Genomic DNA, 135,507 nt, shown 5'->3' with positions numbered 1-135,507 from the left:
GTCATGCTCACTCATTTTGATCACATAAAAATCAGCAGGGTATGTAAAATCATGTACTCTAACTAACACATTCTCTAAAACTCCCTCCGGACTTATGCATGACCTATCAGCTAGTTGGATCAACACCCTAGTATGTGACAGCCTCACTCCCTTCAACCGGTTATAGATAGACAACGGCATTACATTTATAGATGCCCCCAAATCACACATTGCATGTTCGACCTTTACATCTCCTACAGTTATGGGTAGGGTGAACACACCTGGGTCGGCTCTCTTTGGTGGTAATTTCTCTTGCACTATTGCTGACGTTATTCCTTCCACATAATCTTGCCATCTTTTTGGGCTCTCCCGGCTATCAAGTCCTTTATGAATTTTCCGAGAGGGGGTAGCTTCACGGCCTGGAGGAATGGTATGGTGACATCCAACTTCCCAAAAATCGACAAGTAGTCAACCGGATTTTCTTTCTTCCTTTTGGTGACAAACCGGAATGGAAACGGTTTTTCGCCTCTTTCCTCCTCTACTGGTTCCTTAGCAACCTTCTTGGAGTCTTTCTTTTGCAGCTCTTGGGTTTGGGCCTCCGTCCTGGGATCTTTCTCCTGAGGGGGTTTCTTCCTGGCCAGTATGATGTCAGGTTCGCCTCTTGCACTTGGTGTAACATTCAAGAAGAATGGGTCTTGCATCTGAGGCATGGGTCTCCCTAATTCTTCTGCTGAAATGGCATCGCTCCCCATCTTCTTCGTCCAACCAGGTTCTCCGTCGGTCCTCTTCAGTTGAGGTCCTTCATAGGTAGTACCGGACCGCAGTGTGACCTTGCTCACATTCGCCTTGTCGGGCATATGGACTGTTGATGGTAGCTTCCCTGAGTTTCCTTTCATTTCGCCCATCGAACTGGCCAGTTGAGCTAACTGCATATTCATCATATCCATATTCGCTTTATGTTCCTTTTGGACATTTTGCATCCCCTGCACGACCTCATTATGGGATTGCAATTCTCCTTTGATGCTCTGCTGTGACGCTAGCATTTCACCCATCATGTCCTCAACGGATCTCCTTGGCCTGTTCGAATTTTGGAAATGACTCGGCCCTTGGTGTTGATAGTTCTGGGAGTTTTGCTGGCCTTGATTAGGTGGGTATTGGTTATACTGGGCAGGAGGGATGTATTGATCTTGAGGATATTGATTCTGGTGCTGGCCTTGGAATTGATTTTGGTTCTGATGGTGTTGGGGTCCTGGGTTCGGCTGATTTTGGAAATTTTGGAAGTTTCTCTGGTGGGGTGGCACATAGACAGGGTTCGGGTTTTGGTTTTGTGGGTTTTAGTTGTGGGATTGTTGGTTTCTTCCTGACCAGTTGGGGTTGTAGTCTGGGTTTGCTGGTCCACGGTTAGGATTTTGGTTCGGATGGGGGTTATACTGGTTCTGACCGTGGTTCTGATTCTGGCTCCCGTCACCCCATCGGAAGTTTGGATGTTCCCTCCATGGTGCATCCCGTTGCCTACCTTGAATCCAATGCCCGCTAGAATTGAAGTACCCCGCAGCATTAACTTGCTCCATATTCCCGAAGTCATTGGGCTGATCATAGTTCGGTCCTTGATTTCCCTGCTCTGCACCCTTGTAATTTCCAGCTGGGGGAGGTGGTGGAGTGCTCTTCTCGATGGCACTCAGAAGTGACTTCTTCAGCTCATCCATTTTCAAATCCATTTTCTGCTCCAGCTTATTCTCCTGATCAGTAGACGAGGCAACAGCAGCCCGCTCTCGGTTGTATCCTTCCCTTGAATGGTCATACTCCTTCTTTGCATTCAGTAGCTTCCTTAGGACTCTCTTCGCTTCGCTGACCCGTAATTGCGTGAAGCTTCCTCCTGAAGATGAATTGGCCAGGTCCTTGGTTACCGCGTTCATGCCCTCGTAGAAAGTATGATGTACTTCAATGTCCGCCATGCGATGGTTGGGACACGATTCCAAAAGACCCATGTATCTTGCCCAATAGTCGCTCAAGGTCTCGTCATATCCTTGCTTCACATTCGTTATTTCCCTCTTCAGTGCGCTTGTCTTAGATGACGGAAAAAACTCGCCCAGGAATGCTGACTTGAAGTCGGCCCAAGTCTCAATAGAGTCGGGGGGCAGGCGCATGAACCAGGTGTTCGCTTCCCCCTTGAGCACAAATGGCAAAGCCTTCAGCCTATAATCATCCTCAGTCGCTCCTGCTGGCCTCCTCTGCGCCCTACAAATTTTGCAAAATTCGTGAAGAAACTCATACGGTCCTTCATAGCTCTTCCCGCAGTATGTAGGTAGAATCGCTATGACATGAGGCTTCACGTCACAAGCAGTCTGTCCAGGGGTGACCACGATAGCTTGCGGTGGTTCTCCTTCGGTGTGTGCATTCAGCGTACCGATTTCTGGATCTTCGTCCACGTTGGCAGCCATTTCTGGATTGCCTTCCAACAGTGGTATCTCTATTGGTCCTTCTATGGTGTATTGCTCCTCATCGCTACTCGAACCTAAGTCAGACAGGGTTGTTGACAGGCCAGAACGAGTGGTTACAAGTATAGATCATCGCCGGAGTATTTTCGGTCTCCACTGATCAGGAGCCGAACTGCTTCTCATAAACTGAAAAGAAAAGAAAAGAAAAGAAAATTATACACAATATATACACCAAAGTATCACACACAATAGCGACTAAATAACGCCATCCATCCCCGGCAACGGCGCCATTTGAAAGGGCCAAAGTGCGTAGGTGTCGTTCAAGTGAGGATGTATCCTACTGATCAGGATAGAGATCCTAACTAATCCTAGACCTTGGTTACAAAGATTCCTCAACCCACTCCTACTGATTAGTATAGTGGTGATAAGGGTCGAATCCCACAGAGATGGTGCGTTCGAACTACTGCGGTGATATTTTGGAAGGTTGGTTAGCTACCACGCTTGGGTTGAGTTTCTACCTAGACGAGAATTTAAAGGTGGTATCCTTCTGACTGGAATAGTGGAGGAAATTCTGGACTGTAGCTGTGTACGTGGAAATTAGGAGACATGGTGTAACAAAAAGTACTAGAAAAGGACGGTGTTTCCATTTTGGGTGAAACAAAATATTCAGAGGGTAGTGGAGGTTGTGGTGACTAGGCTGACAGGTCTGCAGGGTACAACTAAAGGTGAAGGACAAAAAAGCAAAAAGTAATTTAAAACAAAATGGTCCCCAAATTTGGATGTGAACATCATCTTCTTCAACAAGCACAAAACAAACTCAGATAACAATTCCAGATTCAACGCGGAAGCTCGAATTAACAACTCACGAACACAGATCTAACACTAAGAAATCAAAATCTGAAATCAAATACTGAAACTGGACTTCCGCATACTGGTCAATATGAAAGAACAATTTGAGATTTGCAACTAAGATTTGCATGCAACGATCTACTCCCCAATCCAACAGTACCAGTTACACTATCCTAGATAAACTTACTACGTGAAATAGAAAAGAGAAGATCAGCACTTAAAACACCAAAAGACTTAGATCTAAGCTAACTAGGCAAGAAAGGAAAGTGACAACACAATAAACGAAACTGAAATCAACTTCATAGCATCAAACACGTTCGGATCTTCAACAAGTATTTTAAAAGCAGAAAATATCTGAAAGCAACAAAGATCCAACGTAAGGAAGCACGGTAAATTAAACTACGAAAGCAAGGTAAAAGTGTTTTGCCACTCCGGGCGATGAAATCTCTGGACTACGATCTTGCTGACTGAAACGGCGCTGATTGAAACTCTGGGAGCTTTTGAACTTCTGGACTCAGGTGACCATGGTTGTGGCGAGGCGAGAAATCTGAAAGATAATGCTGAAGGAGATGATCTGCCAAAGAGATTGCTAACTAAGCTTAGGAGTATTCTAACTACTCGCTCCTTCCCGTCTTCTCTCTCCAAGTGGCTTCTTTATATAGGGAGGCCTCCCTTGATTTTAGGGTTGACTTCAGGCAATGAAATGACTCTTTTGCCCCCTTGCTAGCGGCTGATCCTCCCAGCTATCTTTCTTCTCCATCTCGAGCCGTTCTTACTATGTATACTGGTCAGTACGAAATCTTCCTGACGTCCTTTTCACTTGAGTCATTCCAAAACTCCCCTACTGACTAGAATGCTTAACCTGCACGCTTTAGCAAACTATCTTTGCAGATATAATTCAATTATACACATCATACTGACCCGTAACCTAGGCTTAGAATACGACTTATCAACAACCCACTGGTCACTTCCCTTCTGGTAGAGCACATTTCTCCCATGTGTGGTTTCGAATCAGTGCATCAATCTCTTTCTTCATTGCTTCCCTCCAATGCTTGTATTTCATAGCTTCTTCTCATGTATGTGGTATTTCTTCTTCCTCATATAGTGCATTCTCGAAAGCCCGAACCATCTCTGATAAATGGCATTTGGCTAGGTTCACAATAGAGTATCGCTTTTTCCTGTCAATCTTTTCTGGTGTATACCTTTTGGGTGGAACTCCTCTGTTTGACCTTGTGGAAGTATGTATCTCCCAGTGTCAGGGTCAACTCCTTCGACCTCGACTTCCTCGATTTCCCTTTCTTCGGCCTCAATTGAATTTTCTTCTGCACTTACAGTGTTAGCCAAAAAATTATCTGTATCCATAGGAGTACTTACATTGGATAACCTTAACGGAGAAATATTTGAGGCGATGTCACCTTCCACAATGGACTCTACCACATCAGAGACTTGCTCAGCGGAATTGCTTACTGTTTTCTCTGTTAGATCTGCATCAGGATTGCTTGGCGTTGGCAGTGGCATTGAGATCCAACTTAGCGGGTCTGTATCATTGTTTTCCCTAACACTACTCTCCCCCTGACCGCTAAGATGGGTAAAGAAGTACTCAGTTTCAAGAAAGTTGCAGTTCATTGTAACAAACATTCGATTGAACTTTGGATCGAAACACCTATACCCCTTTTGATTTACCCCATATCCTACAAATACGCATTTAATAGCATGGGGATAGTTTAGTTCTTTCATGTTTAGGAATGTGGACAAAAACGGAGCATCCAAAGACGCGAGGTTCAAGAGTCAAGGGCGGAGGAATTTTTGTGAAGGTGGACAGGACTTGTAGGGGAGTTTTGTGTTTGAGAATACTTGTGGGCAATCGGTTTAAGAGATAGGCTGAGGTGGCAATGGCTTCTGGCCAGAAGTGTTTCGGGGCTTTTGACTCTATAAGCATAGAACGAGTCATTTCGAGGAGAGATCGGTTTTTCCTTTCAGCCACACCATTTTGTTCGGGAGTATGAGCACATGTGGTTTGGTGTATAAGGTCTTTGTTTTGGAAGAATTGTTTCATGCTAGAATTAACAAACTCCCCCCCCCCCATTATTAGACCGAAGGACCTGAATGGTTTTGTGAAACTGAGATTGGATAAGGTTATAGAAATGGGTAAAGTGTGACAAAACTTCAGATTTTTGTTTCATGAAATATATCCAGGTCATGCGAGTGCAATCATCCACAAAAACTAAGCAATATCGAAAACCTTGTCCCTCAATAACTGGTGCGGGCCCCCAAACATTAGAGTGTACTAAGGCAAACGGGGTTTCAACGCGAGTGTTACTTAACGGGTAAGAGTTCCGATGACTTTTGGATAAAAGACAAGTTTCACAGTACATATCATGCTTAGGAATAATACTAGGAAATAACAATTTTAAGTAACCGATAGATGGATGACCCAAGCGCCGATGCTAAAGCCAAGCTTTCCGGTCAGCTGATCCGTGAGTTAACATGGCAGTCCCTTTTTGAGCTATCCCATCCACATAGTAAAGTCCATCACGTTCAGTGCCACGCCCAATTATCTCCCCGATTCGGATATCCTGCAACAGACAAAATTGTGGCGGCATTAGTAACGTACAATTCAATTCCTTTGTGACATGACTAATGGATAACAACTTATGAGACATCGAAGGGATATAGAGACAATTTGATAACTGCAAAGTTGGGGAAATGTTAACAGTTCCAGCCCCCTCAACCACTGTAAATTCTCCATTAGCAGTTTGGATATGAGATTTTAGAGGTTTCTGAAGGTTGGTAAGGTCTGAGGCATCATATGTTATGGTATCGGTTGCTCCATAGTCAAAAATTCATTTATCATTTTTTTCATGGCCATTGAATACTGCACACACAACTCCAAGCTTCTCGAGGGGCTGAAATCGATTCTGGCAAGTGGTTTGGGAAATTATGGAATTTTCAGGAGATTTGGGGGCTAATTGCGGCTGAGAATTTTGGTGGGGTAAAACTTGCAATTTCCCAAAGATTTGGGGCTTCTAATAAAAGAGCCCCCTAACCCTAATCTACCTGAATCGGGCGTTGCCTTTTCCCTGATCAATTCTTCACTCCAATCACGAATAACACTTCCACTTCCGCTGGCGATGAAGTTTGTTGCCCCGGTTGTGTTTACCGCCTGAGCAACTTCATTTCCGGTACTTCCTCCTGGCTGGACAACACCGGCGGTTTGCGCGACTCCCTGCACGGCGTTGCCTCCAACTGCTGCGGCGGTGTGCCAGCCACGGTTCCAGGGTGTATGCGGTTGCGGCGGCTTGCCGTGTTTCTTTTGTGTGTCTTTTCCGTTTGCAGTAGGAACACACCAATTTTGACTTGTCTTCTTCATCACTTGGCCGATTTCTGCCATTACCGCTGTCGCGACCACCACCGTTGCTTCCGCGACCGCCACCCCGAGAGCCGCCGGTAGGGTTCTGCCACCCTCGAATGGCGAGGCCGGTTCTGATTCCATCTGTGGCAGCTGTTCCGCCGATGTTTGCTTGTTGTAACACTCGGAGTCGTGTCTCCTCCTGCTGAATCAGGTTGTACGCATAGTCAACGGAGGGAAGCGGGTCCATTTTCAGTATCTCCCTCTTGGTTGTTTAATATTTGTTATCAATTGCATAGAGAAACTGACATACTCTCTGATCTTGTATGAATTTGTTATGAATGTCCAGAGGATACGCATCCCAGATATGCTTTGCCGTCGGATGTTGTGAAACTCGACTGACCAGTCGAGGCTCAATGTTTTGTATTAACCAAGTGATCACACAGTGATCGGCTTGTTGCCACTGTAAGAAGGCTGGATCGGTTCACGGTGGGGGAGGAGGCACTCCGGTGACGTGAGAGACCATTCCCCGACCGCTTATTGTTGTCTTTATCAATACGGACCAAAGGGCGTAATTTTCTCCATTTAACTTGTTCCCACCAATGTGGAGGGGCTGCGTGTCAATTCTGAATGGCACTGCAGCTGTTTCTGGTGGATTTGGTTGGTTCATCGCAAAACTATTGCGCATAAAATTGGCAAACTGCCGGGCAAATTCATCTGCCATAGATGAATCTGAGCTTTCGGTTACTATATACTCCATCTGTCCCATTAGAAATGCAACGTTTTCCTTTTTGGTCTGTCCCATTAAAAATAAAACGTTTCTACAAATGGAAATAATACTCTCTCTACTTTTTCTTCTCTCTTACTTTACTCTCTCTTCATTAACTCACAAAACAACACTACATAAAATCCTGTGCCGAAAAGCAAATGTTGCATATTTAATGGGACGGAGGGAGTAGTTGTCATTTGACATTTTGGCTAATGGTTACAGGTACAGCGGGAAAAAAAGGAAAAACAGAAAACGGGAAGGGGCCGAGAAAGGTATCAAGGAGCTATATTTTTTTTAGAGACAGGTCGGTCCATGCAAGGATCGAACATGCTCTGATACCATGTTAAATGGTATAGACAACATATTTAAAGAAGAAAGTAATTGGAGAAGATAATTGTATTTGATTGAATAACGAAATGGTACTCAACACCCATATATTTATAGGGATGTTGGTGACCTTTGAGATTCTACAATAAATGTATATTCATGGAACTACACTATTATTGGAACAATGCATGCACAATGCTTCTTGGAACTATATTCTTGGAACTCCATTCTCCTTTAATGTATATTGAGGCTTCTCCCTTTCTCAACAGGTAATACGTCAGACAATGTTTTCAGAGCAATACATATGATGACGTTCTTATGAATAGATATTGAATGCACAAATTGGAGCAACTAATAATATGAGGATGGCAACTAAATCGAAAATTGACAAGTAGCCTACTAAAATTGCTATCAGGCCATCCACAATAGGAATAGCCCAGGAATAGCTCAGCCATAGCCTAGCCGCAAACTGCTTCTGCCACATCATCAACACTAAAAATCCTCCTGCCACATCATCAAGACAAGCAAATAGCCCATCAATAGCCTAGCCACATCACTCCTAATTATATAAAACAAATAATAATTGACAATCACACAAAATACGGAATTAAATTTACTACAAAGATACGGGAAAACTCAATAATAATATTAAAAATTTAAAAAGTACATTAATTAAAAAAACACAACTAAGAATGAGTTTGTCACACATCTAAAGTGAAACATAAAACATTCAAGGTTGTCTCTATAAAAGAGAAACAACCAAGAATGAGTTTGTCTCACATCGAAAGTAGAACATAAAACATTCTAGGATGTCTCTATAAAAGAGAAACAACCAAGAATGAGTTAGAATGAGTTTGTCCCACATCGAAAGTGGAACATAAAACATTCTAGGATGTCTCTATAAATGAGAAACAGTCAAGAATGAGTTTGATAAAAAATACATTAAATAAAAAAAATTTTAAAATCCGCTGGGTGATGCGCTCGGCGATCCGGAGCCTGCAATGGCGCCGAGCGGATCGCCCAAACATCGCCGAGCGCTAGGCGGTTTGTAATTCCGAAAACCGTTGGGTGGTTGCAATGGACCGCCTAGCGCCGGCCTTAGGCGCCATTGCGGATGGCCTCATGAAGTGACATTTACCTAAAATATTTAGTAAGCCATTTACATAAAAAAAATATGGATTAGAGTCAAAGCTTTGATAAGATAGTAAGTTTCAAGTTTCAACAAGTTGTGATCTGTGAATTTCATAATCAAATCAATATTTATATTCACTATCTTTCAGATGAGAGTTGAGTAGTTGACAAAATAACTGTTCATATTATTGCTTGAAGTAGTGTGATAATCAAACCTTCCAATCACTAAATCTTATTATTATTATTATTATTATTATTCCTAATGTTTTTGTTCTCGTTGTTGTTAGATTATTAAATCATCAAATATCAATTATTGGTCTCACACAACCTGAACACTGAGTTTTATACAGGGGGTACATGCATATTATTTGAAACATTTGCCAAGTAACTTACAAGCACTCACATAAATAACTCCGCCATAAACAATACCGGAAAGCTCATCTATAAAGATATGATCATGGCGTAGATTTAGAGAGCAACAAAAAGCAAACAATAGTATTGGGCATAAAAAGAAGAAAGATAGTACAATATTTCTCTGAGAGACTGGCCTTCTATTTCTTACATGAAAACTCCTTCCTCTGTGATATCTGCCATCTTGCATGCGTAAGACTTTATTCTTACTGTTAGCTTGTCCATATTAAGTACCTAAATGTCAAGGTATTAGAACAGGGAGGTGATAGAACATTAATTGAAATTTCCAAAAATATTCTCTATAAATAAAAAATTAAATATATGATACCTAGGGTTATTTTTGTTATGGGTCCTAAAAACAATATAAAATAAAGATTATGTATCATTTATTTGCAAAAAAATAAAAGATTAAATACCATTTATATAGTTCACACTAAAACATAGTATTAATATTTATAATATTCATAATATTTCACTCTAAAACATATATTCATATATATTCATATTTATGAGTATACGATAGGCCTTCAGAAAAGAACTTCTAGGAGAGAGACAAAATTATTGAATAATTTTTACAAGGAACCACTGATAGACAAACAAAGACAACGAGGGGTTTTAACATGAAGCCCTACTACGCTTAAAAGTAATCTTTTTTTATTCGTATAATATCGTCAATTTTTTTTGTAGTTTGTTGTATAAATCGTTGTACAAGAATCGCAACGTCGTATCGTGATGCAAAATGCATTTTAAACTATATACTACTCCTATTCTTATGATTCTTTTACACATCCAAATCGTACTTAACAAAAATTAAAATTCTTTTCTAGATTAAATTAGACCAAAAGATTGCAACTATTTTGTTTCCAATAATAGGAAAAGCTTTGCCTCCATCCCCAGCGTCCAGAGCTTCAGAAGGCCGCACTCGAGTGTTACACACACGATCACATATTTTTACTTAGGTTTACTTGTCACAAAAAAATATGTGAACTAAAACTGTGAAGGATTAGTTGAACAAGAGAAGGAAGATGCAAGTAAACACAAATCATAAGTCACATTGGTGGTGGAGAGACAGAGAGAGTACCATCAACGGCATCATGTGAATTAGGCAGCCGGTTCTCTTGGTTGATCCAGAATTGCAGTCGATAATCAGCAATATCAGGTTCCAGCCCTAGAGTTTTTGCTCGTCTCCAGAAGTACAAAGCCTTGAACACGACAAATATTAACATATTCGACTCTATTAGCCACACCATATGATCATTAATCTATGAGGTATCAATATGATTTCTAAAGCAAATCAAGGCAATTGAAAACATATATATATATATAGCACTAAGATATTCGGACTTACTTGTTTAAGAAGCACGTCTTCGCACTCATCCAGACTCAATCCTGAAAGGAAGAATGCTCGGTACATTTAGATATCAGGTTTTCCATTGTGCAGAAAGAAACACATGAAGACAGTAATCTACCAAATGTTTCGGAATAGTTGGACTCAGCTGGTAGCTTCCCTTCATCTGCAGAAATTTAAGAACACAATTCAGGTTGTAAAGTTATACAGAGATACCAGTAATAGAACCTATAGAGAATTCCTTCAAGCTATCATCTTCGATGGATTAGAAACATATTTTTGGTATTTTGTTGGTTTATAAATCATATTGCTCACATTTCGAAAGGAAGCAATAGCTTGTTTAGTCATTAAGAAAGAAGACTCTTGCGAGATGAATGCGTACATACCTGTATTAGATTTTAAAATACTCGGGCGACGCTTTTGGGCCAATGCCACAGCTACTGCCTCCTCTACTTTTCAAAGAAAGACAAATGGACGATTTTCATGTTCAGTTAGAATTATTCAGAAGAATTATCTGATAGAATTAGTGTGATTGGGAGCTGAACCTTGAGGGACCTCAGTTCCCTGAGACCTTTTTCAACCATAAGCATACTTTCTACGTCGACCCTATTTGTAAGGTCTTCCTTTTCCTTCAGAACTCTCTCCCTTTCTTCTAAACCATCGCTAGCTGACAACAAGACAGGAGAAATACTGATCAATTGGAGTATAGTTTCACCAAGCAAATCATAGATTGCATAGAAAATACTATCAGATAAAAATAGAGTCTTGGTTGGATATAACAAATAAACTTCACCATTCATGATTCAATACTGTAAACATCCATTGCTACCATTACTATTTACTAGACATGAGATTTTCACATCGGTTCCACTTAAAAGTATGGAAAAGCACATATGTTGGAGGTTCTTAACTTTTGACCATGATTTTGGGTTCCACATTATATACTTATCAATTTGATGCATGAACATGGATATAGGCAGCCTACATTTCCGGTGGAGTGGCTCCTAGCTTATATGCTTTATCAATTGGTGAGTGAACGTAACCATAGGCCGTGCGAATCCACGCTCATCATACCAAATTATAAGCATATAAGTTGCCCAAACATAACCCAAAACCACAGTCAAATGTAAACGGTAAAGATTTGAGATTCACACTTTTGTGGAACCAATGCGGGATCATGCACGATATATTGTACCTCATCTTGTAGAGCAGAAGAAGACTGCTGACTACCTTGTTCTTTTAATTTGAAAGTTCCAAAATCCAGAAATAACCTGAGAATGATAAGAGTGAGACAAAAAATTTAAATGCAGTAAAAAAAATTGAATTTAAGAAAAACCAATGGAAGTTAAAGTAGATATCTACCTTTTATCCTTAACTTTATCAAGTTGAGAATCAGCTGGACTTACAGATGAAACCCGTTTAAGTGACAGAGACATACTTGATGGCACCATGGGACCTGTCTTCACCCTTAAATTTGGCCGGACAACTACTCGAGCAGACAAAGGCTGTGGTGGCTCCAAAGAGTTCATTTGATTAGAGGAACGACCGGGGATAGAATAGTTTAGAGATGGCGATGGCTCAACAGGCTTTGACGGCTGATGAAGGCTGCTGCTGTTCAGTTGATGGTTCAACGCGCTTGGAAGGAGCATGACGAGCTGATAAAGGCTGCTGCTGTTCCGTATTTGAAGATGGTTCAAGAGGCTTGGAACGAGCATGTCGATAACGAGCTGATGAAGGCTGCTGGTGAGATTCTGGTGTGACAGAAGATGGTTCAACAGGCTTGGGCTGAGCTGGTCGGTAACGAGCTGATGAAGGCTGATCAACTGAGTTACAAACTGACTAGAAAGTAAAAAAGAAGTCCAGGCATTGTACTCATATGAAGCTAATATAATTGCAACAAAGTTGATGCTTAGTCATACAAATTGGTAACTACGCAAGATTTCTTACCATCGGAAAACTACTTCGAGCTTGCCTTCCCCCCGCAAGTCCTATATACCAGCTGATGGACCGCGTGAGCTGAAATCGTATAGTTCATCCTCCTCCTCTTCTTCATCGGCTGGCTGCTGAGCCATCACCTCTGCAAGCCTTTGAGCAGCTGCCTTGTTCTGAGGTCTCTTCATAGTTCATACTTAGGTGAGACAACATGGAGCGAGTGTGTTGATTGATGCATTGGCTATGTCATGGTGAAAACTCAGGGAAGGTGGACTCTTTTGCTCTGGACTTGGGCTTATGCAGGGGAATCAACGCCCTACAAAAGAATACCTTATGTTCTTCCTTCAAAGGAAGAGCAAATCGCGTTATTACACTCCCCAAAATTTCCAGCAGTTTTGCAATACCATTGTGCTTCTCCACCTCAAATACGGATCTATAGAATACATTGCTGCTTATGCACTTTCTGATAAATGGCCTATGAATCATTAACTTCCCGTATATCCTATGCAGAAACATTTTTATTACGAAGTAATATGTGACCGAGAGGTAAATCAAACTTTTCATGATCAGTCTTGTTTCAGGCCTATGATATGAATATGAGACAAGATATAAATAAGTTTCCGCAACCACTAAAACATCTTCAAAATTTCCAACAAAATTGCAATTGGCCATTGAGACAAGGTACAATCATCATTACAGAAGAGAGTTCATACTAGGATCCATATAGTAATCGATGTACTGACCTTAGTGGTAAAGACAAATTATTACTCCATGGCCCTGCTGTATAAAGCTTCTCTCATCATTCTTTCTCCTTCTCTTCAGTCTTGACCAAACTTGTCCCAGTGTGGTACGGTTCAGCACTATACACGTATTGTATGATAAGGGAGAAGAAAACCATCTCCACATTCACCAAGACATTCTGAAGAGCTTCCTGAAGATGCTCGACATCCAGCCAGAAGTATTTCAATTTTATTATGCCAATCGCAACAAGAATATCAACCATGATTCCCTGCAAATGGACATACAAATGGACATACAAATATGCATCCATTGATTAAACAAATGGACATACAAATATGCATCCATTGATTAAATCACACAAATGGACATTCTCTAGCTGGCTGAAAAATATTACCATTATGAATTCTTAGCATAGGTTTAATATCAAAAGCAATTAAGGAAAAAATGTGACGGTCTTGCTCTTCAATTTTATTTGTTGTTAGTGAAGTCTCACACAATTTAGATGATATAATCATGACTGATTTCAAATTGGCATATCTCAAAACAGATATTTATTAGAGAGCACAGATCAGCAAAAGCAATACCAAATAATGAAACAAGAAAGCACTATTATATCAATGAACTCAAAAGTGAAATTTGGGATATAGACTTTACAATTTCATCGAGCAAATTCAATTACAAGCTAGTAATAAAATGCTACTGCCGATACATCAAAATTGTCTTCAAAAGAGAGCATCAAGGGTCGGGCTTCTGACGCTTGTTCACCCCGACACACCAGTCCAACACATCCCTGGCCCGCTTCGCACAACGGTGGACCAGCAGTGTCAACTCCAGCAGCGGCCATATAGGATTGCGGCGAATCAGAGATAGCTGTGAGGCGCGTCGGTCCTCGGGCTGTGATGAAGAAGAGGCACGTAGCTCCACAGGCTGTGATGGAGAAGAGGCCCGTGACACCTCGTGCTGAAACACAGAGTGTTGCTCCCCGTGCTGAGACGCAGGAGAGTACTGTGGCTCCTCGTGCTGAGACGTAGGAGAGGGCTGTGGCTCCTCGTGATGAGACACAGGAGAGGACTGTGGCTCCACGTGCTGAGACGCAGGACAGGAGTGTGGCTCCTCGTGGTGAGACGCAGGAGAGGACTCTGGCTCCTCATGCTGAGACGCAGGACAGGACTGTGGCTCCACAGTCTGCGTCGGAGAGGGACGCGGTTCCATCGGCAGTGGCCGAGGATCATTTAGCACAACAATATCGTCAAATATAGGGAAGGGCTCAAGACTAGATATAATATCATCATGTGGGGCTTCAGGAACATGAGCATCAAAATCAAATCTTAAGGGAAATCCAAACTGTATCCCGAAATCAATTCCTCCAAACTCGTCTTCAAGGTTATCTATAGGCTGCCAAGAGGAGGAATCAAGATTACCTATAGGCTGCCGAGAGGAGGAAGCCCCTTGAAATGGCTGCCGAGAGGAGGAAGCCCCTTGAAATGGCTGCCGAGAGGAGGAAGCCCCTTGAAACGGCTGCCGAGAGGAGGAAGCCCCTTGAAACGGCTGCTCATGCTGAGACGCAGGACAGGACTGTGGCTCCACAGTCTGCGTCGGAGAGGGACGCGGTTCCATCAGCAGTGGCCGAGGATCATTTAGCACAACAATATCGTCAACTATAGGGAAGGGCTCAAGACTAGATATAATATCATCATGTGGGGCTTCAGGAACATGAGCATCAAAATCAAATCTTAAGGGAAATCCAAACTGTATCCCGAAATCAATTCCTCCAAACTCGTCTTCAAGATTATCTATAGGCTGCCAAGAGGAGGAATCAAGATTACCTATAGGCTGCCGAGAGGAGGAAGCCCCTTGAAATGGCTGCCGAGAGGAGGAAGCCCCTTGAAACGGCTGCCGAGAGGAGGAAGCCCCTTGAAACGGCTGCTGCAGAGGAAATGAATCTTGAAATGGCTGCCCAGAGGAAGCCCCATGCTGCTGCAGAGAATCTTGAAATGGCTGCCCAGATGAATCTTGAAATGGCTGCCCAGATGAATCTTGAAATGGCTGCCCAGAGGAGGAAGCCCCTTGAAACGGCAGCTGCAGAGGAAATGAATCTTGAAAAGGCTGCCCAGAGGAAGCCCCATGATGCTGCAGAGAATCTTGAAATGGCTGCCCAGATGAATCTTGAAATGGCTGCCCAGATGAGGAAGCCCCTAAATCTTGAAATGGCTGCCCAGAGGAGGAAGCCCCTAAATCTTGAAATGGCTGCCCAGAGGAGGAAGCGGATGAATCTTGAAAGAAAAGAGGCTGAGAAGAGGACGTCCCAGTCCCAAATCCTAGAGGCTGCGGCCAAGAGGAGGAGTCTTGAAACCCTAGAAACCCTAGAGGCTGCAGCCAAGAGGAGAAATCTTGAAGAGGCTGCTGCGGCCAAGAGGAGAAATCTTGAGATGACGTCCAGGAGAAATCTTGAAACAGAGGCTGAGAAGATGACGTCCCAAACCCCTGCCAAGAGGAGAAATCTTGAAATGACGTCCCAAACCCTAGAGGCTGCCTAGGCTGCGGCCAAGAGGAGAAATCTTGAAACAGAGGCTGAGAAGAGGACGCCCTAGGCTGCCGAGAGGACTGCCGAGAGGCCCGAGAGGAGGAACCCCAAGGCGAGGAACCCCAAGGCTGACCAGATGTGGAAGTCAGAGGCCTACTTAGAGGTGGAAGCCCGGGAGCCCGAGGCTGCCAAGAAGCGGGAGCAGTGGCGTAATCGGAAGTGGGAGCGGGAACATTGGCGGTGGCGGAATCCAAAGTGGGACCGGTGGGACCGGTGGCGGAATTGGGGTTTGAGGATGGCGGAACTGGGGGAGTGGGGTTTGGGAGGGTGAGTGCCGAGAGATTGCACAAACACAGAAAGAAAATAGTAACTTTCTTTCCAGACTCCATTGTAGAGAAGATTGACTAGAAGGGGAAGAATGAGCGGGCAAGGTTTTGAATTTGAAAAACTTTGTAGTGAAACGGACATTATATACAAGTGACTGAGAAATTAAAAAATAAATAAAAATTGTAGACATTTTTTCTGCGCTCCCCGAAAATTACGAAATTTTATTCGCCGTGAATATATTTAGATAGATTGGTGACAATTAGCCGGATCAAATTGATTGGTTAAGTTTTGTTCCGAAGATATTTAGATCTACAAATGACTGGAAAAGCAGCCAAAACTTATAAAAATCAACTTATGACGACCAGAATTGAGATATATAGAATCACCAGAATAAGTCGGACAAAAAAATTGAGATATATAGAATCAATATTTGAAATATGACGACCAAAGAAGGAAGTGAAGGGAGAAAACAAATTTCGGAGCTCAGTACAGAAACATCACCGATCCGACCATGGACAAGAGATAGATGGAGAGAGATAGATGGAGGAGCAGGTTTTTATAAAGTTGTGGAGAGAGAAGGTATTAGGGTTTGATTGAGTCTAATGGGCGGCGCATGATTTGAGTTCATTTTAAATGGGCTGAAAACTAAATCTCTAGGCCCGTTTATAAAATATAATGAAGACTATTGAATAAACCAAATGAAAATTTAAAATTCAATTCGATTTTTTTTCATACTATTGAGTGGAAGAACTGTCCGGTGGCGTGGAAAGGCCAGTTCACAACTAGATTCAAAAGCAAACATCCATCGATGATTCTGGAAGTCGAGGCTGACTACCGCTTGCGGATCTGGCATGTGTATTTCGGTGTTGCCGGCTCGAACAACGACATCAATGTTCTGCAGTCATCGCCGCTCTTCAATGACGAGTGCCAGGGCGAGGGTCCAGAAATCAGCGTCGTAGCTAACGGCACGCAGTACAGTAGGGGATACTATTTGGCAGGTGGGATATATCCTCGGTTGCCCGTATTCGTCAAGACAATTCGCCAACCAGTAGGACCGAAGAAACAATACTTTGCGCGGAAACAAAAGGGTGCTAGGAAGGATGTTGAGCGAGCTTTTGGTGTCCTCCAAGCGCGATGGACCATTATACGGTGCCCGACACGAGTTTGGCACGAAGATGATGTCACAAATATTATGTTAGCATGCATCATATTGCATAATATGATAATAGAAGATGAAGGATTTGCGGCAGAGCGCAGGGCACCGGAAGAGGGCGCAAGTACAAGTAACGGTTTCGCCTCCGCCCCAATCCAGATGGGCGTACCTCGGAGCAATGAATATTTGGTCCAACGTTTCAGTGATATGCCAAGGACCACAGCACATATCACACTCCAGACCGATTTGGTTGAAGAAGTTTGGGCACGTAGAGGAGGTGACGGCGCAGTTTGAACACTATTATGATGTTTAATAGATTAATATTTCGTTGTATAATTTTACCCCCACTTTAATACGACGAAAATGTAGTGTTGAATTTTAATTTCTTCACTTATAGCCGTTTTTTATAATGACGTTTAGTCCGAAAAATTTAATTACTTATAATTAAATTAAAATAAAAATGAAAATTGGTTATAAAATTTTGGGGCTATTGGAAGTGTCCGCCTACAGTGGCGGAAACAAATAATTGGGGTTATGGACAAAAAAAAGGGGGGCTGTGGACAAAAAATGGGCGGTGCTATTGGGGAAGGCCGCATATAGTGAATGCTCTTAGAGCATCCACAACGCGTTTCTCCGCCGGCCCGCGTTTCATTCCAAAGGAACGAAACCGCGGAGAAACGCGTTGCAGCCACCCATTCCATCGCCAGCCCGTGCCCAGCTCGTTCTGAGACTCGCCGCCGCGAGACGCGGCACGGGACGTTCCGCCACGCGCCGAGGCGACGTGGCGAGCTCCCAGGCCATGCGTGACGCCCACTCGTCGGCCCGGGAGTGGGCGTCGTCATGATGACGCAATAAATCATTTTTTTAATCTAATTTAAAAAAAAAAATAAAAGGTAATATTACCTTTCATAGCCGTTTTGCAATTTTTTTAAAATTTCTTTACTTAATAAATACTCCTATTTCATACTCATTTCACTCATAAACACACATCTATTCACTCAAATCCTCTCTATTTCCAGCTCAATTTTCATCTCAAATCTACTCTGTTTTTCTTCTCCCAAATTTAATCAGACTAATGGATCATTTTGAACAAATGCGTCAAATAATGGAACAATCACTTGAAGAAGATCGACGACGGGAGGCGAAGAAAGCCGCGCCACACCAACGACGCTTCCGTACGTACATCCATCGTAACCGGGAGGAAGCCGCCGCAAGGTTAGTACGCGACTACTTCTGCGATAACCCGGTTTGGGAAGATACGTACTTCTGTTACCGTTTCCGCATGGGGAAACCGCTATTTCTCCACATCGCGAATACTTTGGCATCCCGGGAAGAGTTCTTCCAGGAAGGGTTCGACGCGGTCGGCCGTCCCAGCCACACGACGATGCAGAAATGTACTGCAGCAATCCATCAGCTTGCGATTGGACAAACAGCCAACATGTTCGACGAATACCTCCACATCGGAGACACCAATGGGAGAATGTGCTTGCTCAAATTCTGCAAAGGCATCCGGGCAGCCTTCACCGACGAATTTCTCCGGAGGCCAAGCACGACCGATTGTCAGTTCCTGCTCGACCTTTACGAAACAGTGCACGGATTCCCCGGGATGCTTGGCAGCGTCGATTGCATGCACTGGCAATGGAAGAATTGCCCGGTGGCGTGGAAGGGGTCCTACACGAGCGGCCACAAAGGCACCCACCCAACCGTTATACTCGAGGCCGTTGCCGACTACCGGCTTTCGATCTGGCACGCGTACTTCTGGGTCCCCGGGTCGAACAACGATGTAAACGTGCTCCACCAGTCCGACCTCTTTACCGAAGTTTTGGATGGTAAAGCGTCGGCCATCAACTTCGTCGCCAACAACCGGCTTTATAAAATGGGGTACTATCTCACCGACGACATCTACCCGAAGTGGCCAACCTTCGTGAAGACGTGCAGTAGGCCTGCGAACCCAAAGCAGACTCTTTTGCGCAGAAGCAAGAGGCTGCTCGCAAGGATGTGGAGAGGGCGTTCGGGGTTCTCCAAGCGCGCTTCAACATCATCAAAGCCCCGGCTCGTACGTGGTTCATGGAGAACATGGTAGACATCATGTATGCGTGCATAATCTTGCACAACATGATTGTCCAAGACGAAGGACCAGAGGCGGGAAATTGGTTCGACCCCGAATCCCCCGGAAGCTCAACAGCAAGTAGTCCGCCTCGAAGTGGAGCGCATCCGTCTATACAAGAACGGTTATCTATTCGTGCAAGGACACGCGACTCTAGCACCCACACCCAACTACAAGATGATCTAATTGAGCACATTTGGACAAACTTTGGCGGATGAAATTATTATATTGTGTACTTTTATTTTTTAGAAAATTATTAAATTATGTTTTTTTTACGAATTTTATGTTGTAAGTTTATTTTATTTAATGAAGTGTGTTTGTTTTAATTGAATTGGGTTGGAAATAAAAATAAAAAATGAAATTGAATGAATAGTAATTTAAGTAACGGATAAGAAACGTAGGGTTGCAGGTTCCGTTCCTTAATTATAGAATGGAGTAAAAATGTACAGTGTGACCCGCAAATAGTAGTTTAAGGAATAGTTAAGGAACGGTACAGCAACAACGTTGTGGATAGACGTCACCAATCCGAACCGAACCGTGGGAACCGGCCCGGAACCGTCACCGGCGGTTCCGAACCGGAACCGGAACCGTCGGCGGCGGTTCGAACCGGCACCGGAACCGGCGGTTCCGCCGGGCCGGTTCCGGGTCCAATGTTTTAAAGAACCGTAACCGGCGGTTCCGAACCGCCGGTTTCGCCGGAACCGCCGGTTCGGCGGTTCCCGACACAATTTCAGGCCTACTCCTTGCCTTTTCATAAACCGTGGACCGGAACCGCCGGTTTCGACGAAAACCGGCGGTTCCGGCGGCAAAACCGGCGGTTCCCGACGCATTTTTTCAAAATTTGAATTTTCAAACGGCCTCAAAACCGCCGGTTCCACCGAAAACCGGCGGTTCCGCCGTGCATTTTCAAAATTTAGTTTTTTTTTTTAATCACAATTTTCCCCTATAAATACCCCCCATCCTCTTCATTTCTACTCACCCCATTCTTGTGTTAATAAGAATTTCTCTCTCAATCTCAATTTCTCTATTTTCCATTTGATAAGTATCTTATTGGTGAAAAAAGTGGGTATCTTTGGGGCAGATGGTACTGGAACACAAATTTATATATGGAGTATGGATGAATGGGGATCAGATTATAGTTTAAAATGGGAAGTTGGGTTCACTGGCGGGAGTTCGTTTCATCAGGCCATCAGGGTGGTATATTCATCTGAGTCCGACGATGAAACAAACTCCTGCCAGTGAACCCAGCTTCCCATTTTAAACTATAATCTGATCCTCATTCATCCAGATTCCATATATAAATTTGTGTTCCAGTACCATCTGCCCCAAAGATACCCACTTTTTCACCAATAAGATACTTATCAAATGAAGAATATCTTTTAATGATCTTCTAAGTTTTTTTTGTCAACACTTGTAAGTTGTAAATTTGTAATTGTTGTAACTTGTAATTGTTGTAACTTGTATTTAAATTTTTCGATTTGTAATTGTTGTAACTTGTAATTGTTGTAAGTAACTTGTATTTAAATTTTTCGATTTGTAATTGTTGTAATTTGTAATTTTAAAGTTGTAATTTGTAATGTTAAGTAATAAGTTGTAATTTGTAATTTTAAGTTGTAATTTGTAAATTTTAAGTTGTAATTTGTAATTTTAAAGTTGTTTGTAGTTTGCAATTTTAAAGTTGTAATTTGTAATTTTAAAGTTGTAATTTGTAAATTTTAAGTTGTAATTTGTAATGTTAAAGTTGTAATTTGTATCAATAAAATTGCATTTGAACATCGCTTTATTCTAATTTTATTTATGCAAATATATCTACATATTTTACTTGAATTACAAATTTAAAATGCAAAAAAAAAAAAAAAAAACCGCCGAACCGGATGAACCGGCCCGGAACCGGCTCGGAACCGTCACCACCTAGGCGGTTCCGCGGTTCACGTTAACCGGCGGTTCACGGTTCCGGAACCGGAACCGCCGATCCTTGGCCGGTTCGGTTCCGGTTCCATTTTTTTTCGAACCGGAACCGGCGGTTCCGAACCGTGAACCGTCGGTTCCCGAACCGTGGTGACGTCTAGTTGTGGATGGCCTTAGGGGCATATCACACGGTGCAGTGGCAGCTTGCATGCTGCAGTGACGGCTGACGCGATGTCTGAAGTTGATGGCAGTGAGTCTTCTCATGTTTCGTTTGATTCCAACAAAATTAACCCGAAGTTGAATATTTGAATTATAAATGCTCAATTTGTAGCGGACAAAAATTAGGGATCACCATTTTTAGGGATCCAACTAGCATTTTCATTCATCAAATCACTGATCAAATAATTGAAACTAATGAACAATATAAATTTGTCACTAAAATTGTAAGTTGACCTTTTAAAAATTCCCAGTGCTGCAACTTGTTATGATTCAATTAGATATATTATTTTATTATATTCCGATATGACATCTTAAATGTAAATATTAATATATTATTTTCTCGCGAATCCAACATAATGAAATAAATTTAAATAATCTATTTTTTAATTCAAAATTTAATTCAAACTCTCTCGTTGAAGAAAATAACATGGATCTCAAATTTTCCATTTAAGGTTATGATATTAATATGTTGTTCTTAAAGTTTACTATGAATTTTGAGCGGACATATGGTATTTTTCACGAACTTTTGAAGTGGTATTAAAAATCATAAACTTTTGAAAATATGCAATTTTCCGAACTTGATACAAATAGAATCTTTTCAATAGATTTTGAACATACATAGCTAGCCGTGATATATATTTGTGGGTCGTCTAAATTATAAGATGAAATCGACATCAGTCTCATAATTGGTGATTTTTAAGACTATTTTTCAAAATTTATAAAAAATAAAAGAATTTACCTAAAATTAATACTATTAATTTTTTAAGATCAACCCACCTTTAAGATTTATCTATAAATAGTTAATTCTAGAAAAATTATAGTACTTGATTTGATATGTGGAAGAATACATATTGCATCTGCACTAGTTTTATCACTTTGTTGGTCAACGGGGCCATTCAATCATAGTCATATAGTTACTCTCCTACGTCTTAATTTCAAGATTTTAATTATTTGAGCCGAAATTTGTGAAAATAAATAAATAAAAATTTGTAAGTGCACTGACCATCAAATGGATTATGTGTAGCTGCAATACCAACAGCTGAGTTTTCAGAAGCTTCTTTTCTTTTACGGCAAATCAGAATTTCCAAAATTATGATTCTTTTAAAATATACATAACAACCTATCGTATTGACATTGCAGACCTAATGTCTGCAGAATTTGAGTTGACAGTGCAGACCTAAGAGCATCTTTAACGCGGAGGGTCAGGCCGCAAATCGCGAGTCTCGGCCCGTCCCATGCCTTAATCGGAAGAGAGGCAAGGCCTGGGCCGGTCCCGGGGCCGCGTTCCCGGCCCGGTGACCGTCCCGCGGCCTGGCCTGGGCGCGAGTTACACGGCGCGGGACGTGACGCAACGCGGCCCGGCCGAGGGTTATTTGTGTTCGGCCGGGCCACAACCGATTTTTTATTTTTTATTTTTTAAATTCGATTTTTTTTTATAAATACTACTCCATTTTCATACGCATTCAACTTCAAATCTCTTCCTAGAATTCAAAAAAATGGCTCATCGTCAAAGAATATTCGAAGATCAAATGTCCTGGTTGTTAGCAGAGGCGGTACCGGCAATCCAAGAAGAAATCAACAACGAAGTTGAACGCTACCAAGCTGCTATTCAAGCTTGGAACGAACAACAAACCCGGGTACCACGTACCCGGATGTATATTCACCGAGACCGTGAACAAGCTGCCTTGCGGCTTTTCACGGATTATTTCTCTAGAGATCCGCGATGGAGTGATCAGATGTTCCGTCGCCGGTTCCGGATGCAAAGGCCTTTGTTCCTACGCATTGTCAACGCAGTTGTAGCTCATGACACGTATTTCTGCCAAACTACCGATGCTGTGGGCCGGCAAAGTATATCGACGTTGCAGAAATACACGTCTGACATTCGTCAACTCGCTTACGGAACTATGAAATTAAATTTAATATTAAAATACAGAAATAAAGTGAAGGATGACAAAAGGGAAAAAGAATGTTGATTTTGAAATAATATCAAATTCAGTACATCGCTAATATAATATCGGATTTAAAAAGTTAAAAGTGTAAAAAGACCAAATTGCCCAGCACTCCAAAAGGGCATTTTCGGGTGAAAAAGGGCCAAAAGGACCAATTTTGAGATAAACCCTTAGTCCATGATTGTCTGACGATATTTTTAAAGTCCAGGGTGTTAGGATCGTCGACTGCAACATTAGTTTGATATTGTCCGCTTTGGGTCAAGCTCGCACGAATTTATTTTTGGGTCACTCCCAAAAGGCCTCAAACTAATTGGGGTTGGACAGGAATTATATACACCTTCCAACATCCCCCACTCATCCGATGTGGGATAGGTTTGTAACCCAACAAACCTCCCCTCAAACCGTGACCACATCGGGAACGCAGTCGACACAAACATGGGTCGTTCCAACCATGGCCCCTGGGACATCCTGGGCCCGACTCTAACCCGAGTCCTTCAGGGCCCGACCCTAACCGGAGCTCATCCAGGCACAACCCATAGCCACCTGGGCTCTGATACCACTTGTTAGGATCGGCGACTGCAACATTAGTTTGATATTGTCCGCTTTGGGTCAAGCCCGCACGGATTTATTTTTGGGTCACTCCCAAAAGGCCTCAAACTAATTGAGGTTGGACAAGAATTATATACACCTTCCAGCTTCCCTCACTCATCCGATATGGGATATGTTTGTAACCCAACACAGGGACTATGAGCGAGATAAACTCATAGTCCAGATACCATTTTTGTAGTTTACTCTACATTTAAAATGAGGAAACCATCTTCCTAAGTGTTAGAGTTTCTTGAGCATTTTGTTTTGTATGTCTCATCAATAGGAATGCAATTCTATTTATACATTGCACTTGGGGACCATAATCTTATAATCTTATATTTAGAAAATGTGTCCTTAAATTTATTATCATTCCATCCATTTTCTCCATCAAAATAAAAGTTAATACTCCATCGGTCAAATAATAGATGTTACATTTTTTTTTAGTATATTTAATAAAAATATGTTATATTTTCTTGCTTTCACTTAATAAAAAAACATCTTCTAAAATCGTGTATCAAATCATTATCCAAATTGCACTCCATATACACAATTGTCTCACAAATATTGTAGAAGGTTGTTTGATCCCGAAAGCTATACTAGTAGATCATTTATAGGGTGCGTGCAGTTTACCATAATTGAATTTCTTAATATATGATTCTTGTTGAAAATTGAAAGAGTAGGGGCCACCATTCCTGATTTGAAGCGTGTGTTTAGTGAGCCATATTTGGATGAGTTTTGGAGAAAAATAATTGGGGTTTTGAATGTGGTGGACTGAAAAAACCAACCAAAGCAAAAGTCACCGAGTTACTATAGAAGTCTACTCCAAGAGCAAGAGCAAGAGCAAGAGCCACCGCCGCCGCATCGGAGAAATTTGTTGTAATTTTGTACATTCAAAATTAGCAATTACTGTATATAATTTGTTGTAATTTAATACATTCAAAATGAGGATTTCGTATCGATAGGAATGAATTGTATGTAAAGTGTCAGTATAATTTTTTAGCATTTTGTCAGTCTTATCGATAGGAATGAAATTTTACATATTTATACATTACACTTGAAGACCATAATCTTATAATGTTATATTTAGAGGAGTCCCTAATTTTATGATAATTCTATTTTCTACATCACAAAATAAAAGTAATAAATTGTATATGCACAATAGTCCCACAAATATTATAGAGGGTTGTTTGATCGCACAAGTTATACTAGTAGATCATTTAATCTGGTATTTCAATTGATAGGTCCTCTTATATTAACTATATCATCACAATTTAAAATTAAGACCAAATCTACCTCTTAAATTAAATTTTGAAATGAGCCGTTAGAGATTAAAGTTGAGAGATTTCAATAAATAATAGATAAAATATGAATAAAAGGGCAAAATATCTGTAAAATGATAAGATCCGCCGGTTACGATTAATATAGCATTAGGCTATCTGCAAGTTAGTCATCCATATAATAGTAAGATCCAGCGGCCTTCTGCTCCCGGTCCTCTTTTGACTCGTGTTTGTTGAATCTAGGCAGCATATTCGCAGGGTCAATTCTGACTGTGATATCCAAGTGCTACACATTGAAAAAATGTGTTATTGGTTTAACCATATAGTTACAGAAGAATTGAATTTCTGTAAAACATAGATGTGATGCACGTGGGCTTACAGATAAGAAAAGGTTCATTCCAGTCAATAGCGATTGAGGTGGACTGGCAACGCAATCAATCGATGGCTTTCCCTCGTACACGATCACCCTATCAGCAAGGTATGTTGCCATGGTTATATCATGCTCCACAACTAATGCACTCTTCTTCGTGTGGCGTATGAAATTCTTGATGACATTTGCAGCAACAATACAATTCTCTGAGTCAAGATATGTACTTGGTTCATCTATCAGATATATATCAGCAGGCTGCACTCACACCAAAAGTGTAAATAACACAGAGAATATAAAGGGAAAACAACAAATTATGACTGCATAACACCATTTTAGCATTATTGATTTCTAACTTTTGTTAATTGAACCAAAAAAGCAGAACATATTTAGGTCCTGAGCAATATAGAGCATGAATATGGATAACAGTCATATGGACATAACCAAACCTTTCCAAGACAAATAGTGAGAGCAACCCTCTGCAATTCTCCACCAGAAAGATCCCCAACCTCTTTATCTCTAAGTTCTTGAATCAATAGAGGTTCAAACACATTGGTTATGAAAAGATGATCACTGATTGCATCAGGAATTTTTGCAAGCAACCACATTCCGACGGTACACTCATACTCCAGTTTAATACCGATTATCTCTTGCTTGTAAGAGAAATTGTACTCTGATATTTCGATATCAGATCCTTGTACTAAATCAGGCTTTAAAAGGCCAGCCTAACATTCGGAAGGACAACATAGTTAATTCAGCATAAATTAACATGTTTATTGAAAGCAAGCAAACTATACAGCAAATGTACCAGCATGCGTAGGAAGGTTGTCTTTCCTGTCCCATTTTCTCCGAGCATCACAATAATTTGTGAATCAATGAATTCACCCTCAACAACCTTGAGCTTGAAGTTTCCCAGAGTTTTAGTCATGGTTGGATACTTGTATCTTGCACATGTTTCAATATCCACAGAACTTTCTTGTGGAATCTCTGCAACCTGCAAGGAGGAGTGCATTTTATGGGAATTGGCATATATCTCAGTTGTCCATATACTACATATTAGGACTTACCATAAAAGGTTTGTATTTAAACCCAAGATTTTCGGTTGGCACACATCGAGCCAGGAAAATATTAATTCCTTCTCTAACAGAGAATGGAAGAGTAACTACACCATATACACCAGGTTCCCCATAAAGGCAGCATATGGAGTCCGACAAATAATCGAGCACACTAAGATCATGCTCTGCCACAATCACATAGCTGAAAACAAAGATGATAAGTCATAAATAACCATGTAAATTTTCAGTTAACAGAAAAAATGAGTATCACTGACTTATTAGGTCGAACCAAGGATCTGACAATTTGGGCAGCTTTTAGTCTTTGTTTAACATCAAGATAACTCGATGGCTCATCGAATAGAAAGATATCTGGATTCTGTAGAGCAGTGATAGCTATCACAAACCTCTGAAGCTCTCCACGAGATAAATCTTCCACATTACGGTCCATAACCTGAATCAAATCAAGGTCAGCAGCAAGTTCTTGTTTCATATCTTTCACCTTATCTGCCAGAGAAAGACGTTGCCCAACGTTGCCTTGAACATGTTTAGGTAGGTACTCAACGTACTGGGGCTTGCAGATTACCTAAGAATCGATGCAGTAGTCAACACAAAGAGATTTGACAGATTAAAAAACTATGAGAGAAATGAAGAGAGGTAAAATAACAAATGATAACAAAATATAGAGCTATTACTGCATTCGCATTTACTAGTATCACCTGCTAAGGCAAAAAAATCCATCTATGTCAATAAAAGAAGATTTAAAACTTAATAATACTTAAGACAAGCTTAGAATAATTTACAAGATTATGATAAGAAAACTCAATGCTACCTTATTTACTTGAGGCAAATAAAACCCCATCACCATTATAATGTCAAAAATTGAAAATTAGAGAGATATTTAAGTTAAGCTAAGGATACAATGGCAGGTGAATATTCAATTTCAAATAGTAAAAGCTTATGATCTCTAGGTCAAACCTTTGAAGCAAGGTGATATCAAAGACATGCAACTCGGTGGTTCACTTACTCAATAGAAGTATATAATTATACACACACATTTATAGGATGTATTCATATCCGTTTTCTATCTTTTGTTCTATAGTTCGTTTTAATCTCAGCCCCACGATTTTATCATCCGAAGGTTATATTAATTACACGTGTCATTTAATAAAGCAGATTTTCAGTTGAATAATGCACACCGACTAATAATGCACCATTATAGTGTAATAATGCAAATTTTCATTCTAATAATATACACCAACCAATAATGCAGATTTTTTCGTCAAATAATGCAGATCATCACAACTATCCAATTCAATGATCCATCCAAGGGTTGTGATCTAATTGAAACTATCCATGTTGTGATCTAATTGAAGTTTGCACTGAAAAGCTGTGAAGGACCTTAACACACTCCTATATATAGATATATATATATATATATATATATATATATATATAGGATTGAGATAAATACAGAACCACTCTTAAACCTTAAAACGCCGAACAACATCATTATATGATAACATGGGGTTCATTATAATGAACTAATAACAAACATATAATGAACTTCAGATTTCTAAATTATGCATGATAATGTCATTTTTTTTAAATATCAGAATTCCTTATAATGAACTAAAAATAAAGTTGTAATGAACTCTGCATTATTATATAATGATGTGTTTGGTGTTTAGGGTTTAAAACTAGTTTGATATATAATACAAACATATATATATATATATATATATATATATATATATATATATATCAAGAATGCAAGAAGAATAAGAATCAAAACCATGAAAGCAACTAACATTCAATTTATCTACATAAATACGCATGAAGTAATCGTGCAGCTCTGATCCTTTAAAATGATCCAAAATTTCTTGCCAATCAGGGGGATTCTGCAAACAAATATAGAGAGAAAATGTCAAGGAACATGTTAAGAAATGAAGGGTAGTTGAATAGGTAAAGAAAGTTACGTTAAGGCGTCCCAAGTTAAATTTGAACTTCCCAGACAAAAGTCTAAGTGAAATAGATTTTCCAATGCCATTAATTCCCACGAGGCCCAAAACTTGGCCAGCTCTCGGTGCAGGTAAACTGTGAAAATGTTGGACAAGTTAAAAAGCAAGATAGTTGAATATGAAACTGCAATTCCACAAACAAACCTGTGCAATTTAAAGGAGTCAGGCCCAAAACAATGGATCGTATCCTCGTCGGAGGCAATACGCGCCCGTTTCTGATCCGACATCTCTATCTATTCAACTGGTTTGGTTTCTGACGAGATGAAATCAAAATCAACAAAAATCCTAACCCCAATTCAACTGGTTTCAGACGAGACATACAAGAGAAAACGTATCCCTAATTGAACTGGTTTCTAACGAGATTTAAACTTGAGATCAAAATATAAAAAAAACGTAACCCTAGATGAACTGGTTTCTGGTGAGACTTAAACTTCAATCAAAATCAAGAAAAATCGTAACCATATTTCAGTTTAGCAGAACGGAAGATACGGATACGGACACGCACAGGAAGAAGTAGAAGTAGAATGAGACATAATCACCTGCGGCGCTAGGCGATTCGGGAGAGATAGAGAGCGTCGCTAGGGTTCCAAGCAGGAAGAATAAATCAACCAATATTTATAAGTAATTTCTTATTGATATTGGGCATTCATTAGGGCATGTCTCTAGAGCCCATTTCAGAGCATATTTCCATGTTTCCATATTTCCATTTTTTCACGTCATATTTCCATATTTCAGAGCATATTTCCTAAACCCTAAGCATATTTCCATTTTTTCACGTCATATTAGCATATTCCAGAGCTATCTCCCTGTAATAAGAGCCCAATCACTATTTTACATTTTCATTTTTAATTGTTAGTGTCAAATAAAATAATAAAATAACAAAAAATATAGATAACTCAATAAAAATAAATTCATTAAAAAGAAAACATTCTACATTTGAAAAAAATATTGAAAAAAATAAAGTATAACATTTATAAAAATATTGTAAACATTGTAACTAAAGAGAAGTAAAATGTAGAATGAGATAAAATGAAGTGGGATAAATGTGAATAATTGGTAGGGAATAAGGTGTATATATGGATAAAAAAATGAATAAAAAATGAAGGAGAAGATCGGCCAGCCGATCTATCGATCTTGGGGAGGAGCCGATGGGGGAGTGGAGATAGGCCCTTGCTCCATAATGGTGACCTTTGAGGGCTAATGGGGGAGCCGATCGCTCGGCCCTTGTTATCGGCTCATATTGCCAATGCCCTTAATAGACGCAACTACAAAGGAAGAAAGTTAAATTGAGAAAATATTATCTCAAAAAATATTTATACCATTTTAAGTAATAGATCCAAAGAAATAAGGTAATTAGAAAATAAAAAATTTTAATTTGTTTTTTACCTTTTATATCATGAAAGGAATACCTTTCTAAAATAAAATAAAAATAAAAATATAATACTTTATCAAATTTTTCCGTTGAAACAAATTTTTTTTAAAATGTAAATATGGTAATTATTTTTTTACCTCTCGACTTATGCTCTCTCTTTGAGATACTCTAAACAATGTTTAATAGGGTCACTTACAATGCGTGCCAGCAAATTATGGGGAGTATTTAGGGCATCAGCAGTGGGGCGCTAGGGCGCTCCACGTCATCAGTTTTATCCTCCTACCCTCCCACCTGCAATGGGGCGCCCAAAAGGCACGCCCTATGGCGCGCCCTATGCATTTTATTTTATTTTAATATTTAAATAACAAAAAATTGGGATAAAACTTCATTTCATTTATAAAAATTAATACACTACAATACGAATTAAAAATTAATACATTTATAAAAATTAATACATTTATAAAAAAACCTTCATTTCAATCACACAACATAATCATCTTATAACTCGAAGAAGCAAATTCTCGTTTCACCGAATTCTAATTTTTAATCATAAATTATCATTTTTTATCACATTATCATCTTAATAAATGTATAAAACAATTTAGTTTTCAAGATATCTTAACTAGTGCTTGTAGTCCAATGGTTAGGCTTATTGCCTTCCAAGCAATAGACCCAGGTTCGAACCCCGGCAAACGCATTTTTTTTAAGTAAAATGGCGCGCCCGATGGCATCGTCCGCGCTATCCTCCGCGGACGTAGTATAGGGCGCGACGATCGTCCGCGGCCTATGGCACGCACCCGCAATGGGCTCGGACGATACGCGCCATCGGGAGTGCCATCGTCCGCCCATTGCGGATGCTCTTTGAATAATTCTTATTTCGAATTTACTATTTTCCAATGTAGGCAAATGTCTAGCAATGGGCAAACAGATCATTTGGCCCAATCTTACTTCAAATCACACCTTAGCAAAATCAAGGAAGAAAAAAAAACAAATACTCCATCTTAAATATCATGAAATACCTAAGCAAAATCTTTAATGCCTACTAATATTCTTAAAAATGTATCTCGAAATGTTCACACGTTTGATTGTGGACGCGCTTCCATGCACTATACATCGTACACCACACGACGTTCTTCGACTCTTTCTTAATTACTCTTTGAATAATACTTATTTCGAATTTACTATTTTCCAATGTAGGCAAATGTCTAGCAATGGGCAGACTGATCATTTGGCCCAATCTTACTTCAAATCACACCTTAGCAAAATCAAGGAAGAGAAAAAAACAAATACTCCATCTTAAATATCATGAAATACCTAAGCCAAATCTTTAATGCTACTAATATTCTTAAAAATGTATCTCGAAATGTTCACACCTTTGATTGTGGACGCACTTCCATGCACTATACATCGTACACCACACGACGTTCTTCGACTCTTTCTTAATTACTCTTTGAATAATACTTATTTCGAATTTACTATTTTCCAATGTAGGCAAATGTCTAGCAATGGGCAGACTGATCATTTGGCCCAATCTTACTTCAAATCACACCTTAGCAAAATCAAGGAAGAAAAAAAAACAAATACTCCATTTTAAATATCATGAAATACCTAAGCAAAATCTTTAATGCTACTAATATTCTTAAAAATGTATCTCGAAATGTTCACACGTTTGATTGTGGACGCACTTCCATGCACTATACATCGTACACCACACGACTTTCTTCGACTCTTTCTTAATTACTCTTTGAATAATACTTATTTCGAATTTACTATTTTCCAATGTAGGCAAATGTCTAGCAATGGGCAGACTGATCATTTGGCCCAATCTTACTTCAAATCACACCTTAGCAAAATCAAGGAAGAGAAAAAAACAAATACTCCATCTTAAATATCATGAAATACCTAAGCCAAATCTTTAATGCTACTAATATTCTTAAAAATGTATCTCGAAATGTTCACACCTTTGATTGTGGACGCACTTCCATGCACTATACATCGTACACCACACGACGTTCTTCGACTCTTTCTTAATTACTCTTTGAATAATACTTATTTCGAATTTACTATTTTCCAATGTAGGCAAATGTCTAGCAATGGGCAGACTGATCATTTGGCCAAATCTTACTTCAAATCACACCTTAGCAAAATCAAGGAAGAAAAAAAAACAAATACTCCATTTTAAATATCATGAAATACCTAAGCAAAATCTTTAATGCTACTAATATTCTTAAAAATGTATCTCGAAATGTTCACACGTTTGATTGTGGACGCACTTCCATGCACTATACATCGTACACCACACGACTTTCTTCGACTCTTTCTTAATTACACTTCTAAGTAATTACTTTAATTAATCACTGAAATCAATGCTAACGTTTACTTTGTTAATACTAGTATTAAATGTAGTGAGAGGATTAATCCAATAAATTAATTACACTTAATATTTATAGTGTATGTGCTGACGTGGCGGGAGAAGGTTGGCGGGTTGTGGCCCATACTTGTTGGGAGTAACACATGGTGATAAAAATCTCGAAGAAAAGGAAAAAAATTACTCGTTTTCATGTTTTTAGTATTTTTTTTCTTTTAATTGTTTGAAGCATTCTTTTATCAAAGCCAAAGAAACTGGCATGGGGGGTGTGAGAACCAAGAAAAGGGCAAATCTTGGGGTAGAGAAGATTTCTTTTTATTTAGAAAATATGCGTTTAAACGCCACCCTTTGTCATATCCACATAAATGAATTTATAATTACATATATCCAATATTTATTGCATTCATCATCTTGACTTTACGTAGTTTTCAATCTACCACCTCGAGAATATCCATATATTTATAAAATTCAGCATAAACAATGCAAATGACTATATAATCATTTACAAATACATTAGAATCAATAAAGAAATCAAATAAAGGATATAAACGTAAACATAATTTTATAATCATATAAACATAAACATAATAAATACACAACTTGTTTTTTCTGTGAAGTACTCCATATAATAAATTTAAATAGTACTAGTTGAAAGGTACAATGAACATAAACTAAAAAGGGAAACCATATAACTTATTAGGCAAAATTCATTTACTTGCAATCAAATTAAAGTTTTTATTTCTTCAACATGATGGGGTGAATTGGTAGATTGTGGAGAGGGTCGGGACACGTTGGTTTGGTAGAGAAACTTATTATATCAACTTAAACTGCAATAACGATTTATTCAGTATATACTAATAGTAACAAACAAGAGAAGATCAGCCTTAAATAAACCCATAAATACGGAGTAACATTTAATTTTTCAGCAATCAAAAAACTGAAGTTTGAATTACTTGATTTGTTGGTTTCTTTTTCTTTTTAGTGGTGGCAATAATTGGAAGCATTTATGATGGAAATATTGCTTGAAATTGAGCAGTGATTGTGGGATTGCATATTTGGTTGAGTTGAAGGGGATATCCATGTGCAAATTCCCAAACTTTCAAGAAATAGACCCCTAAATGGTCCCATGCTTTTCTTGAGATATGCTGTGCACCCATTCCCATGAATACAATTAACTATATGTGTTGTCTTACGGCTCAAGGTCTCGAGTTCGAATTAATCATGATGCAGTCTTTGAAATTTCGGTTTATTTACTGATCATCAAAGAGTAAACTAACATCAACTATGACTTAGTTGTTGGAAGATATTCGCATCTAACTAATAGGTCGAGGATTCGAGTCATCAAAATGATGATAATAAATATGAACATATTATTTATTCATGATTACAACCTACTAGTAATTCTTCATCTACGCTTTGTCTTACCCTTCCAAAAATATTCACCCTCTTTACTTTTTCAACAAACAAATCTGATCCCTATTTACAATATTCTTAGTTTAACCACCAAGGTTCGGTATGAGTTGTTGTGGTTCCTCCGGACACCAAAATAACAATTCCCGTTCTCAATCCTTGATCAATATGAGCTCGAAACCTTCTTTGTATAGGCTTCGTTCCATGCCTCGTTTCTGAGGAACCTTAACCTACACTTCATTATTTGTACACAACCAACCATAGAAACTAAAATTGTGCAAAATCTAATGGGAGTATAAAAAGGGTAATTAAGTGTGAATTCAAAATTTAGGAACAAAAATATGCATTGCATGTTCTACAATTGAATTGGAACCATCTCCTTCTCCCTCCAACTTCTGTTTTTAAAAATTCAAATATCTAAAATTTCGGGGTTATGACTTAATTAAGACTAAAAATTAGCAAGGTGGGGACCACAGACCACTCCAATCTCCGTTGCTAGATCACGTGCCTCACATCCTGGCCGTTGAGGCCGCTCCGGTGACGAATGAGGAACTCATCGCAGCCGTTGAAAACCGACGCGGCGGCGTGGCCGATTATCTGCTGCCTCTGCATGCCCTTCTGCCGCCGGAGCTCCATCACTTTCCGGTGGGAGTTCGAGTGCCGGGCCGTGACGAACGTCGGGCTGGCGGCGGGCCGGTACTCGGGCACGAGGCGGCCCGACTTGAACCGGACACCGCACGCGTTGCAGAGCGTCTTCGGGCCCATCGGGCCCGTTCTCCACTGCGGCGTCTTCTCCGACGCGCAGTGGAGGCATTTCCGGCCGGGGGTCTCCGAGGGCTCCCGCTTCACCGGCGGCGTGGCGGCGAGGTGGAGAAGGCGGGAAGACCAGACGCACGGCGGCGCGCGGGAGCGCTTGCTGCGGGCTTTTCCGGGGACGGAGACGTCGGAGGGGAAGACCGACGGCGGCGGGGAGTGGCTGGTGATGGCGGAGGAGGAGGTGTCGGGTGATGCGGTTTTGGCGGCGGCGGTGGGGATGAAGCGGTGGTCGTCGGTTGAGAATGATTCTTCCACGAAATTCGATAGCCATTCCAGCTCAGCTAAATCATCATACTGTTTTTTTTACCAGAAACAGTAAAATTAGCCCTAATTCATTTCCGGAAATGAAATTCAATCGAAAAATTTATAAATTCACCACGATTTACAACAATACAATTAGTCGCCGGAAATTTGTCGGCGAGTTAAAAAAGAAAAAGAAAAGGAAAAGGAAAAAACACACAATCTGGTGCACACGTTTCAAGGAATTCCATGCAGAATAAAGCAAAAAAAATACAAAATTCGAATTGAAAATTAGAAAAGGGGGAAATTACCGGAACGCAGAGCTCATTGCCGGAGAATTGCGGCTCATTATAGCTGCGGCAGCTGATATTACCGTTGAATTGGCCGTCTCCTCCGCCGGAAACAGAGGAATTGCAACTGTCGACGGCCGTAACAGTGGAGGAATCGCCGGAATTTCCCGGCAAGCTCTCGAAAAACGCGTCGGTCATTGTCTCATCCTCCTTGGAAAAATCGAGTAAATCATCCACCGTGAAATGGACGCCATTGTTGAAATTGCCATTTTCCGCCGACGAGAATTCAGCATAATCAGCGGCAAAATACTCCATTTCTAATTACGAATTCGAAGAGTTTCCCTCTGGGAAGAGCGGAGTAACGGTAGAGAGAGGTAAAGGAGATAAAGAGAGAGAATTTAGCTTTGAAATGGTGTCTGTGTTGAAAACTTGAAAGTGAAGGTGAGAAGTGTGGGTTTTTTAACAGTGAAAGTATGGGCACAATCAGAAATACATGAAAATATAGTGGTCCAATTTAAATTATGGTTTCTCTTTACATTCTAATTTTATTTATTTTTTATGTACCGAAAAAAAGATTCATTATTGATGAATGCATTATTTGTCACTTCACTTACTAATTCTGTAAAGTCAGTTGCTTCTGTTTCCTTTCCTTTTTAGTAATTTCACATTTTTAGATTTTATCATTTTCATGATTCTTTTTCCTATTTTTTATTCTTTCCAATTCTAGCTATCAATCTAAGCAAAGAATAACTACTCGAAAATAGATAAATACTAAAGCATAAATTGCCTCGAATTTATACCAATAATAGTAAAAAATAGAGTAATATTATTTATTGTCATTCTACCCATTGGAAAAGAATATAAAGTAGTAATAAAATAAATAAATATTGTTGGGGGAGTCATTTATTTATCACACGAATTTTTTTCTTTATTTAGAAATAACCTTTTAAAAAAGATTAGCGTTGGGATTCTCGTTTTCAGAAGCCTATGATAAGTGAGCAAACATTTTCTGATGAAAAAAAATATTAAAAAAATCATGCTTTATTGATAAGGCCAAAATTTATTACAAACTTGCATGTTACTATTGCCATGTTCATGCACTACTGTTCTCTTTATTTAAGTCTAATTAACTTCAATATATATTAACAGTTATAAATAATAAAACAGTAAAGAATGTCGCATTCACGATCATAACATATTTACTTCAAAATTTTATTTGATCATTCAACCCTTGATTAATTCAAGTTTATAGCTGCATATTCTCTCTCTAATTATTTTCTCATCGGGAATGGTGTTTTGGGCATATATTTATATTTTAATTTTTACAACCCCCACTTAATTTATTAATCCACAATTTGTACTTCACTTTTTAACCTCTAATAATAAACATGTTATTATATTCCGTAACCCACGTTTAGGCACGACGGATACAGCTCGAATTTTATCTTACGACGGCTATGATGGCGCCACGTGTCACCCCAAGGATTTGAAAGATTGTTACTTGATGCTTTGAGTGGAGTTGGTTAAAATTTCAGGTTTGAGTGATATGCAATAATTTCATTTCCCAATTGGTAGAAATTTGATACTTGTAGTTGTATGTTGTTAAAAAAAGGATAAATTGCTAGAAAAAAACATGAATTTTGGTTTATTTGTAACTTTAAAAATTATTTATATAAATTATTTTATATTTTTTTATTTTTCAACAGGGTCTAATTAATTTGGGTAAAATTGTATATCCAATGTGACATCCAAATCAAGAAAGATGAGATCATCCTTAATTTTATCATTTTTTAACACACTTAGTAAAAATTTAACTATACTATCAATTTGAAACACACGCCAAATCAACAACATATTACACGCAAGAAGTCGGAAAATTTTTTTTTTATGAAAAAATTGAGAAAATGTAAAATTTATGATTTTTACAATCGAATTTTAAAAATTGCATGACAGGTCGAATTTTGAATATAGACAAGTTGCCCTTATTATCCAATCCATTACAAAATGGTTGTAAGATTGCTTAATTGAGATACTATGAAAAATAAACGCTGGCTCTATAAGTGAGAAATGTCCAACTTATGAATTAGTAGTAATAAAGTATAGCTAATTAATCAAAGGTTCAATCATGGATTCATGGATTGAGGTCGATCACATCACATTTATTGCACTCACTGAAATCATGTATCAATAGTTAGTGTTGTTTCACTCAAATTGATTAAAAAAAAAGAAAGACATCACCAGCTCGGGTTTTGTTACAACAAAGGTGGAATTGAATCAATTGATACGAGAATGCATCGTTGGTGCAAGAAATATATAAATCTTCAAATTAAGTTGTTCGATGAAATGCATAATATATAATTAATTTGGTGATTGTTCGAATTGGATGTAGTTATATTGATTGGTGCAAGCATACGTATGAAATTTGGCAATTCATTGTGCTAATAAGACAAGTCATATATAAAATGTTTTTGAAGATATGACAACTGTTAAATTATTTTAAAATCTATTACAAAAAAAAATATTTGTTGTTGATGCTAAAAGTGGATCACGATGAAGATTTACCTTTTCAAATGAGAACATAGGAACACTGGTTGCACATATAAATTCTTTGCACCGTAGATATAAGTCACTTTGCAAATTCTCAATTGACATACATTGTATATTAAGACATTCGGTGCATATCAATGCAATCAATTATCACGTTCTCATTTTAAGAAGGATCTTATATTAACTTTTCCATATATACAATACATAAAAAAATCTCTCTTGTCCTTTAAATTACTACTACTAATCACTTAGTCACTACACAACTAATTAATTATCATGCATATTAGTGCCATGTTATATTATGAAGAATCAATATATATTTACTGTCATATATAAACAAAATGTATCATGCAAACTGTATTGGCTATTATTTTATCTCTCTCATTCTGTTATTTAAAATTTAAGCTCTAGCAATTAAGCCAAAATGATTAGTGCAAATCCCAATATTAACTTCTTTACTGTCGACAGATGGATAAACTCTCATTTAACTAATTACAGCTAATCCTATAATCAGTTGGCAATTGTTTGTCAACACTCTATTTTTCTTCTTTAACTTTTTGCTAGCAAATTATTTAGTATTAAATCAAATACATGATCCAGAGAGAGATATTTTCCTAATTTACTTACTAATCCCACTTTGATATTTTTTTACTTAATTTTTTTTAAAGAGTAGTTCGTGGGGTCCAACCAAGCACGTGACAAAGATGAGCAGTGTTGTCAGCCAGCATGTGATAAACTTTTTAATATGTCGATTTTTTTTAATACTACTAAAAGATATGGAGTATATACGTACAAGAAGGTTGTATGTATAGTTTGTAGTACTCTAAGCATACTTAGTGGTACGCCATTCTTGTTCTAGCGGTGGTCAAAATTCCAATAGCTGGAAAATTCGAATCCCATTTCAGCATTTCTGTAGTGTAAATGGACCTTTTATTTTATTAATATTATATTTGTATTATTGTAGGTTATTGTGATTATTTTCTTGAAAATCATAGGTTTTCATAATTATAGAGATTATAACGATGAGTGGCCCCTTGTGTGGAGAATTTGGGATCTTTTAATTTTATTGCTATCATTTAATAGATTGTGATAATAGTATCGATTTGATATTATTAGAGGTATGAGGTAATATTATTAGGGGGGGGGGGTGAGTGAAAAAAGTTATTTAAGGCATTCACATAAAAGAGTAATAGTTGAGAGATTTTACATTAAGCAAAATTGGGAAATAAAATATGAGAACTACTAGTTATTAATGTCAACTCGTGTGGGCATGAGCCTTTTATTTCATGATAATGTTCAAATTTTTAACTTGACACCACTTAGGCTATACATATATGAATACTTATAAAATGAATCATCCTTATCACATAACAAACAAACATTATTATTTTGCCCATGAATAAACTTTAAATGAAAATGTAGATATTAAAAGTTACTATCATATATTTTCCCACTGGATGGCATGTTATCAGATTCATATCAAACATGTTAATGAAAATGAAACTGTATCATAACAGTAGGAGAGCAAAATGGATATAAAAGTTCTTAGCTGTTGCCTCCAAATAAAGGTAGGGAAATTGTGGAAAGAAAAGTTCATACGAATCCAATTTTAATATGATTATATGAGTGATGCCCAAAAATGTAGAAATAGTAGCCAAGAATGGATAAGGACAAGATATCTGACAGAGAAGCTATAAATCAAGTGTAGAAAATCATAACATGATTCGTTTATAAGAGAGCTGCTCATGACATGTAGAACTAACATATTTGAAGAATATATATTAGCAAAATGATTACAATCAGAGAAGAGATAAGGTGCAGAGCAGATGCAAATAAGAAGATATCACACCATTTGATCTGTAAAGGAGTAACAAGTTAACAACAGAATCAGATAATGAGAGCCAAGAGGTTAGAAAGATAGAGATTGATCAAATTATGGCTCTCCCAAATTTAACATAATGTTCTACTTCTACATGAAACCAAAATGGATTAATCTTTATAATGATAAAAGAAATTGAACATCTCATAAGAAAGTACTTCTATCATATTTGTCAACCAACAAACTTACTGTCATTGTAGGTGCAGATTCAATCGACTTCAGCCTAACGAGAATAACATTGTGCACAACTATGATTTCCCATAACAGAATTTCACTGAGCTCTAATTATATTGCTTCTACTTTCGTCTACCCTCAGCGTTCGAAAAAGTATCGTTGTGAACAATCATGATCAAGTACCAGATTTCCGTGTGTAGGTTTTACTACTAAATTCTGATTTTGCACTTCTCATTTTGTCCACCCTCCAACGAAACAAAAGAAAAATAAATAAAGTTTGTGCACAGTTTGGTTGGCCCTATATCAGTCACATGATTTCTATTCCATTGAGAACAAGCATTGGCAAGAAGTAACATCAAACAAAGACCATACACATAAAAATTGACAATTTAAGTGCATATATGTAGTTCGGCAATATAGGAATGAGGAACATGTTGTATTACTATTAACTGTTCAAAATCAATAGAACAAATGGATCCAACTGCAAAGACTTAAGTATCACTCTACCAGTCTACTGTTTTTATAACCATTTGCAACAGACAAAAACTCATCTCTTCTTCAACTGTACAGCTAATCCCTTGTTTAACCAAATCTCTAACCACGTTTACAAACACCCTTTTCCAGTCTTGTGTGTGTCGATCAGAACAAACTGCATCCCGGTAGAGATCTTCGGGTTTCCACAAACTAGAGTCACAAACAACAAAATGATAAGAAGCAGGTACATCAAAGAATCTAGGAAATAAAAAAGGCAAAAATTAAGCTAGATACATAGTCATCTAGTTGTCGAAATATTAGGCCTACCCATACACATAACGTTTATATGAACGCATTTTGACGATGTAAGAAATCCCAGTTTTACAAGTGATGCATATCATTATCACCCAACTTTCAGGGTAGCATTATTTTGGATGGATGATTGCATCAACTACAAAGATGCAATAATAATCTCATGATAGATTACAATAGGTTCTGAAAAAGTTGCATAGTGAGTGTGAATTGGATTATCAGGAAACATGTCAAGAAAACTTCATGATATGTTGCTTCCAGAAGATCTTTCAGTCACGTGTGTGTAATACAGCCTAGTTTACAGACAACTCATTGGTGAGTACTTCATTACCTCAAAATATACTTAATGAATTTGAATCAGCACGCCTCAAGTCTTCAGGACCCACTCGGAGCCTTGAGACACACATAATTCCTGCAAGACCTGCAGAACGGAAGATTATACAGAGTGGGAATCTGAACTAAAAAAATGCCTAGTGGCAATTATACTCAAATCCCATAAACAAGTTATTTATACTTTCATATAGAAGACAAAAAGTAAATGTAGAAAGTTTAGACCTAAGTCAGCCAAAAGAACTCTCAAGACCATTGTATTTTCCATAAGAAAGTTTGGACATTGTAATGAAGTGTTAAAAAAGAACTTGGCAGAGCAATAGTTTTTATGAAGTCTCTCGGCTGTAGAAAGAGACAAAAAATAACAAACATTAGGTAGCTTTGATACAACCCACAAACACATTCAAACACCCCAGCAACCTAAATGATAACAACATTATATTTGAAGGGCTCACATGTGAACCAAAAAAATTACTAGCTAGTTTTGTATTACTTAATATTAGATATTCATTATGTAATAATCATAAGTCATTAAAGCTCGCAGATCACCTTTTTATACGCAACCTCCCTCACGTCTTTAAGTTTCATATTTGCAGCCTCAATTATGTGAGCCTTTCTAAGTTTTCCATCCGGTCCTTTAGCAAGAAAAAGATCAATTACAACTTTCCTGCAGACAAAAGTACCATGCATTGATGTATACATAAAAATTATATGGTCAAGAAACAAGTAGAAAGGTTTGAGGTGCAAAGAGCTAGAGCAGAGGAATGACCTGAGATCATCATATTCTGGATGATCTGGTGATGATTTTGGAACACAGATGCCATGAATGTTAACAGCTACTTCACTGATGATTTCCCGAAGCTCATGTGGAGAAGCAACAATGCTGTTTGCTGCAGCCTCAGACTCTTTAACAGGTCCTTTTGACCGCATCCTATTGTCAATTGCCATGTCCCTTAACCGCTGGCTAATTTGTTCAAAACTACAAAAGCGTAAAGTACAATTTTCCCTTCACTAAATCAAAATAAATTCAGGATAAAGCACTCTTGATCAATATACAGAAAATGGATACAACAACACAAAGAAAGAGAATACTACTTCTGGGATTCATTGTGGTTAACATTCACAGTATTGTTACAATATTAAATTATTGGAAATTTAGCAATATCTCAGAATTCAAGAATCAAGACTAACTTAATGACAAAGGTGTAACAAACATATTATTTTAGGATATACACGTACCACTCATTATGGAATCTATGTTCAACTCAATATCAATAACGACTTAAGTAGGAAGGGTGATGGCAGCTAAAATCCAGACATTTTCCTTTTCATTTTTTTATCCTTTTCATTTTTTTTATTATATTACAACACAAACTTTTGTGGCAGAAAACAAGTGCTATCAGCCTAAACGTATACATGAGAAACCCAAATAGAAATAGAATACCCGATTACATCGGAAACACATTATCCGACTAACCTGCAAGTCTTGTTAATTTTAAAAATTTTCAGAAGGGCATTCCTTGTAGCCTTACGATCTTCTTCTGACATCACATTTCTTGGTGTTGATCCACTTGACACCCCTGCAGCTGGTTTAATGGAACCTTTTGATTCTACATGGTTTGCCTGAGTACTAGAGTTGGAGGGCTTCACAACAGGCCCATTCTTTCCTCCTGGAGCACGTGCATCAATATTTTTCTCCAAGGTTTCCCAATTTTCTTGTTGTTTCTTTACAATGGCAGGATAGAGTTTTATGAAATCAGAATCTGGAAGCTCTTTAAGTTTCCAGTCTCTAAAGGTAGGTCTCTTTGTCGCAAATTTAGGCAGGACTTGGTTCATTGCTTTAGCCAGTGCAGGCGGTTTATTATGTATTTGATCATCCTTAATTATCACATCCTTGCTAAATAGAAGAAGAACAATATTCCTGGCTAAACCATTAACTCCATCTTTAAATTCTGTATACAACGTCGTTCTGGGAACCCAAAGTCCTTGAACTAACACAGCAAGTTCTTGCAAGACTGCTAATACTTCTTCAATGGACTGATCTGGAGCTAGGTGCTTAAGGGTGTCAAATCTGTGAAGTGGAGGGCCCTGTTCCAGGAACTTCACAAAATCAATTGATGGCAAGAAATATGGAACAGATTCCAAGGAGACATTGAAGGAAGAAAATACGATAAAATGGGCGGAAGAAGGATCTTCCAATATTTTTTATTTAAAAGAGGGACTGGAAGAGGATAAATTATCTACATGTGCATAACAAGAAGAGAACAATAAAAAACTGCTAAGTACAATCTCAATATAAAAGTAATTGTCACAGACCTCAAGAAGCCAAGTTTCAAACCGTTCTTTTAGTGGTTTTTCCAGCAAGGACCTGCAACAACATCACAATATAAGATGAACACAAGCATCACATGTACAGGTTCCTTAAATCTACTCAGGAACAGGAGATAAAGCTGATTTTTGCAACTTAGTCATCCTAATAACTTAGATGAAGTGCATGTCAGCAATAGAAACATGGAAACACTGGACTATATATATTGCAATAAGGTCATAGTCGGGGTGAGTGTTAGACAAGAAAAGATGAATAAGTAATGAGGAGAAGCAACAAAATGCAATGAAGCACCTTACACAATTAATAATTGGTGATCTGTCATCTAATGCAGCAAAAGGTATGCATGAGAGTGAAAACGAAAAAATTCCAAAGGTAACAGTATTCACAAATTAAACATCACATGTCACCCCACCCATTTGACTCAAATTGGCTTCAACAGCATATTTTTCATTTCTCATCCACACTTAATCTTAGAAGCTTATTTATTTATGTTAGTAGGGAGACAAAACAACCATGTAAAATAGGAGATGTTTTTAAATCTATTTGCTAGTTTGCTAGTAAAATAGCTCTTCACAAGCAAAATAAGTAAATGTTAGCAGAAGAGTGAAGACCACAGATATAAAAAGATTTTTTTGGCGCCAAAAGCTCTACAATGAAAATGGACTCTATAGAGTTCAAAGATACGTAATATGATTAGCACAAGAATGCACTGTAGTTGGGCAACAACTGAAAATCAGCAAATTGTAGCTTCCACCTTCTTAAACAGAAACAGAAACAAAAAGGCTCAAACAATTTTCCTACCTTCTTAGAGGAACTTTGGAACTCAAACTGTCACCAGAAGAGCCAGGGCACAAGCTATTCAAATAATCACCCCTTCAACCAACAAAAAGAAATCAGAAATGGTGAAATTGTGAACATATTAACCTAAGAGGCATCAACTAAACATTCAGAAAAGTGGGTACATGTACATACGAGCTCATGGAAAATGAAATCTCTCGGCCTTGTCGTGCTATCATTTTTTGAAGATGTTTTTCTGATATGCCACTATTCACGCTGTGGTACTTGAGCGGAATCCAGCTCTGACAAGGAAACAAAGAACAATGATTAAAGTAGGCATAAAGAGTTCTAAACCATTGGACTTATTCGGCATTCCCTTGCCAATTCTGTAAGGATGCTGGTTTTATATCATTATAGAGAATGAAAGTGAACAATTGAATACCTCTTCTACACTATCCTTGGCCTCCCCTGGAGCTTTCTGCAAGAAGTATTGATTCAGTGGGTAACTAAAATCATATGAAGTTAAAAGCATATAAAACAACAATAAGCTCTCCGTCATGCTAACTAAACAAGGAAAAATACTTAGAAACCAAAAATAAGATGATTATAAAACCTCTCATCAACTATTGTAACTATATGACTTCAGCAGAAAAATATAAGGAGACAAAAAAAAAGAGATGCCGTAAAGATGTGTAATCTAATCTCTATAAACTATGTATGTCAAAGAATTAAAAGTAACCTGTTTCCTTGACATCCCAGAAGCTTTCACTTCCTGCTGTTCTTCTATCTTCACCCCATCGTTAACTTTCTTGGACACGGCAGTCTTCTTTTTAGATTCCGTCTCACTAAGATGACGCATCGATGGTCTAAATTGTACAGCAGCATGAATAGGATTCAAGTGTAACTGCACGAGAGAAAAAATATAAATGAACAACTCTTTCAGTAAGAAACATTAAATCAAAGGGACGTGAAAGGGTGTACCTTATTTCCAGTAAGAACACCAATTGCGCATCCATTGGTTTGAGGTGGCTTCCATGACGGTACAAGAGTCTAGCAAGAGAAGAAATATAAGGATATAATGTAAGCATGACTTCTTCAAGAGAACTATAACAAACTTTTTGTCAATTGGAACATAAAAAGGAAAACCTGCTTCTTGATCTTCAATTGGGGGTCAGCATCATTGTCATAATTTTCGGAGTCAACATCAATGGTTAAATCAATTTCCAATTCTCTACTACTTGTTTGCTTCACTCTCACCTGAAATACTTCACAGATTTTCGCAATATTACAAACGTTACCAACTCAGTAGCCATTTGCATACAGAAAGTTGTACATACCTCTTCGCATCTCTCATCTAATTCATAAGGCCGCCATTGCTGCCTGAGTGGAAATTGAAACAGATATAACTGAGGAAAAAAATCAAGATTGCACCATCGTTAGAAACAATGAAATTCATCAGCAAACTAAAACGCAATGTGCATAAGTAAATGAAATTCATCGAGAAAAAAAGAACAATTATGGCTACTCACCCGAGTCTCGTCATCAACCGAAGGAGAAAAATAGACATCGATTTCTCGAACAACTTCATCTACTTCTTCCTGCTCAACTCCAGCCTCCGCTAATTCAGTATCCTCTGATTCACCTGCCACCTCCAATTTCATCTCGCTTAAGTCAATGTCCATTGCAGCTGCACCCTTGTCGTGTTCGAGCTCTATCTCGGGCTTGACATTGAATTCTTCGTTCTTGGACGCCGGCAGTGACACCGATGGCGGTTCCGTTTTTGGCTTGGGTTTGGAATCGAGCTGGGATTTAGCGCCCTTAGGTGCGTAGCGAGAAGCCCGGGTCGGGGCTTGCTTCGGGCCATCGTCGAGATCATCGAGATCGATGTCCATCTTTGCTAGCTCAAATGAAGGAAAGTAACAAGTTTTGCTCTAGAAATGTTCGACGAAATGCGTCTTCGCAGTAGTGGTAGTTTCAACTCGTCGTCAGAATGAATTCCTATTTTTCATAGCCCTTGTCTCTCTGTCTCACTCTTGCACAATTTTACATAATTTTTATTTATTGTGCTAATTTATTTGTATTTATTTTATCACTTCAATAATTAGACTCGTTTTATTTTACTATTCTTATAGTGTAGTTTAAATAATTAATTAACTGCAATTGTGTAAGTCTAACTAAATAAAACAAAATTAATTCGACGACATTTTCCTAATTTTATTATTTGAATTCGAATTATTTTGAGTTTTCAAAATTTGGGGTATTAAATTAATATAGAATCGCACCCTTCTCCCGATAAAAAAAAGGTACTATCCCCCAAATTCCCTTTTTATTTTAACTTATTTTCTTCTTTTTTTGGGCAAATTTTACCTCAACTTCACTTTTTCTTGATGATTTTCTTTAAATAAATCTTGGGGCTAAAAGAAAAAATAAATAAATTAAATTATCTTTTTTTCTAAGATTTTAAAATTAAGTTTTTTTTTTAACTAAGGTTCATTAAAGGCAGATTCTTTAAAGGAGATTCCCTTCAATTTAACATCTTTTTTTTTGGCTAAAAACTTCCCCCCAATTTCACTTCATCCTCATGATTTTATTTTTTTATTTGTTCTTTAGGCCTAAAAGGAGAAAATTAAATATTATGATTTTTTTCTAAGATAAAAAATGAAATTCTCAACTAAAGTTCATAAGTAAATAACAATATAAGTGTATATAAGAAAGGTTATTGAAGAATGTTTTCTCACATTTGACCCCCAAATTGTACCAAACTTCTTTAAATTTATTTTGATAGACAAATAGTAATTTTAATGCATACGATAAATTAAGTTCCAAAATTTGACATTTACAATGATGTTAGAGATGATCATAAAGCAGAAATATAACATTGTATAACATGAATGTGTTGATGCTAAAGAAATTATCATGATCCTTTCTTGAGGAATTCCATCAACATAATCAAACCAAAGCCTTAAAGAAAATATCACATTATCAGGATTGAACCAATTTCCCGCATTAGGTCATTCGTCGGCGACAATCATATTGTGCAAGATTATGCATGTATACATGGTGTCGACCATATTCTCCATAAACTACGTACGGGCCGGGGATTTGATAATGTTGAATTGAGCTTGTAGAACCCCGAACGCTCTCTCCACATCCTTGCGGGCAGCCTCTTACTTCTGCACAAAAAGAGTTTGTTTTTCGTTTATCAGCCTGTTGAACGTCTTCACGAAGGTTGGCCACTTCGGATAGATGTCGTCGGCAAGATAGTACCCCATGTTAAACTGGTGGTTGTTAGTAGTAAAGTTGATGGCTGGCGCTTCACAATTCAAAACTTCGGTGAAGAGGTCGGATTGGTTGAGCACGTTGATGTCGTTGTTCGATCCGGTGGCCCCGAAAAACGCAGGCCAAATCCATAGCCGGTAGTGGGGTGCTTTTGTGGCCGCTCGTGTATGATCCCCTCCACGCCACAGGGCAATTCTCCCATTGTCAATGCATGCAATCGACACTGCCAAGCATCCCGGGGAATCTATGCGCTTGTTTGTGAAGTCGGAGCAGAAACTTACAATCTGCGGTGCTTGGCTTCTTCGGGAATTCGTCGGTGAAGGCTGCCCGGACGCCTTTGCAGAAGTTCATCAAACACATCCAGTGCTATCCCAATGTGTAGATCCGCCGTTTGTCCAGTAGCAAGCTGACGGATTGCTGCAGTACATTTCTGCAGCGTCGTGAGACTGGGACGACCAGTAGCGTCGAACCCTTCTTGGAAGTACTCTTCCCGGACCGCCAATGTATTTGCGATATGCACAAATAACTCCCGCGCATGCGGAAACGGCGACGAAAGTAGATATCTCCCCATACCGGGTTCTCACAAAAGTAATCTCGTACTAACCTTGCGGCGGCTTCCTCCCGGTCACGATGGATGTATTTCCAGGGGCGCTTTTGACGCGCCGCGGCCTCCTCCTCCTCCCTACGTCGCTCTTCTTCTAGCGATTCTTCCATTATTCGTTTCATTTGCTCAAATGGATCCATGAATGGATTAAATTTGGGAGAAGAATTGGAGAGGAAAGAGAGATGATATTATAGCGATGAGAAGAAAAAAAGATGAAGGATAGTGTGTTTGTGTGTAAAATGAAAGAGTAGGAGTATTTATAGAATAAAAAAGAAAAAAAAATTCCGTTTAAAAACGGTAATATTACCGTTGAAATTTTTTATTTATTTATATTTTTTTGTGAAAAATCATTTTCTAAAAAATAATATTTATTGCGTCAGCAATGACGACGCCCACGGCGAGTGGGCGTCACGCCCCGCGCCAGAGCTCGCCATGTGGCGCTGGCGCGTGGCGAGATGGCCCGCCGACCCTCCCCCCACGAGCTAAGCGACGAGACCGAAGACCCGCAGCGGCATCCCGTTGCTGTCTCGTCTCGCCGAGACGAGACCGAGACAGGAACGGGATGCCGTTGCGGGTGCCGTTAACTTTGTTACTGCATTGGAAAAAATCATTCAGTAAAGTTTTTATTACTTAATATTTTTTCAAACTATAGGTGTATTATTGCTCTAGAACAATAGTCGACACACTTAATTTATACTTATTAGTTGTACTTACTTTATTTTAATACAATTATTATTTCGATTACAAAAAAAAAAATCACAACTCACATTTCGTATGCTATTACTATACACTAATTTTCCTAGAAAACAACCCTAATAAAGTACAACTGTAAAAAGCGTATTAAAAGTGAGCAGAGAAGTAGAATCAAGGAGACGCATGCAGATCCTCATCATGATGTCTTCTCCCTCACATCCCTTAAATATTTTTCTTGCTCCCCAGCCTTCCATTTATGCTACCTCCAACCACACACTTTTGCCACTCCCCAAATTTGTGATCAACACAACTAATTTCCTTGATTCACAATGTGTTTTTGCAGTTTTTGTGAAAACAAAAAAGAGAACTTCCAAGATTTTACATCTCTTAAAGAATTGATTTTTATACATAATACATCTGTAAAATGTAAAATTGATGGAAATTGAGTTGAGGGATAGAGAGAGAGAATCCCATTCATGAAATATTCCTGCTTGCACAGTATCAGAGAGAATCTAATGGCAGAGATTGGATAACAATAACTAGGAGTAAAAAGCAAACGACCCAATGGAAACAACACATTGAAAATAAAATAAAATAAAATAAAAACAAAGCCAGGAAAATAATAAAGGCTCCACCAAGCACTATCTGGTCTCTCTCCTTTTATCGCTTCTGTTTTTCTTCACCAACAACTCATTTTCAGTTTTCATTTCAAATCCCCATTATAGATCCATATATGAATACATACATGTGTGAGTGAATCCGTTTCAAGTGCCTTTGCATGTCACAGAAATTTTATCAATTGAAAAAAGTTTCGAATTTTAGAAATCTTGGAAACAGCTATGGGATGTTGTTATCTGTGGTGTGCTTACATATGTTGGGAGTCTCAAAGCTTCAATCTTTGCGTGAAATAGGATTGCTGTCGGGCTATTGAATCAGTTATTATGAAGGATAATTGGTGGGATTGGAGGAACGTTTGTTGGATTCAAGAAATGAAGATAAGAATAAGTGTTTCTTGATTTTGGTAACAAGGGGGATTTAGTCACCGTTACGTTTCAGCTGTCTTTTTGTTTGCTATGCAAATCAGTTAGATTTTATATCTCCAGAATTCTCCAGAATCAGGTTTAGGAATATTCTCCACTTTTAATTCTACTGTTTGGTGTAGCATAGTTGTTTATTAGCAAAGCAAGTTTTAGTATCTTTTGATTCTGTGGGAGGAAAGGGCTCTTGTAGAGAGACTGGAGTATTTAAGCTCTTCAATTAGGGATTGGGGGAAAAGGATTGATTCTTCATTTGTAGTACTTGAGGTTGTAGTTGAAGATGGCAATGTCCTGCAAAGAGAGTAGCAAGGCAGCTGCGGCCGCGGCTGCAGCTGCAGCCATGGATAATGGAAAGTATGTGCGTTATACGCCCGAGCAGGTCGAAGCCCTTGAGAGGCTATACCACGATTGTCCAAAGCCGAGCTCCATTCGCCGCCAGCAGCTCATTCGTGAGTGCCCTATTTTATCCCACATTGAGCCTAAGCAGATCAAAGTTTGGTTCCAGAACAGAAGGTATTAGTGCAGATTGTTCTTGCTGATGCCTTTTAGCACTATAGTTGATTGGTTATGTTAACTGTATCGGAATCTTTAGAGAGGCTTGTGAAGCAAAGTGTTCCTTCAAAATGATGAATGTTGCGCTCGTGAGGTAGAATATTGAACTGTTCTCTGTTTGAATACAGATGCAGAGAGAAGCAAAGAAAAGAAGCGTCAAGGCTTCAAGGTGTAAATAGGAAGCTGACTGCAATGAACAAGCTGCTGATGGAGGAGAACGATAGGTTGCAGAAACAAGTATCGCATTTGGTGTATGAGAACAGTTTCTTTCGTCAGCATACACCGAATGTGAGAATCTTGCAACTGACCTCACCATTCGTAGTTTCATAAAATTGTTTATCTCATTAAATTTAGTCCAATCTAGTGCAATATGAAATAGAGGCCTTGGTAAATTGACAGTGTTAATTATGTGGTTTGCAGAATCCACTTTCTACTAAAGACACGAGCTGTGAATCAGTGGTAACGAGTGGTGGTCAAAAGCACCACTTGACGCCTCAGCATCCGCCAAGGGATGCAAGTCCTGCAGGGTTAGTTGGGGATTTTGTTATTGTATGGTCCAATGAACTTTCTCTATGTGCGTTATTGGGGTGTCTCACCGAGTTTTATTATCATTTGTATTTTCCTAGACTTTTGTCCATTGCAGAAGAAACTTTAGCAGAGTTTCTTTCAAAGGCTACTGGAACTGCTGTTGAGTGGGTCCAAATGCCTGGAATGAAGGTATTCAAGTTCTCTCAAACTTCAGTATCTGCAATAACTCGTGTTATATGAACTTGTGGATTGATATAATCTGTTTCATTAGCTTAACGTTTTTGTTTTCTACAAATTTGAATTAGCATTTCGATTAAAATTGTGTAAATATTTGTAGCCTGGTCCGGATTCCATTGGAATCGTTGCTATTTCTCATGGTTGCCCTGGTGTGGCAGCACGAGCTTGCGGTCTGGTTGGCCTAGAACCCACCAGAGTAAGTAAAACTATCTAGTATCTGCGCTTTTCATTTTTTTCCTAGGTGTCATCTTACTTAAAGTTTAAGAGTGTTTCCGTTATCCTAATTCATATTGCAGGTCGCGGAGATCCTGAAGGATCGACCTTCATGGTTCCGTGATTGTCGAGCCGTGGATGTGGTAAACGTGCTGCCTACTGCCAATGGTGGAACCATAGAACTTTTGTACATGCAGGTATAATTTTATATTTATATATAGGTCATTTGGTTATTACCTTGTTTCTGTATGTTACTCATGGGCATATAAATTTGAAAACTTAGATATATGCGCCAACTACTCTGGCGCCTGGCCGTGACTTTTGGTTGCTGCGCTTTACCTCGGTCATGGATGATGGCAGTTTGGTGGTATGTGAACTTTGAAATTCTTTTACACCTAGTTTACGGTTTTTATATCCTGTAAATTGATTAAATTAAAAGTTTTGCATTCCTATGGTTTCACAATGTGTGCTAAGGTCTGTGAGAGGTCACTCAGCAACACCCAAAATGGTCCGAGCATGCCCCCTGTTCAGAACTTTGTCAGAGCCGAGATGTTGCCTAGTGGTTACCTAATCAGACCTTGTGAAGGAGGAGGCTCGATCATCCACATCGTAGATCACATGAATTTGGAGGTAATTGTATTTGACATTTCTAACACCCAACATCAGTTTCGATCTTTTGTTCATTTCACTTTGTGGAGTGGTTATAAGTATATTGTAGAGCATTGATACGTGTGCCACATGGTGTTTTTTTGGACTATTGTCGAAAAACATTTATCTATTGGGCAGCTTTTCTGGAAAATGATTAGCTTCTGTAACTCACTGTTAGTTTTTGGTATTGCCATTCATTCATCAGGCATTGAGTGTTCCTGAGGTGTTGCGTCCACTCTATGAATCGTCGACAGTGCTCGCTCAAAGGATAACAACTGCTGTAACATCCGAGCTTCATTCTCAACTAACTAAAACATTTTGATGAAAAAGAAAGTTTATTATGTGCTGTGAATGATCGTTCCCTTCTTTTCTTTCTTTTGTCTCTAAATTTAGGCTGTGCGCCATCTTAGGCAGATAGCTCTCGACATTTCACAGTCCAGTGTGAACAGCTGGGGCAGAAGGCCAGCAGCTCTACGAGCGCTTAGCCACAGGCTGAGTAGGTAAGATATTATCTCCTTTCCTCCATCTGGTGTCTGCATTCTGTTCCGTGGGGTCCTTGCATGTAACCATTTTGATTATTTATGCAGGGGATTTAATGAGGCTCTTAATGGGTTTGGTGACGAGGGCTGGTCGTTGATAGGCAATGATGGCGTGGATGATATCACCATTCTTGTCAACTCGAATCCAGAAAAATTGATGGGGTTGAATATCTCTTCCACAAGTGGATATAACTCTATTTGCAGTTCGATCCTGTGTGCCAAAGCCTCTATGCTTTTACAGGTCAGTAAGATTTGGTGTTGTCGACCTACTATTATTATCCTCAAGAGTTGAGATTTTCATTTATGGTGGTTGATTGATGAGCACGCGTGTTTGTGTGCGAGCGGTAAGCTTAATAAGGTATTCTTTATTTTCGGGTTCAGAATGTGCCTCCTGCAATACTGCTACGTTTTTTGCGAGAGCATAGATCAGAATGGGCGGACACCAACATCGATGCCTACTCAGCTGCTGCCGTTAAAATTGGTCCTTGTACTTTCTTGGGTCCTCGAGTTGGTAATTACGGGGGCGGCCAAGTTATGCTTCCTTTGGCTCAGACTATTGATCATGAAGAGGCAAGTATATAGAATTGTCTTTTCGTTTAATGCTTCATCTCGTTTTAACTCGGCATATCCTGTTTCTTAATAGCTGCTGGAGGTGATTAAACTCGAAGGTATTGCCCATACTGCTGAAGACTCGATGATGCCTGGGGATGTATTGCTCTTGCAGGTATATTTCGTTCTTGCTTTTGAAATGGGAATAGAGAACATGATTTCGGTCATGGCATCATGCACTCTTTGAGCTGAAAGAAGTACTTTATCATCTTAATGTTTGGCAGCTCTGTTGTGGAATGGATGAAAATGCAGTGGGCACATGTTCCGAACTCATATTTGCACCTATTGATGCCTCTTTCGCTGATGACGCTACACTGCTGCCGTCTGGTTTTCGCATCATTCCCCTTGATTCGGGCAAGGTCAGTTTACAGTTGCTGCTTTCGTCGTTTCTTTCCCTCTAAGTGAATGTACAGATGAGTTTCTAATCTGTTTAATTTTCATTGATAGATTTGATATTGTTGGATTGATTTGATTTAGGAAGCTGGCAGTCCAAATCGAACACTGGACCTTGCTTCTGCTCTGGAAACTGGGGCAGCAGGGAATAAACCACCCAACGGCCTCTCTAGTAACAGTGGCGCTACAAGGTCTGTCATGACAATCGCCTTCCAATTCGCGTTTGAAAGCCACATGCAAGATAACGTGGCATGCATGGCCCGGCAATATGTTCGCAGCATTATTTCATCAGTTCAACGTGTAGCATTAGCTCTGTCCCCCTCTGGTGTCGGTCCTCATGCTGGTCTTCGCTCACCACTTGGGACTCCTGAAGCACACACCCTCGCTCGTTGGATCTGCCGAAGCTATAGGTATACTTCACTTCAATCTCGAGCATTGTTGTTTATCCAGTTAATGAATTTGTTTCTTTCTAGGAGCTTTATGGGTGTCGAGCTTCTCAAATCGAGTGGTGGAGGGAACGATTCCATACTTAAGGAGCTGTGGCACCATTCGGATGCCATTATGTGCTGCTCTATGAAGGTACGTTATGACACTTATATCATTAGTGTTAATTGTCGGAAACGACAGTTTTTTGCGACGAAAAGAGGGTATGTTAAGGACTCGACGATAAGTCGTGTGAAAATTACTAATTCAGATATACGTCGTGTATTGGTGGTTGCCAACATCTTTTTTTGGCAGGCAGCGTCGGATTTCACGTTTGCAAACCAGGCTGGCGTAGACATGCTGGAGACGACCCTCGTTGCACTTCAAGACATCTCTCTGGAGAAAATATTCGATGATCATGGGCGCAAGAACATCTGCTCCGAGTTCCCACAGATAATGAATCAGGTGAGCAACCAAACACTTGTTACCAACAACGCCCTTTTTTGTTGACACAGAAGCCTTAAAAACACGTTGTAAACGACAGGGTTTTGCCACTCTTCCGGGAGGCATCTGTTTGTCGAGCATGGGCAGGCCCGTCTCGTATGAGAAAGCTGTCGCGTGGAAAGTCCTGAACGACGATGAAAATGCTCATTGCATCTGCTTCACGTTCGTGAACTGGTCGTTTGTTTGAAGTAGCTGGATGTACGTTTGAATGATTAAAAACACCAGTAACTATGTTGTTTTGATCATGATTTGTTTCTATTACACAACTATGGCGTTTGTATTTTGCTTGGGTACTACTTTTGCCTTTTTGGGGTTGATGCAGCTGTTTATGGATGATGCCTGGTTTAGAAACTTACTTTTTTTAGTAAATATTTTAGACCTCGTTTGAACATTAGACTTCTCTGTTTCTTCACATGTTTCTTGTTTTGATTATGATGCTCGTATATGGATCTTTAAAGAGAATAATAACGGTTTCGTGACTCGAACATCTGACTTATTGGTTGGAGTACCAAGTGTTTTACATTGTATATTTACTTAGCACAAATTTTATAAAACAAAAATTTTATTTGCGTCTGATAGTGTACATAAATAAGCGATAGTACTAAATTTTTGATTGATTTCAAAATCAGAATTTAGCAAAAGTTTAATTATATAGTATACAAGTATAAATTCTTTTATTCCTTTATAGTGTCTAGCTAAATTACATTTCCTTGTACATTCCTTGACCAAAACAAACCTACATATTTCTAATTACATCTTTCTTCAATATTCCCCTTGCATAATCACATAAAATTGCAATAAGCTTCCATTTTTTCCATAAAAAAATAAAATAAAAATCAAGAAGCAAACGCATTTTGCTTCTTCAAATCCCTATAAAACTTGGTGATGAACTTCTCCGCAGCTTCATCAACGCGATGATCTTCTTCGATCTCCCTCACCGGGAACGGCGAGTCCGTTACCCTCACCGCCGCCGCCCTCCCCAACCCGGGCAGCGCCGGCGACGGCGCCGCGCTGCTCGCCATCTCCACCGCCGCCTCCCACATCTCGCCCTCGCTCGCCCCCCTCGGGCTGCTGCTCTTCCTCTTTCCGAGGTGGAACGGCAGCCGGAAAGCCGGGCTTCTGCTGCAGCTGAACTCGTACTCGGCCCCACGGGCAGAGTACGAGAGCTGCGGCTCTTGGGCGGCCGCGCCGCGGCCGCGGCCACCGTGGTGGTGGTGGTTGAAGAGGAGGTTGTGCATTGCGGCTTTTCCGGCGATCTTGCCGCGCTTCATCATCATGTTGAGATCGGATAATAGGTTGGACTTTGATATGCCTTTTCTCAACATGAAATATGCCACTTTTACTATGCTCCAAAATTTCTTGGCAATGATTGGTAGATTTTGCTCCATTTCTTGATTCTTGAATTTGGAAGTGTTTTGGTGTTTGAATTTGATTGGTGGTGGGATTTTGATTTGGAGAGTTTTTGTTAATATGGGGAGGAATTTATTTTGTTTGAACAAGTGGAGGGATGTGAGGGGTGAATTTATAGGGAGAGGGGGTTGTACCTTGTGATGACGAGGAAGTACAATAATTTCACCTAATTATTGTTTGGCTAAGTTAGTTGGATATTTATAGGCTGTCTACAATTGGGAAAATTTAGTTATATTTTCATAGGCCTCCATAAGCTTACAACTCAATTAAAACTCTTTACATAATTACATCCACATTTTTTTGTTGCTAAATCATGTTATTTAATGCAATTGACGAATGATACCTAAATCAAACCATGCTTATATGTGCAATTGTTTATTAGATGGCTATATGATTTTTGTTGAATGATTAGATGAAAATATCATGTATAGGTAACTTGATAGTAAGAAATGTGGGAATTGTTGAACTCCTTTGTTAAAGTGGCCGGCTCAGTCACTTTCTTAATTTTAGCCTTTTTCAACTTTATTTACTTTCACGTTTCTTCTTATTTTAGTTTTTATTTAAATTTTCATAGCGTTGATGCATTCCAAATTGCAACTCAAACAACGTGACGATTTGTGTTAGTTACATGGTCACATCCCATTTGACCTATAAAAAAAGAGAAATACACAGAAAAAATTGAAAAGGACTAATATGTGAATATTTTACTTTCTTTACAAGTATAATACTAATCAAACTACATTGTATGAATATTGTGCATTATGAAATTTATTGTTTTTTTAATACGTTAAGTAGAAAAACAAACATGATAGATATACCTAACTTATTTAAACTGGCCGGCCGCATACAGCAATTAGAGGCTTATTGTTGATATTGTGAAAGGGGTTAAGAAATAAGAAAGAAAGAAAAAATTTAAAAATTATCTGTAAAATAATGTAATATATACGTTTTATTTTTGAAGTTCAAAAAATGAAAGAATTCAATGGAAAAGGATCCACTCTAAAAAAGTGGGTAGTTAATGGTGAATATAAAGAATGATTCTCTCACTTTCATCTGTTTCTTTTGAAGCAAACAAGTCCCTCTCTCTCTGGTTTTTAACTTTATTGGTTTCTGCCAATGGTGGTTTACTTAGCTACAAAGGTTGCCATATAATTTGGTATATAAATAAATAGAAAAAGTTACTACTACTATTTTCACTTGGCAAAATATCAAATCCCAAACCTATTTGGGTAAGGAAAAGGAAAGTGTTCCGTGGCAGCATCAATCATTGGATTTAGGGTTACTATAAGAGCATCAGCAATGGCGCCCGTCCCGGTGAAATTCTGACCGGCGTGCCGGAATTCCGCGACGGACGTCCGCCATTGTGCATGGTATGCACGGATACGGAATTCCGCCGAGGACACCGCAGTTCTGCGGCGTTACGCGAAATTCCGTCGCGACGTGCGTGCGGACGTCCGCGCGGAATTCCCGTTTAATTCCGGAAATTGTTTAATTTGTGAATTTGTGGTTTTTTTAATTGTGGGAAGTCCTTCGGGAAGTCCTTGGGGATGTCCGCCACTGTGCAGTTGGAAGTCCTTATGACGTGGCAGTGCAGTGGGAAGTCCGTATGACGTGGCAAGAGGTGTTTTTAGAAATTCCACGGGGAATTCCGCGCCACTGTTGATGCTCTAAAACAGCACCATACCTATTATTTACAATCTTTATCTAGCTATTTTATTACATCCCCCTCTACCTTTGGAATATAGGATGATGTCTATTTTTATTGAATGAATGAATACTTATTTCGGTTACTTACAAATATTGAATTGTGTTTTTTAATTGTTAGAAGTACTTTAAATAATCACAAATAATAATTTTTTATCTTGGGTATGTATGTAGTGTCCAATTTTGACTTTACTACTTCTAATTGTCTAATTAACGCTTGATACACATTTTAGCCAATTCTATATTAATGGTTAATCGATGTGTAATTCTCTTATGAAACTACCAAACTCCATCGAGCTTTACAGCTAATAAATTCATATGTTTGAAATTTTCTTTGGAATTTTTTTGGACATATGATTAACTCATTGTTTGAAATTCCAAATGTGCTAATAACTAATTAATCAAGAAAGTCTAGTCCAAGCCGACATTTTATTCAATTCAAGAAAGCCCTGTTGCATATACAGCTAATAAAACATCAAATTCGTGGCCTAAACTACCACTTTTTTTCCATTAATTAATAAATATCTCTCTTTCCATTAAAACAGCTTTGTGCTCGCAAAATTCAAGTTGAAGAGTCTGGTTAAAAGCATTTTCCAACCAATAATATACCTTAATTCGAGAAACACAAATGCGAGGTTGGAAAAGTATTTTGAATTCATCAAAAAGAATACAAAGTGAGAGAGTAGGGCTAGAGCTTAATTAAGCATTCATAATTAGAGCATAAAGGCAAACAAATTAGCGCACATGCTTGATTTTATGGGTAATGAAGAGGCTCTTATTTCCCCATGTTTTCTTTAAGGTTGTAAACATTCTCTTGTGGGTTAAGAATCACCAAAACTTCTTCATATTAAAGATTACTTATGCTTAATTACAAGAAAAATGCCTCTTATTTTTCTTTCTTTTACACGTATATTCAGTAGCTACTCAAGATTAAATTATCTAAAGATTGTCCGAAATTGAATTTACCAGATATTATCACATGTCATAGGTGAAAACTAATCATTAGTAGCATTATCCGAGAATAACTACCATATATGTCTTACTGAACAACATTCATAATTAAGACAGCAATCTTGTCTAACAATCCATCAAACCGAACACCACCCGAGTATATTTTGTATAGCCGTGCTCTTAAAGTACAACCATTATTAGCTCAAAAATTGAAAAAGTAGAAGATTAAAGAGTATATACATGTGAGTGTATCTGAATCAAAGAAACATGAAACGCATGATCCACACAGTGTACGTAACCTCTTTTATTATTCAAATACTCCAATAATACCTAACAAATTCCAAATCACAGGAGCTCCAATTATTAACTCCTAAGCTTGCTTTAGCCAACGTACAACTCACTAAAGCCTACCTTCTCTCTCCAAATCCCCTTTAAATACCATTCTTCACATGAAAAAAAAATCAACCAAACAATCATCTCTCTCTCTTTCTCTAAAAATAAAAAAAAATGGAGCAAAATATGCCAATCATAGCAAAAAAATTCTGGAGCGTAGTCCGAGTTCTCTACTTCATGCTGAGAAAAGGCATCTCCAAAGCCAAGCTATTATCCGATCTCAGCACGATGCTGAAGCGCGGCAAAATCGCCGGAAAAGCCGCCATCCACAACCTGATCTTCCACCACGCTGCCGCGGTCACCGCCGCCGCCTCCTCCCGCCGCCGGGATCCGATAAACGAGTACGAGTTCAGCTGCAGCAGCAGCCCGGCCTTCGCCTTCCCCTCCTTCCACCGCGGCAACGGCAAGCCGCCGCAGATCGACGCCGAGATGCTGGCGGCGGCGCTCGAGGTGTTCAGCAGCGCCGCCGCGTCGCCCGCGCTGCCCGGGTTCGGGCCGAGCCCGATGGTGCGGCAGCTGCGGATAACGGACTCGCCCTTCCCCATGTGCGACGCCGCCGACGACAATCAGCACGTCGATGAGGCGGCGGAGAGGTTTATTGTGAAGTTTTATAGTGATTTGAAGCGGCAGTGCTCCAAATCGCCGTCGCCGTACTCTTGATTTGGGAATTTAATTAGGGTTTGTGTTTATTGATTTTTAAGGGAAGGTAATTTGGATTTCGTGCATGGTGTTGTTGTACATGCAATAAATATCTCTCACTCCAAAACTCCGATACTAGAGAAGATTGATTAGTGGAAAACAACTTAGTACGAAAAAGCAAAAGTAGATTTAAATTAGATTCTAAATAAAATAAATAACTTTAAAGTTGTGGCTGCGTGAATATGCATAAAATTCTGGTCAAGGAAAAAATGAGCTTTAACTAGTGGGATATGAGAAAGGCAAAAATCACTGACCTAGTTGCCTTTTTCTGATTTTAAGAAAATTCTAAGCTTCGTTTATAAATTAAATCGTAAGATGAACGATATATAGGAGTATTTTTTTAGGCATTTATGAAATTTTGTTAAATTATGAAGTTTAGATCAGCGAATGATTTTTCCGACTGATTTTTAAAATTGCAAGACAAATCAGAATTGACTATATTTCATGATTTTTCTCACAATTTTTATAAAATTTTAAAGTAAAATCCTTGAGTGATTGAATGATTAGCAAAACTATTCTAATTAGCAAAAATACAAGATAAATATAAACGCTGTAATAAAGAATCTCGATCACATGAACTGACTACTTTACAACCTTCACAAACTTAATTTAATAACGAGTAATTTATTACTATATAGTAGTATTACATTTTCCCAATATATTATATAAATACAACATATACTTTATTGTATGTTTGATCTGTAAAATCTGACTATTCAAAGAGTACTTCCTAAATCTTTGACTTTATTCGTTGTAACGGTCACTTTCCCTATATATCCATCAAATATTTAATCCTAATCAGGTTTTATTTATTACACTAAAAAAAGTTAGTCTCAGTTGCCAAGAGCCATATATTTTTTTCATCTAATACTAGGTGCACACTGAATTTGAAATCTTTATGTTCATAATTGCTGTCTCAATTTTATAATAATGATTATTTATATTCACAACTTTCTTTGTCTTGTTCAAAATTTCCAAACACTGCAAAATTATACTACATGCATTGTAGTAATTGTTAATTTGTGATGAGTTATTCGTGCATTATATAAATTATTTTATTTATGATTAGCTTTTATTTTATTTTCTCTATTAAAACTGATTTCCTAGTCGCAAATACTTACTCCTTTCACCATTAACTATCGCTTATTGCAATTTTTTGGATTTTAATATAATTAAATTTCTCATTTCACTTTTAAGTTACTATGTTTCGAATTGACATCATATTTTACTAATTCATTTCATCTATATTCTATAAATTAATAATATCATATAAAAATAGACCTTACATTTAAATAATTTTTTTTGCTATTTTTCTTTATAATGTGACATTTATTTATGGAAGGAGGGAATATATTTTTGTAAAGCACATTTTGCATGGGCACGTACGTGGCGTGGAGGAGTGACTCAGCTGCTTCGTGACTTCATTTTCAGTTGGACAAATAATTTTCCCAAATTCAAACTTTATAGTATATGGAAAAATAGGACGAAAATTGAGGAAATAAACGCCAATAATTTAGGTGTTGTGACATTTGGATTTGACACTTGTCGCCTTTTGAATTTGCCTTATTTTTTTACCCATTTCTTGGAGCTGCTTTACAAACTTTTCCCCACTTTCACTAAGATGCATCTTTTGAGAAAGCAAACTCTTCTTTTCAATTTTGTTTTCATTTACACGTTTATTATAAACTTGTTCATTGGTTTGGACCCAAGAAACTATATGTTACCTCAATTATTATCAAATAGACCTTAAGTTTTTTATATTTATGAAGATTCTATCCAAATATCTTCGTCTTTTAATAGACCCTCAATTAAATTCGAATCTTTTTCAATGAGTATATAAGAAGTGATTCTATTTTTTCAACTGAGTCCATGCGTAATTTGTCTAATGATGGCTTGATAAATCCGGGTACATTATAAATTTTAATTAATAACTAACTAAAATAGTAGTAGTATACCATAAAGTAGTTGGATATAGGTGCAAGTATCTTATTTTAAAGATTTTGCCTTTTTGAACTAACCCTTTCGCCCAATTCAAACTCAAACATTTTGTTTCTATATTTTAAATATTACTACTATACCATCTCTTTTCTCAATTGGCTGCGTTTAGAATTAACTAAGAATTTAGATTTGGATTCTTTCTATTTAGATTTGGATTCTTACTATACCATCTATTTAGATTTTTCCTTTTTAAACTAACCTGTTTCGCCCAATTCAAACTCAAACATCTCGTTTTAACATTTTGAGTTCTTTCTATTTAGATTTGGATTCTCAACATTATGAATTGATTCATTTAAAATCCTAAATATACAAAAATTTTAAAATTTGTGTCCAAAACTTAGCTTCGAATCCTACATTTTAAAAGTGGTGTTAATAGAATCATTAAAATAATTAATGAAATTTCAGGTTTTATTGAAATGGTAACCCACATTATATAAATCAGGGTCAAGAACTCAAGATCAATTGACCCACAAATCACAATCTAATTTGCGGTTGCAAACTAAAATGTCATTAAATCCATTGGGAAGCAATATCCTACCAAATATTATTTTATAGATATAAAATTCAAATTGAAAAATTAAGAGAATTTGGAACTGGAAAACATTTTTTGTGATATCAAACAATGAAATTCAATGAACATGAAATTAAAATTTAATGCTCCAAATCCAAGCCTAACATTTCATTTCATGGTACTAAACGGATTCTTAGAATGAACAAATCAAACTCTTACATTTTCCAATTCATTTTATAAAATGTATCAACACAAGAATATACTCTATGGTTCATATATGAAGTTTTCAATATTCATTCCGTTTAATATTTTAATAATTTCGGCCTCTATGTATATGGGCGTATTTTTTTAAGTTAAGGCTTTTAAATCTTAGAGTTTCATCATAAATTTGTGGGTTATACAGCTAAACAATATTCTTGGTATATATCCAAAAACTAATCATCCTAGTTAACTGAACATACGGAAAGTACTTTAAATATCAATTCTTTATATCCACTAATTAGGATATAATTGAGAATTGTTAAATTAAGTTTATCCACAAATCATTGACATTAATTCAAAAATCTGGCACCTTTATTGCAACTTGTAGGAATTTGCTAACATTAATTGATCTATATCTGCAATAGCAATATGTTAAAGTACATCTCATTGTCTGCTAAGATATGCAAATTAAAGTTTCTATTTGGATCAATATTAAAGTTGTTTCAATGCAAAAATAAAATTAATTAGTCAACCCAAATTGTATGACTAAGAATATGCGAAAAAAAAACTAATTAGCCAGTCGTCCATTTTCTCAATCCAAAGATTGAGATTTGATCTTAGTTCTTTATTGAAAAAGTGCTAATATTTAAATACTTTAAATACACACACATATAATCTATACTCAATCATGGAAACTTTCAAGACCTAAATTACTATATATATTAATTTATATTATATAGTGTAGTTGGTAATCTATAACTCATTGCAACAAATCTAACGATATTCTAATTTTAAATTTGTCGCTATAAGTAAATAATTTATGTATGCACTACACCCGATGACTTTATTCTATGTTTTTCCTTTGGGCTTTATTTGTTTCCCTTTAGTTATGAGTATAATTTTATTTGCCTCAAAATATTTGTTACTGAGGAGTATTATTTTATTACAAAATTTGTAATGTTACTGCATTGGCCCACAAATAAAGCCCAAAGAGTAAAAATGAATTAAAATAATCGCGCCCACCGTGGGGCTCGAACCCACGACCACAAGGTTAAGAGCCTTGCGCTCTACCAACTGAGCTAGACGGGCTTATATTCTTTATTAGGTCAAACTTAATATGGATATTAAACTTTAATCTATAATGTAAATAGCGAAAAGATATGGAGTAGTAATTAAGAAGAGAGTACATAATTCAATTACTTTTTTTGCACTATTTTGAACAAAGACTTAATCAACATATGAGCTACTTTCGCACTATTTTCGTACTGATTTTTTTGCACTATTTTTGCAGTATAATTGCACAATTTTACTCTTTTTCTTATCACTTTTTTATTATTTAAATCTCTATATTTTATTTTTCTCTTTGATTCCCTTTCTTTCCCCCCATTTATTCTCTCGTCTCTCTCTATTTTTCATTTTTTCTAAAATTCATTTATTAAAAAATAAATACTCCATATACCATAAAATTAAATATCACAACAATAATATGAAAAATATGAACATTTAGTTGGACACGAATTTTAATGCATAATTGGTAAAGTAAGAGAGATGTAGAGAAATGATAGTGGAAGTAGTGCAGTTGGATTTCTAAAATTAGCAAGTTCGTATTTTTCATGGACGGAACAAAAGAGTAATACTAGTTCATATCTTTCAGGAACGGATGGAATATATACTATTCAAAAATAAATAAAAAATATTGAAAATATGTTCAAGACTGTTTTATGGAGTACAAATATGGTGTATTTAATTTTGGCACCTAATTAGAGTAAAAAAAATATTTAACAAAAAAAATACTACAATAAACTTTATATAGCGGTGACGAAAGGAAAACCAACTTTCTATTATAAAAGTTTAAACTTTTGGGTGTTATTTAAAGAAATTCTGATAATTATGAATTTGTTTATATTTTTATATTTTTATATTTCGAATATTTTGTTTCTTTATAAACTAATGGGATTACAAGAATTGCTACAATATTTTGAAACAGTCGCTAATTATATAATTAAATAAATTATAAATATATAAACATGATTTTTTATAACCCATCATTTAATTTATCTCTACTTAAAACAATATTATAAAGCAGTATATTAGTTAAGATCTTAAATATAATTATGAGAAGAAATTTAAAATGATTAAAGGCATCAATCTTTATACTACATGCTACGGTGCTAGCCAAGAGAGTAGGAGTTGTATATATCTAAAGTATATATAAAGTATAATTTCCTTACTACTGATCCAGGTTTAACTATGCCAGCATCAAACAGACTCTTCTCTTCTCTTGTTCAGTTTAATGTTAATATGGGACTAAGTTAGATATTTATCTTCATCTGGGAAATTTTCTATCTATGGTTTTGTACGTTGCATTCTATTCTATTTTCAAATGGATGTTTCATGTTTGTATAATAATATCTCTGTCGTACTTTCGATTCTTATATAAATACGCCTTAAGTGTTCCAAATTTTATTACGGAATATAGGGTTTTTCGCCGCGGCTGCTTCTATTGCATTTACATAGCAGCAGAAGAGGTAAACATTTCCCCCATGTTTTTCTTTCCATTTCTTTCGATTACAATTAGTTTGTTTGATCTTCATAAAATAACTGGTCATCTATTTTATGGTCTCTTCTTTTGGATAGAAGCATTCAAGCGTGGGATCTTGGAATCGGAGATTTTGTTCACTTCTTACCAAGAGGTTTCTTTAAATTCTCAGTATTAATTAATTGCACTCGACTGTAATAATAGATCTATTGCAATATTAACATTGTTAATGTGTATCTTAGTTAGATCTGCAAATTTATGATGTCGTGTTTTATATTTTATATCATCTTTATCTGATGAGGCTTCTTCATCTGAGGAGGCTTCTTTCTCTGACGAGTCTTCTTCATCTTATGAGGCTTCTTTATCTGATGAGTCTTCATCCGATTACGAGTACACATACGTTGCACAGGTAGACGAAGGAATGCGTAACGACAGATTGTTTCTCTTTGGATGTTGCAATGTTTGGTTACTTGTGCTATGTTTGCTATTTTCAAATGGATATTTCATGTTTGTATAATAATATCTATGTCGTACTTTTGCACTATTTGCGCACTGTTTTCGCACTATTTTGCACCATTTTGCACTTTCACTTCCTTTTTGTTATTTTAATTTTTATATTTTATTTTTCACTGGATCCCTTTTGTCTATTCCCCATTTCTTTCATCTCCCAGTTTTCCATTTTTCTGAGTTTTATTATTTAAAAAAAATCAATATACACATAAAAAAATATCACAACAATAAATATATATATATTTAAAATATGTTAAAGGTTGTTTTATATAAATATGATGTATTTAATTGTGGCACCTATTTAGTAATATTAATATATTTTTTTCATTTAAAAATAATACAATAAACTATGTATAGCGGTGATTGAAACAAGGAGTGATTATGGGGTCGATCACTTTGCTCGCATCCTAGAGAAACTACTCTCGTTGATATTAAGCTGGTTTGAAAACCTAAAGCATCTGCGCGGATACTCCCTTGTCTCGAAGCGTTTTGCTTTGGTTTTTATGAATTCAAATATGTTCATTTGACTCATTTATTATACACTAAATTTCTCCTCTGTATTTTTTACGTTAGAAGATAAATGGTTGTTAGAACCCTAGAAAATAGAAAAGATATGTTAGGCCTCCCTTTAAAAAACCTAACATGCAGAAGGAAAAAAAAAACCAGGGTTAGAGCGGTTGAATATTGATCTCTCTCTTAACGAATAGAATAAGCACATTGTGTATCTATCCATTGAAATGATATGTAAATCCATTATAGTGTGAGAAAAACATCAAGAAAGGGGAAATAAATGGTTGATGAAGAATAAGGAGGCAAAGTCAAGAACCACCGGAAACACTGCCACTAAAAATCTCAATGGTATCCCCCTGGCCAACATGATGCCACCGGAAAGAGCGATCATCATCCATCACATTCTGCTTAAAAATGAAGAAGTACCCTTCCTTGGGCAGATTCATCTTCTGCAGCTTCTTCCTCAGCTCCCCCACATTCTCCCCGGGCCCCACCTCCACCCCCACCTTCTCCGCCCCATACTGCGCCACCACCCTCAACCCCCCTCCTCCTCCTCCCCGGAGCCCCACCGCCACCTCGGAATTATGCCCGAGGTCGCAGTCCACGAGCGTCTTGTGGTCGGGAAGCTCGTTCCCGACCACAAGACGGGAGACGGGGGCAGTCAAGAGTTCGAGCTCGCTGATTCTCTCCTTAAGGCGGCGGACAGTGTCCTTGGCGTCCATGTCGAGGGCGACGAGCTTGGGGGAGGAGGGGAGTTTTAAGAGGAGTCGGAGCTTGGAGGGGGGGTGGTCGGGGGGGAGGAGGAGGTGGATGCGGGACCGGTCGAGGATGTCGGAGTGGTGGACGTTGAGGTCGTCGCGGAGGATGGCGCCGTTGAAGACGAGGGTTTGGATGGGGACGGGGAAGCCGTGCTCCTTTTGGATCTTCTCTTTGATTTCCAGGATCGTGTCGAAGTAGCCCACTTCCACGCAGAACGGATTGCCGCCGTTGCTTCTGTAGAAGATCAGATCCATTTTCCAAAGAGAAACAGGGTGGCTTTTCACACTAATCAATAACTGAATGCGGCGGTTATGGGAATGCAGGTATGCCTTCAGTTTTATTTTCCATTCATTTCGTGATTAAACTAACTAACTAATTCTTTTCATTTGCTACTGCATTTCTTCAATTTTCTACGACTTTTTTTTTGTAATTTCATGTATTGTTCCAAATCATTTTTTAATGTGTTTTTTTCCGAGGCAAACGCTCAATTGGACGTTTAGAGCTCTAAATTTTACTAAAATTTTGCATGTAAGTACTTACTTTGAATTTATAATGACATTGTCACATTTTAGAGAGCAAAACATTATCGTATTAAATTAAATGATTTTATTTGAGTTTAATAGAGTTTTATCTTTAGAATTCTCCCCATGATTTGCTAATAAGAGCTTGACTGTGATAAATACTATGAAAATTCTTGTATTTGAATGGAACTCTACTTCGACTACTAGTAGAGTTCTTAGTTTGATATTATTTGGCTTGAGGTGGTGATGATGATATATCATACTACATCTTAGAATGACATTTTTTATTCATAATTGATAAAGTATACAAGAATTATAAAACATAATTGAAATATTAATAATATAGAATGAGACAACCTCATTAAAGAGAATAAGTTACTTGAAACAAACTAAAATGACAAAAGAAGTCTATTTTTATGAGATGAATAGAGTATTCATATTGTCGTGTCAAATAAATATTGCACATATAATTTAGTATTCCTCTCTGTCTAGCAATATCCTATTGTTTATGGACTCAGATTTTGAGAAATTGTTTAATTTTGTAAATGGAAAGTATATAAAAAAATAGTAAAATATATTAAATATTAATTTTATAATAAAATGTAAGTGTTCCGAATTAATGAAATACAAGGTCCATCTGTTATCCAAGTTTTCATCAAAAATAATAATTCAAACTTATTTTAAAATTGAATGTGGATATTTATAAGAATAAAATCAGCCCAACGGCCCAACCCGTATTCCACCACAAAATTAAAGTGAAAACTAGTACTCCCATTTTAATCGGGGCGGGTCGGATTCAATAAGATACAGGTGGACGGCCTAGATTGAGCATTCCAAATATAGGTCAGTCTTCCTTATTCACCCTCTCTTTCGTGGCAGATAAACCAAACATGGAGGGTGTTTTCGTCTTTCTTGCTCTTCTGCATAAATCTCTTGTTCAAAACAATTTGATCCTAGCCATTGTTTTGTTGAATCGACGGTCAGGTTCTTTATAAGGAGGTATTTTAAAATTTTAATTATAGTATTACACTCGTATTGCATCCCCTTCCCTTCTCACCGCGAAAGCAAAATCGACTACTACTACTGTTTCCGATTCTGTCTCTTCTTTGAAATCCAATCACTTTCTCATTTTTAGATCCCTAAATTTTCGCATTTTGTTTCAAAACCCTAGCGATCGAGGCCGAGCAGCTGTTCAGCTCTCGTTTTTTTCTCAGTGCATTGCGACGATCAACGCCTTGTTTCTGGAATTCAATCCCGGTTGATTCCTGGTATAAATTGCTTCTTTATTGTTTACTTGCTGATTCAATCCTAATTTCGGTGGACTGGATAGTGAAGCAGTATGTACGCGCCACACATACATTTCGCGCCAGAATTGAGACGTGTGTGAATTGATTTTAGTGAAGGGGTGATGCAAATTGGAGGATGAACGATGCCGGTGCTGCGTGGCAGAGGCCGGAGAGGGAAGCAGCAGCTGGACCCGCAACTTCCGATTAACAACGCCGGTAATAATCGGAATCAGGGGAATAAGAGAAATCGGCAGCCCGCAGAGGAAAACGCGGCGATAGCTACGCTTACAAGGAGGAGGACAGCGGCCTCGGCGGCGGTGGTTGCGGCACCCGTTGAAGAAAAATTAGTCGCTGCAGTGGAGCGGCGGCAAAAGCCCAGGAAAAGCGAATATGCCTGAAGATGATTTAGCTTCCCCTCCTCTCCCTGAGAAGGTGAGAATTCTTGCTAGCTTGCACAGTTGCACTATGGGAAGAAGATGATGATGGTTTGTGTATGGATGTATTTGATATCATAGATTGTTATTTTTAACTTAAAGTTTGAAGCTTTTTAATGGCCCAGGAAATTGAAGATTTAATTTTTATTTCAGATTGCATTGGCTATCTGAAGATGTTTAATGCGTTTTGGGCACTTTTGTTGATGTCTGATGTCGCCATTTATGTATCTGATTTTATGTCAATATTATCTGGTATGAGACAGATGGAAACATTTTTGCACCTTGGAATTCACCAGTGGTGCTCACACTTAACATAAACGTTGTCAAAATATCACTAGCTTCTATTGGACTCGTCTGTTTAACCAATGGATTCTTGTGAAACATGCTGGTGAATGATGATGGATTTGGTTATTTTAGTTTTTCACGATATCGTGGACCATACTGGAATTTTGAAAGATTGCCATTAGAGGCATTTATTAGGAGAAGTAAACTATTGGGGACGAAGTACCATCTGATTGATAAAACCTGAAACATGAAAGATAAATACTAGAGGCATTGATAGTGGAGTACAGTATTCAGATGATGCAAATCCATCTAGCTGAACCAATTTTTTAATAAATGCATGAGTTTTCCCTGCTTTCAGACTATGCTTGTTGACAATTATGGCCAATTTTATTTGATAATTGAAGACATTGAATGACTGTTAACTGAAAAGGATCAAAAAGCATTGGTGTAGTAATATGTCAGCCGTTTGCATGTGAATTATATAGGTTCAGGTTGGTGGTTCACCAACATACAGACTTGAAAAAAAGCTGGGCAAGGGAGGTTTCGGACAAGTGTTTGTTGGTCGCCGTATCGCTGGTGGTAACATTAATGAAAGGGCGGGTCCTGGAGCCGTAGAGGTACATATGTGCACATTTTATTTGTGTTAAATTATAATTGACCAAATGTTTTCTTACTCTAAAATTCTTGATCACCATAGGTGGCCTTAAAATTTGAACATCGCAACAGTAAAGGATGCAATTATGGTCCACCTCCTGAGTGGCAAGTTTACAAGTAAGCATTATGTTTGTTCTGGGTCAATTAGATGGTCGATGTATCTCTTTTCTTATCTTTTGTACTGCATCATTAATAGTACTTTAGGCGGAAGCTACGGTGTTCCACGAGTCCACTACAAAGGCCGACAGGGTGACTATTATGTTATGGTAAGCATATGGTATATATGGTCCCTTTTTTAATTTACCTTTCCTTATAGGTTCTATATTTGGACAGGTCATGGATATGCTTGGACCAAGCCTGTGGGATATTTGGAACAATAATTCTCAAACGTTAGTATGTTCGTTGCTTTTTCTATGTTTTGGTTATCCTAAATTTTTTCATCTTATCAAACTTGTAATTCGTCAAATTGCAGTATGTCGGTTGAAATGGTGGCTTGCATTGCTATAGAATCAATTTCTATATTGGAGAAAATGCACTCAAGAGGGTGAGGTTTCATCTCCATGAGCAAATGTTGTTAAGTTACTTTCGTTGGCTGCGTAAAAAAATTGTGTTTTGCATGTTTGGTTATTTATTATATAACGTTGCCATGCATTAGTGTTTCCATGATGCTCGCTGTTCATGTTTGTTTTGAGATGCATATAGCTGTATTTATGCTGTCTGTAGATAGATGATGGCTAAATTTCCATGGCTATCATAGGACGTGTATAAATAGTTTGATATTTGTTATGTGGTGAGGGAAACTAGTAGTGGAGAAATGGCAGGGTACTCACTTCTAATGCCGGACTCACCAGTAATAATTACTTTACTTATAATTTTAAATAGTGATGCTGAATTTGGCAGGTACGTTCATGGGGATGTGAAGCCTGAGAACTTCTTGCTTGGTGCTGTAGGAAGTCCTGATGCTGTCAGCTGCTAGACGGAGAGATGGAAATACAGGTCTGCATGTTGAATATGATCAACGGCCGGATGTTTTCTGGTACATGCATGGATCACATTCAGTTTTTTAGGACATCTCTGTAATCCTCTGCTTGCAAATTTCTCCCCTTGGTTTTCCTGATCTTTAGAGTTTAAATGTGTTTCAGGGGTACTGTTCGATATGCCGGTGTTCATACTCATTTAGGTAGAACGGGTAGTCGGAGAGATGATTTAGAATCTCTTGCTTATACACTTGTCTTCCTTCTGCGAGGACGTCTTCCTTGGCAAGGATACCAGGTCTTTATTTGTTTACCTTATGGTGTTCAAAGTTTAAATTGTGGACTCTCCAGACCAGACAATTACTTATGTGAGCATTCTTTTTACCCTTCTGACATGGTTCTGCTTTACAATAGGGTGAAAACAAAGGATTTCTTGTTTGCAAGAAGAAAATGGCAACATCACCAGAGTCACTTTGCTGCTTCTGTCCTCAGCCTTTCAAATCGTTTATGGAATATGTGGTAGATTTGAAGTTTGATGAGGAACCTAATTATGCAAAATGTATCTCTCTCTTTGATGGAATAGTTGGACCAAATCCAGATATCAGACCTATTAAAACTGAGGGTGCTCAGAAGGTGCCTATTATCTCTTAATACCTCACTGCTTATATCTCTTGAGTCGCTTTATATAGCTTTGTTCGGCTGCATGTCTGTTGTCTAATTCCTCTGTCTTTGTTGGAAATTAAGCTTATTTATCAGGTTGGTTACAAGAGAGGCAGACTAACTTTTTAAGATGAGGAAGATGAACAGCCTAAAAAGAGAGTACGAATGGGGATGCCTGCAACACAGTGGGTTAGCATCTATAATGCTCGTAGACCTATGAAACAAAGGTATTTGTTCCCTAGTACTGCACTTGGATTCTATCAATATTATCACTGAGTTCTTCTCTTGTATGTTCTGATTTCCTTTAGAATGTAATTCACCAGGCTTGTTAATGATTTGCAGTTAACTGGATGTGGGCTCTTTTGTTAATCCAAAATTATTGTTTATTTTGTTTGTATTGAAGATATCACTATAATGTGATGGATGTAAGGCTTTCCCAGCACATCGATAAGGGGACGGAAGATGACTTATTCATCAGTTGCATAGCATCTTGCCAAAATTTGTGGGCATTGGTAACAGATGCTGGTACCGGCTTCAAATCTCAAGTATATGAACTGTCACCTTTCTTTCTTCACAAGGTACATACTAGTCGTTTACGCACTGTTTATATTTATTGCTTGTTGCAAATATGTTCTCTTTTTTGTGCGTTCTGTTCGATTCTATATAAAGCTGTTGGCACAATAACACTAATTTATTCTGCTTACAGGCATGGATAATGGAGCGATGGAGAAGAATTTCTACATCAGTGCAGTCGCAGGAGCTTCAGACGGCAGTTCCTTAGTTGTTATGTCAAAGGTGAACTTTTAGTCTGAGTTTAAATGTTTTGTTTTCTGCTATAGAGTTTTACATGTTCATTCAGATACATAAATCGAATTCAGGGACAACGTATACACAGCAATCCTACAAAGTTAGCGAATCATTTCCATTCAAATGGATAAACAAAAAGTGGTAGGTAGGTTTCTACGTAACCTCCATGGCTACATCTGGGACTAGATGGACTGTGGTTATGTCTCGAGGTGCTGGATTTTCAAACCAGGTTTTCTCGCAGCCCAGAAACACTCTACCCATCTGTCCCCATATTTAGTTTGTGGCGTTTCCTAATTACATCACTCGAATCCAACAGGTTGTGGAGCTTGATTTTCTCTATCCAAGCGAGGGCATCCACCAACGTTGGGAAAATGGATACCATATAACTGCAACAGCAGCAACTTCCGACCAGGCTGCTTTCGTCCTAAGTGTGCCTAGAAGAAAGCCGGTGGATGAAACACAGGAGACACTGCGTACATCCACGTTTCCAACCACACATGCCAAGGTTGGTCCGCCTTCATTTTGTGTTCGTCTTTGAGATAATACACCCCCACATCAGTCGTGTACATGTTACTGAATCTGTACATTGCCTCGGTTTGCTATGGGCGTACAGTTTCTTAGAGGTGTGACGACTTGAACATCTGAATCACATACAGGAGGGTAAAGGTGGTGTCCGAGTAATTTTCAGGCGAAACCAAGCGTACAAGTAGTTGTAGGGTCTGTACAGAAGGTAGTGTGTTAGGATCTTGTTTTGCTGGTTTCATCTGCATAAAAAAGGTGTCTTAACGGTTTGGCTTTTCTTCTGTTATCTTTCCTCAAATGTGTCTAGTCCTCTTATAGGTTTATTCTATTTCTGATACACCAGTTTGTATTGCTCCATATGGACATCCATATTTGTTGGAAATTCATTATTTTCTTCATGTTCACAACTCTGTGTTTGTGTGTGTGTGTGTGTGTGTGTGAGGGAGAGGGAGGGAGGGAGAGAGAGAGAGAGAGAGTATCAAATCTCAATGATTAAATCTTCCCTAGGTTGCAAACAGAGGAAACACTAACACTTTCATCCCCTCTCACATAGGTGACAGAATAGAGTAGTCAATGATATACACGATTGAGCAATTCCAAGGATCAATCAAATCTAAAAGGTACAATAGCCAATTAAATAATAAAATTTGGTCTATTTTAATCAGTTGCATAAGTTTTGAATCAAAATTTTAAATCATTTTGTTTCAATTTTTCTCAATTGACTTATTCCTATATAAAATCACATTTTTTTTACATTTAAAATAACATTGTTCAAGTAAAACAAGAAGGTAAAAGATGTTTTTTAACACAACACAATAGAGAAAAACTGAAACTTTGGTGATATATATTCTGTTTTCAAACCTTATTACACGAACCAAAATTTGACCAAATTTCATAATTTAATCGACTATGAACCAATTTAAAATTATTCAATCCATCAGAATACATAGTCGATTAGCCAACAGCATGCATAACCCGATTAGTCACCCTGAGATCAGCTGCAGCAAGCTCTGTGCTCCGCCGGGCTGCAATGGCACCAGCTTAAGATCCACACCGTCTTTAGCAGCCGGTTTCGTCGGCCTGTAACACAGTTTCTCAGCTGTAATCTCCCCCTGCAATCAACATAAATGAAAACATTAGGATCTCAACCCAAAAAATGCACAATATTTCCAGAATTTTCACTATTTTAACATGAAACATTCTTTCTAGAAACACCTCAAGACCGTCATGCTCCCAACGAACTGCAAAAAGGCACGTGCATCTGCTACTGTCGTGCACCATCCTCTCGATTTCCACTACACGCGCGTCACAGTAGAGTGCATGATCCTCGCCTTCCTGATAATAATCAAGTCACCAAAAAGAAGAAGACTTTGCCATTATACATCTTGAAAAAACAGAACAACAAGAATAGTATAGAGATTTGGTGGTACCCTGAAGCAAAGAACGAGATCACCGACACTGACTTTGTCGCATTCAGAGTGTTCCAAAGGGATGGAGCGCTCGCGTACTGCCTTATGAACGCTCACCCATTCGTCTTCATCTTTCCCAAAGCCAGAAAATCTCACACGAACAAGCTGTCGTAGATTTGAAATATAAAGTTCAACACACACTACTTACATCAACAGTGTCAGTTGCCCGAATATGATCAACGAGTTTTCATGAGATTTACACATAGAAGAAGAACAAAAGGATAGTGATTCGAAGGCAGGAAACAGAAGAAAAAAGGGAGTGTCTTACTAGATCCCCCAAGTTCACCCCCGCGTTCACGACTCTGTAGCCCAGGAAGGAAGCAACATCAAACCTGTGAATCGAGAAAGTTGGATTATACGGCTATATGACTAAATGTGAAAATGTGTTACTCTAATAAATCATGTTAATTGTCTGAGTATAGACTTAACCAAAGGAACCAGAAAGTAGTTTTTCGACATACGATATCAATGCACGTAAAACATAGATTGAATGCTCACCAAGCAGAATCCTTAGCCGATTTAGCTTCAAAAATCAAGGTTTGGAGCTCGACAGCTGCTTCACTCGCAGTAATTGTAGGCACTGCGTAAATTTGCACAATTCATTATCTCTAAACTGTCATAAATGAAATTTTACGAGAGTGCTTTCATCGAGTCCATTAGCTAACTAGGAAGTCTCACATAGCTTCTAAAAGAATCACTCTACTTCTAGTTTTCAGATCTACCAGTCCTAGATCAAACGATACGACTGTATATTTAACGAGATTAATATCCTGTGACGGAACATAAAGAGCAACCTTTAGTCCTCTTTTTTAATATAGCAGTCTTTGAGCCTTTCTTGGGTTTAAACGGAACAACTACAGTTGCTGCGTTTGTTTGCTTATCGCGGAACCAACTTTGCACCTGCAATACAAGAAACACCAACAGCAACACAAGTTCAAATGATGATAAAAAAATGAATAGATACAAACTATGAATTATACACACAAAAAGCTCCAAAGAAAGACCTGTTCCCATTTAACAGGCGGTTTTTCAGCACGGTGAATCGAACCACTGCATAAGAAACATAGGAAAAAAGGGAAAACCAACCAACCCAAAGTTAAACAAGTTCCTTATTAAGTCACAAATCCATCAGTAAGTTAGTATAATAAAATTTAACAAAGTGCTCACTTGAATTTAATGGAAAGCTCCCGACAGAACTCTTCTTCGGTCGTCTTGTCTCTCATTTCCTTAAATAAGTTCTCCATATGGATTATCTGCTCACAGGCAGTCAAACCAAACATCTCAAACTCATTTCAGCAGCAAAAGATCATAAATTTTCCCACAATTTGCCAAAGTTCATTATCTTATATCTTCCAATCACAAGGAACAAATTGTGAATCAATTATTAGTTGCAAAGGCAATCAAACCAAACATCTCAAACTCATTTCATCAGCAAAAGATCATAAATTTTCCCACAATTTGCCAAAGTTCAGTATCTTATATCTTCCAATCACAAGGAACAAATTGTGAATCAATTATTAGTTGCAAAGGCAATGCCTTTCCTCATTATTAAAACTTTAAACAAAGGATTGCAGCAACAATTCACATAATTTACACACACACACACACACACACACACACACAATATAGCAATTATCTTGGACAGGTGCCAAAACCCAACTGCAATACCCAAATAGCTGAGGAATTACATTTCAAGAACTGATTTTTACAAAACCCCTCAAAGTAAAAAGGCAGAAAAAATAAGAAAAAGGCAAATTCATTTGAAGGAAATGATCTTGATTGTTGATGTGTCAGCATGCATAGGATTATATTCGGATAAAACAACAGAAAAATGAGAAGGGGCCATCAAAAATGGTGTTTGGACATCTTAAACAACTAAAGGTGAGATTTTTACAAATACTAACTTCAAGAATAAGACAGAGCTCAAGAAGAAGTATTATTCCACATTTGAGCAACAAGGGACAGCAAGAATCACCTCTGCTAACGTGAACTCAGGTGAATTATCTTCATCTTCCATTTCTATCTCTCTCTGTGCGTGTGTGTGCGTGCTCTTACTGAGTCAGTGCCTCAGTCGGTCACTCACACACACAGATTCTTGAATTTAATGCCTCATTGATTTGTGCGAGAAAAGAGGTTTTGAGAGAGTAGACGGAGTTCTCTACAGTGAGAGATTGGTGCAATTATGTGAGTTGTTGGGCAGTTTGATTTTCCTGATCTTCTAGATTAATGTATAATTAATGAATCTTACTTCATTTTCTCAATCACCGGATTTTATCCATCTTTTGTTGGCTTTAATTTATTTTTATCATTTTGTTTGGTGAAAGTAAAGATTTTTAGCATAAAGTAGAATAAAATGATTCGGATAAGTCCTCTTCCGCATCTTATTCGTTTACATATCATATGAAATTTTATTTATCAGTATAGAAATGTAGAGAGTAGTAGGAGTATTTATTTGGTGCAAGCATTATCCTATGTTGCAGAAATGAATATAATATACAGCGCCAATGAATAAATTAAATGAGGTAATATCTTAGTTTGACTTGACTATTGATTTTAAAAATTAAATAATACTAGAATATCCAACTTATATTTGGGGAGAGAAGATCCCACTTGATATTATCATATTACCATAATATCAATACTCAAATACAATCAACTCAGTAACAATAAAAATACAATCTCTCGAGAGGAATTGAATTAATTCTAACTCAAAACTCAAAATTACTCGAAAAAAAAGGAAATAAACAGAAGCTCTTGGTGTGGGCCTAACAAAGATCGTGACTATACAGCCCAATTAAGTAAAAAAATGGTTACATATGGCCCACTCTTTATGGACTCGAGGGGGCCCATTATTATTTAAATTCTATATAAAAAAGTGGTAAATAGAAATTGAAAATCGGTAAATAAGAATAATTAATACACACAAAATGAATTGTTGGGAGATAGAAATGGTAAAATCCTCATCCTCTTTGATTGAGTTTATGAATTTTGGAGGTGAATATAGAAATGCCATTGAAATATTGGACTTTTCATTTTCATCTTTGAATACTGGCCTTCCTATAACATGTTTGTATTGTCCACCACTCCACCCCTACAAAAAGTTTTAAATAAAAAACAATTAGTATTGTTAAATACAAAAATATACTTATTATATCCCGACTTAAATGTGCATTTCATTTTGGAATGATAATTTAAAAGATCATAATTAAACAAGTTAATTAGAAAGGATAAAGTACAATATAAAATAGAATAACATAACAAGTTGAGAAAATAAAATAATAATGAAATTTTGCCAAGAAAATGTGTCGCATAACTTGAAACGTCTCAATAAACACATCACTTTAACTTGGGACATACTTATGTGTTTATATTAGTTGCGCGCGTGGAAGAGTCATGTGGCACGCAAACATAACTGAGATGCAAAAGATACACAATATTCTCTTCGACAAAAGATGCTAGTACTAATTTTTAGCATTTTTATGTGCTCACAAAGTTAAGTTAATCTCTTATCAGTTATCACATTGTTCTCAGTGATCCACCATTTTTTCTCTTCACAATATATTTATTAAAATACTTTTTCAATAAGTTTATTTTTCACTTGTAAGGTATAATTATAAATACCTTTTACTAATAAAATTCGTTCCGCACTTCATTAAGTTTAGTTTTCACGAAGAAATTATATGGAATGTTATAGAGAAGCACTAGACATCTTTATGCAACTCACCATTCCTTTTTCTTTATATTATTGTCTTCTTTTTTTCTTTTTCTTTATTGACTATATTTAAAAGGCGTTTGATGGCCCCAAAATCACATTTTATATAGTACTACTTTTTTATAAAATTATTTTATTTAAACCACCCCACACACCTAATAAAGCTTTCATTGCAGTTAATTATAATCAATACTAGTACAAGATTTTAAGACACTATCATGACAATCCATTTACATCATTCTACATTGCATGTGTTTGTTTGTCGATCATGAAATGGCCCAATTTTTGGGGTAATTATGACTATAATCGACTCTCAGAACATTCGTGTGTATTGTGTAATCATATTTATTTATTCATTTAAATGCATTTATTTTGCTTAATTTTATAAAAGTTATAAATGTATCTAACTTGTTCTTTTGGATATGAGTATGATGCAATTAAAGTTATTCACTATTAAATTAGGAAACTAGACATTTGAATCACTAAATTTTATTTAATTCTATTAAGTTTCATAAAGATTGGAAATAAAATATTCAATTATGAAATTTTAATATTTTGTAACTGTTAAATTTATAAGTTTTTATTAAAATTTTCTTATTCTAATAAAACAATTTAGTTTGGTACTATCAAAAAGACATCATGTTGTATGACAATCGAACAAAATTTTAAGTTCGTAAATCTAAGAGCATCTCCAAGTGGGTATACTGAGAAGGTATATTTCTCATTTACCTTCTCAAAAAGGTTATTATACCTTCTTAAAAAATGATGGACTCCAAGGAAAAAGGTAAACTAAAAAGTCAAACAAAATAACGAACTTTTTACCTTTTCTATCAAGAAAATGTAAAGATATCTTCTCAAAATGAAAGAAGGTATAATACCTTCTCAAATACCCTTTCGATAGGAGTATGAAATTTTATGAAGAATATGATAGTTATTTTTCTTTACCTCTCCATTTATCCTCTCTCTTGGAGATGCTTTTAGTATTTTGTTTTGATATCTTGTAGACTAACAAAAACTTGACAATATGCCGTGATTTAAAAGACCATTATTATCCATTTAATAACGATGCAAAATTATGAAAATTACCTGCAATTTGTCTCCAACGGTGATGACGATGGAATTTCTAGCCGGAGAAAATGAAACCCAACCTTTCTTGGAGTAGACATGGAAATCAGTAGTTCCACTCCACACATGCAAACTCAATGTATGAGAAAATTCAGACCCCTTTATCAGCATTCTTATCACATCATATCTCAATGAATTCTCCGATTGCTCGTCGCCCATTTTCCGGCCATGTTTCTGTATACAGCATACTTTTCCAGCGAATTCTTGCTCTTCCGGCGACCCATTTACCGGCAATAACTTTTTCGAACTATGTTGCTGCAGAAAAAGCATAACTCTCCTACCTACTTCTTCCATTTGCTTCGACAGCTTCCTCATTTCTTGGCTGCAAAGTGCACAAATATTTTTTATTAGTCACGAAAACTATAAAAATCTAATGAATTTTAATCTTATTTTATTTTTTTTATTAGTTTTGATAGTGGAGGATACAAATTTTGTGCAAAATTGATACTATAATATATAAGTGTGAGATAGAAAGAAAAAATGTTTGAGTTTTTTTGCTAGTTAAAAATGAGATCCATTTTATTAGAAAGAAGAGAAGTAATTTTAATATATGACCCAAAAAAAAACCTACTTACATTATTGATTATTGACAGAGTGAATAATAAAATCAAATTTCAATTTTGCAAATTCGATAAACTAAATTCTTTTCCAACAGGTATTACTCCATGAATATTGAGATTGAATAAACCAAACGTGTCAGTTCTTTTTACTATAAATAAAAAAAATCAGTGTATATTGCAATTAATGAAAATTGGAGTTGGATCAAATATCATGGTTTTTTAAAAATGAATTAACCTCAAATCAATCTATAAGTTGTTTGCAAAAATATAGTAATAAAATTCTATATCATTCTATTACCTAAAATTTGAAAATCCAAACGGCCAAATTCCCTCCATTTCCAGTTTCATAGCTTCTTCATCACACCAAAAAAATTCTTCACTCTGATCTTTGATCTCCTCCTCGCCGTAGATCTCCTCAAACCCGTATCGCCTCTCCGGCGACCACGCCGCCGCCTTCTTCTTTTCCGGCGGAATCTGAAAGATCCCTCCGGCCAGAAACAAGACCAGCCCCATCAAATCCGGCGAAATCCCATGGTTGATCAGTTCCAAACACCCAATCTGCGCGACCAAATCGCAGATTCTGAATCCCATTTCGTTTTCAATCGAGCCCAGCTTCTCAAAATCGATTCTTGGCGGGTTTTGGGCCGATTTCTGGCGGGGAAAAACCCGATCTGGAAGAACCAGGTCGGGGACTTTGAGAGACTGCTGTAGGTATTCGGTCAAAACGTCGTCGTTTGCGAAGGGCGATTGCCTTCCCGGCGCCACCGGGGATGGCGGAGGAGCTCGGAAATCCACGGCGTTGGTCCGCTGCAACGGCTCCGGCGTTGGTGCCATCTTTTGAATTTCTTTGTAGAGAGTATTGATCTAGATTTCTTTGGCATCAAAGATTTGGTGTATAATAAAGATGGAAAATTAAAAGAGGAAAGGAGGCAGCAATGATGGGATGTTTGGATTTTGAGCTACATTTGGAGAATAATCAAATCAACCATGTGTTTATTTTTTATTTAAATTTGCTTTATTTTTATTTGTGTGAGTTCATTTTTTTTGCTTTACAGATCTACAAATTGTGCTGCTAATTATTTCTTGAGGTTGAGATAGTACAGCTGCCAGCTTGCTATATCCCTACCAATCTTTGCTTTCACCCAAATTCCTACCCATTTGTCTCAGGCATATAAGAAAATTTTGGACACCAATATTTGATCTATGCTCTTAGACCATCCACTACGCGTCCCGCGCCGGGCTCGCGTCTCGTCCCGGAGGGACGGGTCCTCTGCGGGACGCGTTGCAGCGACCATCCCGTCCCTAGCCCGCGCCCGTCTCGTCCCGTAGCCCGTCTCGTCGAGACACGGGACGCGCTGTCCCGCCACGGGCCAGCGACACGTGTCTCGTCCCCATGCGTGCGTGACGCCCACTCGCTGGCCCGCGAGTGGGCGTCGTCACTGATGACGCAATAATTCGTTTTTTTTAAATTCGACTTTTAATAAAAAAAATATTCAAACGGTAATATTACCGTTAAATTTTTATTTTCGTTTTTTTTTATTTTTTTATATATTTTACTCTATAAATAATCCTATTTCATACTCATTTCAAACACAAGCACACATCTATTCCTCTCAAATCCTCTCTATCACTCCAATTTCCATCTTCAATCAACTCGTTCGTGGTTCATGGAGAGCATGGTCGACATCATGTATACGTGCATAATCTTGCACAACATGATTGTCTGAGACGAAGGACCCTATGTAGGAAATTGGTTCGACCCCGAATTCCCCGGAAGCTCAACCGCAAGTAGTCCGCCGCGAAGTGGAGCGCATCCGTCTATACAAGAACGGTTGGCTATTCGGGCAAGGACACGCGACTCTAGCGCCCACACCCAACTCCAAGATGATCTAATTGAGCACATTTAGGAAAACTTTGGCGGAGCAGATTAAATTGTGTCATTTTTATTTTTTTAGAATTTTAATTATGTCTTCATTTTTTTTATTTTAAGTTGTAATGTTGTTTTAATTTTAATAAAGTGTGTTTGTTTAAATTGAATTGGGTTGAAAAAAACTTATAAATGAAATTGAATGAATAGTAATTAAGGGACGGTATAGAGACGGTTAAGGGACGGAGCGTTGCAGGTTCCGTCCCTTAGTTAAGGGATGGATGAAAAAAGGACAGTGGGGCCCTCAAATAGTGCTCAAATAGTAGTTAAGGGACGATTTAAGAGATGGTATAGAGACAGCGTAGTGGATGGCCTTAGTCTCCAAAATATGAGTTTCTTCTCAACACGCCATCTTGGTTCCATCCTTTGGAAAATAGCTTTATTTTAAGCTACCAATCACAAGATTACATAATAGAAGAGATCTTTGTATCCTCATGACATCTATGTAGTACTCGTGTTTGGAATATAGATTTTACTCCAAGATTTTTTTTTTTACTTAGATGGCAATAATAAATCATTTGATCCAACATATTTTTATATTTCAATCCAGGCATTTTTCATGGAAGCCATGGAGTAGTATTTTTTAAGAATGTAGAACCTCAACTTATTGGACTCGGCCACTTGTAATAGAATAGTATTGGGCTTTACATAAATGGGCTCAACGATCAGCATACTAAACCTCCATTATTATCAAAATCCAAATTATCAATTAATGGTGGGTTTAGTCACTCCGAGAATGTACATTTTGGGCTATATTTGTCCACAAAAAATATGCAACTTTTCAATATAGTAAGACCCATAATTATACTAACTGTCTATTTCAACTTTAAAAACACGTTTTATTTACTAAAATTCACAATGTTCTATATTGACACCTACAATTTTGATATTATCAACTAAAAACGTACAAACACATTTATCAACCTATTTTTTAAAAGGGCAAATTGCAAAAAAAAAATTGGAAAATTCTGGTATGTATAAAAACTTAGAAAATCAGCCCATGTCTTATACGATAATCAAAAAATCATATATGGACGTCATTTCCAATAAATTAAACCATATTATCATAATGAAAACATCATCGTTTAATTAAAAAAATGAACAATATATACAAATAGACTATCAAAACTCTTTACTACTATGAGTCAATGAAGAAAAAACCTAAATTTCATGATTTTTTTTATTTAATTTCTAAAATTGAGAGATTGATTATAATTTAACTAAACTTGCTGATTATATTTTTCGTGGGGACGGATGAGAATAATAAATTCTAAAGAGACATATTGAGTGTAAATAATAATTCAAATCTATATAGAGATGCTATACCAAAGGCGTGAAGAAAATGGGTAGAATAGTTATCATGCATTGTCCCTATCGAAAATGCTTTTAATACTCTTCAAAATGCTTTTATTAGTGGCGTGTGATATATTATTATGTCCCCACACCAACAAATTAATATTGTAAAATATAGCCTAAGAAATTTAATAATAACACATACACAAAATCATGTGAGTTACTATACCTGGTGCGGCGAACCGACAACGCGGTTTTCATTTTCAAATAATGTAAATGAATCAGCTAACACTATCGTTTTAATTCAATAAATTGAACCGATTTAGCAATTAATTAGTCAAAGCTATATTACAAAATCATTCTATGATTATAATTGAGTCCTAAAATTGGCATGGTCAAATTTTATGTGTGCCACTTGATTCCAATTTCCAATGCATTTCACCAAAAAATGAGACTTAATTAAACCAATGACTGAAAAAGTTTTTGTTTTATTTTCTCAACAACAATTTTTCTTACTCCCCAAATCTCTTCATAAGTCACAAATTATTTAATTAATGGTACGAATCAAAGTAAGGACAATTGTAACGTTACGTCTCAAATTTAATAAGCAGACCCCTCCCGCAACAATATAAAATAAACCTAACCAAAACAGCTACAACCACATTTTATTTTTGTAAGGCAGCCACTATTTAATTATTCTTTTACTCATTCGTTTATTATGTGGATTTTGGTGGTTACGTTGTGATCATTTGCCCAAAAAACTTGTCCATCCAAATGATATACTACTAATAAATAAATGCAAATTTAAATTAAATATAGAAAAGAGAGTAGTCAAAATTTATACTTTCACATTTTCATTTGAAAATTCAAAAATTATTTAGCTATTTTATTATACTACATCGGCATACCCGCCCACCAAATTGTTGTTGGGATATTTATAACATATTTATTGCCTTCAAATTAGGATGTGACGTAATTTTTGTTTTAGTTTGAGAAAATTTTAATCTGGCAAGATTAATCGGACAAAGTCCAAACTCAGTACATTAAAAATAGAAATAAAGTATAATATTATTTTGAAGATTAAAACAAAGCAAGAGTAAATTAGTTTAACTGTGTAATTATACTATGTTCCTTCAAAATAGTTTAACTCAAGTATAATTGATATTCGTTAATTTTATCAAGAGAAAATCTTATTTTATCATTTTTATTCAACCTTCAATAATTTTGTTATCATTTTTACTAATATTCTGTTAATTCATTTAATTTATTTTTTATGACTAGTATAAAAATAATTGGATGTATAGGGAGTAAAAAATAGAAGCCGAAGAGAGAGAGAGAGAGAGAGAGAGAGAGATAAAAGGAGAGCAAACCTCACCAAACTCTCTTTCTTTCCTTCGCCTCCTTTCTCTCTCCTCTTTACTCTGCTGAACACAGCACTCCCCGTTTCTCCAAAATTTCCCGATACAATGTTTTCATTAAACGGAAGCTCCTCTCCGGTGAAGTCTCTACCAATTTACTCTTGTTCATTGATTAATAATCCGGCTGTTTTTCTCCATTTCGTGTTTCCTAGCTGTTTACGTTTCACTTCACCGCCTCCCGATCGTTTTCGCGATTGTGTTTTCTTCCGATCCAGATTGCTAAATTAACATCTCTTATAAGTTTCTCAACATTTCTTTTCTCTGACCAATAGCTGGAGAAATAGGAAAAGTACTAATGCCGGTTTTTAATTTCCTATTGAAATCTGAGGATTTGAAAATTCGTTTGGTTTGATCTTGTGCAGTGTATTTCTGTTTACGGCGTTTCGAAGAGCTTGACACGGAGGAAGATCGGAGCTCCGTTGGTGGTGGCGGCTGCTGCGAGCTCGAATCGCAGCCAGGGAGATGGAAATGTCGTTTTGATGGAGAACGCTTTGAATGTGGTGAGAGAGAATGCTCCTGCAGCTCCATCACCGGTGACTGAGAAAGACTCGAAATCCGGCGTTGGTGGCGGCGTGGAAGATTTCTACGGGGAGGATGACGTCTCGGCGGATCAGAACGTCACGCCGTGGGCTGTCACCGTTGCCAGGTGATGAATCAATCTTTCTTTGTTGTGGTTTCAGGAGTTTTGGCATGATTGATAGTATATTGTTATGTTTAATGGTAACAAAGATGGTTTGATCAGAGTGAATACTAGTAGTATCATTTGTTGATTAATTTGTAAAATTCGATTGTGTAAGATTTGTGTTACTGCACTTTATCTTGTGTATTTCTTTGCTGATCTTGTAACATGTTTGCTGACTGGTGTTTTGTGGTTTTCCAGTTGGGAAGTGTGAGATAAGGATTCATGTACTGTTCTTAGTTAATAATCACTGTCCTTTTTGAATATCAATGCTTGATTAGTTGATTATACCCAATTTCCATATTAATAGGAATGAGGTGATGGTGGATTAATAACCATCTCAATTAATTTTACTTGAGTTTCCATATCTTCCAATTAAAATAGGAGAAATTGAATTATTTACTCATTTTTGGAATTCTTTTATGTTTTCTTATATATTTGCGTTCCTTTTTTCATTTACAGTGGATATCCGCTGTTGCGGGATCCCCGCTACAATAAAGGCCTTTCCTTCAATGAGAAAGAGAGAGATGGGCACTTTTTACGCGGTCTACTGCCTCCGGTGGTCATAAGCCAAGAACTTCAGGTTCACATTATACTTACTCCCTATTGTCTGATTAAAGCCTCTAGCTATTTCCTTTCTTTGCACGACTTCTCTAAACTGTTTGTGCCATTCTGCTGAGAAGGTTAAGAAAATGATGCACAACATTCGCCAATACCAAGTACCGTTGCAAAGGTACATGGCCATGATGGATCTTCAGGTGATTAAATATTTACTTCATGTGGTGTAATTTAGCTATTCAAATGCACAATAAAAAACATTAATTTGTCGAAGAGCAGTGCCTGTTTTTGTTTATGTTCCATCAATATGGCCATTATCTGACATGCTTGTTCTTCTTTCTCATTCTCATCTTTTAGGAGAGAAATGAACGACTGTTTTACAAACTGCTCATTGACAATGTTGAGGAGCTGCTCCCAGTTGTCTATACTCCAACTGTAGGCGAAGCATGCCAAAAATATGGGAGCATTTTCAGGCAGCCTCAGGGTCTTTTCATCAGCCTAAAAGAAAAGTATCTTATATCCTGCTAGTATAATCGATCCTTCTTGCTGGAGTTTCTCTTTCAACATCTTAAACTTATACTGGGTAGTACTTTGCAGGGGACAGATACTCGATGTATTGAAGAACTGGCCGGAGAAGAAAATTCAAGTGATTGTAGTAACAGATGGTGAGCGAATTTTGGGACTAGGAGATCTCGGGTGCCAGGTAAAAGGATGGTTTCTTTTTCCTTCCTTCTCGCTCACCATTTTGATTTTGCCAAGTGGTTTTCATCACAAACATGAGTCATCTAACACTCTTCTTAGTTTCTTACTTTATGACACTATTGATCTCCTCAGGGAATGGGGATACCTGTAGGAAAGCTCTCATTGTATACGGCTCTTGGTGGCATCCGTCCTTCTGAGGTAGTATCCCTAAATGCTTTTACTGTTTCCTCAAGAGGAAAGATCCAAACATATATTCCTTTTGTTCCAATTATCTCATTTTCCGTGCATATTGGCTGATATAGCAAAGTCTTAGTGGCCTGAAATATGTCATTTACTGATTAGTGGATGAAAGTAAGATGCAGTCTTCCTTATGGTACCACTTTATATCTATTAAATTCTGGTTGCTAAGTATGCACATGATCTTGACTTCTGCTGAGTTGTTTGCTGCTTGGGTAGTTACTGTTTTCATAATCCCAAACATGAAACATGTAAAGGTGATTATTTATAAGTAATAATTTCATCACTGTGCTTGTTTTTTTTGCTATTCAGTATTGGCTGTAAATTGATTATTGTGTGTGTTTTTTTTAAATTTTCTCTCAGTGCTTGCCCGTGACAATTGATGTGGGCACTAATAATGAGCAGTTGCTCAATGATGAGTTCTATATTGGACTTAGAAGGAAAAGAGCAACAGGCCAGGTTAGTGATTGGTTACATCGCAACTAGCAAGAGATGCTGTTTCATTGTTAATTTGTTAGGCATTGAAGGCAGCCAGTTCTCCCTAACTTTACTTAAATGTTCATCTCGATCAGGAGTATGCTGAGCTTCTGCATGAGTTCATGTGTGCAGTGAAGCAGATTTATGGAGAGAAAGTCATCATTCAGGTTTGTATACTTTGAATATTTGTTTCTAGTCACCATTCAGTTTGTAATAATATTGATGTCCACTGATGTAATCTGACATTTCTCCCCACTATGAACGTGCAGTTTGAAGACTTTGCAAATCACAATGCTTTTGATCTCCTTGCAAAGTATGGTTCTACGCATCTCGTGTTCAACGATGATATTCAGGTAATTTGTCTTTCATTCCCTACATATGGTTTTTCTCTTATTTTGTACTTGCTTCTACCGGCATGTTATTAAGTTAGTGTTTATTATTGATGTCTTGATCATTAATGTAGACATTTGTGCTTTTTTGTTTACAACAGGGTACAGCATCAGTGGTCCTTGCAGGGTTGATGGCAGCACTTAAGTTAGTTGGGGGAACCTTGGCTGACCACTCATTCTTATTCCTTGGAGCTGGAGAGGTATTTTTTTTATCTGATCTCAGCACACTTTTTTGTATTGTTCCCCCCCCCCCTGAATTCGAATAAATGAGTGTACCTGTTTTCTGTTATTGGACGTCTTTGTTCTTAGTTTGATAGGAGGCGTTGTTTTTCCTCATTATGCAGGCTGGTACTGGTATAGCAGATCTCATAGCTCTTCAGATATCAAAACAGGTCAATGAACGGATAGCTTTTCTCTCAATAGAATGATTGTCACTTCTTTTCTTAATCTCTCGCTCTCTCACAGACTGGTGCCCCATTGGAAGAGGCTCGTAGAAAGATTTGGCTCGTGGACTCCAAAGTATAGACCATCTAATAATTTCTCTTTGCACTTCCTCTGTGTCTTTGATTTCCACCTCTGGTCTCATTGCTAGTGATTTGGTGTTGTAGGGGTTGATTGTCCGTTCTCGTATCGATTCACTTCAACATTTTAAGCGGCCCTGGGCTCATGAACATGAACCTGTCAATAATTTGTTAGACGCTGTGAAGGTAAGAAGCCCCGACATATTTTATCTGTAGTTGCGTGTGAGCACACGAAAAGATGAGCTCTCTCAATGCAGAAATGTGGCTTCTTATCTGCCTTGCTATGACAGGCTATTAAACCAACAGTACTAATAGGATCATCGGGAGCAGGACGAACGTTTACAAAAGAAGTGGTTCAGGCCATGTCATCATATAATGAGGTATTTACAGCTGTTATGTGTTAAGAGTTCCTAGCAATGTGGACACATGCCTTACTCCGATAGCTTGTTTCAGAAACCTGTTATTCTCGCGCTCTCCAACCCAACGTCGCAGTCTGAATGTACTGCTGAGGAAGCTTACATGTGGAGTGAGGTGACTTCCTGCCTGCTTCAAATCTGTATTTGTTTAGTTCTGGTGTTTCAAGCGATTATTCATAATCTTGTGTTAATCTTGACTTCTTCTGTCGTTATCATGGTTCAGGGCCGAGCCATTTTCGCTAGTGGCAGCCCCTTTGCTCCAGTCGAATACAATGACAAACTTTATGCTTCCGGCCAGGTAGAGTCTAAACACACCCCTCTGTCAAAGAACACTGTTAATTCTTAGCCTAACTTCATCACTATTTTCATGGTTTAGTCAAACAACGCGTACATCTTTCCTGGATTTGGGCTCGGCTTGATAATTTCTGGAGCAATTCGCGTCCATGACGACATGCTTCTGGCTGCTTGTAAGTTCCTCACATTATCACGTACCTGCATGCCGGTTGTAGATTTAATCAACCACAATGCTAATACTACATGGTTATGAAACAGCGGAAGCATTAGCAGCACAGGTTAGCCAAGAGAACCTCGAAAAGGGACTCTTGTATCCACCATTTGCAAACATTAGAAAGATTTCAGCTCAAATAGCAGCCAAAGTAGCAGCTAAAGCATATGAACTCGGTAATATATCATATCCTTATCCTAGATGTGTAATGTGTGTATGCATTTTCATTATGGTCTGATATTTTGTCTTGTTCTTGTTGCACAGGGCTCGCGACTCGACTACCTCAACCACAAAATCTCGTAGAATATGCAGAAAGCTCTATGTACAGCCCCAAATATCATAACTACCGCTGAAGTGAGGGAGGAAAGCCTTCGATTGGTCACATCCAACTGCTAAGTATTTATTTTATTCATAATATTTTCTGCTCGGTTTTTTCTTCTAACAAAGCTATTGATGCAGACACTAGAACTAGGTGCTTGAATTTAACATGTAGAATGCTGAAACTCATTATAATTGAAGTTAAGATTGTTTTCTTGGATCTAATCTTGGATGCACCTACGATATTTTGCTTGGATTTCAAAATACAAGTTCTGTTGTTCCATTTTTATTTTTTAATTAACTAATTAAGCCGGCCATTTTTGGATTATAGAGCTATTTATTTAATATTTTTACAAGAAATCCTTAATTGTCAAAGAATCGATATAATTATATACCAAAAGACAAGCTAATTGATCAGTTACTATTATAATAGACCAAAGTTACTGTACTTATTAATCAGTAATTAAGACTTATCAAAGAGGGTTGAGGAAAGGTCACCGAATTTAAAGAATAAAATTAAATATGCTTTTGTAAAAAGAATTATTGAATATATAACGGGACGACTTTCTAGTGTACTCGTGTTGAACATTTTCAGGTTTTGCATAAAATCAGTGACATCTCTTTGAAGCATTTCATCAAACAGTTTAATTTCAAGTGTACTCGTGTTGAACATTTTCAGTTTTTCATAAAATCAGTGACATCTCTTTGAAGCATTTCATCAAACAGTTTAATTTCTAGTGTACTCGTGTTGAACATTGTCAGTTTTTCATAAAATCACTGACATCTCTTTGAAGCATTTTGTCGAACAGTTTACAGGTTCGATGTATTTGTCTAAAATAATACTCCAAGATCGTTATTATATTCAATTTGCAATCAATTATAAATTGATAATTCCTTCTTCAATACTTCCTTCATCCAAAAAATTATGCTTAATTTTGCCATTTTGAAACGTTCAGGTTTAAATCTCATTTACTTAGTTTATTTGGGAAGTAAACTTCATATTCCCATAGAATTTTCGAGATTAAAACTTGGAAAAATAAGCAAACAAATGGGACATGAATTGTTCAAATTGATAATAAATGGCTCTCCTTTAATTCGTCTTAACCGTTCTTTGATGGTCTTATTTATCGGAGTATCCTTTTGACTTGGCATACGTTCCTGTCGTCGCCTTGGGGTTGGCCGCTCTATTTCTTTAATATTTATTATCTCATCAGCATATTTCAGTCGGGCATATTGGACTGTGCAGTCGAATATGCGGGCTGAAATATGCCGATGAGATAACTAATAAAAAGAGAAAGGCCATCTGGCCAACTTAATTTATTAGCTGAATGGTATGCTGGTCTGGAAAATGTTTGGTTTAATGCTTGAAAGTAACAAATCCAGCTACTTCAACTTCAATTTATCATACACCAAAACTGTTCGATGAAATACTTAAAGAGATTTGAGTGATATTATGGAAGTGCTATACTTTTGTAATCAATTAAATACTTTACAACTAGAATATATATATAATCCAACGTATCCCTAAACCTAAAATCTCACTCGGTGGGTAACAATACACTTCATTTTCGAGCAACAAATCCAGCTACTTCAACTTCAATTGATCATACACAAAACCTGTTCGATGAAATGCTTCAGAGAAATTTGATTATTACTCCCTCCGTTCCTCAAGAATATGCACTCTTTCCTTTTTAGTCCATCCCACAAGAATATGCACTTTCTAATTTTGAAAAGTTTTTTATCTCTAGTGAGGTGAGACTCATTCTCAACTAATAATACTTTATTTACTTTTTTTCTCCACCTCTCTCCTACTTCATCAATTTTACGTTAAAACATGTGCCGACCCCAAAATATATATTCTTTGGGGACGAAGAGATTATTACGAAAGTATGCAGATTAATAAACGGTGATGACAAACATGTACATCGATAGTAAATGAGAAACAACACTATTAATAGAAACAATGGCGAAATTGAAAACGAAGGATGATTAATTATGAACCGAAACCCAACAAAGAATGCAATAATAAAATTGGATAAGAGTTGGTATATGTAAATTAAAGTAAGGATATTGAAAACTAGAATTGATTTTTGTGTATGTTTTCTTCGAGCTTGTTGGTAGATTTCTTTGTGGAAAAATTAGTCGACTCTTTTATAGATGAGTTTAGTTCTTCAAGGCCGCATTGGTAAAGTAGTGTACTAATTTGAATATCTTTTGTTTTTTGTATGCAAAAGCTCATTTCTTTTAGAGTGGGTCACTTTTATTATGTGATGGATGTAGTATTAAATACCCGCTCTTTCCGGTCCACGCTCGCATTTTTGACACCAGATTTGAAATATATGAGTTGAAAAAGTTTGTGGAATATAAGTTTACTTTTGAATTGTAGTTTTATAATTAGTTACGTGATTATAAAATTTAGTGGAAGTGAGTGAAACAAGTTAATGGAATGCGGAACCATATTTTAATTTATAGTAAAAGTGAATTAAGATTCCGATTGGGATGGACCCATATAGGAAAATGAAATTTTTATTGCATGACGGGGATAGCATTAATCAAGGCATTGCATTCGCATCTGCATCTGCATCTCTAACTTTATCTGATGTTGGTCTTGGAACTGTTTGGTGAAATGCTTGAAAGTTTTTGTTTGATTTATCGTACCCGAAAACTGTTCGATGAAATGCTTGAAAGATATTTAATGGTAAACAAACTATTTCACCAATAAGTTTAACATCAGCCATCATATCTGTGAAAGTGTGTCCATGCAAACTACTGGAGCTCGGCTTCTGAGCTCGGAAATGAAGCTCGGCTTTGAGTCCGGTTGTGATCGAGTGGTGGAGCCTCGGCAGCTCCGAGAAGAGATCAAGAAATAAAGCTCGGCTTTGAGCTAGCCGAGAAAGGCAGTTCGGTCGATAGCCGAGAAAGGCAGTTCGGTTGATAGCCGAGAAAGGCAGTTCGGTTGATAGCCGAGAAATGCAGTTCGGTTGCTAACCAAGAATGGCAGTTCGGTTTTAGCCGAGCAGCGGTTATAACTAACTTTGGGAAATAGAGTTAGTTGGATTTTATTTCTTGATTGCATCTTGTATAAATAGCTCGATAGAGCTCAGTAGTGAGAGAGCAGAATTACACCATATACACACACTCAGAGAGATTAAATCTCAAGATAGCAAGCAGTTGTGAGCGGTAGCGTGTGAGTGTGAGTTCGTTGTAATTGTAAAGAGTTCGTCAATAAGATTCCGGTCATCTTCTCCGTGGACGTAGGTGGATTATCACCGAACCACGTTATATCGTTTGCGTGCTTTATTTCCTCGTTCGTGCGTGTGTGAGATCGGCGGTATCGCGACCCAACAAGTGGCGCCGTCTGTGGGAAACGTTGAAACGTTTTCTTGATTGGTTTTCTGGGCGAGTTGAAGTCCGGGAGCTCTGTTGTCTGAGCCGATCTTGGCGATTGCCCACCGTTTGTTCGAGAAATGTCCACGGCCAGGTTTGAGGTGGAGAAGTTCACCGGCAGAAACGATTTTGGGCTGTGGAGGCTGAAGATGAAGGCCATCTTGATGCAGCAAGGCCTATGGGATGTCTTGAAGGGAAATAGTGATCCTAAAGAGAATCCGGAGGCCGACGAGAAGGAGAAAGGGAGGCTTCAAGACATGCAATACAAGGCCTATAGCACCCTGATCTTAAACTTGACAGATAGGGTGCTTAGAGAGGTTTCCAAGGAGGAGACAGCCGCAGGGGTGTGGACAAAACTTGAGTCATTATATATGACCAAGTCCCTTGCAAATCGATTGCATTTGAAGCAGAAACTTCTTGCCTTCAAGTTCTCGGATGGAAGAAGCATTGCTGAGCAGCTTGAGGAGTTCGGAAAATGTATTGATGATCTTGAAAACATCGATGAGGTAATCAAGGATGAGGACAAAGCCTTGATGTTGCTGAATTCCCTTCCTAAAAGTTTCGAACATTTCAAGGATGCGGTGCTACTTGGAAGAGAGTCCAAGGTTACCTATGAGGAGATTCATTCTGCCCTAAAATTGAAAGAATCACAGAGGATTGATCATCCAACTTCTTCAAGGAAAAATGATCCAGTAGCTGAAAGTTTGTATCTGAAGAAAAGTCAGAACAAGAAAGGCTTCAAGAAAAAGAAACCAAAGAAGGAGAGGGCTGAGGGAGAGAAGGAGACCAGGAGCTGCTATTATTGCAAGAAACCGGGCCATTTAAAGAAATCTTGCAATGCTTGGAGAAGGAAGCAAGGGCAAGAGATGGCTGGCAACCTGGAGACTGCTGATCTAGCTCAAGAGGTGGAGGCCAACGAGGCCTTGAATATACACTCAGGAGCAAAGATTGAAGAGTGCTGGATTATGGACTCGGGCTGCTCCTTCCATATATGCTCTCACAAATCCTGGTTTCAAGAATTGTCAGCATGGAGAGGATCAGTGATGCTGGGGAATGATCAGACGTGTGATGTCAAGGGCATTGGGGAGATCAAGCTCAGAATGAAGGGTGGAAGTGTCAAGACTCTCACAGAGGTCAGGTTTATACCACAGATCAAGAGAAACTTGATCTCTCTTGGATTGTTAGAATCAAAGGGGTACAAGTTTGATTCCAGTAATGGGATTCTCAGAGTAACAAAGGGTTCCAGAATCATTATGGAGGCCCAAAGAAAGAATAGCTTGTACTACTTGCTGGGAGAGACAGTGGTTGATGCAGTGAATGTTGCTCAGTCAGAGAATCTTAATATTTGGCATGCTAGGCTGGGACATGTGGGTGAAAAGGGCATCAGGCAGCTGGCCAAACGTGGTGTGATGAAGTTAGGTACATCAGAGAAACTGAGTAAGTGTGAATCTTGCATTCTTGGAAAGGCGAAGAAGCTGCCATTCACTGGTGGGAAGCACACTTCAACCACACCCTTTGTGTATGCCCACAGTGACCTTTGGGGGCCATCTCCAACTGAATCCATAGGTGGAGGTAAGTATTTCATCTCCATCATAGATGATTATTCAAGAAAAGTATGGATATATATCCTGAAAGAGAAGTCCCAAGCATTTGAGAAGTTTAGAGAATGGCATGCTAGATATGAGAATGAGAAAGGGTCAGTGCTGAAATATCTTAGGACTGATAATGGCATGGAGTTTCTGTCTACTGAATTTGATAGCTTCTGTAAGGAGAAGGGAATAAGGAGACATAGGACAGTGCCAAGAAAACCCCAACAAAACGGGTTGGCAGAGAGAATGAATAGGACATTGCTAGAGAAAGTGAGATGTATGCTATTTTATTCTGGAATGCCAAAGAAGTTTTGGGCAGAGGCCGTTTCTACTGCAGCTGCTCTCATCAATAAGTGTCCTTCTTCAGCAATCTCTGATGAGACCCCAGATCAGAGATGGTATGGGAGCTTGGGAGATTATTCTGCATTGAAGATTTTTGGATGTGCAGCTTATGCACATATAAGGCAGAATAAATTAGAACCAAGAGCCAAGAAATGTGCAATGTTAGGATACCAAGATGGTGTGAAGGGATACAGATTGTGGAACTTGGATGGAGAAGGTCAGAATGTTATAGTGAGCAGAGATGTAATATTCAATGAAGAAGAAATGCCATTCAAGAAAAATGGAAGAGCCTCTGATGGTGGCAGCAGCTCTAGTATGCAGAACTTTGAGTTTGGTGAAGGATCTGGTGGGACAGATACAGATGAGGATGCTGATATTACAGAAAATCAAGAAGAAGGTGGAGTACTTAATCCTCAACCAGCTCAGGATGCGAGTGATCATGATCCACCAATGGAGCAAGCTGCTGCAAGTCAGGAAATTAGAAGGAATCCGAGGAGGAATGCAGGCTTGCCTAGTAGGTTTTCAGATTATGATATGAGCTTCTTTGCTCTATGTGTAGCAGAAGTACTCATGTTTTCAGAGCCCTCGACCTATGAAGAAGCCATGAGTTGCAAGGAAAGTCAGAAATGGATCAAGGCCATGGAAGAAGAAATTGAGTCCCTATTGAAAAATGGAACTTGGGTTTTGGTGATTGATCCAGGGATACAGAAACTGATCAGTTGCAAATGGTTGTTCAAAAAGAAAGTAGAGGTGGGGGAGGTTGAAAGCATACGTTTTAAGGCAAGGCTGGTTGCTAGGGGGTTCACACAAGTGGAGGGAATTGATTACACAGAGGTGTTCTCTCCAGTGGTGAAACATACTTCCATTCGGATCTTGTTGGCCATGACTGCTCATTTTAACTGGGAGCTGCATCAACTCGATGTGAAGACAGCCTTTTTACATGGAGATCTAGAGGAAACAATCTACATGATGCAGCCTAAAGGCTTTGAGAAACCTGGAGAGGAGAAGAAAGTTTGCTTGCTGAAAAAGAGCCTATATGGCCTCAAGCAAAGTAGTAGGCAGTGGAACAAGAAATTCCATGAGCAGATGGAGCTGATGGATTTTGAGAGATCAAACTTTGATAGCTGTGTGTATATCAAGAGAAAGGGAGATCTGATAGTTGCCTACTTATTGCTGTATGTAGATGACATCCTGTTGGCTGGATCTAGCAAGAATGAGCTGCAGATTGTCAAGAAGGAACTGAAGCAGAAGTTTGAAATGAAAGACCTTGGGGAGGCAAAGCGGATCCTAGGGATGGATATCATCAGAGACAGAGGAAAAAGGGAGCTGAGGTTGGTTCAAGCTGATTACATCAGGAAGGTGATAGAAAAGTATCAAGTGAAGGATGCAAGGTTAGTCTCCACTCCATTGGCAGGCCATTTCAAACTTAGCAAAGAACAAGAGCCAAAGACAGATGAAGCTAGAAGGGAAATGAGTCTGATACCCTATGCGAATATAGTGGGCAGTGTGATGTACTTGATGATTTGTACAAGGCCGGATGTTGCTCATGCTATAAGCGTGGCCAGTAGGTACATGGCTGACCCGGGCAGAGAGCACTGGGCCGCGCTGAAATGGATCTTGAAGTATCTAAAGGGATCTGTAATGATTGGTTTGAAGTTTGGTGGTGGAGCCTGGTCTGAAAAGGATGAAGTTCTTGAGGGATTTTGTGATTCGGATTATGCTGCCAACTTGGACAACAGAAAATCCCAAAGTGGCTACATATTCACGTTATTTGGCACAGCAGTGAGTTGGAAATCAAATCTACAGTCTGTGGTTGCATTGTCTACGACCGAGGCTGAGTATATTGCGCTAACAGAGGCTGCAAAGGAAGGAAAATGGCTGCAAGGGATACTACAAGATCTAGGAATGAAGCTGGGAGCAGTGAAGATTAACTGTGACAGCAACTCGGCTATATGTTTAGCAAAACATCAAATGTTCCATGAGAGGTCGAAGCATATAGATGTGAGGAGACACTTCATCAGAGATGAGATTCAAAGTGGAAAGATCAATGTGGTGAAAGTTCCTACCGAAGAAAATGCATCAGACATGTTGACAAAATCTCTGCCAACTTCGAAATTCAAACATTGTTTGAAGTTGGTTGAGATTGTGGAGTGTTGAAGCTTGTAACAAGGATTGAGAAGGGAATCCAGATATTGATGGAGTTTTGCAAGGACAAGGTGGAGATTTGTGAAAGTGTGTCCATGCAAACTACTGGAGCTCGGCTTCTGAGCTCGGAAATGAAGCTCGGCTTTGAGTCCGGTTGTGATCGAGTGGTGGAGCCTCGGCAGCTCCGAGAAGAGATCAAGAAATAAAGCTCGGCTTTGAGCTAGCCGAGAAAGGCAGTTCGGTCGATAGCCGAGAAAGGCAGTTCGGTTGATAGCCGAGAAAGGCAGTTCGGTTGATAGCCGAGAAATGCAGTTCGGTTGCTAACCAAGAATGGCAGTTCGGTTTTAGCCGAGCAGCGGTTATAACTAACTTTGGGAAATAGAGTTAGTTGGATTTTATTTCTTGATTGCATCTTGTATAAATAGCTCGATAGAGCTCAGTAGTGAGAGAGCAGAATTACACCATATACACACACTCAGAGAGATTAAATCTCAAGATAGCAAGCAGTTGTGAGCGGTAGCGTGTGAGTGTGAGTTCGTTGTAATTGTAAAGAGTTCGTCAATAAGATTCCGGTCATCTTCTCCGTGGACGTAGGTGGATTATCACCGAACCACGTTATATCGTTTGCGTGCTTTATTTCCTCGTTCGTGCGTGTGTGAGATCGGCGGTATCGCGACCCAACAATATCCACTGTATTGAGAAGAATATTTGAGGTCTCGATTATTTATATTTTTACTTCATCCACAAAAAAATGGTATTTTTGTTATCATTTTAATATGCTCATTTTCTACCTATTTTATGTCCGATATTGTAATTTCCTGTTCAATATAGAATCCAAGACTACTTTTGTTAAGAAGAGTCATTTTATGGTGTTTCAAGTTTGGATAAATTTTATGTCCGATATTGTAATTTCCTGCTCATTTTCTACTCCTTTTATGGTGTTTCAAGTTTGGATAAATTTAAGCATTTAATGAAAAAATATAAATTTATTAATATTTCAAGGATGAATATGTTAATTACTGAATTTTGTAGGTGAACATTGTAATTAAAAATATTTATGGCTATGGGTTGCATTGCGTAACTTGTCAATTATAGTAAATTAGTGTAGTCTAAATAAAATTTATGAGACTTTGAAGTGTCACTATACAATGTCTTTCATGTCGTTGTTGTAATAAGAGATATTCTATTTTTTCACATGATCTTTTATTACAGATATTTGATTCGATGTTATACAATACAACCAACCACAATATTGTATCTAATAAACAACCACACTATTGTATCTATTCAAAATGCAAAAATCTTAAGCAATGACGATCTTGATCATTTAAATTACATTTTTTCAAAACTAAATAAAGTTTTTGGGAGGTAAAAACTTGTGTGCATCCGTATACACTCACTAACCGAATTTAAATTTTATTCATTCTTAAGTACAATTTAAATAGAATTTTAATTAGAATGAATATACTCTATTCTACTCCATGTTATTTTAAATTTTAGATGTTTCATCAAGTACATTAGCCCAATCAAAAGCTCATATCGAGGCTCTCTAGCCCAACCCATATGGTCGTCCTGGCCCAGTTGGATCTGAACTTGCTTGAAAGCCCATGTTATGAGCTGGGCTCTGTTTCGGCCCACCCCAGCTGGGTAATTTAAATCCTAGCATTAGTTGAGGCATTTGAACCAAAAATTACTACTACAGTTTAAAGTATCTTAATTTTGTTTTACATGGTGTGTTACAATACAAACAAACCTAAAAAGATGGTGAGCAGAAAAATAGCAGTACAGAATGTATAAATAGTAACAAAAAAAATAAGAAATTAACACATGTCAAAAAAACAAACGATCTATCTAAAACCATTGCATAAGAACAAAAGTGGGCGAGCACAAGAAAACAAAAGTAAATGAACAACATGCAACATGTCGTTCTCTGTCAACCTGATATACTAGATAGAAGCATAAAATGATAAAAATAAGAATTTCATATTAAAAAAATAAATGCAATAAAAAACTAATTTTTTAATTTGAAGTACGAGTTACATTACTTAAAATGATGAAAAAAATAATGAGTGTAATATAATTAATAAATAAATTAAAATAAATAAATAAATAACATAATAGGGAAAATCAAAATAATTAAAGCATATTAAAAAATCCTAATGTCAAGAAAATAAAATAGGAGTGCAAATTTTTACTTAAACTAAAAATTAATTACTACTACATTACAAAATCGAAAATGTTAGTAGGAGTGCAAATAATTAATTAACTAAAAAAACTAATTGCTACAGTAACAAAAATGAAAATGTTAGTACATAAATAAAAAAGTATTCAAACGTTAACATAATTAAAACAATGAAAGGAGAATGCATAACAAAAATGAACATGTGAGCATAGAAGTAAAAAAGTATTCAAACATAATTAAAAATAAAAAGATAAGGAGAATAAAAAACATAAAGTGATTGCGCGCCAGCGGAGGGTCAAACTCGGAGAAGCGGAAAGGTATTGTCAACGAGTTACCACTGGAGCACAAAGGTTTTTTTATAAATTCTCACTAAATGTATTACTAATATCAGAAAATTTGGTGGTACAGTTGTACCCCTGTTCCCACTTGCATACGCCAGTATGTAAAATTGAGAGAACAAATTCGCTCCAACTGAAATGAGAATATATGTATCTGTAAAAAGGTTCACAAGAAAGCAACCTTTAAAGCCACAGTTTATATGATTGCATTGCATCGATTCGTTTAAAGGACAAATTATTGGATTATTCTCTATCACGTACCACATTCTTCATGCATGTCAAACATAACGTATATTTCTTGTTTGCTTTCACCACCACTTGATAAGAGTTGTTTCTCTACCGAAAATAGAAACTATTTCTATTTTCTTAAAGGAAATTATACTTAGCACACACCAACACATGTATATATAAGGGGTATTTGTGACAAAACATAAGATTAAGTATAAAATCGACATATACACGCAAACCTTCTACATGACATGTCATCGATTTGATGCCAAAAATTGAGCCTAATGATAGATTTAATGCCATAAATTAATTTATAAAGCTTGCGATATATTTGAAAACATTGTAAAAAAGTTGGAATAGAAAGCATGATTAACACCTATTTTTGCATGAGTTTGGAGTTGAGATTTTCAGACATTCATTCATTGAACCGACGTCGAGATTTTTGATCATGCATTGGTGTGTGGAAGGTGGGATTCTTATGATGAAGATTGGTTGGAGATGGCGATAGCAAAACAGAATCAAACCCCATAATCTCATTACAGTTGCTTACTTTTTCTGGCTGCTTTTTTACACACAAGAATCAGATGTGACCACACACACCTTGCTCAACAAATAATAATTAATAATATTCATCATTTTATTGTGGATATAATGATTTATTCACGGATATAGTGTTGGCACGAATTAACTATTGTAAAAGTAGGAGGTACTATAGCATGATTAATAATATGGGATCCATATATATTCTCAAGCCTTTCCTATGAAAACTTTATCCTACATTGGATACTACCTCCTAATATTACCTTTTACTCCCTCCATCCCACATAGTTTGTCTCATTTTTCCATTTTGGTCCGTCCCACATAATTTGTCTCATTTCACTTTTACCATTTTTGGTAGTAGACCTCATATTCCACTAACTCATTCCTACTCACGTTTTATTATAAAACTAATATATAAAAGTAGGACTCACATTCCACTAACTTTTTCAACTCACTTTTCATTACATTTCTTAAAATCCGTGCCAAGTCAAAGTGAGACAAACTATCTAGAACGGAAGGAGTAATTGTTAATAGAACTTTAGGGTTAGATCCTACAAAATTGTCTAAAAAATTATGAAGTTTGGCCAAGTTATGATTTGTCCCGCAACTTAAAAAATACTACAGGAAAAACTATGATGTTTGGATTTGTTCGGAACTATCCCAAACCAAAATATTTTGGTAAATTTGTATTTGATATGGTTGAGAAGCATCAATAATATATTATGCATAGGCGACTAGATTTTATTGTCTTGAAATCAAACTTCGTGGATTTTTCGATTAAATGGTTTTTCCGCCAATTTACCATTTTTTAATTCCTAAATTAAAAGAGTAATATACAACTTTTATAAAATTAAAACAATATATATTTAGAAAAGAGGGATGTATGTCGAATTAAAAAGCTATCCATTTGCTTTCTCGTGGCAGAGGAATAAAGATGGAATCTCTTCTGCAACACATAATCATTTTGTGTAATTTAGAAAAAGATTTTTTTGCTGGATTATTGTAGAAAGGGGGATGGAAGAACGTAGAAACAAGACATGGATTTGTAAATGGACCATCAAAATTGAAAGAGATCATCTGTCAATCATCATTAATAAATTAAAATTATATTTTAATATTTAACTCTTTTTTCATTTCCTTTTATGGCTACTAGTTGATACTTCCTTATTGGCACATGTAATCTATTCTCCTCCACCCACTCCCACTTATATACCTTACCAAAAGCTTACTTTAGTGGAAATAATATGATTTAACCATATATCAAAATGATAGAAGCAAATTTTTGTAAAACTATCTAGGTTGCATCAACAATTACCTATAATCAATCATCATATTTTGGTCACTTTGGGGTCCATTGTATATTTTTGTGGCAAAAGGTTTCATGTCGAATTACACCAATGTCTCTTTAGGTCTGAGACAATCACACTTGGTTTTAATGTCCGTTGTGGTTTACTCGCACTGTGTAGTTAACATGCTATTGCACGCGAATATGTACTTATCCTAAATTAAAAAAAAAATCTAAGGACCACCATATAATTAACATGCAACTCTAGAAGTCCTAAATTAAAAATATAATATCTAAAAACCTATTGTAAGTAATATACTAGTATGGAGGATTTCTTGCAATTATGATAAAAGCATTCTAGGACATGGAAGCTTGAATTAAATGTGCTATTTTTAGTATTTATGGAATATGATTTGCCACACAACAAGTTGGATCATTCTAATAATTATTTATTAGTTCGGCAGAATTTAGTGATCTGTCTCTTCTTGAATATGTGCATTTTTAGTGATTTGAGAGTTTTATGCTATTTTTTCCTTTAAGAGTAAATTCTATGAAAGAATCATAATGCAGTTATATTATAAGCATGCTTTTTTTGGTGGCACAAACTTTTGGTTTTATTTTTTTGGATCAATTCTTTTCTATGATGCTAGAGAATGGACAAATCACACAATCTAAGATATAATATTATATGTTTGGATATGACACAATTCAAATTTAATGTCCTATCACTTTTGAATCTAGAAACGCATTAATTTTTTAAAACAGTCATTACGCATAACTTTTGATGCTTAAAGGATATTAAAATTCTTACTATAAAGTAGCTTTCCTTTTTTGTTCGATGAATTAGGAGCCATATATTACTCATCATGTCTCTATTGGTTGCCAAAGATCATAGTAGAAAAAATAATTTGATTTCTTAATTTACACGATTACGATATTTGATTTTTAAATCACTGTATAAGTCTTATGAACTACTCGACTTATCACCAATTAGTTTTTAGTTACAACCTCATCAACATCTATTGAAGTATCAGATTGGGTCATCGAGTATGATCTGAAACTTTAAGGGTCGATCCAACCCGATCAGAAAAAAAGTTCATTACACTTTGAAGGTGTTTGAGGTCCTGAGCTACTTCACTTATCACCAACTGATTTTAATAATTACAATTATGTCTCTCATAAATTTTAATCTAAATATGAAATTTATTAATTCATCTAATTTAATTAGAAAACAATGACAAGGATTTACTTTTTTTTCATAATTCAGTACTGTGGTAGACAGTATGTGAAGAAAATGATAATGCTAAAAAGATCCAAATTAAAATATGTGTGCCTTTATATGTTATAAATATCATTCTCTGTTCCGAATGTAAAAATCTAGTTATATATATATGCTAGCTGACACTTTTCAGACAGAATCGTATTTAGTTTTGCGTCAATAACTTTAATTAGTGATTGATGAAGATGGAAAAAGTAGGGTTTTGTCATCATAATTCTGATTCCATATCATATCATAAATAGGTGTCATCTTCCTACCATCTTCCTAAACTATTCTACTCCAACTTTTAAAATATGGGAATTGAGTCCGTAACATTCGACCCTCCTTTAAGGGCCAACGTCCTCGTTGGTCACGGCCACGTTGGTCACGGCTGGTTCTTTGCCAGGGCCACCACTCCGAGTTCTCGTTGGTCACGGCCACATTGGTCACGGCGGATTCTTTGCCCGGCCACCACTCCGAGCGGTCCCAAACGCACTCGTTGGTCACGGCGAGTTCGTTGCCCGACCACCACTCCGAGCCGTTTAGGCTCTCAATGAAAGCACCAATTGATACAGACCAATCAGGAGAACTCATCCCAAAAGACTAGCCTGTTAGGAGAGAGAGTCATTTAGTCTATATACCCCACATCAGTTGTTCTCACAACCGATGTGGGAATTGAGTCCGTAACAAATACACTTAGAAAAGGAAATTAATGTCGCATCAAATGGTAAGTGGAATGTGTACCTCCCCAAAATTGATTTTGATAGTATATAGCAAGAGACAAAAACTGTTCATTTTTACAAAACTATATCAAAGTTATTATTGTTGTGCATATGTTTGTTCATGCGTACATGTACGGATAAATTTGTTTGTGTACTCGTGTAGCATATTATTTATAATGATTGCCCAAATGCATCAAAATTAGGTTTATGTTTCTTAGTATTATAGATTTTCCTTTTTTTTTAATTTACTAAGGTAAAACTTTCTCTTTTTCCTTGTCTTGGTTTTTGATATTGTCGAATTTGTAGAAATTATTAAAAATAAAGAAACTTAACTTCGTTTAGAAAAAATTGAAAATGTTAATTAAAAAGTAATATTTATGTTAATATAATCAAATATAATATACTTAATCAGTTTCGGCATGACTTGGAGGCTAAGCAAGTTATGTTTTATTTTTATTTATTTCCTAGTTAGTAGAAATAGTAAATGGAAAAATATTAATTATTTTTCCTTCTACTAATTTAGGATTTCCTTTTTGTTTATTTCCTTTTAGTTATTTCCTTTAGGTTTTATTTTTCCATATGTTTAAGATTTCTCTTTGTCTATATTAAGGCCTCATCGTTGAATTAAAAAGACAGACTTTGAATATTGATTTTACTTTGAATTTTTATACTCTGAAGTTCTCAATTAGTTGAGTTCTTTATTACTATCAATTCAGTCATTATCCGTACATTTCTTTATTACTATAATCGAATATGTATTTTGGCATCATAGGAAAAATATTAAATAAAAATTAAGGTACATACGTGGATGTATGTTAATTAGAGGGGCGCCAACAGCCAACTACCTTTGCCCCAACACCTATATAAAGCCTTCAAATGCTAACCTCATTCCAATCCCATATCCATAACACACCAATCTCTCTCTACCATCAATTTTCTCTCTAGGTTCAAAAATTTGGAGCTAAGAATCATGCAGAGACAGCTAGCTAACATGAAGCAAACCCTTTTTGATCAGGTAAAATCCACACCACTAATTTCTATCATTCACTAATTAGTTGCATTTCATTGTAATTTTGTAAGGTCTAATCAAAACTACTTTGAATAATGTTCACATTCATGCAAGTGGAACATGTCTTAAAACATCACTTTTCTCATACATTCCTATCATCATATGTCATGTCCATTAATCTAAGTGTATTTGCATAATGCAAAAAAAGAGAAGGAAATTTATTACTCCTAAGTATCTTTTTATTTTCTAAATCTTGATTCTGAAATTGTGTTTGCTTTTAATTAATTTTGTGCAGGGATATCTAGATGAACAATTTATTCAGCTTGAAGAGCTACAAGATGATGCCAATCCGAATTTCGTCGAAGAAGTTGTGACGTTGTACTACCGCGATTCGGCTCGACTTATCCAAAATATAGAGCAAGCCTTGTGAGTTTTTAACAGTCACCATTTAAAGAAAAGATTAGCATAATTTCTTGCTTATTTATTCATTAATTTATATTGTTAGGGAGAAGAGTCCTCTGGATTTTTCGAAGCTGGAGTGCTTGATGCATCAGTTTAAGGGCAGCAGTTCAAGGTATATACATGATAAAATTTAATGTGTAAAAATAAATAAAAAAAGTAACCATTATGAAGAGATAGATTCTTCAAGAATTTTACAGTGGGGAATATTCTCTCTCTCTTTTTTTGGGTGATAATAACCTTTTCCGTACATGTGATTTTACAGCATTGGAGCTAAAAGGGTGAAAAGTGAGTGTACACAGTTTAAAGAGCACTGCAGAGTTGGAAATGCTGATGGGTAATAATTTTGCTATATTTACATTTAAATATAATTTATTCGGGACCATAAAAATTAATTTCTTTTTTTATTTATGTACACAACATCACAATATATCAACTTATGACTTGTACTATCAACTTATGGTTACATCTAATATGAGATCAATTTATCGCTAATAATACTCCAGTCACTTTTATTAAAATTCGTGTTGCACTACATTATAGTATCTAATTTGAACACGGAGGGAGTATATCTCAAAGTTCTCTTTTCATATAAGAAAATTGTCAAATTAAATTACACAATTTCATATGAGAATATATGGCAACTGATTATCCTAAATTATGATTGATCAATTATTAGTTGTTTTTGCAGTTGCAAGAGAACTTTCCAGCAATTGAAAAAGGAATATGCCACTCTGAGAAAGAAAGTAGAAGTCTATTTTCAGGTCCCCTTTTGTGCTCTTTTCCAATAAGAGAAATTCTATTCACAGTTTCACACACCCACATGTGTATCTGTGTTTTAGTGACTAACTAATGAAGTGATTATTCGTTAATTGTGTGCAGTTTGCGAGACAAATTGGGCCTGTTGAGAAAGCTTGTCGCTCAAAGTAATGAATAGATTTATATATTTTAATTATAGGCTTCAATGTAATTGGTGTGGTTTATCTTAATTAGCTTAGTCTAAAACTCACCAAAAACCTTCTCAGATGCAATAAGAGAAGGTCTCTCTCTAGTGATGATAATATTTTGAATTTGGAAAAAATACGATTCTCTCAACTTTTTATTTATCTTTGCACATTATGTGGTTTATTTTTCGTAGCATATGTTTAAATTAAAAAATGGGAATTTTAATATCCATGAGCAAGATAGATACAATTGACTATGAAGTGTAATTTAGCTTATTGATTGGTAAAACATTTCTACTCCATACAATTAGAATTCAAGTCACCTAAATAAAAAAATTTAAATGAAAAGAGAAGCAAGATGCATGCAGGAACATATCGGCCCATTTATGAAATGGAAATAAAAAGAAAGAGAAACCCATAATGGGGCCCAATATAATGGGCTGGCAAACGAAGGCCCAATTGGAAAGCAGAAAAACAAAAAAGAGAGTGAAGAACTGATGATTTTCCAACTTTTATAGTTACTAAGAGTGTCCACAATGGTGGCCCTTGAAGGCCACCATTTGTGGCCCGGCCACCATTCGTGGCTCTCATGTGGCTTCCGTAATGGTAAAGTCAACAAAACTATCAAAAATATCAAGGGCCACCAAATGTGGCCCTCTTTAAAAAAAAATTAATTTGTTTATTTTTTTAATATTATTTTTTAATTTAAGTCTAATAAATTTTATTAGTTTTAAATTTATGATATTTATAAATTTAATTAAAGTAAAATAATGTGGATTGTAAATTAGAAAATTCACAACCTAGAAAAAATGTAACAATAACTTCGTTGTATTATATTGAAATAGGAAAATTATACAACGAAAGTGACATAATTTAAAAACAACAAGCCGGAAACCCAAATCACTCTGCAGCGCCCCTTCTACGGTTCCAGACCTCTTCAACCATATCAACCTGCAGTGAATCATGCGATATTTGGCTCCGCATATCGGTGTACCTCTGGATCAAGTATTCATTACTACGTGGTACACCCATCTGTATGGGCTCCATGGCAATACCCGAGCTCGTACTAGCACCTTCTTCGGGTGTCCATCGCTCTGCAGCAAATCCTTCGTCATCTATTATCATATTGTGCAATATGATACATGCAGTCATGATGTCTGCGACATCATTTTCGTGCCATTGTCGAGCCGGGCACCGTATAATGGCCCATCGCGCTTGCAGTACACCAAAAGCTCGCTCAACGTCCTTCCTAGCACCCTCTTATTTTTTCGCGAAGTAAGTTTGCTTCGGCCCAACGGGTTGTCGGATCGTCTTCACAAACACGGGCCAGCGAGGGTATATCCCATCGGCCAAATAGTACCCCATGTTGTACTGAGTTCCGTTGGCCGTGAATCTCACTTGCGGCCCCTCACCCCGACTCTCGTCATTAAACAAGTGTGACGATCGTAGAACGTTGATGTCGTTGTTCGATCCAGCGACACCAAAATACGCATGCCAGATTCGCAAGCGGTAATCAGCAATGGCTTCCAAAATCATCGTGGGATGTCTGCCTTTGAAGCCAGAAGTGAACTGCCCCTTCCAAGCCACTGGACAGTTCCTCCACTCTCAGTGCATGCAATCGATGCTCCCCAACATCCCCGGAAAATGATGTGCAGTCCCGTGCATAGCAATCAATCTCTGGCAATCATCGGCCGATGGCATCCGTAGATACTCCCCTTTGAAGATATCCTTGATCCCCCTGCAAAACTGCCTCAACGTCTGTAGTCCAGTCGTTTCGCCCATCTATAGGTATTCATCGAACATGTCAGCGGGCCGGGCATAGGCAAGCTGTCTAATTGCCATCGTACACTTCTGGAAAGTCGGCAAGCCGGGTCGGCCGGTGGCATCATATCGCAAGTTGAAGCACCTGAACCGCTGCGCCAAACACGTCGCTATATGGACGAAGAGATTTTTCGACATTCTGAATCGCCGACGGAAAACTTCTGGCGGATAACGGGCGTTGTCGTTGAAGTAGTCCTCCATCAACCTGCGGTCTGCCCCGACATGATCATGATCGAAAAATCGCCGATGATGGAATGGCCGGCCAACTGCCACCGCCGCCTCAGCCGCCTCTTCTGCCTCTTCCGCTTCACGTTGCACCGCCGCAACAAGGTTTTGGAACTCTAGATCTACCGCTTGTTGGAATTGTTCATCGTCGGAATCCATAATTACAAGGTTAAATTGAAGTTGGAAGGGAAGATTGGAGGAAAATGGGAGTAAAATGGAGTTGGAAAATGGAGTGGAAATGTAGTATATTTATAACAAAATTTCGAAAATTAAAAAATAAAAATAAAAAATAATTTTCCGCGGCCCAGCCGCGATTCGCGGCCCTTGCAATGGGAGGGCCGCGGCTCACACGGCTCAGCCGCGTGAAGGCCGCGGCCGTGGCTCAGCCACGATTCTCGCCTCACCGCCCCGGCTCTCGGCCTTTGCAATGGGGGGCCGCGCGCCGAGCCGCGGGCCGCGGCTCCCCCATTGTGGACACTCTAAATTCCCACTTGAAAATTCAATCATACTTTCAAAACATTTCAACAATATTTGCAAAATAAGATTAAATAGTTAGCGTTACCTATTGGTAGATAAACAATCACTGTCCATTTGAGCATAAAAAATAAAATGATTTGTCTATTAATTATAGTAATGAATGCATTGAGATGTGAGTTTTTGTCTCTCAAAGCCCAAGCCTACTAAGGCCTAAAAGTTGACTCATGCCATCAATTTCCATCAATTTACAACTTATCCCATTAGGGTCCATAATTATATCTCGTTAAACACTAATAATAATATTGGTGTCACTATTCAGTGACACTCATTTAACTACATTTCTCCTCATCTCTTATTTTACTAATTGTCATTTATTTCCGTGCCGTTTCAAATGTACATATTTTTATGCGACGAATGGATTATAAAACACTGAGTCGGTTTAGTTAATAGATTATATACAATTCAATTATCAAATTTAAGTTATGCGGAAGAATCAGTTGTTACTTAAACCTGGTTCACATGACTCCATAAAATATCTTCCTTAGAAGATTCTTTTTTATTTTCAATTAGTTGATAATTAATTTATTATAGTTATAGGCAGATTACATTTGTTAAGTGAGATAATAGTGAGATATGATATGAATAAGCCAAAACAAAATTTTTATAGGATTAATTAGTTACATAGTGAAGGTAAGATGAATAATCGTGAAACATAGCGAAAGACCGAGAGGCGGCCGATCAAACTAACCACCTCACTGATATTAAAGAGGTACTTGGAAGAGCATGTCATCAACACATCACATAAATGAACGTTCTCACCATTAATTGTCATAAGTGGACTCATTTTAAATTTTAGGAAATATAATAAAAAGTTAATGAAAATTGGAATAAGTTAATAAATATGAATTCTATTTCTATATATTAATTTTATAATAAAATAAAAAATGAATGAGTTAATAAAATGCGAGTAATATTATTAAAAGTAGTAAAAATAAATATAATAAATATTAATGGACGAAAAAAATATAATGATAAATAATGTAAGAAGAAAGGAAGTAAGTCCATTCATTAGCAATGGGGCGCCCTAAGGCGCGCCATATGCACCGCCACGTCATCTTTTTCATCCTCCTACTCTTCCACCTAGGGATGTCAATCGGGCCGGCTCGTCAGGTTTCGGGCCAACCCTACTCGGGTTGCGGGCTGATCGGGTTGTGATTTCTTTCGGGTTATAAAAGCTCAGCCCTAACCCTAAAAGCTCGGGTTTCGGGCTAGCCCAGCCGGTTAATCGGGTTGCTACCGATAATATTAACATGCGATCAATCCAATAAATTATTATTAAAATTATTAATATTCATACAATGTAAAACATTTAATTATGATATATTTGAGATATATGCTTAAACTCAATCATAAATATGATCAAATACTAATTTGAGATATTTCGTAGAATTTTAATGCATGTTTTAGAAAGTTAAATATTTTTTTTGTGAATTTGAAGTTTTTAATTTATTTATCAATTATTATATTAATAAAAATTCAATATATAATTTGTATATTTAATATAAAATTGAAAATTATTTTTTTAGTTAAAATTAATCAATGAAATGTCGAATTAGGAGTAAAAAAAATAGAATATTAGAAATTTTATCGGGTTTTCGGGTCTGGCCCTAATGGGTTGCGGGTTAATCGGGTGCGGGCTAATCGGGTTTTAATTTTATCGGGCTAGAAATTTCCAACCCTAACCCTATAAATTTGGCGGGCTATTCGGGCCAGCCCACGGGTTACGGGCCACATTGACATCTCTACTTCCACCTGCAGTGGGGCGCCCTATAACGCCCTCTAAGCATTTTCTTTATTTGAATATTTAAATAACTACAAAAATTGGAAAAAATCTTCATTTCAATCACACAACATAATCATCTTAATAACTCGAAGAAGCAAATTCTCGTTTCACCGAATTCTACTTTTTAATCATAAATTATCATTTTTATAACATTATCATCTTAATAAATGTATAAAACAATTTAGTTTTCAAAATATCTCAACTAGTGTTTGTAGTCCAACCGTTTGGATTATTACCTTCCAAGTAATAGACCCGGGTTCGACCCCCGGCAAACGCATTATTTTAAGTAAAATGCGTTGCATCGTCCGCCCTATAGTCCGCGTCGCCAACAATGGTGCCCGATGGCGCGGATGATGGCGCACCCGATGGCCTATCGGGCGCGCTTCTATCGCGGACGAAGAGCACGCATCGAGCGCGCCTTCAGACGCGCTATCGTGGGTGCCCTAACAACAAATGAAAGGACAAAGCCAAATCAATCATCATTATGATAGATGAAAGGAAGTAACAACACGTCTACAATTGAAAGGATAAAGCCAAATTAATCGTGTGATCGAATGATTATTATTTTATACAACCTAGGACAAAGCCAAATCAATCGAGATCAAATAATTAATATCATTTTATAGGTACTATCTAGGAAAAAGTCATATCAATCATAGTCCAAATGATTAAAAACAACTTAGGAATATATTTCTTGTCTGCAAACCACACGTGGCATCATATCATATACTCTGTCCGTCTCCTAGTACATGTCACACTTTCCTTTCTAGTTTATCCCATAGAAGGTATCACATTATCTTTTTTGGAAAAAGTTTTCTCTCACATCTATTATAAAATTATATTTTCTCTCACCACTTAACACACAAAACAGCATCTCCTAAAATCTCATGTCATCTTCTTTTGGACGGAGGGAGTAATTTTTTGGCAAATTATTTCATACTCTTTTTTATCAAATACTACCTCCGTCCAATAATAGGAGTCATATTTGGTGTGTGCACGGATTTTAAGAAATGCAAAGAATAGTAAATTGAAAAGGTAAGTAAAATATAAGGTTCACTTTTTTAGATTAGTTTTATAATAAAATGTTAGTGAAATGAGTTAGTGGAATGTGACACATACTTACTATGTATGATAAAAGTGAACCGTGACATTTTCATTGGATGAACCGAAATGGCAAAATATGACTCTTATATATTGTGGGACGGATGGAGTAAATAAATTTTTTAAGGTTATACTCCATCTGTTCCACAAGAATACGCATTGTTTCCTTTTTAGTCCGTCCCACAAGAATATGCATTTTTTCTCTCTATCTCTCTCTTACTTTAACAATTTTACATTAAAATTCATATAAAACCCAAAGTGCATATTCTTTCTTGACGGAAGGGATATTACACTAAACTTGAATAAAAAAAATTTACTTTAGAACCTTAACCATTTTACTACAAGATCAACTTTCATACAATTATTGGTATTCCATACTCTGGACCTTGTTGGAGTTAATTTATGATCTTAATGAAGCACTATATATTAATACTAGTATTAACTAATCTTATTATTTTCTTTTCTCGTTTACTCTGCTTTTCTAACTAACTTTACTTTGTTCCATGGCTCAATCAAACCAATGACCAACACACACACATAAATGAATAAAGAAAAAAGAAAAAATCAGTATTGTTTCATCATTGGGTCCTTAGAGCATGCATAATGCTGGTCTAAAAATCTAACTAAAAGCCCATTTTACATGCCATGTCAGTTTTTTTAAATTCCAGTCTCTTATATAGTACCGCTTTATTTTTTTAATTATCCGATGTGTTTTAGTTAGATATGGAAATTACTAATGTTGAATAATAATTTCGCAGTTTATTTTGTGATGATTAGAAATATCAAATATGGGAAACGCAGGCTGTGTGACAGTTTTGCAATTGGTTACTTTACCAAAGCTATAAATTAATGTTTAAACATGAATCGCGTGACTCCATAAAATAACATCCCTAGTGGGAACTTATCTTTTAATCTGTCTTTATAATGTCTAATGTTGATTAGGTGTCGTGAGGTTGATTAAATAAGCTTTTGGGATTGATAAGTTAAAATAGCATATGAAAATACATTATGTTCAGTGCTAGTTGTATAAATTTAGATAAAATATTATTGAGAACTCGACCTTGAATTTAACCAATATACTATATGATTTACACTCTAGTATATAAGTCAATTTAGAAAAATGACTTTAGATTAACACTAGTGACTATTCACAGTAAAAATGTAAGCTGTCCCGTATTTAATAAAATAATAAAAAAAATATAAGAAAGCATAAAATTGCACGGTTGAGAATTGCTCAAACAAGGCGGTTCAGTCAAGGTAATCAGCTCTAATTTTAATATATACGTATACAATACCGCTTTTTTTTTTACTATCCGATGTGTTTTAGTTAGATATGGAAATTATTAACAGGAAAGTGTTGAATAATAATTTCACAATTTATTTTGTGATGATTAGAAATATGGGAAAACACAAGCTGTGTGATATTGTATCATTAATAACCGAATGAAATCAACAAAATAGAGTGTGACGAAAATAAAATAAAATAATAAATCAACGATAAACCATATTTTCGGAAGATATATCAGGCCACGACTAATGGTTTAGGATCGGCGTTTTCTTTTTAACATAAAACGACTTCTTCCTAGCATGTTAAAACATTTCAAAGGCGTTAGACATCAACAAAGTTCAGGAAATTCCAATAATCAATTAAACAAAGAAGGCATCAACAAAGTTCAGGAAATTCCAATAATCAATTAAACAAATATTCTAAAGATGCGAAGTGATAGTATATAAAAGAAGAGATACGAGCATAGAGAGAGTATGTATTGAAATGTATGTTTGTCGATGCTAAAGCTCATGGATAACTAGGCTGGCTAGAGCAGTGACGGAACCAGGAAATTAAATAAGCCGGGGCTGAATATTTAAAAATAATACTCCCTCCGTCTGCCATTAGGAGTCTCGTTTCTTGACGGTACGAATTTTAAGAAATGTTAAGAAAAGTAGGTGAAAAAAGTTAGTGGAATATGAGTCTCACTTGTATATATTAGTTTTAAATGAAATGTGAGTGAAATGAGTTGGTGGATATGGGGACGCTATTACCATTTATGGTATAAGTGAACCAGAACTACTATTCGCGAACTGACTAAAATGGAGAAACATGACTCCTATTCGCGGACGAAGGGAGTAATGGCTGTACAACTTTTACGACACACTTAGATAATAATTGTTTTCGACAAATCGCTATGTCCTAAAATCGCCTAAGAATAGTCTCATTCTGATTTGTTTGAAAAAAATTTCTCAATATATACAACTAATACTATATTATTTATTTATTTATCTCTCAATTCTCTTTCACAAATATGTCTTAATAAGTTTCACGTACTGATAAATTTATTAACTACTACTTGCATAATAATTTTTTTTATACTACTAATTTTAATTCTATCAAACCACCAAGTGATCTAAACCTCAGTACCAAGTAAATTAGGAGGTATTGGGGCAAACAAAATTTATAAAAAACATAAAACGTATTGCATACCATTAATGCACTTAAGATTATTTTATTTGATAATATTATAAATTTTTATATACCCATCAAATCCGTTATCTGAATCGGCTAATTATGTCAAGGGCATCATTGATTGCCAAAAATTAAAAGCAACACAACAATTAAATAGAAGGCCCAAATTTATAAGCCCAAGTCTCATCTTCTCCAACAATCTATCAATTTCGCAGAATCAGCAGCGGCGGCGGCATTTCCCTGGAGTCTGGACTGGACGGTTGGAGTGAGGGCTTGATCTGGGGCGGAGAACGGTCAGAGAACGAAGGTATAAGGCGGGGTCGGGGTCCGGTGCCTGCCAAGCCCCCGCTGGCGCGGGGGCTTGGCCCTACGTAGTTCCGTCACTGGGCTAGAGGGTCTTGAAAGAGCCCATCATCAACACACTTCATGATGCTTATTAATTACTCCGTTCGGTCTCCATATAATATCCCACATTTTTTTATTTGGACAGTCCCAAATAAATATTTTATTTTATTTTGTATAATTTTTTTATAGTGGACCTACATTCTATCAACACTATAAAAAACTCACTATTTAGTGACAGAATATTCATCACTAATCAGTGCACCCAATGACGAAAAACATAGGCGACTGCTATTTGCGGACGGAGAGAGTATTTTATAAACACAGGAATACATTTCTTGTATGCAAACCACACACGTGGCATAACAACAAATAGTCTTTGGCAGGTTGGGCTTTACAATGCTTTTTATTTTATAAACATAGGAATATATTTCTTGTCTGCAAACCACACGCATGGCATCACAACAAATAATCTTTGGCAAGGTGGGCAGGTTGGGCTTTACAATGCTTTTTATTTTATAAACATAGGAATATATTTCTTGTCTGCAAACCACATGCATAGCATCACAACAAATAATCTTTGGCAAGGTGGGCTTATATTTCTAGACTAATGATTGCTTACTTTAGACTTTGCCGAAATTAACTTTATCATCTTAGTAATGCTCTTAAATTAGTATTATCTAGTTTTACTCTTTTCTTTTCTCGTTTAAAGTTGCACTACTGCTTTTCCAAAATAACTTTAGTTAGTCCTAGTCCCATGGCGCAATCAAAACATTGACCGACACACATACATGAAGGGTCTTTTTATATTACTTATAATATTACAGTTCAAAATTAATATTGAATCTACATTTTTAGATTTGGAGATAAACTGCACAAATTTGATAAATAATATACAAAATATCAACACATTAGTAAGATCGTCATTTGTTATCATATCATAAATTTCATAGTTTTTTTTTATATCAACATGGTGTATTACAAATATCAACACGACAACATGAGTATTTCAAAATAAATACACAAAAATATCATAAAATTTTATTTATATTTTACATGCATTATATTGAAATATTTTGATACATTTGTTGATAAAAAAAAACTGTTTATCAACATGTACGAAAACTAAAATAAAAAGCATCAAATTTCATCATACGAACGTCGTCGAAACATATACATTTGAGATCTCGTTAGAATCCTCATAAAATTAACTTTAATTTGATATATTTTTTGTGAAAAAATTATTTAAATCGAGAGAGTTACGTAAATTTAAAGTTTTGATATAATTTTAAAGAGAGAGAACACAGTTAGTTTTAACTACCATATAAGATTGACATTATTACCCTTTAAGTTTATTTACTAATTATTTAATTTAACTACCATATAATTCACTTGACATTATTTCAACTAATGGATATCTTAATCTAATGGTTGAGAATTGGTCTTAATTTGGAATTGTTAATTAGTTAGCAATTGATTATAACCCATAAATATAAAAAGAAAAAGAAAAATCAATGTTGGGTTCTTAGCTCAGTAAAAAAATGACCGACTTATAAACAAGGATTTTGCATATTTTTAATGCCTAGATTTGACACATTTTGAATATCAGTCATATATATTATATTCATTATTGTATATATTTTTATATTTTGGTATTTTAACATATTTGTTGAGAAATTGCGTAAAAAAGACTTAGAAAAAGGCATAAATTAGTGGGAACTTATCTTTTCATTTATCTTTTTAAGGTTGATTAGGTGTCGTGAGGTGGATCGAAAAGGGGCTTCCAATAATTCATAGAAAAAAATTAAAATCATTTTGGATAAAAAAAAATAACACACGTGATTTTATAGAAAAAACACAATGCATGGGAATGAATTTGTTTGGTTGCAGTGCCATAAAGTTTATCTATAAATAGAGGTGATTGTTTTGAAGAAAAAATCATCGAGCTAGAGTCGAAGAAAGATACTAGTACTATAATCCTTTTGGTAAGCTGCTAATCATTTTGCAGTAGGAGTATACTATTATTTTTATGGCTTGCTGATGGAAATATGATTTGGAAGAAATAAAGTTATAAATACTCCAAATGATCATATTTCCATCATCAAGGGTTATAAATATGGTAATGCTTATTTATAATATGAGTGTTGGTTATAAATTATGAATTAATTTGTACTCCTCCATTGGAAGGTTGGAGAAAGATGGCAGGTGCACTTCCGGAGTCAATCGTGATCGCGATCACCCTGAATACAGGAGAGTATTATGTGTGCCGCAATGTGAGGAACGGGTTGGTCCAGGGCGGAAGCAAGGACCTGTCGGGTCCGGAGGTGAAGATCCAAGTGGAACGAGCAGAAGTAGACAACGATCACGTTCACCTCCGATTCATCCACAGCAACAGATATTGGCAGCAAAGATCAGCGAGCGATAGCGACATCGTTGCCGTGTTAAAAGAGCCGGATGAGAATAAGGAGAAGGCGACATGCACGCTCTTCAAGCCGAGGGTGGAATCCGATGTGCTCTTCTTGAACCACGCCCAAACCGGCCGGGGTGTGGCGTTTGACCATTCCAGGGGATTTCTCAGCCTCAACCGATCCAGCGTCGCCGACCCTCTGAGGTTCGTGGATGCGGAGACATTGGTTAAACTGCCCAAGCACGTCGCTTTCAAGGCGGTCTACAATGATTGCTTCCTCAAAGCTGAATACTATAGAGACCACACAGTCTCCTTCATCAGCGGCTTCCCCATAGACTACAGATACTTCCGCTTCAATTCCTCCGATCCGGACGAAGTCGCTTCCGGCTACGAGGTGGTTCCGATGGAGGACGGGCATGTGATGATAAAGTCAGATTACTATGACAAGTTCTGGCTGCAAACCAACTCTTGGATTGAAGGGGCTAATAGCGACGTGGCGACGGCCAGCAACAAATCCGCACTCTTCTGGCCCGTGAAGATAAGTGACAACGTTATCGTGCTGAAAAGTGCAGCCAACCACATGTTCTGCAAGGGCCTCTCGCTCGACAACAAGAACGACTGCCTTAACGCCCACGACCCCAACATGTCCAAATACACAAAACTGGAAGTGCACGAGCTGGTGACCAAGAGAAGCATCCGCAACGTGAGGTATCGGATGGAGGACGCCAGGGTACATGGCGAGGAGGCTGTTGTGGTGGACACGGTTTCGTTCGATAACCCCACGGATCATGAGGTTACCGTGACTGATTCAGTCGAATACAAAACTGAGAATTCCTACTCTTTTACTCAGGGCTTGTCGATCACCTCAGGAGTCAAAGTCAGCATGGAAGCTGAGCTGCCATTCATTGCGAAAGCAGGGATTGAAGTGCACCATGAGATAACTGGGTCGTTCAACTGGGGCCACACCAAAATGGAATCAGTAACTCATACGGGTTCAGGCTCAGTTCCTGTGCCGCCCAAGAGTAAGGTTATAGTGGATTGTGTCGTCACAAAGGGCACCTGCAATATCCCCTATTCTTACACTCAGGAGGATCACAGCTCCACCACCGGCGAAATTCACCGTTCTGACCATGTTGATGGTATCTACGAGGGAGTCAGTTATTACAACTTCAACTTTCAAGTAGCAGAGACTCACAGTATCTGAACATGGCCATGGCCATGGCCATGGCCCTACCTACGGCCGGCATCGATCACCTTCGCTTGTTACTGCATCTTCTCATATTTCCATCTTAATACTACTAGTATATAATAATCTCTCCTGTATATGTATATATGTATCATGTATCGTGCTTTGGTTTGATATCGTGTGTTGCTTTTCTTAAAATTTCAATAAAGATCGATGTCTTGTGTGTTTTCATGTACTACCTAATTCCTATCTGTCTTATGTATGTATGTATGTATGTATATAATTGAAAATTCTACATAAATTAAATTAAAATAGTATGCCTATAATGTAATTTTTCGATCTTTTTTAGTATATATTTACTCAATATATAGGTTAATATGCAAATAAAATTAAATTATTGATTATGCTTTATATGTATAATACATTTATTTATATACATAATATATAAGAAAAAAAGATAATCGTATTCATACCCATCAAAGAATGAATACTCACAAGTGTTAGTATGATTTTATTTATTATAATTATAATAATAATAATAATTATTATTATTATGTGTTATATATAAATATGCAATATACTACTACTCCCTCCGTCCCACAAGAATATGCACTCTTTCATGTTTAGTCCGTCCCACAAGAATATGCACTTCTTCAAAATATTTGGATTTGAAATTGAACTGCAACTCCAAATCTTTCAATTCCACAATTTGAATTCTATATCAAAAGTAGAAAATTAAAATTCCAGAATAGTCATAAAATTAGGTGGCTTCACTATATATACACAACTCACACTTCAAACACAAATTCCACACACACTTCATATACTCATAATATCAATAAAGATCGATGCCTTGTGTGTTTTCATGTAATACTAGTACTTCCCTACTATCTATATATCTTACTGAGTGATAGTTGTTCAGTAGTATGATCAAACGCATTGAATGCGTGATATTCAATTGTACAAATACACAGGCCACTTGCATTACTAGTGTGTTTGTAATCATGTCACTAATATAGTAATTGGTTGTGAAAATTAGGGAGAAAGTAAGCCAAGGAGAGCACGCATCTAAATTCTAATGATGGGAAAACCATCCAACCAAAGATTATGTCTTAAAACACAGGTTTACACCAAACATTAATGGGAAAACCATCCAACCAAAAGTTAAGTCTTAAAACACAGGTTTAAACCAAAGCGAGAGAGTGTACAAACGTCGCATCCTAGACTTTTATCTATAAATGGACTGCATACATTTCTACAAACACACACACACAAATTAAGCTTTGGCATTTCTACTTTGGTAAGTCAACTCTCAAATAGTCCATATTGATTTAGCGAATTTTTGATGGGAATAAATGCAAGTAATAAATGAAGATCACAACACTGAAAATTACGTGGTTCGATTTACTGAGGTAAATCTACGTCCACGGGAAGAATAGAGGGCAAATTTGTATTGCTTGATCTAGCTCACAGATTACAATACTGATTTGCTATATGAGATTCAGGATCTAGAGAACTTAACCCTGGTCTATCTGATCTAAGTTCTATTTATACATTCGAACTAAGATCGTGGTTTGCAGCCCTGGTAGGGGGGTTGATAACTGCTTAATACCACTAAATAGATCGTGGGTGTAATGGAGGTCGTGGAGATCCTGCATGGGTCCACTATCTCCTTGTTCGGTCGAATACTGAGACCGAACTGCTGAACTTTGCCGATCAGCTTTTGCCGATCTGAGAGTTGAGCTCGATTGGTCGGCTTTTACCGAGCTATAGGCTGTGACCGAACTCTTTGGTTGTGCCGAACTGATACTCTTTCTTGGGTTTTGGGCTGATGGGCCGTCACTGCTATTGGACTCGCAATTATTGTTTAGTTGTGTAGTTCGTATCCCATCACCACCCCCCCCGAAAAGCGAAGTGAATCACTTCGGCATTTTGGATAAGTGTAAGGGGGAGGCTGACGTCAGGGGACGTGCTCTGCACGTGTCTGCATTAAATGTGACAGCAAATCCGGCCAGAGAATCCAGAAAAAGTGGGATTTGAAACGGTGCGACGAATTTGAAACGCCTCTGCGAATCTGATAAATATTTCCTTTCTTCATCATTGGAACACTTTTGCGATTATTTCTTCTGCATTCTCTCTCTTTTTCGTAAAATTTTCTTCCGCTTCTTCAAGAATTTCTTCAGAGACTTTCGACCATCAAAGAGTAAGAATCATGTCTTCTTCTTCTGAAACTGTTTCTGAATCAGGTAGTGGTAGGAAGGGGGGTAAGGGATCTTCTGGCCGGAAAAAGTCCGGGGAGAAGGCGGTAGAATATTTTCACAGCATTTTGAGTAAGGATACTGTGATATCCTTACACAGAAAATATTTTCTTCCTGGGGGGTTAGTGGTGATTCCCGACGACACTCATAGGGCTAACTCGCCGCCGGAGGGTTATGCCACCGTTTACGAAGCCTGCTTAGAATGCGGGCTTCGTTTCCCTCTTCCCCCCGCCTTTGTAGAGCTTCTTGATTTTTTCCAACTTCCTTTAGGTCAGGTGACTCCAAATTCTTGGAGGCACTTATCGGCCTTTGCTGCCGAGCTGCGTAGACTAGAAAAGGATCTGTCTCTGAGGGCAATCCTTAATTTCTTTCAGTTTAAGAGAAAGGGATCCTGGTTTTACTTGATCCCTTTACAGCCCTTTAGAGCCTTCTGTAAAACCAAATGGCCGATGTGGAAAAATCGCTTCTTTTTTTACAATAGGACAGCGGCTCCGGACTTTTCCTGGAGAGGGCCGAAGTCCGTAATTCCTCATCCTCGGGTAGAACCGTTGGACGAGCTCGAGGGCGGGCTCAATAAGATTCCCATGATTAGGAAACAGTATTTGGAATCTGAGCTCGTCAAGGGTGACTTCGTGTTCGACTCCTCGTCTTCGGACGAAGAGACTGAGGGTGAGGATTTCTTTTTTATGCTTTACTGCTTTAGCGGCGAAAACTAACTTTGTTTTCTTGCTTTTTGGCAGTGAACATGCTAAGCAAGCTTGGTCGCAAATCCTCCGAATCAAAGGAGCCGGAGAAACAGAAAACCACCAGCTCGGCGTCTGATGCCGAGAAGAATCCGAAGAGGCAGAAGACCTATTCGAGTCAGTCTTCGGATCCAAAAAAGCCGGGATCGACCTCGGCAAGGGGGAAGGCGAAGACTCAGAAACCCCCAAAAGCGCCAGAGAGAGACATTGTCCAGGGGGGTTATGGATCAGGAGTGGTTACGGCCACTTCGGAACATATCTCTGAGCCCTTTTTATGGCCAAAGGACTTTGTAGAGGTGAATTTTCTTCTTGATTTTCCGGCTTTGCTTCTTTCCTATATTTTTTTTGTGGCCCCTCTGTTGACTTTTTCCTTTTTCCATTTTCAGATGAACAATATGCTCTGCAAACTCGTCACAGTTGAACTCTCTAAAGCGTCCAGCGATTATGATGAGATGCAGAGGAATTTGAATGCTGCTCGTCACCAGGCCGAACAGGCTCGGGCAGACTTTGAGAGGGCAAGGGCCGCTATGATCTCGGCTCAGGATGAAGCCCAGCGTGCCAAAGACCAGCTCATCATCCAGAGAGAGCGGTCGAAACAGATGGAGGCGGCTGCCGTGGTTGCTCAGGGGGAGGCTCTCCGTGTTTACACGGAGAAACTCTTTTTGAGCAATCAATTTTCGGCCCTTATCGGTGATCTGCTGAAATTGATGACCGATAATGTTGAGCAGGAACCCTAAGTCGTCTTGCCGCTGTATGGCCGAGAGATTGCAGCGCGTCTCCAGAGTCTGCCGCTCCTTGAGGAGCTTGCGTCTTCATCGGTCCTGCTTTCTGCTGAACGAGTCCGTAATTGCCGTGCTGACCGTGACGAGAACATGGAGGCCATCTTTGCCTCCTTGGGGCCTGTTTCACCCGCTTCAATTTTCAAAGAAGAGGGTGAGCAGGAAAATGAGGTCGGCAAGGAGACCGAGCAGAAGGATCAGCAGACCGGCGACAGGCACGCCGAGCAAGAGGTGCAGCAGATCGGCGATGGGGGCGCCGAGCAAGAGGGAGGGAGGAGGGAGGCCGAGGCTGAGACCGAGGTCGACAAGGAGAAAGAAGCTGAAACCCACAGGGAAGCCGGAGACGAAACTGGCGGAGTATGATTTCGTCTCCCTTCTCTTAGTTTAGTTTCTTTCTTTCTATTTGTAAAATGGCCTTGAAGCCCTCCTTGTGTAAATTTTTTCTTGTGAATGAAAAGAATTCTTCTTTCTACACTCGTGTCTTCCTTATAGCTTTTCTTAATCTCTTTTACTCCTATTGTGGTTTACTGCCTGCTCGGTAAACTGAAATGCCGAACTGACATAGCTGCTTCGTATTCTTAACTCTAAGGAGCTGGAGGTACTTCACTGGAAGCGGCTATACTCTTTGGCTTTAAATGAAGCTGAGAAAAAAGCTATAGATGACCAGATGAAGTATGATGAACTCTTGGCTCGTTTAGTGGAGCTGGAGTCCAACAATAAGGACTTAGAGTGCATAAAGAAAGATCTGGAGGCCGAGCTGAATACTGTCATCGCTGAGAGGACTGCATATGAAGATTTCATCTGCGGGCGCGGGGGAATGACTATATCTGAAGTTCAGAATCAAGTTGATGAACTGTGGGAGAAGCTTCATGTACTCCGGAAGAACAATGTGCTGGAGAGCTCGGCTTGCCAACAAGTTGTGAAATCATTGCGGCGCTTGGCTTCTCTGTACGACATCATTCTTTCCCGGCGTCCCTCAATCGAGAGATTCCTTAGCCGTTTCCCGCTAACAGATGCTCACACTCCAACTCAAACCTCTAATCCACTTACTCAAAATTCTACTCCAAATCAGCAACGGACTCAGGAGCAACCGGAAACGTCAAGACAAGAACGCCCTGAAGTTCGTAGAGGAGTTGTGAATATGAGTGAGCAAGATCAGCGAATGCTTCGTGAAGAGACTCTTCGCCGCCGAGGTGCTAGAACTTCCCGGACTCAGGGAAGAGGCGGTAGGTCGATCAGAGCATCTCGTCCACCTACTTATTCTTCAACTGCTCGGAACGCCCGAACTCAGCATCATGAGGATTTTTCGGATAGGTGGCTCAACTTTAGCAATCGTAGACAGTAGAATAGTCCTTTGTAATGGTGTAACGCATTCTCGTAGGGCAGCGGAATTGTATGCCCAACAAGACTTAGTAAATGAAATTTTTTCATTTCGCTTCTATCACTGCGTATTTACAGTTCAGCGATTTTTTATTTCATTTATTGTACTCGTCCTCGGTCTTATGAAGTAAACTCTTCTTTGACCGGACTTAGTTAGTGTCCTTATTTGGCGAGTTTTATCGCTTGGATTGGACTTTCCCTAGTTAACCGGAGTGGTTTTCGGCTTATTGCAGTTCGTTTCAGACGAATTGCTTGTTTCTTAAGCTGAATTGTGGAATCTTGTATCTTCCTTAGAAGCTTGGACTCACAATTGTCTTTAATACATGATCTAAAAAAAGGGGATCAGCCTTTAAGGAACAATATACCTCAGTAACATTTATAAGAGACAAAACGCACATAGAGAGACAAATAAAAAGGACGAAAAAGATTTTAATCTTTTAAAAAACGACAAGTATAAAGAACGATAAAAATATGAAAGCACATAACCCTAGGACCAAACTAGACACAAGACTGACCGGACCTTGTCTCTTACAAATAGAACTTCTTGAGGTTGGAAATATGCCATGTTCGGGGTACTTGTTCTCCTGACATGTGAGTTAATTTATAAGACCCTTTTCCCAGGACTTCTGACACCCGATACGGACCTTCCCATGTGGGTTCAAGTTTGCCCAGCTTTTCTGCTCGGCTTACTTCATTGTTTCTCAATACGAGATCTCCCACTTGAAACTGCAGCTTTTTCACCCTTTGGTTATAATACCGGGTTACTTGCTCCTTGTACTTGGCTTCTTTTATGAAGGCCAATTCTCTTCTTTCTTCGGCAAGATCTAGTTCGGCTCTCAGTCCGTCGTCATTCAGTTCTGTTGAGAAATTAAGGGTTCGGGGGCTGGGTATGCCGATCTCAACTGGAATTACGGCTTCAGTGCCGTACACTAGACTGTACGGAGTTTCACCGTTGGAGGTTTTTGGTGTAGTTCGGTAAGACCATAGGACTTGAGGAAGATTTTCTACCCATTGTCCTTTGGCTTGTTCTAACCGAGTTTTTAATCCTTTCACCAAAGTACGGTTTGTTACTTCCGTTTGTCCGTTTGCTTGTGGGTGAGAGACTGAAGTGAACCGCTGTTGAATATTCAACTCTTGGCACCAATTCTTGAATGTTTTGTCAGTAAACTGAGTCCCATTATCTGAAATGAGGATATGGGGTATGCCAAATCGGCAAACTATGTTCTTCCAGACAAAATCTAATGCCTTTGAGCTTGTTATCGTAGCTAATGGTTCAGCCTCCACCCACTTTGTGAAGTAATCCACGGCAACGATCAAGAATTTCATTTGCCGGGGAGCTTGTGGTAGTGGTCCTACTATGTCTATGCCCCATTGCATAAAAGGCCAAGGGCTTTGCATAGCACATAGATCAGTCTGCGGCGTCCTTGGGATATTTGCATGGATTTGGCATTTCGTACATTTCTTAACTAGCTGTACTGCTTCTTGTACCAAAGTTGGCCAATAATATCCCCATCTCAGAACTTTTTTAGCTAATGCTCTAGCTCCGATGTGGCTACCGCAAGATCCTTCATGAACTTCTCTAAGGATGTAATCCGTCTCTTCTGGTCCTACACATCGCAATAACGGTTGAAGGTAGGACTTTCTATATAGGACTCCTTCATGAAGTTCATACCGACGTGCTCGGCATGTGATTTTCCTTGCTTCTCTCTTATCCTCGGGCAGTTGTCCTTGATCTAGATACTTTAATATTGGCGTCATCCAGTTTGGTGAACTGGTTACTGAGTGTACTTCAGCTTCATCAATGCTTCTGTGCGGTAATTCCTCCACCTTTGAGCTCGGATATGAGGCCAACTTACTTAAAGTATCTGCTCGGCTATTTCCCGCTCTGGGAATGCGGATTATCCGAAAATAAGAGAAATTTCGGCTAATACTTTGCGCTTTGTCCAAGTATTTTTTCATCCTTTCACCACGGGCTTCACTTGTACCCAGCATGTGATTCACTATGACTTGTGAATCACAATGAATTTTGAGAGATTTGACAAGTAGACGTTGCGCTAACTGAAGTCCGGCAAGAAGGGCTTCGTATTCGGCTTCGTTATTAGTGGTTGGGAATAAGAACCGAAGTGAATAAGTTACTTCGTGTCCGTCGGGAGCGATAAGTAGAATACCAGCTCCACTTCCTGTCTTATTCGAAGCTCCATCTACGAATCCAATCCAACAGTCCGGCGGCTCTACTGCGGGTTTCTGGGGCTGTGTTAGTTCATCATTGGTATGATTTTTCTGTTCGGCAATAATAGGGATTGCCTGATCGAACTTTGCCTCTACAAGAAAATCTGCCAAGGCTTGTCCCTTGATGGCTTTCCGAGGTAGATATTCTATTGAATGTTCTCCCAACTCTATGGCCCACTTGGCAATTCTGCCTGATGCTTCTGGCTTAGTCAAAACTTGCCGAAGTGGAAGATCGGTTAAGACGCATACTTTGTGAGCATAGAAATATGGCCGCAGTCTCCTTGCTGCATTTACTAATGCCAGAGCAATTTTTTCCAGAGGTTGATACCTTGTTTCGGGACCTCTTAATGCTCGGCTTGTAAAGTAGATAGGACGCTGTTTTAGGCCTTCTTCTCGTACAAGCACCGCGCTAATGGTTTGATCTGATGCTGCTAAATATAAGAATATCACTTCGGCATCTGTTGGAGCAGAGAGAGTAGGAAGTTCGGTTAAATAACTTTTGAGTTCGTCAAAAGCCTTTTTCTGTTCGGCTCCCCACTCAAACTTTGGTGCCTTCTTCAAAACATTGAAGAACGGCATTTGCTTTTCGGCTGCTTGGGAAAGGAATCTATTCAGTGCGGCTAGACATCCAGTTAGCCTTTGCACATCATGTATGGACTTCGGCATTGCCATGTTCTGAACAACTTGAACCTTTAGGGGATTTGCCTTGAGTCCTTCCTTTGAAACCCAACAACCCAGAAATTTTCCCGAATCTACCAAAAAGGTACATTTTTGGGGATTGAGTTTGAGGTTGGCTTTTTTGAGCACGTCGAGAGTGGATTTGAGATTGTTTTCGTACTCCGAAGTGCTTCTGCTTTTAACAACTATGTCGTCAACATATACTTCAACCTCTTTTCCGATCAGGTGCCGAAATAGCTTATCTACCATCCTTTGATATGTGGCTCCGGCATTCTTTAAACCAAATGGCATCTTTTTATAAGCAAAAATACCGAAGTCAGTAATGAAAGCCGTTTTTGAAGCATCATTCTCATCCATTAAAACTTGGTGGTATCCTTTATACAAATCAAGAAAACAGAAAATTTCGAAGCCTATCAGAGCTTCTACTTTTTTATCTATGTTGGGAAGGGGGTAGCAATCTTTAGGACAGTGCTTATTTAGATCCGTAAAATCTATGCACATCCGCCATCCTCCTTCTTTTTTCTTGATCATCACAGGATTGGCCACCCAAGAAGGATATTTTACTTCAAATAATACATCCGCTTTCAGTAATTGGCGGACTTCGTCATGGATGACTTGATTTCTTTCTGCCGCAAAGAGTCTTTGCTTCTGTTTTATAGGCCGGACTGAAGGATCAATATTTAACCGATGTGTAATTACCTCGGGAGATACTCCAGTCATGTCCAACGGAGACCACGCAAAGACGTCTTTGTACTCTTTGAGGAGCTGGATGGTCTTTTCCCGGAGTAGAGGTGTTCCCGCGAAACCGGTCTTGACCGTTCTGGATGGATCATCTTCGTATAACTGAACTTTCATCGAGTTCGGCTCCGGTGTGACTTCGTTCATTTCGCCTGCCTCTGACTCCGGCTGCTGTGATTGCTATGCTTGATGGTGCCGATCTGATTGTTCGGCACTTTTAAGCGCAATCTGCAAACATTCTTTTGCTCTCTTTTGATCACCTCGGATGACTGCTATCCCTCCTTTAGTGGGGATCTTGATTGTGAGGTGATAAGTAGAGCAAATGGCCCGAACTGTGTTGAGCCAGTCTCTTCCCAGTATAATGTTATACGGGGATCGAGCTTTTACCACAAAAAACTCGATCACCGTACTGGAGCTAGTAGGCGCTCTTCCTACCGTAATCGGAAGGCTGATAATACCTTCAGGGCGGGTGTCCTCCTGGGCGAAACTTTTCAGAGGAAGTGGGGCCGGACTGAGCCGAGCTGGATCCACTTCCAGTTTATCAAAACATTCTTTAAAAAGAATGCTAACCGACGCTCCTGTATCCACAAACACTCTGTGGATCAGTTTGTTTGCCACTCCAGCTTGAATGACAATAGCGTCTTGATGAGGAGAAATGGCCGGGACGGGATCTGCATCTGAAAATGTAATTACTTCCTCCTTCTTCAGCCTTTTATGTGTTGGCTCCTCTCGATTGAAGCCTCTGCGCTCTGATTTTAGAGACGATTTAGTCTTCCCGGCTGGGAGAGCGTCAATAGTCTGGATTACTCCATCATATTGCGGCTCGTCATCGTCTTCGGGATCCTGTTGCCTTTTAGGATCCTGAGGAGCGCAGTTCGCACTTCTCTGTTTCTTATTCTTTTTCGGCGGCTTGCTTTGGTATTTTTTTAACGTCCCTGCTTTCACAAGAACATCAATATCTGCTGCCAAATTTCGGCACTCCTCGGTATCGTGACCGTGGTCTTGATGGAAGGAGCAATATTTATCCTGACTTCGACGCGTGGCCGATTTCGTCATCGGCTTTGGTTTTTCGAACATATCAGAATGCAGTTCGAAAATTTCCGCTCTCGACTTGTTCAATGGTACGAACTGAGCGGGTGGTTTCTCAGGATTGAGACGTGGTCCCAATCTGTCTTGTACCGGTGCCCTTTGAATTCTTTCAAAAGGAGTTCGGCGAGGATGTCCCTGATCGCTATGATCGGGCTTCCTCTTGTCTCCTCTGGAAGAGCTGTCTAAAGACCGTTTTCGACGGTCTGCCTCATCAGCACGAGAAAACTGGTCCGCAATGTCCCATATCTCTTGAGCTGTTTGCGGACTGCATTCAACGAGCTTTCTGTAGAGAGCTCCTGGCAGAATTCCATTTTGGAATGCCGAAATGACAAGTAGATCATTGAGATCATCTACTTGTAGGCATTCCTTGTGGAATCTTGTCATGAAGTCGCTAATCTTTTCATCGCGACCTTGACGTATAGAAAGCAGCTGAGCCGAAGTGATTCGGGTTTCAGCTTTCTGGAAGAACCTCCTATGAAAAGCATCCATTAGATCTCTGTAAGATCTAATGCTGCCTTGAGGGAGGCTATCAAACCACCTTCTTGCGTTCCCGATGAGCAGCTCGGGAAACAGCTTACACATATGAACCTCATTGAGACCTTGGTTCGCCATATTATACTGATAGCGTCCCAGGAAATCATGAGGATCCACTAACCCGTCATAAGTCACTGACGGAGTTCGGTAATTCTGTGGCAACGGAGTTCTGGTGATATCATCCGAAAATGGAGTCTTCAGCGCTCCATACATAGCGAATCCGACATCTCTACGGTATGGTGGAGATGGAGTTCTCCTGTGATTTCGGTAACAAGGAGGAGAAGGAACATATCGGTGGTGAGGATTCTTTCTCCTGGAAGATACGACACTACTGCGGTAGTGACTTTCATGTCTGGAGGGGGAGGGAGAATCCGCCGTTTTCTTCTCCGGCTTCTGGCTCTTTTGCAGGAATGTTAAGAACTCATCCTGCTTCTCAGCCAAGAACAACTTGACAGCCTCATTCAAATCGAGCTGCTGGGGAGGCTCGGTGCGATGACTTTTTGAGTGGTTTGTTCTTTCACCGTGAGAACTGGAGGCAGATTTCTCCAGAGGCTGTTTTCCAGACCTACGGGCTGGACTAGCTTCCTCACGTTCATCACGGACGGAAGTATGGGTATTATGTGATCTGGTACGCATTTTTTGGTGGAAGAGGATCAAAAACTCGCTTTTATCACAGTTTTGGTTTTCTGTGTTCCCACAGACGGCGCCAGTGATGATTTAGCGAATTTTTGATGGGAATAAATGCAAGTAATAAATGAAGATCACAACACTGAAAATTACGTGGTTCGATTTACTGAGGTAAATCTACGTCCACGGGAAGAATAGAGGGCAAATTTGTATTGCTTGATCTAGCTCACAGATTACAATACTGATTTGCTATATGAGATTCAGGATCTAGAGAACTTAACCCTGGTCTATCTGATCTAAGTTCTATTTATACATTCGAACTAAGATCGTGGTTTGCAGCCCTGGTAGGGGGGTTGATAACTGCTTAATACCACTAAATAGATCGTGGGTGTAATGGAGGTCGTGGAGATCCTGCATGGGTCCACTATCTCCTTGTTCGGTCGAATACTGAGACCGAACTGCTGAACTTTGCCGATCAGCTTTTGCCGATCTGAGAGTTGAGCTCGATTGGTCGGCTTTTACCGAGCTATAGGCTGTGACCGAACTCTTTGGTTGTGCCGAACTGATACTCTTTCTTGGGTTTTGGGCTGATGGGCCGTCACTGCTATTGGGCTCGCAATTATTGTTTAGTTGTGTAGTTCGTATCCCATCAGGATTGATGTACACAAGATTTTTAGAGGGAGAAGACTGAAGACGATACTTCATCTGCCCACGGTCGTGGCTGGAAATCTATGTTTCGAACCACAGATAAGATTGTGGCTCAACAAAGGTTTGTACTACTAACTAAATCTGGCTTACTTGATTTTCCAATTTGAGGTTTCATATATTCCATAGTCCACTACTAATGATCTTGAATCCTTGATAGTTGGCCTATTATTAATAGTATGATAACCAATAAAAGTGGTTGAAGTATTATTACGTAAAAATACAATCTATCTAATAAAATTGAAAGTGACTAACTTTGTGGACTATCCACTATTGATTATGGATGCATGGAAAGTCTAAATGCAAATATAGCAAATTTGACCTGCCACGGAAATATCATTATTGTATTGTAAAATTGTGCCTTTTAAAGGAAGTGGCTGGACCTGAAACTAATTGGGCCTACAGTTATTCGGTCCATCAATAAGCCAATTGGGCTCAATTATTTCGTACTCATAAAGTTAATAACCTACTATTAATCAATAAATCAGGACTCCTAAAGGGGGACGGAGGGAATACTATAATAAAAAATCTGGTACAATTTCTTACAGGGCAGCAAAGTTAAACGCAAAGCTGGAATGGACGGAGAAAGGAGTGAAGATGATAGTAGGGCCCGTCCCGGGAATCAAACGGGACGAAACAAGGCCGCTTCATAAGATATGGTTCAACTCCATGGTAGCTGCTTACACGGCGGAGGGGGGCGACCGGAACGACCGGACGGGTTTACACGGCGAACGACGCCCGGCCTCACCGGAAAATCCATTTCCATCATGAACTGTCTCATGTGAGCATATATCCTCTTTGCTAGTATAACTAATGCTGTTTCAACAGACAAATTGAAAAAGTCAAAGTCAATCTAAGACTTTGACTTTTTGAACTGCATCATTTATTGATTTCTTTTTTCTATAATAAATACTGATAAAGGGTGTGTATGTGGTTGTTTTTCAGTTGTCATCGTATCCTCGCAAGCTGTTTTTCTTTTGCGAAGAAGAAGCGGCTTTTGGGGGTGAAACCCCAATACTTCTAAGCCATATTGTGTACGAAAAAATGGAAGAAAAATACCCAGATTTCGTCGAAAAATTAGAGGAAATTGATATATACGGGATAAGGCCGTGGCTGGAAATCTATGTTTCAGACTGAAGATAAGACAGTGGCTCAACAAATGTATGTTTATTTATGCTCAACTTAAATCAATACTATCATATATAAACAATAGAAATTTTTTTTTAGTTTTTTACGTTAATTCACAAACTTCCAATATTTTTTGAGTTTATGGACATATTGGTTTCCTATCTAAACACATAGAATTTGTCAATTTGATGTGTTTTTCTCGGACGTACCCTTGTGATGAATTCGACTAAAAATTAAACGATGTTGTTTTCTCTTGTCAAAATTTTATGTATTTATGTATTTAAACATAGTAGAAAATATGAAAAGATTGAAAGTTAGGTTAATTCTGAGGACGGAGGGAGGGAGAACTAATTGTCCATGGGTAAATAAATCACACAGTATTTTATCTTATTGATGAAAATTTTCAACTGTGGTTTAATAAAGCCACAGGTCAACTACAATAAATAGATTGGGAGTTAGTCAGAATTAATTAATCAAACATTAAGTAGATTAGAAGTTAGTGAGGGATTAACTAATCAAACAATAAGTAGATTAGGGTTAGTCTATATCTATTAATCTACAATAAATTTATCAATGTATAAATGTTAAATTGTGATTAACTAAAACGCCTAAAATTTGTTAATGTCTTTTAAGTGAATGAATGAAATATAAGATGGGTTTGGCAACACCATGCTACTATCAAAATTTTAATTGTATGAGATATATGAAAGTTACAAAAGTTATAATTTAATGAGTCATTTTAAAAGTTATGTGATTGACTACAAATCAACCAAACCAAAAATTATAATTAAATTGTCAATTGCCCCTTTCATTTTTGTATCTTACTGCTATACTATGCTATAAATTACTACATACGTCCCTAAAAATTTGTCACATTTCATTTTCTGCACTAATTTTGTAAAATTGATAATCCTGAACCATTTCTTATAGGGCAGCAAAGTTAAACACAAAGTTGGAATGGACAGAGAACGGCGTGAAGATGATAATGGGGCCCGCCCCGGGCATCAAATGGGATGAAACAAGGCCGCGCAAGACATGGTTCAACTCCTTGGTGGCTGCTTACACCGCAGAGGGCGGCGACCGGAAAGATTCCGAGAAGATGGGGGTGAGTTTTGGTGACGGAAAACCCTTGCCGGAAAATGTAATCCATGACTGTCTGAAGATCATGGAAGAGGAAAGCATTGATATTCCATGGCAGAAAGGGGACATTTTGATGATTGATAATCTTGCAGTTCTTCACTCTCGAAAACCATTTACCCCTCCACGTAGGATTTTAGCTGCACTCTGCAAGTAGCTCTTGCATCTTCGATCAATTAATACTATCAAATAATCTACTAGTTAATTAATTAATCACGTTGTGTTTTGTAACTTACTATTGTAATAATACAGACTTTGTAACAAATGCAGTAATATTACAATATGCTTTTATCATTATGATTTTGCATCTTAGACTATTAGAGAAGTCTCTAAACCATCCAAAAAAAATACTAGCAAGTGATGAAAGAATTATAGAAGTAACCTCAACACGCAAAAAAATCTATGCTTTCTATGCACACAAAACTCCACAGTAAACACAGATGAATAATCATATTTAGACAGACACCAAAACTGGCAGTTTTGGCAGTTGTTGATCACCTCCTTATCTTCCTTGAACCAGACCACTGAACACCTGGCTGTTTCCGGCAAGCGTTGCTTCCCACTCGACCGAGGACAACAGTATCTGCGAAAGCGATATCACCACCTGCTTCATGTCCGGCCTCAAAATGGGGTCCTCTTCAACGCATTGCTTCGCCAAAATAGCCAACTGGACAGTAATTAATACACGTTGCTTAAAATGCGTTCCTAATCACGTCTGAAACTTACTTGTAACGGAGATTTACCTTGAAAAGACAGTCGTGCGGATACAGATCCATCAAGTTAGGATCGACGTGATCCTTCAGGCTTGCCATGGTCATGGAGTCGGGCGAGTTCCTCATCGCTGCCACCATCTGAGATTTCAACGCGCAAAATCAGAGAAACTCGAGCAAATATGACAATTTTTTTGTGTGGACGAAGCAACTTACAATGGATACTAGCGAGCGCCTCTCAGCACTCCTTGTCATGGCTTCCTTTCCGGACACCATTTCGAAGAGCACCACACCAAATGCATAAACATCGCTTTTAGTCGTTGCGAGGCCATCCCTCATGTACCTATACGAAACAGAGAGTGAATCATCGTCTAGAAATGGAAGGGAGACACCAATTCTTACGTTGCATTGCTACTTACTCGGGAGCTAGATAGCCATATGTTCCAACAACTCTGGTGACCGACTCTTCCCCATCATTTGTTGTTGCAACGAGCTTGGCCAATCCAAAATCTGATATCTACACCGAGTAAAAATCAATCAGCTGAAGAAACAGAACGTGTTGGCTATCAGCAAGCATGCGTCTGATGCAGAATAGAACACGAACCTTTGCTCTAAAGCTTCCATCGAGTAAGATATTGCTTGTTTTAATATCACGATGCACATAGTGAGGTTTCGTGTGCTCATGTATGTACTCAAGACCTCTAGCAGCATCAAGTGCTATTTGTAGTCTCATTATCCACGATAGTGATGTATGGCCTATCGAAAATCACGAATAAACATTTTAACATCAAATGAGAGAACTAAAGTGCATTTTTACATTGATCTCCCTTACGATCGAGAAAAAGGGATCAACAATATTCGATAAACACATTTCTATGGAAGCTCACCTTTGTTCTGAGGGTCGTGCAAGTGGCTCTTAAGCGAACCCTTTTGAGCATATTCATATATGAGAAAGAGATCTTCGCCGCTAGCTGTGTAACCGATTAACTCTACCTTTGGAAATAGAAAAAAATAATAATTCAACTATCTTTTTCGAAGAACGTTACGTTTATCTTGGAAAGGCAGGACAGAGAACAGTGATCAGCATTACCAAATTTGTATGATGGACTTTGCATAGAACTTTCATCTCTGCCATGAATTCTTTCGTCTTCGTAGCAGTCATTTTTTTAACAGCAACTTCCTGAAATTTCAAGCATGTTTACTCTGTTCATGAAATTTATCAGATGTTCGATATCATCATTAGCAAACTCGAAAGCGTAGCAGACCTGGTCCTGCTTTAGTAGGCCATAATACACGGAGCCGTATGTTCCATGTCCCAGAAGATTAGATTCAGAAAAGCCGTCTGTTGCAGACAGAATATCTTCGTACGTGAAAACTAACGGCTTCTCCACCTCAAAAACATCGGTTCCTATAACTGGAGAAAGCAAGCACCACATACAAAGCTTCATTATCTGATATTTGGGTTTCCTTTATGAAATAAACGTCACTTCCTAGCTCAGATTCGATTGTTACAAGTCGAAACTATTAAAGAAGCGTAGCAACATTTTGCTCAGGCGGATTAGTTAAGGAGTTATGCTAATTCAAGTGAAATAGTAGTCAGCAATTAGTCATATAATTCATATTGACACAGTTGCATCCCGAAACGTGACTTAAATTCGGAAGGTCTGATGTTTATACCTGTGGGGATGTTCATATGCCGATTGCTAGATTCCCCATTAGGTCGCTGGAAGTCTCCGGATTTGCCACATACCGACCTTCCTGAAGCACAGCAGAAACTTGTGTTCCGCAGAATCTGAAATTTGTGAGAGCTCTTCCCATCGGAGTCTTTTGCTTGGCTTCCTTGGGATCCCCTGCAGCAGCCCGATAATCTCAAGCAAACAAAAAGAAGCACACCCACGATAATAAGAGCCAAACCAACAGCCAGACTTCCAATGATCCACCAATACGGTATGTGACTCTTTTTGTTCACCTGATCTCCTGCCAAGAACATTAGACTATACATTTATGAGATATGCGTTCAGACAGCTCAGCTGATCATATGTCGATCTTTTAGATCATTTGAATGGACGAGATAGCTAATCACGTACATTACTCAAGCTGTCAACAAAGTTGAGCACATCTCTGCAGAGGAAAGTTACATACCTATAATGTCATCAACAGATGGAGCTGAAGCAGGAGCAGCAGTAGTGTCATTCTTTACAGGATAAGGTTCACCAGGAACTGAAACGTTGTTATAATCAAAGTCAGAATGGAAAATAAGTAAATCGACCAACTAGTCAGTTCCACAAAACTTGTTATTCGAGTTAGTGCTCACTCCCTCATAACTGTTCATAGCTGACAACGGACTACCAGAAAGCAAATCATTGCTCCTTTCAGACGACATCGTGTAACTTCATGACCTTCGTATAAAACTAGAAATTTAACCTAATTTGATCTACCTAGATAGCATACCAAACCACACCATCCAATAAGCACCACCAAACCTTTTTTGCTCCAATTGACTAGCCTACACTCGACTTCATCGTCAATCACACAAAAGCAACATTAATCTCACTTCAATCTCGACAAAAAACGTAATATTTCTTCTTTTAACATACTAAGTTCAGAAACTTTACAAACCTAATTGCTGTCTGCTGTGAACAATACATAAACAAACATCAATAACACCAAGTGCCACTCAAAACAAGAATCCACCAAAACACAAAACACCAATGATTTCACTAAAACAGCAAAAAATTAAGAAACTGCAAAAACATACCAGAATTCAGGGGTATGTAATAGAGAGCTCCAACAGTCACATTATCAGGATTAGCAATCTCATTAACACTCTCAATACTATCCATACTAACTCCAAATCTGCTAGCCAGAGACTCCACACTATCCCCCTCTTGCATCACATAGCTCATCAAATAATTCCACAGCCCACTCGAGCAACCACACATCAACCTCAGCGACACCACAGAGCCTCTCCTCGCCGCCCTAGTGATATTCGAGGGAAAATAGGCCAACCCATCATAGGATTCCCTCACTAGGCCATAAACAGAGCCGTTATTCTCTCTCACCGTAAAAGTTGTGTTGCTCAAGTACTTGCGCAGCCCCAGAGCGCAAGAACAGTTCTTTTTGATGAAAACGTAGTCCCTCCCATTTCCTTCCACGGTTACATCTTCTTGCAACACATCAAACATGCTCAGAATCACTGGGAGCGTCTGCTGCGGCGAGGGCTTGAAGGCTAGAAACGATGTGCATAAGCGAGTTGTGTCTGTGCAATTTAAAGGGGATGGATAATTCTCTGCTGCAGCAAAAGCTTGAAATTTGAGGAGTAGTAGATGAAGAAGAACAATCAAGATTGAAGCTTTGTGACGACCCATTTGCTTCTGCGGCAGAGATCCAAATCTTAATGAATGCCCAATAAAAAAGATGGGATCTTTTGAGTGGAATTGGGCACCAAAATCGAATCTTGGCTGAATTTTGTCAGCTACAAATGACAGCTTCAACAAAATGGCA

General features: G+C 37.9%; 17 protein-coding genes, 1 non-coding gene and 1 pseudogene across 21 annotated transcripts in view; 7 read left to right on the top strand and 12 right to left on the bottom strand.

The window, feature by feature from the left end:
* Positions 1-875, bottom strand: part of LOC121771913 (neurofilament heavy polypeptide-like) — a 7,920-nt gene extending 7,045 nt beyond the window's left edge. Inside the window, exon 1 of the mRNA XM_042168810.1 lies at positions 484-875. Within this exon, the coding sequence (XP_042024744.1) occupies positions 484-875 (392 nt within the window). The remainder of the gene's footprint in view (positions 1-483) is intronic.
* Positions 876-13,862: 12,987 nt separating this feature from the next.
* Positions 13,863-16,718, bottom strand: LOC121772134 (actin cytoskeleton-regulatory complex protein SLA1-like). Of its 3 annotated transcripts, none has more exons than XM_042169126.1 (2): positions 14,743-16,718; positions 13,863-14,712 (listed from the first exon to the last, which is right to left on the bottom strand). In XM_042169126.1, exons 1-2 carry the CDS (start codon positions 16,185-16,187, stop codon positions 14,010-14,012), a joined length of 2,148 nt encoding a protein of 715 aa, XP_042025060.1. In that variant the 5' UTR covers positions 16,188-16,718; the 3' UTR covers positions 13,863-14,009. The 3 variants fall into 3 exon arrangements, with proteins under 3 accessions (XP_042025060.1, XP_042025059.1, XP_042025061.1); XM_042169125.1 differs by having other exon boundaries at positions 13,863-14,752; positions 14,783-16,718; XM_042169127.1 differs by having other exon boundaries at positions 13,863-14,752; positions 15,158-16,717.
* Positions 16,719-25,370: 8,652 nt separating this feature from the next.
* Positions 25,371-29,450, bottom strand: LOC121772502 (ABC transporter E family member 2-like). Its single transcript, XM_042169629.1, has 10 exons — positions 29,306-29,450; positions 28,911-29,019; positions 28,725-28,842; positions 28,557-28,646; positions 27,024-27,331; positions 26,761-26,950; positions 26,502-26,687; positions 26,143-26,418; positions 25,706-25,951; positions 25,371-25,612 (listed from the first exon to the last, which is right to left on the bottom strand). Exons 2-10 carry the CDS (start codon positions 28,991-28,993, stop codon positions 25,493-25,495), a joined length of 1,617 nt encoding a protein of 538 aa, XP_042025563.1. The 5' UTR covers positions 28,994-29,019; positions 29,306-29,450; the 3' UTR covers positions 25,371-25,492.
* A 4,762-nt stretch (positions 29,451-34,212) lies between these two features.
* LOC121770635 (GATA transcription factor 4-like) lies at positions 34,213-35,677 on the bottom strand. Its single transcript, XM_042167389.1, has 2 exons — positions 35,284-35,677; positions 34,213-35,026 (listed from the first exon to the last, which is right to left on the bottom strand). Exons 1-2 carry the CDS (start codon positions 35,575-35,577, stop codon positions 34,412-34,414), a joined length of 909 nt encoding a protein of 302 aa, XP_042023323.1. The 5' UTR covers positions 35,578-35,677; the 3' UTR covers positions 34,213-34,411.
* Positions 35,678-40,285: 4,608 nt separating this feature from the next.
* On the bottom strand, positions 40,286-46,103 carry LOC121770534 (DNA-directed RNA polymerase III subunit RPC5-like). Of its 2 annotated transcripts, none has more exons than XM_042167257.1 (14): positions 45,614-46,103; positions 45,422-45,490; positions 45,231-45,341; positions 45,066-45,134; positions 44,824-44,988; positions 44,527-44,562; positions 44,280-44,386; positions 44,109-44,180; positions 43,295-43,346; positions 42,456-43,066; positions 41,748-41,957; positions 41,528-41,645; positions 40,980-41,069; positions 40,286-40,546 (listed from the first exon to the last, which is right to left on the bottom strand). In XM_042167257.1, exons 1-13 carry the CDS (start codon positions 45,974-45,976, stop codon positions 41,016-41,018), a joined length of 2,037 nt encoding a protein of 678 aa, XP_042023191.1. In that variant the 5' UTR covers positions 45,977-46,103; the 3' UTR covers positions 40,286-40,546; positions 40,980-41,015. The 2 variants fall into 2 exon arrangements, with proteins under 2 accessions (XP_042023191.1, XP_042023192.1); XM_042167258.1 differs by having other exon boundaries at positions 45,231-45,349; positions 45,614-45,692.
* Positions 46,104-49,291: 3,188 nt separating this feature from the next.
* Positions 49,292-54,737, top strand: LOC121771755 (homeobox-leucine zipper protein ATHB-15-like). Its single transcript, XM_042168621.1, has 18 exons — positions 49,292-50,210; positions 50,378-50,537; positions 50,670-50,776; positions 50,876-50,966; positions 51,115-51,210; positions 51,311-51,424; positions 51,511-51,594; positions 51,702-51,857; positions 52,081-52,155; positions 52,269-52,375; positions 52,463-52,655; positions 52,796-52,984; positions 53,058-53,138; positions 53,248-53,382; positions 53,501-53,826; positions 53,890-53,995; positions 54,155-54,304; positions 54,384-54,737. The coding sequence occupies exons 1-18, from the start codon at positions 49,978-49,980 to the stop codon at positions 54,528-54,530; spliced, it is 2,550 nt and encodes an 849-aa protein (XP_042024555.1). The 5' UTR covers positions 49,292-49,977; the 3' UTR covers positions 54,531-54,737.
* A 442-nt stretch (positions 54,738-55,179) lies between these two features.
* Positions 55,180-55,731, bottom strand: LOC121771911. The gene has a single exon (XM_042168806.1). The coding sequence runs from the start codon at positions 55,729-55,731 to the stop codon at positions 55,180-55,182; it is 552 nt and encodes a 183-aa protein (XP_042024740.1).
* A 3,184-nt stretch (positions 55,732-58,915) lies between these two features.
* LOC121771910 lies at positions 58,916-59,461 on the top strand. Its single transcript, XM_042168805.1, has one exon. It carries the CDS (start codon positions 58,916-58,918, stop codon positions 59,459-59,461), a length of 546 nt encoding a protein of 181 aa, XP_042024739.1.
* A 3,765-nt stretch (positions 59,462-63,226) lies between these two features.
* TRNAK-CUU lies at positions 63,227-63,299 on the bottom strand. The gene has a single exon. It is a non-coding gene; the product is annotated as a tRNA-Lys (tRNA).
* A 2,686-nt stretch (positions 63,300-65,985) lies between these two features.
* LOC121771907 (ubiquitin domain-containing protein 7SL RNA1-like) lies at positions 65,986-66,808 on the bottom strand. The gene has a single exon (XM_042168803.1). It carries the CDS (start codon positions 66,780-66,782, stop codon positions 66,078-66,080), a length of 705 nt encoding a protein of 234 aa, XP_042024737.1. The 5' UTR covers positions 66,783-66,808; the 3' UTR covers positions 65,986-66,077.
* A 1,132-nt stretch (positions 66,809-67,940) lies between these two features.
* LOC121769952 lies at positions 67,941-73,075 on the top strand (annotated as a pseudogene).
* Positions 73,076-73,489: 414 nt separating this feature from the next.
* LOC121769875 (protein SAWADEE HOMEODOMAIN HOMOLOG 1-like) lies at positions 73,490-76,353 on the bottom strand. Its single transcript, XM_042166638.1, has 9 exons — positions 76,116-76,353; positions 75,308-75,393; positions 75,145-75,190; positions 74,935-75,040; positions 74,639-74,720; positions 74,409-74,472; positions 74,102-74,245; positions 73,887-74,006; positions 73,490-73,783 (listed from the first exon to the last, which is right to left on the bottom strand). The coding sequence occupies exons 1-9, from the start codon at positions 76,155-76,157 to the stop codon at positions 73,655-73,657; spliced, it is 819 nt and encodes a 272-aa protein (XP_042022572.1). The 5' UTR covers positions 76,158-76,353; the 3' UTR covers positions 73,490-73,654.
* A 454-nt stretch (positions 76,354-76,807) lies between these two features.
* Positions 76,808-80,527, bottom strand: LOC121770026 (jasmonate-induced oxygenase 1-like). Its single transcript, XM_042166819.1, has 3 exons — positions 79,836-80,527; positions 78,939-79,299; positions 76,808-77,231 (listed from the first exon to the last, which is right to left on the bottom strand). The coding sequence occupies exons 1-3, from the start codon at positions 80,369-80,371 to the stop codon at positions 77,004-77,006; spliced, it is 1,125 nt and encodes a 374-aa protein (XP_042022753.1). The 5' UTR covers positions 80,372-80,527; the 3' UTR covers positions 76,808-77,003.
* A 3,584-nt stretch (positions 80,528-84,111) lies between these two features.
* On the top strand, positions 84,112-89,202 carry LOC121771676 (NADP-dependent malic enzyme, chloroplastic-like). Its single transcript, XM_042168517.1, has 20 exons — positions 84,112-84,253; positions 84,538-84,821; positions 85,317-85,437; positions 85,538-85,612; positions 85,770-85,921; positions 86,010-86,115; positions 86,247-86,312; positions 86,715-86,810; positions 86,924-86,995; positions 87,098-87,181; positions 87,319-87,417; positions 87,562-87,609; positions 87,683-87,736; positions 87,826-87,924; positions 88,029-88,118; positions 88,192-88,269; positions 88,378-88,452; positions 88,531-88,621; positions 88,707-88,835; positions 88,924-89,202. Exons 1-20 carry the CDS (start codon positions 84,224-84,226, stop codon positions 89,010-89,012), a joined length of 1,938 nt encoding a protein of 645 aa, XP_042024451.1. The 5' UTR covers positions 84,112-84,223; the 3' UTR covers positions 89,013-89,202.
* Positions 89,203-103,866: 14,664 nt separating this feature from the next.
* Positions 103,867-105,556, top strand: LOC121771033 (histidine-containing phosphotransfer protein 4-like). Its single transcript, XM_042167832.1, has 6 exons — positions 103,867-104,008; positions 104,298-104,428; positions 104,508-104,576; positions 104,727-104,798; positions 105,153-105,225; positions 105,344-105,556. Exons 1-6 carry the CDS (start codon positions 103,964-103,966, stop codon positions 105,389-105,391), a joined length of 438 nt encoding a protein of 145 aa, XP_042023766.1. The 5' UTR covers positions 103,867-103,963; the 3' UTR covers positions 105,392-105,556.
* Positions 105,557-107,187: 1,631 nt separating this feature from the next.
* LOC121771906 lies at positions 107,188-107,610 on the bottom strand. The gene has a single exon (XM_042168802.1). It carries the CDS (start codon positions 107,608-107,610, stop codon positions 107,188-107,190), a length of 423 nt encoding a protein of 140 aa, XP_042024736.1.
* Positions 107,611-115,873: 8,263 nt separating this feature from the next.
* Positions 115,874-117,286, top strand: LOC121771905. The gene has a single exon (XM_042168801.1). It carries the CDS (start codon positions 115,874-115,876, stop codon positions 117,284-117,286), a length of 1,413 nt encoding a protein of 470 aa, XP_042024735.1.
* An 11,798-nt stretch (positions 117,287-129,084) lies between these two features.
* On the top strand, positions 129,085-131,450 carry LOC121769970 (clavaminate synthase-like protein At3g21360). The gene is made up of 2 exons (XM_042166756.1): positions 129,085-129,092; positions 131,087-131,450. Exon 2 carries the CDS (start codon positions 131,136-131,138, stop codon positions 131,448-131,450), a length of 315 nt encoding a protein of 104 aa, XP_042022690.1. The 5' UTR covers positions 129,085-129,092; positions 131,087-131,135.
* A 113-nt stretch (positions 131,451-131,563) lies between these two features.
* LOC121769969 (lysM domain receptor-like kinase 3) overlaps positions 131,564-135,507 on the bottom strand; it is a 4,147-nt gene continuing 203 nt past the window's right edge. The window contains exons 1-11 of the mRNA XM_042166755.1: positions 134,762-135,507; positions 134,146-134,223; positions 133,681-133,980; positions 133,269-133,417; positions 133,094-133,183; positions 132,891-132,996; positions 132,608-132,759; positions 132,423-132,520; positions 132,220-132,346; positions 132,037-132,144; positions 131,564-131,960 (exon numbers count right to left, since the gene is read on the bottom strand). The exon at positions 134,762-135,507 is cut by the window's right edge and continues 203 nt beyond it. Of these exons, the coding sequence (XP_042022689.1) occupies positions 131,796-131,960; positions 132,037-132,144; positions 132,220-132,346; positions 132,423-132,520; positions 132,608-132,759; positions 132,891-132,996; positions 133,094-133,183; positions 133,269-133,417; positions 133,681-133,980; positions 134,146-134,223; positions 134,762-135,371 (1,983 nt within the window). The 5' untranslated portion in view covers positions 135,372-135,507 and the 3' untranslated portion in view covers positions 131,564-131,795. The remainder of the gene's footprint in view (positions 131,961-132,036; positions 132,145-132,219; positions 132,347-132,422; positions 132,521-132,607; positions 132,760-132,890; positions 132,997-133,093; positions 133,184-133,268; positions 133,418-133,680; positions 133,981-134,145; positions 134,224-134,761) is intronic.

Source organism: Salvia splendens, chromosome 16 (genome assembly GCF_004379255.2).
Source record: "Salvia splendens isolate huo1 chromosome 16, SspV2, whole genome shotgun sequence".
Lineage (NCBI taxonomy): Eukaryota > Viridiplantae > Streptophyta > Magnoliopsida > Lamiales > Lamiaceae > Salvia > Salvia splendens.
Note: the sequence above shows the minus strand (reverse complement) of the source record. Positions and strands in the feature narration are given on the sequence as shown.

Excerpts from the sequence above, each read along its gene's own strand:
- LOC121772134 (XM_042169126.1), bottom strand. The coding sequence starts at position 16,187 with ATGGAGTCTGGAAAGAAAGTTACTATTTTCTTTCTGTGTTTGTGCAAT. Across the intron at positions 14,713-14,742 it reads CCATTTCAAGGGGCTTCCTC|CTCTCGGCAGCCTATAGGTA; the intron begins CTCTCGGCAGCC and ends AGGGGCTTCCTC.
- LOC121772502 (XM_042169629.1), bottom strand. The coding sequence starts at position 28,993 with ATGTCGGATCAGAAACGGGCGCGTATTGCCTCCGACGAGGATACGATC. Across the intron at positions 27,332-28,556 it reads TTTATGTAGATAAATTGAAT|GTAATCTGCAAGCCCCAGTA; the intron begins GTTAGTTGCTTT and ends ATCGATTCTTAG. Across the intron at positions 26,951-27,023 it reads TCCTTGGTTCGACCTAATAA|CTATGTGATTGTGGCAGAGC; the intron begins GTCAGTGATACT and ends CTTTGTTTTCAG.
- LOC121770635 (XM_042167389.1), bottom strand. The coding sequence starts at position 35,577 with ATGGAGTATTTTGCCGCTGATTATGCTGAATTCTCGTCGGCGGAAAAT. Across the intron at positions 35,027-35,283 it reads GCAATGAGCTCTGCGTTCCG|TATGATGATTTAGCTGAGCT; the intron begins GTAATTTCCCCC and ends TAAAAAAAACAG.
- LOC121770534 (XM_042167257.1), bottom strand. The coding sequence starts at position 45,976 with ATGGACATCGATCTCGATGATCTCGACGATGGCCCGAAGCAAGCCCCG. Across the intron at positions 45,491-45,613 it reads CGGTTGATGACGAGACTCGG|TTATATCTGTTTCAATTTCC; the intron begins GTGAGTAGCCAT and ends TTTTTTCCTCAG. Across the intron at positions 44,989-45,065 it reads GTGTTCTTACTGGAAATAAG|TTACACTTGAATCCTATTCA; the intron begins GTACACCCTTTC and ends TCTCTCGTGCAG.
- LOC121771755 (XM_042168621.1), top strand. The coding sequence starts at position 49,978 with ATGGCAATGTCCTGCAAAGAGAGTAGCAAGGCAGCTGCGGCCGCGGCT. Across the intron at positions 50,777-50,875 it reads AGGGATGCAAGTCCTGCAGG|ACTTTTGTCCATTGCAGAAG; the intron begins GTTAGTTGGGGA and ends GTATTTTCCTAG. Across the intron at positions 53,827-53,889 it reads TGGATCTGCCGAAGCTATAG|GAGCTTTATGGGTGTCGAGC; the intron begins GTATACTTCACT and ends GTTTCTTTCTAG.
- LOC121771911 (XM_042168806.1), bottom strand. The coding sequence starts at position 55,731 with ATGGAGCAAAATCTACCAATCATTGCCAAGAAATTTTGGAGCATAGTA.
- LOC121771910 (XM_042168805.1), top strand. The coding sequence starts at position 58,916 with ATGGAGCAAAATATGCCAATCATAGCAAAAAAATTCTGGAGCGTAGTC.
- LOC121771907 (XM_042168803.1), bottom strand. The coding sequence starts at position 66,782 with ATGGATCTGATCTTCTACAGAAGCAACGGCGGCAATCCGTTCTGCGTG.
- LOC121769875 (XM_042166638.1), bottom strand. The coding sequence starts at position 76,157 with ATGGAAGATGAAGATAATTCACCTGAGTTCACGTTAGCAGAG. Across the intron at positions 75,394-76,115 it reads CTGAGTTCACGTTAGCAGAG|ATAATCCATATGGAGAACTT; the intron begins GTGATTCTTGCT and ends GCCTGTGAGCAG. Across the intron at positions 74,246-74,408 it reads GGGTGAACTTGGGGGATCTA|CTTGTTCGTGTGAGATTTTC; the intron begins GTAAGACACTCC and ends AATCTACGACAG.
- LOC121770026 (XM_042166819.1), bottom strand. The coding sequence starts at position 80,371 with ATGGCACCAACGCCGGAGCCGTTGCAGCGGACCAACGCCGTGGATTTC. Across the intron at positions 79,300-79,835 it reads TTTGGATTTTCAAATTTTAG|CCAAGAAATGAGGAAGCTGT; the intron begins GTAATAGAATGA and ends TGCACTTTGCAG. Across the intron at positions 77,232-78,938 it reads CCGTTGGAGACAAATTGCAG|GGGTGGAGTGGTGGACAATA; the intron begins GTAATTTTCATA and ends AACTTTTTGTAG.
- LOC121771676 (XM_042168517.1), top strand. The coding sequence starts at position 84,224 with ATGTTTTCATTAAACGGAAGCTCCTCTCCG. Across the intron at positions 87,610-87,682 it reads CTCTTCAGATATCAAAACAG|ACTGGTGCCCCATTGGAAGA; the intron begins GTCAATGAACGG and ends GCTCTCTCACAG. Across the intron at positions 87,925-88,028 it reads ATTTGTTAGACGCTGTGAAG|GCTATTAAACCAACAGTACT; the intron begins GTAAGAAGCCCC and ends TTGCTATGACAG.
- LOC121771033 (XM_042167832.1), top strand. The coding sequence starts at position 103,964 with ATGCAGAGACAGCTAGCTAACATGAAGCAAACCCTTTTTGATCAG. Across the intron at positions 104,009-104,297 it reads AGCAAACCCTTTTTGATCAG|GGATATCTAGATGAACAATT; the intron begins GTAAAATCCACA and ends AATTTTGTGCAG. Across the intron at positions 104,577-104,726 it reads TTTAAGGGCAGCAGTTCAAG|CATTGGAGCTAAAAGGGTGA; the intron begins GTATATACATGA and ends GTGATTTTACAG.
- LOC121771906 (XM_042168802.1), bottom strand. The coding sequence starts at position 107,610 with ATGGATTCCGACGATGAACAATTCCAACAAGCGGTAGATCTAGAGTTC.
- LOC121771905 (XM_042168801.1), top strand. The coding sequence starts at position 115,874 with ATGGCAGGTGCACTTCCGGAGTCAATCGTGATCGCGATCACCCTGAAT.
- LOC121769970 (XM_042166756.1), top strand. The coding sequence starts at position 131,136 with ATGATAATGGGGCCCGCCCCGGGCATCAAATGGGATGAAACAAGGCCG.